Source organism: Vigna unguiculata, chromosome 10 (genome assembly GCF_004118075.2).
Source record: "Vigna unguiculata cultivar IT97K-499-35 chromosome 10, ASM411807v1, whole genome shotgun sequence".
Taxonomy (NCBI): domain Eukaryota; kingdom Viridiplantae; phylum Streptophyta; class Magnoliopsida; order Fabales; family Fabaceae; genus Vigna; species Vigna unguiculata.
In genome coordinates, this window is record NC_040288.1 from 8586344 (window position 1) to 8730522 (window position 144179).

The window sequence follows — 144179 nt, forward strand, 5'->3', positions numbered from 1 at the left end:
ATATAGTTTTGCAATAGTTGAAGATTGATCTTAGATCAATTCTTGGAGCTTTTGGCTTGGTTTGATGCTTGGAGAAAGTGGTTTATGGTAGGCTGGGTTGTGTTACCACTGAGGTTTGATCTTTCTCAAGCTTTGTGTGTGTGCCTGGTGGTTTTCCAAGTCTGCAAGAGGGTTCTTGAGTGCTGGTGTGATTCTTGTGTTATTCAAGAGTCTTTTGTGGTGTTTTTGCATATTTTGAAAGTGTAAGGGTGGATACTTTGTAAATCTTTTGAAATAGTGCAAAGTCAAGCTCATGTTGTCTTGACAAACTGGATGTAGCTCAGGGTTAAGTGAACCAGTATAAAAATCTCGTGGTCTTCTCTCTTCTCTAACCTTTCTCTCTTGCATTTTCATTTTAAAGTTTCAAGAACTTGTGTTTTAATCATCTTTTTCATGTTCTTGCATGTTTTCATGACATCTGCAGTATTGAGCATGTTTGTATAATCATTTAGAACTGGTCTTGATCATTCTTGTGCATTGTTCCTGGTTTAAAACTCGAATATACATTTATGCATTTTTCCTAGTGTTTCAGTCAACTGTTTTCCTGTTTCGATCGATTTATTGTACCAGAACAGAATCTGTTTAATAAAATCAATCTGTTAACTCTATTTTTGATCGACTGAAAGTATATTGTCCAACACATTTTGCATCCTAACTTGGTGATCTAATTGATTCAATTAAAGGTGGTTTTTAGCTTGCAAAGATAGCTTAAATTTTTAACTAGCCAATTCAACTGCCGCCCCGCCTTCTTGGCATTTCAACCATTTCAAAACTAACATGCTTAACTTTCTTTCTTAGCCTTATTTCTTACTTGTTTCAATTCGGCAATCTCTAGTTTTGTCGCATGAATTCTCTCTTTGGGTTTAGCTTTCATTTATTTTAAGCATTTTCTTGCTTTGCTTTCTTTGGCCTCCTTTTGGTTTTGGTGTATATCTTTGGTGTAAACTCTTTTTGGAGGTGAACCAATGCCTTGGTACTTAAGCAATTCAAGAGATTCACCTCTTTTTCTGGAAATGAGCTCAAGAAATTTGTTATCTACTCCCTCTTTGGAATTTCTTTGAAAGGCAAAGTCAAAAACCAAAAAAATAAAGAATCGTAAGCATGTTTAGGAATCCTTGCCAAATAGGTAGTGACTCTAGTGAAGAGGCTAAAAAATGTTTAAAGCAAATGATTTAAAAGCTAAAGTTGCTACAAATTTGGAGGACACAATAAGCCATTCTAAAGGAAAAAGAGAAAACTGAAAAAGGGGCCCAACTTGTTATCATAGAGGAGGAACTTAGGATTTTAAAGCAAAAAGTATGAGAGACTTACAAAGAATAATAGGAGTAGGATCCATTCAAGGAGCTCTAAGACTCTTACATCATCACACACTATCATGAGGATAGTAGGATAATTGACCAATTTTATTAACCTTCTCCTTTACTACTAAGGATAACTAGAAGGGACCATGTCCCAAAAGAAACAAGGGTAGATCTCCCTCACTTCCATAGGAAGGATGATGTAGAAACATACCTAGATTGGAAAATGAAGGTTTCAAAGGTGATAATTGGCATTATCATGTTTTATTTTTTGTTTATTTTTATATTTTATTATTATCCTTTTAGATATTTTAAGGTTTATTTAATAAAATTGGAAAAGATGAGTATTTGATTTATATTATGCAAATTAGGAGAAAATTCCTGAAGATTTGAAGAATATTTCCAAGATTATTAGATAAAGGGAAATCTCTTAAGATTAAATAATATTTTCAAGATTATTATTCAAGTGAAGATCATAGAGATTTAAGAAGATACGAAGATTGTCAACTGAATTGGATAATTCAATTATCAACATAATTAATTATCAATAGAGTTGGTTAGTTCAATTACAAATTTAAGTAAAAATTTCAAGGTTAATCCAGTTATGAAAGTCTTTAAATATAAGATTCCACAAAGTTAAAAGACAACAACCCTTCTGGAAAAGAAATAACCCATTGAGCTCTCTCTAAACACTCAACATAAGTGGAAAAAAACTTAGAATCTTGAGCATACATTTCTAAAATGTGATGAAATCCAAAAGCTTAGGATCCCAATTTTGAAAACAAGGTGTGCCTCCTATATGAATGAAGGGTACTTACTTAAAAAGGGAAAATTTGTATATCCCAAGGTTCACACAGAAAACACACGAAGCGGGACTCATGGGCCATTTTAGGGTAGAAAAAACCTTTAGTTTGCTTAAGGAAAAACAATTCTCTTAGCCACATATGAGGAAGCATGTCCAAAGACATTGCCATAGATGCATCTCATGTCTACAATCTAACTCTAGGACAATGCCTCATGGACTTTACATCCCCTTTCATGTTGCTTCAGCCCCTTGGGAAGATATTAGCATGAGTTTTGTTCTTGGTCTCCTAAAACCCCAAAGGGGTTATGATTTCATATTTATGGTGGTTGATCATTTTAGTAAAATGCCACATTTTATACCCTGCCACAAAGTGGATGATGTAAGACTCGGGAAAAATTAGACTAAAGGGGGACACATGAGAAAAAATTATGGCTTGATTAATATTGTTGATTTATTTAATTTAATTAGGTTTTTAAATTATAAAATAATTATTATTTGAGTTATTTAAGTTATTGTTGTATTTATAATAATTACTTAAGTGATGTAAGTTACTATTTTATTTATTTTAAATTTTAATATTATATGTAATGTTGAGAATATATGTATATAATTAAGTGGTGTGTATTAATATATGGAAAAGTAATTGGCTTCTTTGTTGGAGAGTGAATATGAGCGTGTAGGTACTTGGGTTCAATCCTGGTTGTGTTCATTTAGTGGTTTTAATTATTTTATTATTCAATTATGGCAGATGCACAATATACGTTATAGTTTATTCATGCATATTATATTATGAGAAAGCATACAGTGTGGTGGTAGATTGTACTTGTTTAGTGCTTTGGTGACTGGGTTCGAACCTATTTGGAAAGCAAAATATATTCTCCTATATGATAAACTACTTTTCTTCTTCTCTTTTGCTATGGGACCTACATAAATTTCATTAGTTTTTATGAATCTCTTCTCCAGTTGATAAATCATGATCCATGCAGTAGGTTATTATTTTGTGGTTGCTGCACAAGATTTCATTTTTAATGTTTTTTTTTTTTGTTTTCTTTAGAAACTTGAAAACTAGTTAAGATTTTGGTTTGTTTTTATTTTTAGTTTTTTTTTTTAAATCTTAATTGAAAAGATTTAATTTTAAAATATTAATAGAAAAGATTAGGGATGTTAATTATAGATGAAAAAGATAAGATTTTGAAAAAAAAAAAGAGATAAAACACTTTAGGGTTTCTAAAAGGTGGGAGAGGAGGTGGATGAGAGGAGAAAACGAGAGTTTAACAGTAGAAAGAGAGGAACCGTGGAAGAGACTACGGGAGAAAGGATTGGAGGTTGCTAACAAGGTAGGGGAAGCCAACCTTGCTTTCTTCTATTGTCTTCTTGTTGTTTGCTTGATGAATGAAACTTGAAAAGCATGGATGTCTACTGTAGGGGAAGCTGAGTTTGCTTTCTATGTTGTTTGAAGCGTTTTGAGGCACTATCCATTTTTCTACACTGCACACTTTTCCTAAAATGAAGGTTCCCACTTCATTAACCGTTGGATCGATCTGGATATATAACAGCTTATCCTTAACACATAGTTCTTGACTTTGACCGGTCGGATCTTGAATCGGAGTTCTGTAGTGAGAGCAGTTTTTATCGCAAGGTTCTTGTAGTTTGGTTGTTGACAACATTGACCTTTGTTGCTTGTTTGGTGCATAACTTTCTCTATAGTTAATCAATTAAGTTGGTTTTTGTTGCATTTGATTCTTGATTCAATCATCTTTAATTTCAATATAAATACATAATTTTTGGAGTTTTACACAAGCTGCAGTTTTATTTCTAAAATCCCAAATCATTTGCATAGTGTGTTGTTAAGTTGGATTGGATAAAATTATAAGAATGAGTTATTTCCAAGAGAGAGAGATGTAAGTGAGGATGTTGAGGCATGAAGGTGTGCAAGGTTGTGATTCACGATGGGAGAGTGACGTGAATAAATGAGTTATGTGATTGGTGGTTTTTCTTGGTTGATGGGTTTGTGCTATGGAATTTTATTTACCATGCATGATGTGATGGTGAGTATTTTGTTGGCAATATGAAATTCTTATGTGTTGCATGTTGAGAGTGTTTTGCCTTGCTTGAAAGTTCTTGGTGGAATTTAACGAAGATTTTAGATGAATGTGATCATGGATAATATGTTTGGTTTAGTATGATTCTTTTAGATGCAGTAGGTTAAATCATAAGGAAAATATGTTTGGTTTAGTATGATTGTTTGGATTTGAGGTTTGTGTGTTCAAACCAAGGTTGGATTGTGATCATAAAGTTTCCATGTTAATTGAATGCGACGTTGAGTATTATTGGACATGTTTTATTTACGAATGTCTTTTATGAATATCATTGTTTTTTGTTAGCTTACCCCTATTTGTTTGTTTGTGTGTTTGTTGTATGTGCGATGATCGTATAATGTGTGTGTTATATGGGAGCAGATGATATTGCAGATAATCTTGGCATGAAGTAGATCGACGAGAGGCTGGGGTGAACTCGGGAGATTTTATAATTTATTTAGTTGTTTTAAATCAGATATTAAAATATATGTAATATTATTTTGTCCGCAATTGATATTGGAAGTTTTTGACAAAGTGACGTTTGAAATTATGTAATTTAAATTAAATTAAAAGTTTTTTTTATTAGTATATTTTCAATGATAATCTTTTTTCATCAAATGCATTCGTTTTCTAACTATCCGTGACATCCCAAAATTGGGGTGTTCCAGATGATGCAAGCAACATTGTTAGGCTTTGCCTTAGAGACGTGATGAGACTTTAAGGAAACCCCGCACCATAGTGTCAAATAAAGACTCTAAGTTTCTTAGTCAAATTTGGAAAACTCTTTGGTTAAGACTAGAAACTAAACTTAACTTTTCTACTTCTTGTCACCCACAAACTAATGGGCAAATAGAAGTTGTCAATTGGTCTCTCTCTCCACTATGTTTAGGGAAATCTTGGAAGGTAATCACAAAGCTTGGGATGAGTACCTACCCATATTGAGTTTGCTTACAATAGGGTGGTTCATAGGACTACTAAGATCTCTCCTTTTGAGACTATTTATGGTTTGAATCCTCTTACTTCATCATATTTACCACCACTTCCTACATCTTTTGACTTTGCTAATAAAGAAGAGGCAACTAAATTTAAGTTTATAAAGAAATTTCATGAGTGTTAAAAATCAAATTCAACAACAAACTGAGAGGTACATAAGGTACAATAATAGGGGAGGAGAGAGGTCATCTGTGAGGTAGGAGTTAATGTTACTACCTTTAATGTTACTAACTTTATTCCTTTTGCATGTGGGTCAAACCCTTCTCAAGATGGAAGGGATGATGGCATACCTTTAGCTAAAGGGACAACAATAAGAGAAATGGCCAAAAGGATACAAGAAGGCTAGTCTTTTTCTAAGCTTAGTAGGCCCAAGTTGATGTTCACATGGGCTAAGGAATATTTGAAGACCTAGTCTTAGACTCTTTGTAAATATTAGAATAGGTTTATTTGGGCCTTGTATTTTGGGCCAAGTGGTATTAGGTTATCTTTGGACCTTGTATGTGGGCCTTATTGGGCATTTAGGCCTATTAGTGTAGTTTTTTCCGAAAGGAGATGGGCCTTGTATGGAGACACATGAATTAGGGTTTTTACCCTAGGATGTGTGCTAGCTTTAGGCTAGGGTTTTATTTCTCCACATATGTTCCAAGGTGTGGAAAGTGTGACCTAGCCACATGGTAAGTCACACTAGAAGCATGCCCTCCTTTGGCTCCAAATTTCAAATTCTAGAGTTTGCATTTCCCTCTCTTTTTGGAGACAGCTAGCTCTCTTTTGCTCCTATAGATAGAGGAGCATACCTCTTGTAAATTCATTTATGAATATAGTAGAGAAACTTTGTTGAAATGACTCCAGACCACTCTCCCTTTTGTGAATCCCTTAGGCTAGGGCTCTCCTTTAGGTTTCCTCTAGCCACCCTTTCTTGAGAGTTGACCTAACCCCTCTTGAGAGCACTTTCATACCTCCTTATCACAAAGCCAAACATCCATCATCTCCATTTCTTCATTGCTTCCTCACCTTCCATGCTTTTCTTTAAGCCATGCGCATATGATGCGTGGAAGAGGAGTCATCAACTCACTTCACTTGTAATTATTTTCCATTGTGTCACTTTGAGATATCATAGTTTGTTGTCATTCCATTATATTTGACTCTTCCATTTTCTTTACGCCAATTTGTAAAATTACAGATGATGTCTTAGACTATTCTAGTTAAAGACAATTCATACTTGAAAAAATGTTTGTTCTTCATGACAATGGTAATAAAGATCTTGCTCCTTTGTCTACTAGGAAATTTGTTATTGGTTGTCGATGGATCTTTACATTCAAAGTTAGCTTTAATTGAAATATTGATAGAGTCAAAGTTCATTTAGGTTTCAAAGCTTTAGACTGGACAATGGTAGCACCTTTTCTCCTATCACTCTGATGGCCTTTATTAAATTATTATTTGTCATAGCTTTTCTTCGACATTGGCCTCTTTATTATTTGGATAAAAAAAAGTCTTCCAACCTGGTGATTCCTATAGTAAGTTTATGTGGTATAACCTCCTTATTTTGTTGTTCAAAGGTCTTTCAACTTAGTATGTTGTTTATGCAAATATTTATATGATCTTGAACAGTCTACTAGAACATGGTTTGGTAGATTTAGTAGAGTAGTCCAATAGTTTGTTACGAGTCTAATTAAAGTTGACCATTTTGTGTTTTATTGTTATTTAGTCATTAGGTGTATCTACCAGTAATGTACATTGGTGTGTTCTTACAAGTAGTGATCACCATTACATTTTAAAAATAAAACATCTTTGTCATCATTTTCGAACAGAAAATATTGATAGACTTAAATAATTTTTAGGAATTGAAGTAAACAATCTAACACTGAAACTCTAATATCATAGAAAAATATCACATTGGATATTTTAGAAGAGATTGAACTAGTAAGCCTCGTGACACACGTATGGATCATGATCTTAACTTATAGAGTGTCATTTTTAGATCTTGAAAGGTACAAGAGATTGGTTGGAAAACCGAACTCATCATGATCCCTCTTCTTTAGAAATTAGTTTCTTAATTATACATGTACAAGACATTAGAATGTAACCATTGACATTTTAAAGTACATTAAAGGAATTTTTAGAGGAAAAGTTTTACTATATAAACATAATAATCATATTTCGGTTGTGGGATACTCATGTATATTGGACAGGCTCTTCCACTTTTAAATGTTATATCTTTATTAGTGACAACTTGATTTCCTAAAAAAACAAGAAGCAGAATGTAGACAAGATATATAGTTTAAAAGTTGACAATAAAATTGTGCCTTTTACCATTTGTGACCTTATTTGGCTAAGTAGTTAATGAAAAAATTAATATTCGGAGATAATATACAATTGGCTCTCACTCATAATATGTAAGTTTTTTCTTTATATTTCCTTAAATTCAATATTCCACGAGAGAACCAAATATATAAATTGCCACTTCAATTATAAAAGAAAAAAAAAATCATCTAGAGACTTTATTAGTCAATTCGTTAACTCCAATTATTAGTTGATAGATGTCTTTACCATACCATTGTGGGATTCTAGAATTGATTATATATATAACATGAATATGATTCATAAACATGAACCTTGATTCACTTGTTCCTTTTCTTTCTCCTTCTCATTATAATGGAAGTTAGAGAAAATGTTCTCTATACCTAAAATTTCTTATTTATGCTCATCGAATCTCACATAAATTATGCATAACATATGAAGCATGGGTACATTTTGTGTGGAGGTGTTTGATAGCCACAAACCCCTTAGATTTCAAATTCACAAATTTGGTAAAGTTGAAATATTCTTAAGATTTAGAATCTCACTCTATTTTGTTTTTTATAAACACTTCTACAGAAGAAAAATAAATAAATAAGTTTATCATAAGATAAAATTATTTCATGTATAAACTAATTTGTGGAAAGCTTTAAATCATTTCTCTAAGTTCTTAATTTAGACTTACACAAGTTAATTTTAATTTATAAAAGAGTTGATTTCATCTTTTTCCTAATTACTAATGGAGAAATTTGTCCAAGCAAACCTTTTAATGAGTCCATCTTCAATAGTAAAGAAGCCAAGAAGAAGCCATGCGGAATTGATGAGGCTTCCATGGAGAAGGATGAAGGTGCGGAAGCTAGAAGATGAGAGTAGGAGTGGTGCGACAATAGTGTTTGGAGAAGCTCTCAAGTGAGGTGAGGCCAACAGTCAAGGAAGGAGGCTAGAGGAAACCAACAGCCTAAGTTGATTCACAAATAGAGAGGAGTCTGAGTCATCTCAACAGAGTTTCTCTACTATATTCATGAATGAAAATACAAGGGTCCTAAGCTCTCTATTTATAGTAGAAAAGGAGAGATAAGTGGTCTAGAAAAAATGGAGGGAAAAAGGATCTAGAATGTGGTATTTGGAGCCAAAAAGAAAGCATGAGGCAAATGTGACTTGCCACCTAAGCAAGTCACAAGGAGCATGCATGTAGGCGCATAGAAGAAGCTTGGTGACCAAGCTTTGAGCAAGAAGGATCTAGATCCTCATGAAATATGCTCTCCTTTTTTGTGGTCCAATTTCAAGCCCAACTTGTTGGTATCGCGCAGTAGAATGTTTAATCATTTGGACAAAAACCAAGAGGGGGGTGAATTGGTTTTAAGTAATAAAATTAATACTTTAACATTTTTCCGAAATTTTACCGATTAATTAGATATTAGTTCCTTTATATGCAACAGTAGATTCAATATAGAGATAGAGAAGAAGATTCAACATAAGTATTTATACTGGTTCAAATCAAAAGATCCTACGTCCAGTTGTTAATCTCTTCAAATAAAGAGATTAACTCAATCACTAATAAATATTAGATTTACAATCAGATAGTAAAAGATTAAGGAAAGAAAACACCTCTCTTGAACACATAAGAGATGAACCCCTTTCTCTGAATCACACAGAGAACCTTGACCTCAGCTTTCCTAGCAACAACAACAACACTCAATCTCCTAGAAAACCTCTCAAGAAAGGTTATCACTCTACCCACACTAGGTTTTTCAAAGCTTCTTTTGAGAACACTCGGAGAACTCTCTTTGCAGTTATAGCACTAGCACTCTAGCTTCTCGAAAAGGTGAGTTCGATGTAACCCTAATGTTCCTTAAATAAGGGTTCCAAAAATTAGGTCAAAAATTGAACAGTCGCGCTCAAACTGACAAGGATAATCGATTATCACTATTGATAATCGATTATTCTAGTGCATTTTCTGAAAGCAAAGTTTTGAGCAGATAATCGATTATCAGAGGTGATAATCGATTATTCCAGTGCTTTTCTGAAAAAATTGACTCAGCTCAGGATAATCAATTATCACATTGATTTTTCGAGAAATACCAGATTTTTTATCTTTGCATGTTGATTCTAACTAATCTAAGTACAATTTACAAGACAGTTTTAAACATAAAAACACATGTTCTTCAAATTGACTTCCAAATGGCTTTTAGGCTTCTTTTATCATCATCAAAATCTTGCTTCAGCATTAGACTTGTATTTGCTTTTGCCAACACAACTCTCCTTTGTTCCAATTCACTTCAAGGCCCAAAAACCCTCCAAGGCCCAATACATGGCCCAAACAAAACCCTATTCTACTAAGCCCAAAATACAAGGCCCAAAAAATAAACCTTATTCTAATATTTACAAACAAAAAGTCTTAGGCTAGGTCTTCACATCTTCCTTGGCCAATGTGAAGTTCATCTTGGGCCTTGTTTGTGCATTCGAGGCACATTCCTCTTGTATTCTCCTAGCCATTGTCTTGTTGTAGGCCCCTGAGCTAGAGGCATTTCATGATCCCCTTCCTCTTAAGAAGGATTTGTCCTCAAATCTGAAATTTTTTGCCTCATCATCTGTACCACCTGCAAAAGGTATTAAGTCAACAACATTAAAGGTGGCATGTACATTATATTCCTCAGGTAACTCTAGCCTATATGCATTATCATTGACTCTTTTCAGTTCTTTAAAGGGACCATCACCTCTAGGGCTAAGTTTAGACTTCCTTTTCTTAGGAAATCTATCTTTTCTAAGGTGTAGCCACACCCAATCCTCTTCTTCAAAAATCATTTCCCTCTTTTCCTTATTGTTGTATTTAGCATACCTCTTCGTTTGTTGCTGGAGAGATCTTAGTAGTCCTATGAACTACTCTATTGTAAGCAAACTCAATATGGGGAAGGTATCCATCCCAAGATTTGTGGTTTCCTTTCAAAATTGCCCTTAGCATAGTAGACAAATATCTATTAACAACTTCAGTTTGTCCATTAGTTTGTGGGTGACATGAAGTAGAGAAATTAAGTTTAGTTCCTAGCCTTGACCAAAGAGTTTTCCAAAAATGGCTAAGGAACTTAGTATCTCTATCAAAAACTATGGTGCGGGGTATACCATGAAGCCTGACCACATCTCTAAACAAAAGCCTAGCTATGTTGCTAGCATCATCCACTTTGTGGCAGGGTATAAAATGTGTCATTTTGCTAAAACGGTCTACCACCACAAAAATGGAATCAAAACCTCTTTGTGTTCTTGGGAGTCCTAAGACAAAATCCATACTTATATCTTCCCAAGGGGCTGAAGCAACAGGCAAAGGGGTGTATAATCCATGAGGCATTGTTTTAGACTTAGATTGTAAGCATGAAATACATCTATTACAATGCCTTTGGACATCTTTCCTCATATGGGGCCAAAAGAATTTTTCTTTTAAAAGACCTAGGGTTTTTTCTACCATAAAATGACCCATTAATCCCCCTTCATGTGTTTCTTGAACAAGGATTTTTCTTTGTGAACATTGGGGAATACAAATTTTTCCTTCTTTAAACAAATACCCCTCATTCACATAGAAACCTCCTTGAGGTCTTTCCATACATTTAGCACAAGTAGAGGAAAACTCATAATCTTGATTATACATTTCTGGAATGTGATCAAATCCAAGAATTTGGGCTCCTAATTTTGAAAACAAGGTGTGCCTTCTAGACAAGGCGTCAGCCACCACATTACCTTTGCCCTTCTTGTACTTTATCACATAAGGAAATTGTTCCAAGAATTCCATCCACTTAGCATTTCTTTTATTTAACTTGTGTTGGCCCTTTAAATATTTTAGCAACTCATGGTCACTATGAATGACAAACTCTTTGGACACAAGGTAGTGTTCCCAAGTTTGAAGGGTCCTAAATAAGGCATATAATTCCTTGTCATAGGTGGGATAGTGGAGGGAGGCACCATGAAGTTTTTCACTGAAATAAGCAATTGGGTGCCCTCCTTGCAACAGCACAACACATATTCCTACACCGAATGCATCACACTCTAGCTCAAAGGTTTTTGAAAAGTTTGGTAAAGCTAGAATGGGTGCATTGGTGAGCTTTTCCTTGAGTTACTGAAAATCATACTCTTGTTTTTCACCCCAATTAAAAGACACATCTTTCTTGACAAGTTCATTAAGGGGTGAAGCCAAAGTAGAGAAGTTGGGAACAAACCTCCTATAAAAGCTTGCCAAACCATGAAAACTCCTAATCTCTCCAACATTTTTAGGAGTAGGTCATTCTTGGATGGCCTTTATTTTTGTAGGGTCAACATGGACCCCATTTTTGTTCACTACAAAACCTAAGAAAACAACATTATCTACACAAAAAAGTACGTTTATCTTTATTTGCAAATAAACTATTTACCCTAAGGATGGTAAGGACAAACCTCAGATGGTCTATGTGCTCATGCAAGCTCTTGCTATAGATCAAAATGTCATCAAAGTAGACAACCACAAAGTTTCCTATGCACTCACTAAGAACGTGATTCACTAGCCTCATGAATGTGCTAGGTGCATTAGTAAGCCCAAAGGGCATCACCAACCACTCATATAATCCAAATTTTGTCTTAAAAGTGGTTTTCCACTCATCACCTTCTTTGATTCTTATTTGGTGATAACCACTCTTTAGATCAATTTTAGAAAACATGAGGGACCCATGCAATTCATCAAGCCTAAGAATGGGATGCCTATATTTAATGGTGATGTTATTTATTGCTCTACAATTACAGCACATTCTCCATTTCCCATCCTTTTTAGGTACTAACAAAACGGGCACAGCACAAGGGTTAAGACTCTTTTGAACCCAACCCTTCTCTAACAACTCTTGGACTTGTGACTTTATCTCCTTTGTTTCTTGAGGATTTGTCCTATAGGCTGGTCTATTTGGCAGACTAGCCCCAGGCACAAAAAATCTATTTGATGTTCAATTCCTCTAAAGGGAGGAAGCCCAACAGGCCCTTCCTTAGGGAATATATCCTCAAACTCTTTCAAAAGATTTTCAATTTTAGGAGGTAGATTCTTAAGCTCAAGAGATGTGACAGTACATGTGAGTGTTCCTTTACACAGTAGGAGGCATGAAGGTTGTTCAATATTGAGAACTTGATTTAAAGATTTCATGGTTAAAATGTTCTCATTTTGAATGACCTTGGGAGAAGGAACACCAATCTCTTCCGCCTCAGATTCATCTTTATTTAACTTTTGGACTTTTTGAGGACTTTTTTTTTGTCATCATCTTTCTCTTTTTCTCTTTTGTTCTTCATTTGAAGTTGATCCTCGGCCACTTGTGATGGCAAAAGAGGATGAAGAACAAAGTTTTTAGCCTTGTGAGTAAAGGTAATCTCGTTGGTGAGACCATTGTGCATGGTTTTCTTATCAAATTGTCGAGGTCTCCCCAATAAGATGTGATAGGCTTCCATAGGTACTACATCACATAGCACATTATCTTCATATTTTACTTAGATTCCTAGGTGGCTCTTCCTTTTTCTCTTCTTTCTTAAAATCCTTCTTAACATAAGAGTTAGTTTGAGCTTGATTTCTTTTTGAAAAAGATTTTCTCAAATTTTGTTGTTCTACCTTAATGCATATTTACACTAAATCATTCAAATCTTGGTAAGGTAGAAGGTCAACTTTATCTCTTATATCAAGGTTCTTAAGAATCTAGAAATGGTAATAACTCTTCCTCAATTATCCTCGCCCTTATCATAAGTAACTCTATTTTCTGTGTATATTCTTCTATAAACATATTTTTTTGTTGGAGTCTTTGGAGCTTGTTCATGAGCTCCCTATTGTAGTAGGAGGGGATGTGCCTCCTCCTAAGGGCTGACTTAAGATCATTCCAATATTCAATTGAAGGCCCATTAGTTCTTAGTTCTTGGACTATAGAAGTCCACCAATACATAGCTTACCCTTGAAAACTTAGGGTAGCTAGAGGTATTTTCCTTTCTTCACCAACTTGATGGCAAGCAAAAAGTTACTCAACCTTCATCTCCTAATCCAAATAAGCATCAACATCATCCTTGCCTTTAAAGTGAGGCAAGTCTACTTTAACTTCTTTAGGAGTAGGGTATTTTCTTTGTCTCCTAATGTGGGAAGGTTGTTGATAATATTCTCCTAATCTTAATCCTTCATCTCCCTCATATATTGAAGCTCCACTTCTAGACCCTTTGCTAGAATTACTCATACTTTTTAGCTTTTTTTGGACTTTCTCATCTCTTTTCTTTAAAGCTTTGATTTGTTCCTTCAAGAGAGCAATTTGGCTATCTCTTTCCAATTGATCTTTCACTTTGTAAATTTCCTATTGTTGTCTCCATAGTTCAAGTGAATAGAGTTGTTGAGAAACATGTTTTAAACTATGAATTGAATCCTTATAATCACTTGCACTATGTAGGGAGGGTTGACTATCCATGATTACTAAAGCTAACTAAGAAATTCTAAAGAAGAAGTAAATAGCTAACTTCTTAAATTCTCTTCCAAGAAAGAGAGGTGAATCACTTGAGTTGCTTACATACCAAATCTTTCCTAAGCAAAGGAATTCAAAGAATGTTGCACAAAACTTCTAAAATAGAATTAGACACACATTAACAATTAAGCAACAAAAAACAAAAAATTTGAAATCTAACTATGCGGCCTACTTTGGTGAGGCTTGATGTTGCAAGACACAATCACTGTCTACAAGCATCTTTACTATTTTAAAAGGTTCTAATTAAGAGATGAGAGAACACCTAAGGCTCTCCCAAGACACTTAATTAGTCCATAGAGATACAAGAAAGAAAACTTGAAGAAATACAACTCAAATGAATACAATCACAAATTTGCACAAACTTTAAAAGTCTTCAAGTGTTTCACTCCACTCTTTTCTTTCTTCTTTTGTCTCACTCAAGTGTTTGCTTTGAATTTTCTCCTTTGTGAACTTCACTTGTAGCTTGGAGTTCCACTTTGGTTTCCACCTCTTAGGATGCTACCTTGAGTAATTGGTTACCTCCAAAGAAAACTTCCACCAAACCAAAGAAGCCAATAAGGAAAAATAAGAAAAGCTTAAATGAAAGAAGAGCTAAACTCAAATGGAATATAGCCGAAACATACTCAAGGATTTAACAAAGAAAGACAAACTAGAAATAAGGTAAAGAAACAAGATAAACACTCAAATGAATTACCTAAAGAATGACACTAGAATGGATTAAAAAAAAACCAAAAACAAGCTAGAAATCTGCACAGAATTTGAATTTCCAACCACTGCCAATCCAAAAAAAAAAACGTGAAATTCAGCCTCTACTTCAGCGATTTATCATTTTTTCATTTCTCAACATTTTTCAATGATTTTTTTTTTTCTTTTCTTCGTCTATGTCTTAGCTAAAAGAGGCAAAAATCAGATTTCGATTTGCAATAGCCAATTTTTTGTGATAAATCAAATACAGAAAGTGTGCAGACAGACAGAAACTAGAACAACAGCAAAATGAACAAATAATGCTCTCAAACTAAAGTGATGGTAGTGAATCTAGTGTACTTCTTTTGCCACTTTCTTTTGTTTTTTTTTTTGTTTTGATTCTTTTTGGCACTTGTTTGTATTATTTTTTGTGCTCTTTTTCTTTCTTTTTATGGCTCTATAGCAGCTAGTTTCCACCATAAATCAAAATCACCACCACATATGCTTGATCATTTGCATTTTAATAGACACAAAAAAAAACAAAAGAGAAGGAAACTTAAAGGAATCAAAAGAAGATCATGAAACTCAAGGAAACACAATGAAAATTAACTCTAAAGAACTTGCCAAGAACTAATTAACAAGTATGAACTCAAATGCGAAAATTAAAAGCACACAAAGCACACTAGAAACGAAAATGAAACTTAGGTGATTAAGCAAGCACAAGGAAAATTCCCACTGGACATTAAGATAACAAAGGTTATCAAGATGTGAATATTCATTTCCAAGGCTCCAAAGAAGAAGAGAAGGTGTATTTATGAACCAAAAACAGCAGTAAAAAAACAGTAGTAAACACACAAAATAGAAGGCTAAACAAAGGAATTTAAGACATAATTGAACTACACATTACTCTAGACAAAACATATGGATGAGAAATTAAAAAAAAAAAAAGACTCAAAATAGATGAAATAGAAAATGAACAAGACTCAAACGAAAAATGTAAAAGGCACACAAATTCACCATGGTTGAGCTCTTAGGCACAATGATCGAATGGTTCCAAAGGAACAATGATAAGAACCATATAACCAATGAGGTGAAAAGAAGAAAAACAACAAGACAATCAAAGGAAGTAATGAACAACACGGAAATTGAAAGAAAAACCACAAGGAATATGAACTTATCTCTTGACGCCAAGCTTGATCAACCAAGGCTCTAGATACCACATGATGAGTCCATCTTCAAGAGTAAAGAAGTCAAGAAGAAGCCATGCGGAATTGATGAGGCTTCCATGGAGAAGGATGAAGGTACGGAAGCTAGAAGATGAGAAGAGGAGTGGTGCGGCAATGGTGTTTGGAGAAGCTCTCAAGTGAGGTGAGGCCAACAATCAAAGGAAGGAGGCTAGAGGAAACCAAGAAGGAGAACTCTAGCCTAGTTGATTCACAAAAAGAGAGGAGACTGGAGTCATCTCAACAGAGTTTCTCTACTATATCCATGAATGAAAATACAAGGGTCCTAAGCTCTCTATTTATAGTAGAAAAGGAGAGCTAAATGATCTAGAAAAAATGGAGGGAAAAAAGATCTAGAATGTGGTATTTGGAGCCAAAAAGAGAGCATGAGGCAAGTGTGACTTGTCACCTAAGCAAGTCACAAGGAGCATGCATGTAGGTGCATAGGAGAAGCTTGGTGACCAAGCTTTGAGCAAGAAGGGTCTAGATCCTCTTGAAATGTGCTCTCCTTTTTTGGTGGTCCAATTTCAAGTCCAACTCTCATTTGGTCCAATTCACTTCAAGGCCCAAAAACCCTCCAAGGCCCAATACATGGCCCAAACAAAACTCTATTCTACTAAGCCCAAAATACAAGGCCCAAAAAATAAACCCTATTCTAATATTTACAAATAAAAAGTCTTAGGCTAGGTCTTCACATCTTCCTTAATCCATGTGAAGTTCATCTTAGACCTTGTTTGTGCAATGGAAACCCATTCCTCTTGTATCCTCCTAGTCATTGCTCTTGTTGTAGGCCCATTGGCTAGAGGCATCTCATCACCTTTAGTTAACCTCATGCACCATTTTTGTATTATGATAAATATATATGATAAAATCCCCTACTCTTTCCTCATTTCATTCATGTTTGATTCTTCTTGTGCTAATTTGAAACAGAATGTGTTGTTGTGGAGTTCCCTATCAGACTTAGAAGAATAGCTTATCCATTTTAGAGGGTAATGGGTGACTTCATTCCCACTCATTAGCTTCCTTTCTTCATAGGATAGCTTCTTTCTGCACCTACATAATTTCAACCCGCACTCCCATAAATTTTGTATTTTGGGTGACTTCAAAATGTAAAATACTGTCATTTGTGGGATTTTTCATTTCTTTCTTCTCTTCTAATTTAGATTGATTATGGCTAATATGATGGTTGGAATTATGGTGAGAGGAAAAGGGATTAACCTTTGAAGGTTGTTATGTAATTTAAATAATAAGAATAAGAATAAGAATAATGAGAAACACCTATGTGAACGAAAGAGTGCCATTGAACTGTACCATACTATCCATCCGAAAAATTACAGACAAATTTTGGGCCTCAAAATTGAAAAATAATGGCACCTAAGAAGTGTGAAGATGAAGTATTATTTCATGAATCTGTACCAAAGCTCCGGTCCCCTGCATCTCCAAGGCCAGGAATTATGAACCTAAGCACACAGATAAAATACATTTATTAACAATGTTACAACAATATAAATTTTTCTGGGTAGTCCATAACTTTCTTCCAGCACCGTTATAAAAAAAGTTTCCATTTTGCACTTTTAGATTGTACAACCCAACAAAAGTTATTTTTTAACTTCGAAATAGTGTAATCCAGATGTCAAAAATAACTTTCGGACTAATCTAAAAAACATTTTTTAATTAGAAAAAACACTTCTGAATTGTACAATATAAGTCGTTTTTAACTTTGAATTGTGTAATCCGGAAGCCATTTTTACTTCGGGGTTCCATAATCCAAAGAGGGTAAAATGGGAAGATTATTTATATGGGGTGCAGAAAGAAATTTGTGGAATTGCAGGAAGAAACTGCCATTTTTCTAATCTATGTAAATAAGTCAAATTATTCAAACGAATAATTTAAACATAAATAAATTATAATATTGCGGGAGCACCAACCCTTTTTCATGAACTTCAGGGTCAATTATTCCAGTATAAACATGAAGCCTGCAAAATATCTTAATTAGAAACTATTGCTTGAAAGAAAGAGAATTTTGAAGAAGTGTTTGGATATTTACCCAGGAAACTGCTCACTAAGCTTTTGAAGAGCCGGAGGAGCCGCAACAGCTGATATCTGCAATGTGATAAATCCATTAAAAATTCATAGTATTATTAAAAATAGATTTCCTTATTAAATGTTCTACCACTACAGTTTCTTGGCATCCGAATCAATAAAAGAAATATGTTGGCTTAGAACTAAAATTTTATGGTTATTAAAGGAAATCTAGCAACAGAATATATACAGATTATTATTCATTACCACTTTAACATGCTTGTTGTCAACTCCTCGTTCCTTTAAGAGGTTCAGAGCAGCCACCATAGTAGCACCTGAAATTCATACAAAATAACAGATGAAATAAATAATTGAGGAACAGGTGTCATTTTCTTATATTTGACTGCTCTAAAATTGTGACTCAAGAATCGATTCACTGACATTGCAGGTAAAGTTTGTGATGTGCAGAAGATCAAAAACCAATAAACAAATAAAGAACACTCAACATGGAGATGATGCAAGTCTCTACTTCAGATCACCCTATTCTGAAAGGTGACCAAACTATAAACCCCTTCACTCGGCTTCCATAACCAACCAACACTCTTGGCTTTGAATTCAAGTTTACCTTTATCAACATGCTAGTAAGTTCAACACCCAAACATCTTTAGCCACGAGTAATCCGCAGGATTCCTAGACCACACCTCAATACACTTCTTGAGGTTCAACAAGAAGCATCTAGTGTTAACTGCTTCACCCTAGTAGCATCTTTCCAACTTAGATCGCAACAACATACACCTTGATCTCTCTTAACAAGGTTCTATTCAGCCTTCATACCATTCTTCTCCTTTGGATGCTTGACCTTCTTACTAGACTAGTTCAGCATTAAGACCATCCAATGCTTGAATTTCTTGAAGGCATCTGTCTTGCGCTTCATTATAAAATACCCAAGTCATCCACAAGTAATCATCAATAATACACAGAAAATAGTCACTCTTATATAGGTGACAACAAAAGGGTACAAAGATAATTAGAACTGAAAACAGAAACCGAATTAACTAACGAAACAGAAACAAGATATTCTGTCCAGCTAAACAGTTTTGCACCTCCAAATAGTCTATCATATGTAGAGAGAGTTCAGAGCATCAACTAATAGTTTTCCTAAGTGTTATGGGGAAGACACTCAGGCATTTTTCACTTTTTCAAATAAAGTTGGTATCAAAGCGTATTTGACCCCACTGTCACTTTGATCTCATTTCCTCCTCCACTGGCTGCTGCCAATCATTACCATCACCATTTTTTGGTGACATTTTTCCTTACAAACTTCAGAACTAGTTCACCTTCTGAAGCTAACCCAAAATCCGCCAAATGTTGAAGCCTCCCCACACAGAGCTTCTCTGTTGTCCCTATCAAGTATGTGTAACTCACATCGTTGTCTAGTCATCTGAGTTTCGACATGCAACCACTGTCAGTCTCATCAGCCTTCCATGGACCTATTTCAAGTCTTGCCATGCTCTTTTATCCCTATTTGGGTAGGTAGCACGTCCAAAAGTTGTTACTCTTCTTGAAAACTACTTGTTTCCACAAATGACTTCTGCAAGCCCAATTTTTTCAATTTTTGGTACACCCATCACCACTATAGTGAAACTAAATGGTAAAAGTTAGTTTTCATGGTCTACCTTTGTAGAAAAGTGGTTTCTAGCTCTGAGCCACCATGATTATCTTGAAGTTAAATTTATATCAATTAAGGAACATATCCAGTGGAAGAAACTTGACTTTGAACTGAGTGCAATTTGTGGCATTCAATTGGAACCAAAACTGTTGGAGATTCTCCGCAAAAACTTAAAGACATGTTGCTCATTTTGAGGAAGGCTCAATACTTTTGCTCTTGACATTCAATGAATGTATGATTCTGCTCATAAGTTTTCTTAAAAGGACTAATCATGATATGATATCACAAAGTGCTCAAACCCAGTCAGCTGTTTAAGATCTTAATATATTCCTAGAGGCTAACTGGTTACAAGAAGTGAAGATACTTTTGAATAAGCTAAATTTTCAATAGTAATATGAACTCATGGCAAGGTCGTGGTAATCGAGAAGGATGTGGTGGTAGTGGCCATCATCCTTTCTTTTCTCTCGCATGCAGGATCCCAATTCTCTAACAGTTCTCACCTATTCCACATCAAATCCACCCATGTATGTTGTCCAAGAGTCATGCAATCAAGAAACCCGTCATCTCTCTCCAACATCACCTCTCATTACATTCAACCCAGGACACAAAGGATTGTTTCTTAATCACGTGAAGAGACATGTTATTTATGTTCTTCTCCATAAGTCACCCATACTACACATCCCAATGATGAAAGCTCAGGTTGACCTACAGCTTTTGCCAAGGTATTCAATCTACGAGGAATCATTGACAGAGGTTCTTCTAGATTAACAAAAAAGGTTACAAAAATAATGTTTCATTGTTAGCATGTCAACAAAGTTATGTCTTTTAAAAAGGATATAAATGTATCCCTAATTATTAGGATCATAACTAGAAATATACTAATTGATAAAATGAAAATTAAGAAGATCCCTAAATAGTATCTTTGTTCTCAATTTAAAATACAACCTTGATTCAAACTCTATCATTGAGAAACTATTTTTGGACAAACTTGTGTCAGTCTGTGATTCGATCCCACATGAAGGTTCATAAACAATTCTAACAAGAACCTTGAGAGAACCACCTTCAAACAAATTCATACTATAGAAAGATAAAAATATGCATTGTAGATGGATGACATGCATTAGATAAGAACAAATGCTAAACATGAGACTATGCATACCTGATGCCAGCATAGGATCAACCACAAAAATTTTACATCCATCAGCAAATTTCTCAGGTAACCTGCAAATAAAACCGAGGAAGAATGTGACAAAATGTGCTCCAGCACTTTGTAGAACAATGGGCTGCGAAGAATGTGTCAAAATGTGCTCCAGCACTTTGTAGAACAATGGGCTGCTTTATCTAAGCCATTAGGAGAAAAGAAAAAGAAAATATTGGACTAAAAAGCATATTTTTCTTGCAAATATAAATTTCTTACTTGTTCAAATATATTGCTGGCTGAAGGGTTTCCTTGTTTCTGCTTATTCCTTTACCATAGAAGTATAAAAGTATAATTATTCAATTTAAGGAACAGACAAGAAATGCGCCCTAATTTTAAAAGGTGCATAATACATAATACCAAAATCCATAGCATCTAGACTCTCAAATTACAAAAAGAAAAAAACATTAAAACATTTGCATTTCCCCTTCTTTCCATTAACTACATGTATTATTACCTAGATGATATGTTTTTGTTGCAGGCAAGATTGATGAAGCATGTTCAGCAAGAGCAAGGCCTGCCCTCAAGATTGGAATTACCTGAAAAATTAGTAAATGATTTAGGTAATAGCTTGCAAAAAGACAATGCATAACACCACAAAAAGCCAAAATGACTTGGGCTTGATCAATAATGACCCATGTCAACAAAATGAAAGAAAAGCCAAAAGCATGAGCATGGTTTAGCCAAAGAGATTACACCCCTAAACTGATTCATAATTAAGTACAAGTAAACAAAAGTTCCTGTAATATTTAATCATCAGGCCACAAGAACTCTACAAATATTTAATTCCAGATATGCTACTTACAGCAACAGGCTGCCTTGGGTCAATGAATTCCACGGAGGCTACAGTCACTGGTGATTCAATCTCTCCAGAAACAGTGGGCTAAATATAGAAAGCAAAGCAGAAAAGAGAAAGTGCAAATCCAAGGTCATGAGTCCAACTAAGGGAGGTGAAAAAATTAACACACAGGAATAAGAAATATCATCAAATCAAAATAGGTGAAAAAATTAATAGAGGAACAAGAAAATTACTACAAAGGAATAAGAAATAACATTAAATCGTTCAACTGTCAATAAGTGACAATTTCCAGTTTCAAGCTACAACGGCCAGTTTCAGACTACCAACAAATATCTAGGGTCATGCTTAAGATGTCCAGTCCGGAATTGATAGGGAAACTTATTTATCACACATGAGACCAAACATTGTTATGCATTTAGTGTAGTAAGTCAGCTATGCGTGAACCAAAGAAAGACACATGCAAGCAATTAACAAAAGCTAGTGACCTAGAGAAGCAAAAAACAAGATAAGGATCTCATCTTTTCCCTTTTTACTGTCATGTTTTGGTTGTTTTCTAAGAGCTTCAGGTGTTGCATGTGCCCCACAATGTGGTGATCTTGCCCACAAAAGTATGGGAAATGTGCATGCATATAGGCGCCCCAACACAACTTTGTAACATTGGCCACACCTCTATTGTTGACTTGTGTTCTAGCATCTTGTCCATGTGTGTGGGGAAATTCCACACAAGTGTATATAGCACTGCAATGAACGATGATCAAGGGCATGCGGGAAAAAAGAGGTGTGGATGACACCACAGGAGAGGTACAAATAGCAAACCAGGGCAATTATCAAGTACTAGGTCGCCACAGAAGCATGGATACAGGCATGGGTGTTGGGGACGCTAATGTTGCAGAGTTGTGGATGATGTAAGTCAGTAATCCTCGAAGAGCTGTCTCGCAGTTCAAAACAAAAGGTGGATGCAGATAGCACCGTTGACAGTGTAAATAAAAATTTGAGTTAAAAAAATTATATCACCTTTTCCTTTTCTTTATAGCACAAAATTATTCAGCCTTCTTCATTCTAAATGATGAGGGTCCAATTTGTTTTCACTTATTTAAATTCCTAAATTCTTTATCTGTGGGAAATTTGAATAGTCTAGATGATGACGGTTTCATTTGTTTTCACTTATTAATATACGATCACAACCTTGATTTAATAATGTAAACTCCACCTTTTACAACCCTAGTTTCATAGGTGGACGTGATAATTTTGTTGACAAGCAAAAAGACATGATTTTACAAGTTGACACCCCAAAAGTCCTTCTTGATAAATTCCTAGTTTCAACATGTTTTTACATCCAACAACCAACACTAGTGCGGCCTTAAGACCTGCTTCCAGGCCTAGCTATGAATGGTATAACAGCACATGAATAACATCTATGGTTGGCACACAGCATAAAGTTTGTAAAGTATTCCCTTTAGAATTGACCACAAAAAGATAAAACTATAGCTCCAAATTTGTAACATTTTATGGTTATATAAAAAACAAAGATAGAAACATCAAATCATATAGTAGGAACTATGAAATAGCAACTAACCAACCAATCCCTTGCAGCTTCATACATTAGTAGCCTTCCCAACTCGGCCATCGCATTTCCTACAACATTAGAAACTTGAACTGTTAGTGAATAATTTGATTAACTAATCCAGAATTTTATCAAGTCATCTTAAAGTTTAGTAAAATATTGAGATTAGCAAATAAATAAAACAAGCAGAATGAAGGGAAGTTGGAAAACTTTCTGTGAATTTGGCTTATATTCTGTTTTCATTTTTAGTTTATATGTTCTCTCCAAAATGCCATATTGTTTCATTTAGCTTCTCATTTTCAATAAAGTAAATGATTCAAACAATAGTTTGTTGATTTACCATTTTCTTTGTAAATTTTTGAAACAATGAAGTTAAATAACACTTTGTAATTCATGCCGATAACATACCTATCAATTGAAAATGAAAACATAACACAAACCAAATGTACCCTTTGAAATTGAACATTTCAATGAATGCAAAATTGATGATGCAACTCACTAGTACATCCTACTCAGAACTTGATTTCCTAAGGGAAAAACACCATCCTAGTCTAGTTAAGATGTTCCGGTTCCGGTTCCCCCTCATACTTAATTTCATCATTTTTCTTTCATGCTGATTACCAGTGACAACAGATTGCAGATAAGAATGCCACTGTGAATAATGAAATTTCAAAGCTATCAATCACGCTCGACAATAAGGCATTCAGATAGGATTAGCGGTTGGTGGTTGCAACAATTAACAAGACACACTGATTCATTGTTCGCCCACTTAACAGTAACAATTCATGAAAGCAGTTGCTCCAACTGAATCAACAGTTTGCCAAAACTCACAGTCTTGTCAAATTCCAACAGCACGTTTTTTGTCAAGAAGCTACAATACCATTAAGCATTAAATGGGAAAGTAGCAATTAAGTTAACTAAAGTGATGATCTGATACTGTTCATTCAGCATTATGTCAGATGTAATGAGCAAATACCAGGTTAACATTGAACTCAAAAATTACAGAATATTGCTCAAAAATGGAACTTTGCTACTCACTGAAGATGGGACAAGGGGTTTGCTTATTCCTCATAACTGAAACCCAGTGCTTGATCAACGGATGAGGAGGCACATACACCTTCAGAAATCCAACAAACAGTAATCAATCAAAGAGGCCACCAGAAAGTACCAACACACATCCACACCTTCCATTATATTTCCCTCGGCAACCAAACCAGAGCAAAACCCGTTTAACCCAGAAGCCAAAACCACCAAAGGAATTCAACAACCAATACAAAGATAAATTAACCATTTAAGCAGTGAGAGATAAATGATCATAGAAGAAAAATTGGCTCCTTTTTTCCACTTCTTTCTCATCAACAAAAACACACCAACATTTCATAAACCCAGAAGCCAAAGCCATAAGCGAAGAAAATAGGTTTAATTACTCGGATGATACCCACTTTGGTACATATGTGTCAATCTGGTACCCGCTTTTGAAAAAGTGTTAATTGCATCCTAACTTTTTAAAAGGTGTTTCAATTAGATCCCTTCCAGACGGAGTTGACTAACGTCAGTATGTGGTTTTTTTTTTTATTTTTTTAATTTTTTTTAATTTGTTTTTAGTTTTTTTTAATTTTTTGAAAAAAAATAACACATGTCAGGTTCTTGTGTGTGACACGTGGCATTGTCAGTGCCACATGGCATTGTAATGCCACGTGTCAGTGTCACTATCAGGTGTCATTGTGTTGATTTCGATTTAGTCACTATATATGTCTTTTATCTCAATTTAGTTTTTACTTATGTGTATCTGATTCAATCTTGTCCCAATTTTTTTAATAAGTAAAATATTTTTGTAATCCATTTTTTATAAGATTAAAACTAATTAAGTATAAATATTTTTACACAATTAAGTACTAATATTTATATTGTTTCTCTCAATTTCAGACCAAATTTATTATTTGTATAAATGTTTTACTAATATTTTTTATTAAAAATGATTTTTTAACATATTACTTTATTAATTATTTTTTTATTAATTACTTATGTTTTGTTAATTATTATTTTTTTTTCAAAATAGAATAATATTGTCTCTTACTAATTTTAAACCAAAATTTTTATTTGTCTGAATGTTATACTAATTTGTTTTTATTAAAAATGACTTAATAAAATGACTTTTACCACTGAATTTTAATATAAATATCAAATACTTATTTTTTGTAAAAATTTTATACTTAATTACTTTTAATTTTAGAAAAATAGATTTTAATTATTAAAAAAAATTAGGTCAAGATTGAATCAGATACACATAAATAGGTACTAAATTGAAACCAAAAGATATATACGGAGACTAAATCGAAATCAACACAATGACCTCTAATAGTGACACTGACACGTGGCATTACAATGCCACGTGGTACTAACAATGTCACGTGTCACACACAGGGACTAGGGATGGCAAAAATACCCGTGCCCGCGGATATCCGTGGATAAAATCCGCGATGGATAGTTACTACTCGCGGGTATTTATTACCCGCGGGTAGCGGGTAGCGGGTATTTTAATACCCGTTTATAAACGGGTCGGATACGGGTATCATACTATCCGTACCCGCGGGTACCCGTTACCCGCAAAAAATTAAAATTAAAATTAAATTTATATTTTATTAAGTTAAATTTAATTAAAATTAGAAGTAACAGTATATTTTATTATGTCAAATTTAATTATAATTATAATTATAATTATAATTTAATTTAATTTATATTTTATTTTTATAATCTTATATTAAAAAATTTATAAAATACATATTTTTAAAATATTTGCGGGTATCGGGTATCCACGGATACCCGCGGGTTTTAAAAATATCCGCGGATATTTTTTAAACGGATACCCGGCGGGTAAACGGGCAGGTAACGGGCGGATTTTTTTGTAGCGGGTCGGGTACGGGTATCATACTATCCGTACCCGACCCGACCCGTTGCCATCCCTAACAGGGACCAGACAAATGGCATTTTTATTTTTTTTTCAAAAAATTAAAAAAATTAAAAAAAGTTAAAAAAAATTAAAAAAAAAATCACAAACTGACACGTGATACGTTGACTTCTGAAAGAGACCTAATTGAAACATTTTTTCAAAAATTTGGATATAATTGACACTTTTTTAAAAGCGGATATCAGATTGACACACTTGTACCAAAGTGGGTACCATCCGATTAATTAAACAAAAAAATAACAAACAAATTTTCGTTATATCAACTAGCGAACACGCAGGTGCTCTGTATGTTCGCATTTTTTAATTTTCAAGAAATTTAAGTTAAGATCAATAATAAATATATAATTGATTTTTAAAATAGTTGTTAAATATAAAATTAAAAAAATAAAATATGTATAAAAAAAGTTTTTAAAATAATAGTTTAAGACAAAAGAGATTTTTAGAATAATGATTAAAAGTAAATTATTGTTAAAATAATTAATTTTAAATAATTAAAAATAAAACTAATATTATAAAATGCGTACATAAGTACACAAAAGAGGAAATCATTTTTATATATTGTTATAGATTAACTACTTACCCACCATAGATCAATCTCCAAAGGATTAAAAAAATAACTCTGCCCACCTTCCCTGCATTTTCCTTTGTCGGATACCAAAACCCCATAAGCCAAAACCAAAAAGAAATTAAATAAATCCAACAAAAGCCAGAAGCCAAAACCATAAGAGAAACAATAACAATTCAAAAAAATTTACAACAGATCTTCAACCAGTAAAGCCATCATAGATAAATTTCTAAAGAAAACACATTTTTCTTCAATATAAACCACAACCCCATAAACCCAGAAGCCGAAACCAAAAGAGCTATATAAAAAATGGCCCAAACCCACAGGTAAAACCCAACCAAGAGATAAACCAACGAAACCACCCACCACCCACAAACAACACAAAAAACAAAACTTTTTGCCGTCACTCACTCCATTTCACCTTCCCCGACCCAAAACCATCACATTACACAAAATCACAAAAAAGAGAAGAACACTAACGAGCATTCGGTTCTCGGCAGGGAGCTTCTCCTCCATGGTCATATGAGAGTACACCACACCACACGTGCGCCGCTGAGCACTGGAGCATACGATCTGAGCCGAGACAGAAAGTAGGCAGCAACAACAAGAATAACAAAAGAACGAATAAAAAGGGTGCACATTTTGGAATCAAGAATCGAATCCAACGGGAACAAACATACCCATAAAAAGAATATAATAAAAAAATAACAGCAACAAGAATAATAATTAATGAATTAATTAATTAACAATAAATGTAACGAAATAAAAGGGAAATGAAATATTTAATTTATGATGATTGCCTTTGGGGTAGTGAAGAGAGAGGAGTGAGAAAGAGAAAGAGTGTGACATGTTGAAGAAACTGGTGGCGCATGGGAGGTAAAAGGGAGAGTAAGGTTGAAGATAACGGGGGAAGAAGCCATGAATAGTGTTGTATTGTAATATGTGTTGTGGCCTATGGGGAAGAAGATATGTCAAATTTCTAGAGTAATAATGGTTCGTCCGTAGAAGAAGCCATCAATAATGGGTTCAGGACCGTTACCATAATTGACATGATTGACAATGAAAGGACTACCATATAATTCACTAAAAAGGATTGTCCTTTTTCATTTTTTAAGTTTTTCTTTTTATTTTTAAATGTTGGGACTAAAATATATTAAAGTTTTTAACAGGGATAAATTCTAATTTTGGATTAAATTTTAAGGACTAAAAATATATTTAATTTTTTTTAATTAGTCAGATGGTACCCTATCCATTTTGATTTAGATATATTAGTTTGGTATCCAATTTTAAAAATGTATCAATTGAGTCATAACTTTTGAAAAGATGTCTCAATTAAGTTCTTTTCGGCAAAAAATTAACACCGTTATATTTAAAATGACTTACAAAATTAAGTATTGATATTTATATCAAAATTTAGTGGTAAAAGTCATAAATTAAGTTAACGACTTTAGTAATTTTTGTTTATAAAGAACTTGATTAACACACTTTTTCAAGAATTGGAACTAGAGTGATACATCTTTAAAAGGTGGGTATCAGTGACACATCAAAACAAATTATTATTTTTTTACACAAAATCATGTTAATAGAATCACACTCTAACACCCATACCTTCAACAACTCATACAGAACTACATTGTTAAGTAATACACATAAAAGTCACAGTTAAGATAAAACTTGAAAGAACATGAAATAAATAAAATCAACATCATTATTTTCAACACGTGACTAAATAACTTTCCTCACCTTATTTTAGTATTAATACTCCAAAAACTTTTTAACGTATTCTTATTTATTTCTTCAAACCTACAACCACACAATAATTTCAACACGTGACTAAATAACTTTCCTCACCTTATTTTAGTATTAATACTCCAAAAACTTTTTAACGTATTCTTATTTATTTCTTCAAACCTACAACCACAATCATTCACTCACTCATTATATTTATTTATAAACTTCACTCTCACCTTTAAAACTCTAAATATTTTTCCTACTCCTTATAATAACAAAAAAATATCATATATATTTTTTCATACATTTTTTTATTAGATTTCTCAAATAAAATCTCAAACATTAAAGATAATCTCGTAATATTCTTAGAGATAAAAAAAGAAAAACTACATTAAAGAAAATTATTACATGCTCTATATTATTTTAAAAAATATTTATATAATTATTACGTGTATGTTTGTCTACTTTTTTTTTTCTAATTCCAACAAAAAATTATTAAACTATAAAATATTTTTTATTAAAAATAATTATAAAAATAAATAATTTATATATTTATTATTGTTAAATAATTATTTAAAGAATAAAAATTAAAATATAATTATTTTAATTTAAAATAACAGTTATTTAAATATAAAATTGAAAAAAAAAATGTGTACAAAAAAAACAAATTATCTTTATATCAGGATTAATATATATATATATATATATATATATATATATATATATATATATATATATATATATATATATATTAAAAAATTTTATTTCATTAATCAACCTTTCAAGTTTCATAATTATAAAAAATAAATCATAGAAAACAATAAAAATGATAAAAAAAGTTGAAAGTATTTTTATTATATAATTACTTAAAGTAAGTAATTTATTTTTATGATTATTTTGTATATATTTTATTATAATCTTACTATCATAAAATATAATAATGGAAACATGCCTATGTTTCAACAACACAAGCCACAAAAGGTATTTTTTCAACAAATTTTCTAATTGACAGTATAGTGACATTTTTTATGTCACCATCATTAACTAAAGTTGCACGTTGTGTCAGTTTAGGACTGATATCTTCATAATGAATGTAAATTATGTGTCTAAGTACATTACAAGTGGATGTTAATCATGGTGTTTGATGAAGTTCTTGGCCTAATTCCAAGCATTTGAATTGAAATCTCATGCATAAGTTGTTGCATCTATGTTCTTCATAATTGTTGTGTACTCTATGCTTCCTCAAACTCTCGGTTCATCAAAACCGTTTGGAAATTACTAGTGAGTCAAAGGATGAAAGTAGTGTTGGAGTTGTAGTGTTGCATAAATGCTTGGAAGTTTAACTCGTCAATGTCAAGTGGCTCCCAAGGTTCCATTTTTTCAAGCTTTCTTTGGTTCTTTGGTTCCTACAAACAAAGAAGGTAATCACAATCATTGGACAGTGTAAGACGAAATGAAATTGCATGTTGAATTAAACCTCAGAAGCTTCATATAGGAATTCTACCTTGTGGGATAAGTGTGAAGTGATTAGTTTTGTGAATTAAAGATTCAATTTATATGAATACCAAGAAATAACATTTTTACACAATTTCCCTTACCTTATTGGTCACGTCAAGTTTCCCCCAAAAAGTTGTCTCTTATTACATTGGTTGATACATGTCCACTTCGTCGCCCACCATATACACAACATTGAAGGCCGCTGAATATTTCCTACCATCCTACTTGAGGTTTTTCAATGCTACGAAGAATTTGCACATCCACTAAAACTTCAATGTTGCATTTATCTTCAAGCAGTTTGGGCAAGTGCGATGAACATCCATTGACAATGTAGAAGAATAAGTTAATGTTTTCATTTACTGTGAGGTACACCCACCTTCCACCTATTATCATTAGTAAACATGTATCCTTTCTTTCCATAAATACATGTTAGGGTTCAGGGTTTGCTTTCTTTAATGGACACACTACACATTCGCAGTCTAGAAACAAATTATTGAATTTTTGGGGTTTTAAATATCAAATAGGCCTTTTGAGTAATCACATAGGTCTACCAATGAATTCATTTAGTTCTTCATGTTCTTTTAATATAACATGTTCATAAATGAAAGTGATTTCATCCATATTAAATAACATTAAACTAAAGACTTATTATGCTTTGGTCAGAGGTTTTATTCCATGTGTAAAACATATATCTTAGGTTAGCATTTATTTGTATTATACTTGGCACATGTTGCTGACAGTGGATTCATAAAGTATCATTTCAATTCAAGGACTACAATAATGAAGTTAATGTCACTTAAAATAGTTCATAACTTAAGTTGTAAACTACGTTCATCAACCCAACAAGTGAAAATGTTCCCTAGTCATATTTTCTTAAGGTGGACTTCTTATGTGCAAATCATATAACATGGGTTTGCACTTATTTACATTTGAGTAAACACAAATGTCTATCAGTGAAATGATTTACTTCATCGTGTTTTTTTATTAAACATGTTCTTAAATGAACACACTGCACAATCAAAATCTAGAAATAATTTTTGAAATTTGGGGTTACAAATATCAAATATTAAGGTTGTTCGTCAGAGTTACAAGATTTCAAATCCTCCATATAATACTACATTGATTAAATTGAAAATTTTCCCTTATGATGTTGTACATTTTCATGTAGATAGACAACTTAGAAGAAATCAACGTAATAAGATTGGATGACATTACTTTATTGGATGAAGATGTGGGTCTTGGTACTTGTGATCATGAGGATAGTGTTGGCACAACCAATGTTGGAAAGCAGTGTGGCGAAGTTCCTTGTCCCACTATTGGAATGTACTATGGTAGCGCAACTAAATTTAGGAGTTTTTACAAAAAAAAAAAAACATGTTATGAAATCTAGTTTTGGGGTCATAATATGAACATAAAAGAATATGATGATAATTAGTTGTGTTACTTAAAATTAGTTTGTTCTTGAGAAGGAAAGTATGTTTCATCAATCCCATGGGAAATGAAGACACACCACCTCCCCCCCCCCCCCTTCAAAGAAAGGAATGTCCTGCATCTATCATGGTGACTAAAGGGCAACAAACATGGATGATAACCATTGTAGTACATGAACATAATCATGAAATTAGTCCTACTAAGTCAAGGTTAATTCGGGAAAATAGAAGATTGAATTTGGAAGTGAAAAGAACCTTTCAAATTAATGATGAAACAAATGTACGTTTAAACAATATTTTTAGATCATTAGTATGTGATGGTTAGGGTGTTAACCATGCCTTTTGCACCTTTTGTGGGTGTTAACCATCATGGACAATCAAACGTATTAAGGTGTGAATTGTTGTCTTTAGAAGATACTTAAACATTTGTATGGTTTTTTCTTTCCTAGTTGAGATGCATGGGCAACAAGGCTTTGGAAGGCATTATCACTAACCAATGCAAAGCCATGAAAAATGCAATTGGTATTGTCTTGCCTAACACCCAACATCGGTGGTGCCTTTGGCACATTATGAAAAAAGTATCGTAAAAATTACTTGGGTTTTCGAAATTCAAGGATATTAAGCATGGTTTGAAGCATTTGGTATACGGGTCATCTTCTGCTTTTGACTTTGAGTGCGACTGAGCAGACTTCATAAGCAATTTTTAATTACAAACAATGAATGTCTTTGTACTCTTTAAAGAGTGCCACACATTCATTCATTGCAAGGCAATTCCAGGATGAATACACTCATGCAAAACTTAGTGAAGTCCAACAAGAGTTAAGGAGTAAAATTAATTGCAATATCAAAAGTGTTGTATTTGATGACATTCATTCAAAGTTCATAGTGAAAGAAGAGTTCATGAAGAAAGGGCAAAGACAAACAAAAGTCATGAAGTTAAATATGATCAGTTGACAAAAGACATTGAATGTAGTTGTCATTTATTTAAGTTTAGGGGTATTCTTTGCCGACATTGTTTTGTGGTAATGTCATAGGAGGATATGAAAAGTGTACCACCAAAGTATGCATTGAGGAGGTGAAGCAAACACATGCGAAGGAGGCACACTCATATAAGAGTGTCATACAACACTAAGAATGATGACCTACATGTGGAAAGATATGACTTATTGTGTAATAAATTTTATGACATTGCTAAAGTTGCCCGTCAGTCTGAAAGTGCCACAAAATCTTTGTTTAACCAACTTTAGTCTATGGCTACCAATCATGCTTTACCTTCTTTCAATAGTCAAAGTACGTATTTACACCCACACAACGGTAACTCTTCACCAAGTACTAAAACTTTAATGAACGATAATGTATGTAGCCCAATACACGTGAAAAGAAAAGGCAGACCACGATCATTAAGGCTATATCAATCATTGATAACGATTGTAAAAGGCACAAATCAAGAGCATCTATAAATAAAGCAATAAAGGATCACATTGTAAGTCTTACTACCTTGTTTATATTTTACATACTTCATTCTTGGTTTTAGTATATATGTTTATAACTGAAAATGTGACTCTATATTTTAGTACTACAGAACGTAATGATCTTCTGCCTATTGTAACATATAACACAACCAACATGGTTCACAACTTCAATAAGACAAACAAATGTCTACAACTGAAGATTATTCATGTACATTATACAATTTCAATTATATTCAATATGACTACGTTCAAATGTGTACCATAAAGTTGATAAAGCGATCGTTCTTTGTAGGATGTAATGAGGTTAAGACAACCATTTTTTATAGTCTTTTAAAGAACATGGCATAAGAAAACACATTTTGTGCTTTACGTGATCGTGTTTGTGAATGACATGCTCAATCATGGACACAATGACAATATTCCATTAAATTTCATCACATTGTTGACATGTTTTGGTATTAGGCTTCATGAAAAGGGTCTTGCTCTAAAGTACGAGGCTCTAGTTTCCCGGTAATATCAACTTCATGAAAGGGGTCCTGCTCAAAAGGACAAAGTTGTGGTTGAGCAGTAATGTCAACTTCATGAAAGGTGTTTTACTCATCATGACAGACCTTTGCTTGACCACTAATATCAACTTCATGTAAGTCATTCTGCTCAGAAAAGCAAGGTCGTGGTTGAACACTAATGTCAGCATAACACTAATCAAAGGTGTTATGATTAGAAGGACATGCCTATACTTCAACATTAATCTCATGTTCATCAATGTTGTTCTGTTGAGATGGGCACGATTGTGCTTCACCACTAATGTCAGGTTTATGAAAGACATTTTGTTGAGAAGGACAACATTGTACTTCACCATAGATGTTAACTTCATCAAACAAGTTCTCTTGAAAAAGAAAGACCTTTGCTTCACCACTAATATTAGCTTTATCAATGATTTTCTGCTTAGAAGCACAAGGTTACACAAGGTTGTGCTTCAACAGTACTGTCAAATTATGTACAAATCTTTTCTATTTGTTCTTTAATCTTCCTTAGTACACTACAAGAAAAACCATTATTACCGACGGTCAAAATCCGTCGGTAATGGCCGAAATCCGTCGCTAAATCAACATTACCGACGGATCATCGACGGTCAAAAATTTGTCAGTAAAATGCTTGTCTGTAAAATTTTACCGACGGAAATCATGTTCCGTCGGTAATTACCGACGGAAAAATCCGTCGGTAATTACCGACGAAAAATATCAGTCGGTAATTACCGACCTAAATATCCGTCGGTAATTACCAAAAATTCGTCGGTAAATTAGTTACACTATTCATCTTCTTCCTCCTCCCTCTTTCAATTTTTTTTTCGTTTTTTTTTTGTGGTCGCCGTCAATGTCGCCGCCGTCGTCGCCGTCGCCATCACCGTCGCCACTGGCACCATCGTCGCCGCCACCATCGTTGTCATCTTCTTCCTCTTTCTTCTTCTTCTTCTCCTTCATCTTCTCCTTCTTCCTCTTCTTCTTCTCCTTCTTCCTCTCTTCTTCTTCTTCTTCTCCTTCTTTTCTTCTCCTTCTTCTTTTCTTTCTCCTTCTTTTTCTTCTTCTTCTCCTTCTTCTCTTCTTCTTCTTCTCTTCTTCTTCTTCTCTTCTTCTTCTCCTCGTCTTCTTATAAGGTGAGATTTGGGCGGGAAAATTCCCGTTTCTTTTACCGACGGATAAATCCGTCGGTAAATCAAATTAGGACAAAAAATTTCCCGTTTCTTTTATCGACGGATTTTTCCGTCGGTAAATCCGTCGGTAATTCAAATTTGGGCGGGAAATTTCCCGCTTCTTTTACCGATGAAAAAATCCGTCGGTAAATTTGTCGGTAAAAAAAATTTGAATTATCGACGGATTTTACCGACAGATTTTTCTGTCGGTAAGTGAAATTTTTTTTACCGACAGATTTTTCTGTCGGTAATTAAAATTTGAGAATCCGTCGGTAAAATCCGTCGGTAATTCAAATTTACCGACAGAAGTATATCCGTCGGTAAAATTCCGTCGGTAATTTCAATTTTTTTTGTAGTGGTAGTCTTTCATGAATTTTCGATCTCCGCATTAATTTATTTTCTATTTCATTTTTACCAAGAGGTTTGTCATAATTTCCTTTTGTCGTGCTGTCTTCGTTTATATGGACATCACCACGAAGAATTGGGTTGTTTATTTTGTTGCAGTTAGGCCCTAATCAAAAATAGCCTGCAAATAACAACAAAATGTTAGAACACATGTTTTCCTATAAGATTTTATGAGTGTCAAAAACAGATAACTCGTGTTTGTACTTATTCGTATGTTAGTTAGCTCGTGGTTGTAACATGGATTTATAAACATTTTCCTTCATGTCAATTAAATTGAAGGAGTACAACAATGAAGTTAATTTTACTTTAAAATGTTCATAGCTTTTTGTTTACTGGTTACTGAATAAGCCAACCATTAAAAATGATCCCTACTCATGTATTATTAACATGGACTTGAAATATACCTTAGGTTTGCAATTATTAACTTTTCAATAACCATACAATACTAAAAATGGAGTCATTTAGTTCCTACGTGTGCTTTATTTCAAGAAGTTCATAAATGGTGCAAATTTGATCAATACTACAAAATACTTAACTAAACCAAGGTTACTGTACTTTGGTATCAACTTCTATCAATGTCAAAAACATATGACCTAGGTTAGTACTTGTTTGTATTTTAGTTAAAACACATTTCACAACACATTGCATAAAGCAATATGAAAGCTAATATTACACACTTTATTGCATTCAAAGTACTTCTTAATATTGTCTCCCCTAATTCTCAACATTGGCCACGACAAAAATCTAGGGAAAACTATGTCACCATCAAGGCCTCCTAACGAAAGACGCCTTGCAACCCAAACCTTAAAACATAAAACCAAAATTAATAAACGTCAAAAGTAAAACATGATAAAATAATTTCATATTATGAAAGAACTAGTTACAAAAATGGTATGTTCATTTTGGTTTTCTATAAAAACCTTCTATGACCGATTCAGAGAAGCTACCAAAAGACTGTACAAAACTTGCCCAGCTGTACTGTTCCAGGTTGTCAAGGTTACCTAATAACCTAAAAGACATGTTTGGTACCGTCATAGACGTCCTGGGAAAATATAATACAACAAAACAAAGTAGCAAAACAAATGACAAACACTTTCAACATCGTGGTCTTCAATCTCTACCAATGACCCAGCCTCACCATATACATCACTATCAAAATCAACCTCTTCACCTACTACAGTTAATCCCAAACATATGCTAACATGTAAAACAAATAATTTTACAAATTAATGCCTAATTTTAATGAATTCCCTATCTGGAACCCATCAACAAAGAACTTCACTTATTAGTGGACAATTTATATTCAACTTCTTTTTTAGGTACAAGCACCATATAAAAGGTTTGCCTTCAATCCTAGGACAATGTGTGGGTGCCAATACACCATTTACTTCAATAATGTATTTTGTTTGACATCGATGTTTAATTCTAACCTATAATACCATGTAAACACATAAACACTAATTTAAAAAGCAGTACAATTTATGAGACAAAAAAAAATCATTACTACAACGTTAAAATTGACTGACCTCCTTGTCCATCTTTTGGATTGATTATTTGCGTTTACTGACCCCTTTGTCCACCTTTTCAAGTAATAATTTGCGTTTACATTTACCACCCATTTCAAATGAAAAATAATCAACTGAGTTCTTCACACTTCATGAATGCAGGAAAGACACATTGGAGTAAGAAAATATTTTCTTTATAGTCAATGGCATAATATGATTTCAAAGGCATCCAAAAAAGGGCCAACATGGAAAAAAATAGCCCTATAGTGGCTTACTTAACTTAGTTAACGTAAGAATAAATGTCAGTGGCATCATTTCAGGGGCAACATGAACCAAAAAAATAATAGATTTACTTAACCCTAACCTCTTAAACCAACATTTGAAACAAAAAACCAACTTCGTCTTTGCCTTTTACAAAAAACAAATGACAAAAAACACTCCAAAATAATTCAAATCTGTCATCACGCACCTCTTCGAAGAAGCGACACTATTAAACTTTCTCTAACGAACTAAAGGAATGAAGGACAACCACAACCCTTACGCCACTACAAAGACATCGAAAATTCCGCCTCTAGTTGCCAATGAATAGGGAGGCGCAACCGTCGGAGCTTTCGGCCAATGGGTTCACCCACATGGTTGGAATAGATACAAAGGTTGGTTGTAGAATATGGGTTTGTTGAAGAAGATAGGTTTAGAGAAGAAGAGCGATTGAAGATGATGAAGAGAGGTTGAAGATGATGCTCCCACGCTTTCTTCATCACTTCTTCGAAGACTGAATTAAAAAACTTTTTGCTTTTTGCTTGCCACTAGGGATATCAACGGGGCATGTAGGGTATAAGTAGTAGCTCCCATGTACTCTACCCGCTGGATATTAACAAAAATATTTAGCAAACAAATATTTTAAGCATAAATTCAAATAAAATAAAATACATCACTATCATAAATTTCAAATAAAGTTCAAATAAATTCAAATTCATACAAGTCCAAATAATTATAAAAGTAAATATAAAATTATGTTTAACACAACAAAAATTCTTTAATTAGTGTATGAATCAATAAGTCCACTTTCTCCAATAGATTCTTGAAAAATAAACAAATAAAAAATCACTAACAATTGATATTTTCGTTTATTTTTGATTAAAATACTCCCTTGGTCTATATTTTTGAACAAAAACGTGGACCAATGGAGTATTTTAACCTTTATTTTTTAATGAAATATTAAAGAAATTACTAACTTCATCAATGTCCACATCTTACAATATTGTATAAAGTTTCATGTTGTTCAGTTTCAATCTAGAAGAGCCTGAAAACATAACAATTTCATTAACAATTTCTAACAATTTTAAGACCCGAGAAAAATTAGAATAAAGGGAAACATATAGAAAAATTGATAGCTTGTTTGAGATTGTGAATTTATTTAATTAAGTATTTTATTTAATTTTGATATATGATGAAATAATTAATTGATTGATTTAAGTTAAGTGTTGTTTATTTATTTTTATTATTTAATTAATTATGAAATTTTGGGATAATTATTTAAGTGATTTAAGTTGTGGTTTTATTTATTTATTTATTTATATTATGAGGAAGATATGTGTTTTTAGATTTTTAGTGTGCAAAATAGCATGACTAAACATTTAGCCGAGTGGATAAAGTGAATGGTTGGCATTGGAGAGGGGCAGGTTTGAAACTTGGATGGCCAAAAATGTATTTTATGTACTTGTTATGTTTTTCTTTCTCATTTAAGTTGTGGGGCTTGCTTATTTTCAATTAGTTTTCTCTCTCTTCTTTTATGTTAGGTTCCATAGTTCCTTTTATTTTTCTCTTTTTCGTTACCCACATCCTACAATACCTTTTTCTTTCATAATTTAAAGGTTAGGATTATTGGTTTTTAAGCATATTGCTGCCACATTATAGATAGAAAATAAAAAATGGCCAAATATTATATTTTAAAAATGCATGTATAAAAACTAAAGAAAATTATGTATGTTTTTTTTAAATCTACAAAAACCTAAAACTGTGAACGGTCTAGATGAGGGTTTTAGGAGACATGCTGCAAGGGAGAGAGAAGAGGGTGAGATGAGGAAACCAAGAGGGAGACACGAAGGGTTACGAGTAGGAAACAAAAGTTGGAGGACTACTATACGAGGTAGGGGAAGCTTAACTCTTTCTCTATTCTCTTTTAAACGTTTAATGCTTGAATGTTGTGCTTCATATATCGTATGAGATGCTGGGTTACGTGTTTATGGTTAGATGAGTTACAACTTTTGCGGTTTGGGTTGGAGTACATAAACACATTGTATCATGGCCTATTTAGTGGACTGCACGTTTTTTAGCATTGCATCAGGTTTCATAGATGAGTTACGTTTTCTAGTGTTTTTATCTTTACTTATCTTTTATTACGATAATATGAAAAAGTCAAATTTTCAAATTATCTAATAAAATCTAAGTAAAGAGGGGCAGCTGTCAACACCCAATTTCGTCTGGGTGAATAAATTTATTTTCGAAAAAAATAATAAAAAAAGGGTTTTTTAGTTAATGGAAAAAAAATGTGAAACAAAATTTTTTTCAAAAAGATCTTCAAACATCAACTTCAGAAAAAAAAAGAAAAAAGAGAGAAAAAAAGAAGAGAAAAAAGGGAAAGAGCCCAATTTGTTATTAATTTTCATGAGCCCAATAACTCAAATATTTTCTACTTTTGTTCCTAATAGAGAAATTAATTATATAATAATAATTAGAAGCAATATCTCTTCAAATGGTAAAAATCAATATTATTAATTAGGATTAATTTTGTGCTCTGATTTGTTATTGATGATGATTGATTTTGTGCTCTGATTTGCTGCGATTTGATACTCATAATTTGCTACTATCATGACCAATTCCTTCCTTATATTGTTCGTTACAATTAAGGCTGAGATTGCATTGACATTGCAAGTTCTGAATATAAATACGCACTCTGTCATACGGAAAGGACCCTGAAAAAAAGATTCTCTACACTACTCTAATTCTTTTCCATCACCATTCCCACATACACACCTCCTTTTTTATCTCTCTTAAAAAAACATATTGAAGGAGGTAGAAAAAAAAAACATTCTTTACACTCTCTCTTCCTCTCATTACCACCCACATAGACACCTCTCATCTTTATCTCTATTGAAAAAACAAACACAAATTAGAAAAGGAAGCAAAAACAAAAAAGAAAAGAGAAAAGGTGGAGAGATATTGAAATTTGTTTTAAGGTACGTCACTCTCAATTCTTTCAGCTTTTGATTTAGACTTTTGTTTTTTCTAAAAATATATACAAATGATCCAAAAATAAAATATAACTTTCTTTGTTTACTCTTTTATATCTATTTGGTTGCTCACGTCGCAATGACATCCATAACTACTCTAAAATAACTTTAAAAATATTAAAAATTTATAAATGATTAAAAAATAAAAAATAAAAGATTAGAAAAAAATTTTTATTTGAAGTGTCTATCCGGCCGCTCGGGTCGCATGACACCAATTTAAAAATAATAATAAAATTTAAATAAAAAGATTTTTAAAATTATAAAACAAATTAAATCATTTTCAAATAATTTTCCAAATAGATTTTTCAAAAAGAACTACGTAACCCTGATTCTCCATTCACATGGAGATACGTAGGAGCGAGGATTAATCCTCGTCGGGCCCAAAAAATCAAAAAAATAGTTTTATTTTTTGTACATTCTTTTATGCTAATTTTGGAAAAACATATATATTTTGAAAAACCACAAAATTTTTGCACATTTAATTAAAGGTACCATCTTAGGACGGGCGTTGTGGGGTGCTAATACCTTCCCCACGCGTAACCGACTCCCGGACCCAAATTCTGGTTTTTCGCAGACCTTGCTTTTTTTATGGTTTTCCATAGTTTCCTATAATAACTATGGTGGCGACTCCAAACTCTGTTTTTACAAAATTTTACTTTTTTGGTTCGTCGTCCCGTCGCGATTTCGGTTGCGACACCTATATTTTCTTTCTTTAGTTTCTTTCTTTATTGCTCACATTGCTACCATACTAAATTAATGCACATAAGGGTTATTTTTCTCATTGTAGTTTCCTTTTTTTGTTTAATAATATATTATAGTATATCATTTGAAAGGCATTATGGGAATGGTGGGACCGTAAATGTTAGCTATTGCTATTGGTTCATTTTATGTTAGTTGTATTTAGGTGCAGTTCCACACGTTTCACACTCACCAAGTGTTTTCGAAAATGGGTTCTACGTCTCTGCAACAAAGTGTTGTTACATTTAGTGCATGAATCAGTCATGTCTTTCTTCCTTAGCCTACTATTCCACCATTCCAATGCTTTGTCACTTCGTGGAGAGAAAAACTATCCATACCTAATCTTGTTTTTGTGCATAGGGTGGAACCCAAGGCTCTTAGGTTTCTTTCTTTTCCTGACATTGTTCACTAATCCCGTGTTTGAGCTTATGATAGTTTAGGGGTAGTTTGTCTCCTTTTAATTCACATTGGATCTTCTTCAATCTTTCCTCTAGCTTGGTGTGTTAGCCAAATTTTGGTTGTTGTGCGTTTCCTTTTAATCCAATCATGTGTTAGGTTTCTTTCTTTGTGAGAGAATAGAAGAAAAATCACATAATCACAAGATTCTCGTGGGGCCCAAGGTGAATAATAGTCATACTATATGGTAGCCTAAAACCAATTTCACATTGCTTCAAATGTGAATTTTTAGGATAGCCTTTGTGTTCTCTTTAGGTTGTCTAGGTTATGAATATTTCTCTACCTTTGCATCATATGGTTATAGTTGAAAGGAAAATGTCATTCCATTATTCCCTCTCACATTGTTACGTTTTGGTTGTGGGTGGTGTGTGCATGTATCACGTGGGAATCATAGTAGTATGTGACTGTACTATTAAGGGCTTGTGGTGCATAGAAATATTTTCATTGGTGCATGGTATAATTTTTCAGGTTTGGTATGCCATCTTTTCCATTTAATGTTAACATATATTCCCATTGACGTGAGGTGCATAACATGGGAGTGAGAGAGTCTCCGTGGGACATGGTTCATGTAGTTTAGGTGCAATGCTTTCCTTAGCTTTTAAGGGCAACTTTTAGGTGGTGTAGAGACGTGAAAATGGTGTAGTTTATTTCTCATGGCATTTGGTTTTCTTTATGTATGGTTAAGAGCCTTTCACACGTATTTGTATAGTTTAGGTTAGCTGGTGGTTTTATTGGTTTTTCTTATTCATGTTTAAGGTGAAGTTCACGTAAAAGCATGTTTTCTTTCAATATACAATTGGGTGCAATCTCATTTGGCTTCACTAGTTTTTCATACTTTTCGTTTGGTGCTTTTCATCTGGTTTTACAAATTGTCTTATGTTTTAATGTGTTGCTGGCCTTTGATGGAATGAGTGTGTGTTTTATCTTTACTTTGTGCCTTATATCATGTGATGGTTATCTTATTGAAGGTGAGTTATATAGCCATAATTGCAATGTCAATTCTATGTCTTTTGCTTGGTTACATGTAATATTCCAATTGCATGGTTATAGATTTAAAATGGTGGCTTGGTACTTTAGTTGTTTGTTGCTTCTTTTAGATGTAAAACACTCGATGAGTTCGTTGTTGAATGTATTGTTTGGTAAGTATATGGATTTTTAATGGAACCTTATTTTCCATGCATGATGTGGTGGTGTGTATTTTGTTGGCGATTTGTAATTCTCATGTGTGCCTAACTTCAAATTTGGTGTGTCATTTGTCTTTGCAATCTTATGTTTTGCAAAATTTTTACCTCCAACTTTCTTTTCTTCCAAGAACACTTACATCCACTACATTTAGCTTTGAACTTTAAGATGAAGCAGCCAATTCTTTACCCTTGACTTCAATGGCATAGTCTTTTACCAAATCTTGACAAATAGATTTTACCCTCTCAATTTCATAATGAGATTTTTCTCCATAAATTTGAGGCAAAAAATAATCTAACAAGTCAATTATGTACTAGGGATTAATACAATTCCTACAACCATCACCCTATTGATCATACTTCAATACTTATCAAATTTAGTAATCATGGTTGCAACCATTTCATGAATAATGGAATTAGGAAAGGAAAGCCAACTTAATTTCACATATTTTTGGGAAAACGACATTCACAGTTGGATACAAAGTACTACAAAATAAAAGTGTCATATCATAAAATAATTCCAACCTTTGACAAATCTCATTTTCTGTAAGACCCTCAAAAATTAAATAATTAAATAAATAATTATTTAATAAATGCAGGTAGTGGAAGCCTTTATGAAATTAATTACTAATTAATGTGATGTGGAAAAGTACTAGCTCAAATGGTTGAGAGTACTTGTTCAAGTGAAAGGACTTGTCAAGTCCTATGTATGTAATTGTGTGTTATTTAATCTTATTATTATTTTTATGATATGATTTGGGCGTGTTAATGGAGATAAATTTCTATATTTATAGAAAATATCACAAAATATGAATTGATTGAATGGTTGTGTTTTGAACTTGGTAATTAGGAGGTTGTAGGTTTGAACCTTGGCTTAATTTTAAGCAAAATAACTTCTTTTTTTTGTTTTGCAAAAATTAATCCTTGGCATGAATGTGAAGAGCCTAAAAACCCTAGCCTAATTTGTGAGGCAGGTAGGAGGGCTGGAAAACCATGATTTAATGGTCAATCAATAGCTCTTAAATCCCTTTAAACTAATTTTCGTTTTGCTACCATTAAACCAAATTAAGGCATAATTAAGGACTCCATTAAGGGTGAGAAAGAGTGCTAGTGAGGCTGCCATTGGTGCATAGAGTGAGGAGAGAACTTTCAGAATACTTAAGGGCTGTAGAGAGTGAGAGGGAGTGCTAAAAAGTGGAAGGACGAAGGAAGCTTTGGGATTCAAAGAGATTAGCTAAGTGTTTGCAAGTGGAAGCAAGGAATTCCAGGTTAGGAGAGCTCCTATTATGTGTTTTTAATTCTATTTATCGTACGGATATATATCATGTATCATGCTTGAAGCGTATGACCTTGCCAATCTCGAACTTTTTCGCGTTTCTGGATTTTTCCAGAAACCGCCTGGCGACACATGAACTGCTACCTGGCGACACATGAACTGCTACCAGGCGACACATGTGATTGAGCCAGTTTTCTGGGGTTCCCTATGAACCGCCTGGCGGCTGAAGGCGACTCACCAGGCGACGTATTCGCTGTTGCTAGTTTTCCCTTGTTTGTTTGGTTTATCAGTGCTGTGGTGATGTTTGAATTGGATTTTTATTGTACTTATACGATTGGCATGACAAGACTAATCTATAATTATTTAATTGGTGGAAATTGCATGAACTCTTGATTGAAATTAGTACTAGGGTTCATGTTGGGGTTGGAAATAATTAAGCATGAATTATGTATATGATCAATGCATTGTTTTATGGAATTGATGTTAATATGAATAAAGTATGAGCTCTATCATATGCGTACATGTGAAATTATGTCAGCGTGAAAATAGGTACTATGATTGGAGTGCTTGGGAATCAGAATTGAATCGAAATAAATCTAGGCAGAACCCAATTTGTCAAGCACCGCCTTGCGGCGCCTGGACTGCCGCCAGGCGACACCTCAGTTCTGCTGATCATTTTGATTTTCTGTTGTGATTGCGTGTATTGGGTGTTATGCTGGATAACTTGGTATGTATGATAGGGATTAGTAGGGTAGTGAGGTGAAGGAAACTCAGGCATTGGATATCAAATGATTTATGTATGAGTATGTGATGATTGGGATATATGCTTTAAACTAGATAAAGTTGTATGTTGAACATGATAGGGACTATATTTATTTGGAAGATGTAATGAAGACACCACATGTCGTGATTAAATGTTATGGGTTGGTTAATTGCTAATATGATGAATGTGAAGTAGAATGTACCATTGTTGTTTAAGGGGATGGTATGCTATTAATTGAGAAATATACTAAGTGAAGTGTGTCCAAATGCAAATAAGTTTGATAAATATGCTTGCATGATTGAGATTGGTGTTTTGAGGTGGCTGTAAGACCCGTGGAATTTAATTAATTAAATAATTAATTAATTAATAAATGCGGGTGGGAAAATTATTTATGACATTAAATTATGATTGGTATGATGTGGAAAAGTATTAGCTTAAGTGGTTAAGAGTAATTTAATTGTGTGAAAGGACTCAGGTTCGAGTCCTATGTATGCCAATTTTGTGTTATTATTCGTTATTATTTTAATATATGTTAATCATGCTGTGAAATAATATGATAGTTGGATTATAATTATTAGCATGAAACATGAATTGGTTAAATAGTGGGACATTGATTTGGCAATAACAATGATGATGGGTTCAAACCTTGGAGAACTCAAATTAAAACCTTATTTTTTTGTATTTTTGGCTTTGGTCTGAATAGGAAAGGTTGAAGGAAAACCCTAGTAGTATGGCAGCTGAGGGGTGGCTGGAAAATAGCCATAATGAGTTGGTAAATGGCATTAAACACCATTTAATACCTAATTTTCGTTCTAGGAAATTCACCAATTTTTAGGCACACTTTAAAAGGAAAAAGTGGGTTAATAGAGAAGGTTTTGCAAGCTGGAAAATATACCGAAAAAGAGAGCACGAAAATCTAAGATTTTGTGAGGTTTGAGTGAGACTTTTGGGGCTGAATTGAGAGAAGGCTAAGGAGGCAATTGATGTAGGGAGAAATATTAATCGTCAAAGCTTTAAGCGAAGGAAAACCAAGTTAGAGGAGTTTCTTACGTTAATTTGATGTTTTGGTATGAATTGTATGATCATTATACATAAATTATGAATGGTTGCTAATTGCTTTGTGTTTCTGCTGAAAATTCTGGAAATTTCCCAGAAACCGCCTGGCGGGCTATACATAACCGCCAGGCGGCTCATCCATTTTGCATGTGTTTTCTGTGTTTATGGATGCAGCGCCTGGCGGTGAGGCCCTGTACCGCCAGGCGACTCAAAGCCTGTATCAATTCTGGGTTGTTTCTAGATGAAGGGCATGACGGTATTCGTTAATCCGCCAGGCGACGCGAATCTGTGATTCGATTTCCACTATTCTACACATTCTGGCATGATTCTAATCGGGGAAAAATCACGGGTTAGCTCTTAAAGGATGATTTGACGTAGTGATTCGTTGAAATTAGTGTAATTACTAGAGGAAATTAATGGAACAGTGCAAACGATATGTTAGGGTTAACAAGTTGGGAAAATTGAAAGAGATGGATAATTATTGTGAAATTGAACTGTAATTTAAGCTGAAAATGGTTAGAGTTGATCAATGTACTATTGTTATTAGGATCCTGGTTGAAACAGAGGGGTATTAGACTGCAATATGTGTAAGAAAGAGAAGAGGGCGGGAATAGGGTAGCTGACGCAACAGAACTGGATATGTGTTCCAGAACTGGTGTGCCGCCTGGCGGTTTATAGAGCGCTACCAGGCGATGGCGTGAGATCAGAAACACTCTTGAGATGTTTGGGGATGCTGGGTTTGATTTGAATACTATGGTAAACTTGAAGGAGGACAACATTGAACGAATAGTGAAAATATCCTTTTGGTATTAACTTGGGAGTTGATGAGTAACTTAGAAAGGTCAGAAAATGAGAACAAATATGTGATGGGAAATCTGTGATCCTAATTGGGCTTGGGCTGAAATACTTGACATAGGTTAGTATATGTTTCACGAATTCTAGCTAGCTGAATTGAGGGCTGAATTAGCGAGAGTAGCAACATGCCTATAAGAAACCAATAGCCTATTAGATTACATGGTATGATATAGCAGTGGTATGGTAAGGATCGACCTAATAGGTTACTACCCATGAATGGAGATGTTAGTCATAAGCTGGAAAAAGGTGCAGAAATTATATGTGAGATGAGTATGAAGAGTTTAAGGAAACCAACCGTGTCTATGATGGGGTGGAGAAATCACATGAGGGTGAAATCAGGTAGTATCACACTGAACGATAAAGGAAATCCTATTTTTGTTGAAGTGAGAGTGCATGCCAGTAGATTTCAAAATGGATAAGTGCAGAAAGACCAATACAGCTCGTAATACTGGTATAGCGCCTGGCAGGGATATTGGAACCGCCGGGCGATAGCGAGGGATTAGTGGGGTCTTGGACTTGGTGGCGCCTGGCGGAGGGGAAGGTCCCGCCAGGCGATAGCGGCAGAAACAGTGGCCTCTGAAGCAGAGTTCGCCTGGCAGTGTGGACGGTTCCGCCAGGCGGTTGTTGAAGATTTTGTAATTATTTTTTTTTAGCGCTTGGCACTTGGCGGTATGTGTCCCCCGCCAGGCGATCTGGAAGCGAATAGTGCCTAGCGGTACGTGTCGCCCGCTAGGCGATTTGGTTGTTGTAAGTCCTGGTTATTGGACTTTGTGGGGTGTTCTACAAGGCTTTTGGTGAGGCTTCAAAGGTAAGATTGCTGGATTGAATATGGCGGAGGTGTTTCTTTCTGGCAGATAAGGTGGATCCTCCACTTGCGAAGCCACCAGAGATGGTGTTGATAGTGCCACGTAGGGGAGGATTAGCGGGGGTGATGTCGGTGCGAGCCGGTTGGGGTTCCTAGGTAGCGGGTTGGGCAGGCCGTCTGTCGTGGCAAGAGTCGTGTGGAGGGCGTCTGTGGTCGGATCGAGGGGGGTGACAGGATCGAGAGGGATGATCATCTCTACGGATGAAGCAGCGAAAGTGACCAACATAGATCAGTTCTTCTATTTCATCCTGGAGTGCTTTGCAGTCCTCTGTAGTGTTGCCATGGTTGCGGTGGTAGCGGTAATACTTGGTCATATCAGCATTAGGAGGAGTGGTTGTCTTACGTGGTGGCGGAATGAGGTCAGCTTGTAGGGCCTCATCTAGGAGGCGAGATCGGGCTACAGTAAAGGTGGCATATCTGGTAAAATGGGGTTGGTGTGGCTCGCATGGGCGGGTATCGGGGCGGGGGGCCTGTGGGGTGGGGTTGGCGGAGGTGGCTGCATAGTCATTGCAGAATTTGGTGTGGAGGGTCTGCATTTCTTCCATGCGAACGTAGTCAGCCGCACGCAACTTGAGCTCGTGCATAAAGGCAGGTGGGTGGAGGTAAACATTGTTGGCGAAGGGGCCGGGTTGGAGGGTGAGTACCATACATTGAAGGATCATTTCTTTGTTGAGGTGTGGGGTGCGAAGAGCTACCTTACTAAAACGATCAGTGAACGCTCTAAGTGGTTCGCCTTGTTCTTGTCTAATGCCCAAGAGGGAGATTGTGGTAGTTTGATATGGGCGGCTGCCAGCGAAATGGGTGGAGAACATATGGGAGAGAGCGTCGAAGCTGTCGATGGAGTAAGGTGGAAGGGTTGTGAACCATTCTAGAGCAGGGCCCTTGAGAGTGGTGGGGAAGGCTTTGCAAAAGACTGCGTCCTGGGACGTGTACAGGGCGACATGGGTGATGTAGACTTTGAGGTGTTCGTCAGGGCCGATTTCACCGGTGTAGTGGTCCAGTGTGAAGGGTTCCCACTGGGCAGGAAGAGGGGTGTTGGCGATAAAATCGGTGAAGGGGTGGCGATGTTTGGGCTGGAGGGGTGGGAGCGGATGGGGAGGGATGAGATGTTGGATCAGAGTGGGGAAGGTGGAGGTGAAGTTGTGAGGGGGGATGTGGGTTGCCGGGAGGTATTGTGGGTTGTAAGGTGGAACATATGTAGTGTGTAAGGGATCTGGGTGATGGGGAGGGTAGCAGCATGGGTAGGGGCTGCGGTGTGCCCCGGTTGGGTGGAGGGGAAGTGAGTGGGATGGGTGGAGGGAATGGGTGTTTCTTGGGTGGTGGTTAAGGTGTGAGGGGTGGGGTTGTATTCACTTTCTTCTTCTGTGGGCTGGAAGGTCGGGGACCTTCCAGCCTCAGACGCCTCCTTGGCTTTTCCTTTCAGGGTGGGATCAGCTTCGATCTTTCGCTTGAGGCGAGAGTTCTCTTGTCGGAGCGCCTCCATCTCATCAGCACTGCGTTTCTTCAGATCTGCCAACTCTTATTGCATTTTGGCCTGGCCGTCTAGGATGGCCCTTAGTTCGATTATTGTGCGCTCATTGGATATCAGGGGGCTTTTATTTCGCTTAGTCTTTTGGAACGGTCTGATCTGGTTACTTCTCCAGTTGGTTGATATCGTCTTTGTCTGTGCACTGTCTTAGGTTGGCCGTTTTGTTATGAGTTTAGGCTGGTCTGGTTTAGGTCTATGTCGGCCCGAGGCGTGTACTTGGGTTGTTTCCGACATATACGTGGGGGTTGTTTGTTGTTATTTATATGGTTAAGTTGGCCAAGTACGGTATAGTTATGAATTATTACTCATATGATTGATACTCATTATTTATTACTCTTTATGTAAATATTTTTATTAACTAAGTTGATTTGTTTCCTTTATGGATTACATGTTGTATCTATAAATAGGACTCTTCCTATCCTTCCTATCAATAATAATACACAGATGAGTTGTTCTTTATCCTCTCAGTCTCTATTCTCTATTGTTTCTTCTCTCCTCTATTATCTATTATTCTCTCTATTATTCGTTTTATTTCATAACACGTTATCAGCACGATGCTCCAACCAATTGAGGACTAGTGGAAGTTTTTTCTCTCTAACGATAGTGCTCTGTGTGTCTCAATCCAGACTCTTTCTAATCCTTTCTCAATTTATAATTTTACCTTATATTCTTCCTCTTGTGATAAGAATTGTTCGACTTTATCAATTTTCATCTCCGTCTTTTTATTTTTCTTTTTATTATGACAATGATTCTTATTATTATTTTGATGATGATGATGATTATTATTATTATTATTATTAATATTGTTATTTTATGTGCTGGTTCTAAACACGCGAAACTTTGCAAAATTTGTATTTGTGACCATTGATATTACAAGGAAGAATTTCTTATATTGGATTTTAAATGTTAAAATACATTTAGATGCAATGGATATTGGGATACCATTAAATAAATAAATAAAACATCTAAGCAACTAATTTGCTCATGCGACAAAAATATTGTGAAAAGAGATTTCACAAATATTATGAATTTATTTCTTGCCTATGTATGGCTGGCTGGACAAAATAATAAAGCTTTTGATGAAAAATCACGAGATCCGCCTAATCTGATCCATTCCCATAAATAAATGCAGCAATAAATATTATGAATTTATTCCATGCCTTTGTATGGTTGAACAAAGCAATGAGCTTTTGATAGAAAATCATGAAACCTGTCCAAATTGGTTCTGCTCCATTTTCAGAAGTGAATGCATCAATATTTGATTTATATTTTCATGATCATGATCGTGATATTGATTATGGACATGGTTATAAAGAAGTGGCACAATAATGTGAAAAAGGGATAAGGAAAATATGAAAATATTGACAAAAAGAAGAAAGTATATATTATCATTACGGTAGTAAATGTCATTTGAGTTGTACTTATTGTACACCAAAGCATCTTACAAATAATGAGAAGAACATGGAAACACACTTTGCTTATGAAGATGGTAATTTTGATTATGGCCATATGGATGGTACTCATCTTGATATTATTATTTTCTTTGCTAAAGCAAATAGAAGCATTGATCACTTTATTGATTATGAGAGTGTTAAAAAAAATTCTCATATTGATATTTACGTTTATATGAAAAATGAATGTTTGCACTAGTACCAAAGGATATGTGTCTTATTGATAGTGCAACAACTTATACAATTCTCAAGAGTAGTAAAAGCATGGTAGACTTGTTAGTTCCAAAGACACGTTTGAAGCGTGGTAGGCCTATTGGTTCCAAAGATAAAAACTCTTGAATGAGAAAGGGAACTAAAATGCAAAATGACCTAATCGAAAAGGTTGAAATCCTAAAAGATTCATTTGACATAATTAATGGTTTGGTTCCAGAAGAACCTCAGGTACTTGAAATTGTTGAAAATGATGAGATCTCAATAAATCATGTCATGAATCATATAATATGGAACCAAAATGAAGTTAACATTGACGAAACTTTTACTTATAACATAGTGATGAATGTTATCAATGATAATGAGGATCAATAAGCAATGATCATTGACGATTGTCGGCAAAGAAACGATTGGCAAAAATGAAAAGGGTTAAATATGTTTTTGGTCCCTCAAGTTTCAGTGAAATTTGGAATTAGTCCCTCATCAAAACTTTTGACAAATTTAGTCCTTCATCTTTCAAAATGCATGAATCTAGTCCTTTTAACCAAATTTTGTTAAGTTTATCTGACGTTTCAAGCGCATTTCATGATAGTATTTAAATTATTTACACTGTTTGACACATTTTTGCTTCAATGTTAACTTAAATACTATCATGAAATGTGCTTGAAACGTCAGATAAACTTAATAAAATTTGGTTAAAAGGACTAAATTGACGCATTTTGAAAGATGAATGACTAAATTGGTATAAAGTTTTGATGAGGGACTAATTCCAAAATTCACTGAAATTTAAGGGACCAAAAACATATTTAACCCAAATGAAAATATGCAAAGAAGCATAATTATATTTGCTTACTAAACGAAAGGTTTTTGGACATATAGTTCGCACACCTGAAGTTGTGAAACCCGTTGGCTACATATGGATTTTTGCGCAAAAATCAAATTAAGAATGATGAAATTGTTAGATACAAAGCACAATTGGTTTCTCAAGGTTGTTCACAAAACCTTGTATTGATTTGTGAAAATACATATTCACTAGTATCAGATGCAACAACATTGCAATAATCAATTATCCTAGTTGCACAACAGGGTTTGCATTTACATCTAGTGGATGATGTTACAACCTATTCGTACGGTTCTTTTGAGAATCATATTTATATGAAAATCTCTGAAGGATTTTATTTGCCCAACAAGACAAATTCTAAAGAGGGTTATTCAATAAAATTGAACATGTTTTTTTTATTGATTAAAGCAATCAGGACGTGTATGGCATAACCGTCTTATTGAGTACTTATTGAAAAAAGGATATAGAAATGATCCTATTTGTTCTTGTATTTAAATGAAAAGATCCAAAAATGAATTTGCCATAATTATTGTTTGTGTAGATGACATAAACATCGTTGGAACTCCTAATGAGCTTACAAAGGCAATTGATTACTCAAAGAAATAATTTGAGATGAATGATCTTTGAAGGGCAAAATCTTATTTTAAATTACTCAATTGATTACTCAAAGAAATAATTTGAGATGAATGATATTTGAAGGGCAAAGTCTTATTTGAAATTAGAAATTGAGTATTTAAATAAAGGTGTTTTTATACGTCAAAAGGCTTATATAATTAAGGTGCTTAAAATGCTCTAAATGGACAAGTCATGTCCATTATGCACTCCAATAGTTGTGAGGTCGTTAGATGTTGATAAAGACTCTTCTTAGACCTCAAGAAAATGATGAAGATCTTTTTGGTCCAAAAGCACCATATCTTAGTGTCGTAGAAACACTAATGTATCTCGCTAATTATACTCGATCTAATATTGCATTTGCTGTAAATTTGTTAAGCAAGATATAGTTCTTCAACTACAAGAAGAAAATGGTTTGGAGTAAAACATATATTTCATTGCTTTAAGGGTACAACGAATAGGAGCTTATTCCATCCAAATGATTCAGATTCAGACCAATCGGTTACGAAAAAACACATAATACATTACTTTTTCCTCCATGTTCATAAAAAATGAATATACAAAAAAGGATCATGAGATAAAAAATTAATACTAACTATTAAACTAATATTTAAGTATCAAGTGAGACAAAAAAAAAATTTAAATGGAAGAGAACAAATAAAAATAAAAATAAAAAGTTTATGTCTAACTCTTTTTCTTCATACACAAAAAGAAAATAAGTAAAAGTAAGAGATGAGTATAATTTATGAAAAATAAAATAAAAAAACATCGTAATAAATATTTGTATTCTGTTAATTCTGTTATATTTAATTTTATGTTTTATAATTTATTAACATTAAATATTGTATTTTATAAAAAAAAAAATAACACTTAATTTAATTTTGATCGATTCTCATTATACATTTTATATAATTTAAAAAATTTCAAAAAAATGTAATTTTTTTTAATATATATAGTTATTATTTAAAAAATTTCAAAATATTGGGGTCATGACCCTCTAAACTAGAGATGACAAATAAACCCGTCCCGTGGGTATTGTCTAAACCCGTTCCCGTTTTGACGGGGAATCCCCACATTGACTGGGTATGGGTATGAGTATGGGTATGGGGAATCCCCGATTTTTCAATTGGGTATGAGGATGTACATATCCCCGCCATAATACCGTCCCCACCATATCTCCATCCTCGTTTAAATTATTAAAATATTCACAATTAATTAAGTAACCATATATATATATATATATATATATATATATATATATACTTTCTATTTTTTTATTTCCTTTAATTATTTGGTTTGTTATGAAACTCATTCGCATCTCCAATATTTTTGTTTATCTTATCATAACCTTTATGTAATTATGTTCAAGTGATGTATGTCAATTAAAAAAAATTATTTCTAACATTTGAATATTTATATTATTTTTTAATATTTTTATTTATTTATATATTTTTCTTTCACAGGAGAATGTTTAATACTCTCAATTTAAGTGTTTAATAACATAAACCTTTCATTTACTAGGTAATATAAAAAAAAATTACTTATTATTATTAATATTTGTTTCATTTGAAGAACTTTTTTGTTTCGCTACAACAATTTTGTTATTTCTCAACCATTGAGTATATATATATTGATATTTGAAAAGTTTTCTTAGATCTCTAAGATATTTTTCATCATCATATCCTTAATTATACATTTGTTTTCTTTTGTGCGATTCCTTCCAATAGTCTCCAAATTGTTTATAAGACACACATTTGTTAATTTTTTAATATTTTCTTTTTATTTTCATCATGTAGAATATTATTCCGATATATTTTATCTAATTATTTTTTATTTTCTAACTCATTACAATCATACTTTAATTTTTTTTTTCACTATAATTGTATACATAACTTTTAGTTACTACAATATAAAAATTTAATGTAATTGTCATAAATATTTTTTTATAACCATCCAACATATATTGGAGTTCAAAACAAGATTTTTGTTAAAATTTTATTATTATGTTTATTATTTGTTCTTTGCGTCATTTTGATCAAGTGATGTATTATAACTTTTATTGGTGTATAAATAAGAGATTCATTATAATTTAAGAAATTGAAGTAAACAAACATTTAAAATATATTTTAATTTGAATATTTTTTTTCCTTTTATATATTTTTTTAAAATAATTTTAAATTTTATCAACTAGGTTTCATTTGCAAATTTAATAAATGTTTTGGATCTCATGAAATTTTATTTGATATTCTAATATGTAAACAATTATAATTTATTTCAAAGTATTTGATATCGAAGAAACAATCATTCTCCTAATATTGAATATTTGATAATATTATGTTTCCTTTACCGTAATTTTTTATTATTTTATAAAAATTAATTAAAATTAATATTAAAGTAGTAAGAACACAGGTACGGATATGGGTATGAGATTATAACCGTTATCCGGTGTAGATGAGGATGAGACAAAAGTTTGATACCCGTTGGATTTGGGTACGATGATGGGGATTGAGATGATTTTTTTTTTTTACAAGAATGAATATGGAATAACAAACCCATCCCGCCCCGCCCGGTTGTGATCCCTACTCTAAACCCCTAATGATTCGTCTCTGAATTGAAGGCATTATCCTAGAACTTAAGATCTCTTTTCCGGACTATTTTTGTCTCAACTTTAAACATATTTATTTTAAATATACAATCGCAAATATTCTCCTCCATCACAAAACTCATCATGATTTAATGGTTCTTCATTCAAACTTACTAACTCCTCTATTTCTAGTTTTCTATCTGTGGCTTTTCTTCTTCTTCGTATGGTTCCAATAGAAGATTAATTATATGTTCTCTTAATTCATCATTCATTTGTAATTCATTTTTTTTACTTTACAATATTTTTTTCATATGCTCTAACGCTTTTACATTTATAGTAAACTATTTTTATCTATTGATTTATTATTACAATTATTATTATTATTATTATTATTATTATTATTATTATTATTAGTATTATTTTAGTAGTGATTATTTTATTTAAATTATTATAAGGAAAATCAATATTACTACTTCAAAATTAATTTTAATTAATTTTTATAAAATAATAAAAAGTTACGGTAAAGAAAACATCATATTATTAAATATTCAATATTATGAGGATGCTTCTTTATTCGATATCAAATACTTTTAAATAAATTATTATTGTTTACATTTTATATTAGAATACAAAATAAAATTTCATGAGAACCAAAATATTTATTAAATTTGCAAACATTAATGAAACCTAGTTGATAAAATTTAAAATTATTTTTAAAAAGATATTAAAGGAAAACAAATATTCAATTAAAATATATTTTAAATGTTTGTTTACTTCTTTTTTAAATTCTAATGAATCTCTTTTTTATACACTAATAATGTAACGTCCCATTTTAATAGATAAATCTATTCAAATAAAACATCGTACATATTATAATATCCAACGGCATGAGACTTAAAATATAAGGATTTCGCAGCCATCCAAGTATTCAATGAAGAAAACCATGACACCCCACTGTACCCTTAACCCAAAACAGAAAGATTCAACAAATGACCAAAAGCTTGCTCACAAGCAAGGGATTACAATATAATAATGACTCTTCAACATGGGCTTAATAATATAATAATGACTCTTCGCGGAATTACGTCCTAATCATGAGACACCACCATGAGCTCCCACTAACAGGGGTCATGGAATTACGTCTTGACCATTAGGCACCATCATGAAACCTTCGTGAAATTACGTCCTAACAATGAGACACCACCATGAGCTCCCACCAAAAAATGGTCATGGAATTACGTCCTGACCATGAGGCACCACCACGAAACCTTCGTGGAATTACGTCTTGGCCATGAGGCACCACCATCTCACCAAGAGATTCATGGAATTGCGTCCTGACCATGAGGCACCACCACGAAACCTTCATGGAATTACATCTTGACCATGAGGCATCACCTTGAGATCTCACCAAGAGATTCATGGAATTACGTCCTAACCATGAGGCACCACCACGAAACCTTTGTGGAATTACGTCCTAAACCATACAAAAACCATGCATCATCAACCCAACATAGAATTATCATGCATACCAATCTCATGCCAATATACAACCAACCATCTAATCATGTTTCATATGCATATCATGCCAAGCTCATCAATTCCAGATCCCAATATATCATATAGAACATACAAGGCATCATACTTGAACTGTTTAAAGCAACCAATCATTCAATCATGTGAAACATACACGTATCCATCTAACCGTATGAATCTTGCTCAGGCTAAAGAGCTTTCGCTCAAGCGAGAGGGATCCCTCGCTCAAGCTACCAACTTTCGGCTAGGCGAGACTGCATACAGAGGGCACGTCGAAGTCTCACTCAAGCAAGCCCATCTCGCGCAGGCGAGACTACTCTCGCTCAGACGAGTGGCCTTCGCTTAGGCGAGCCCTCGAACCAGAGAGAAAAGTGGGTTGCAGCTGTTCTCGCTCAAGCGAGAGCTCCTCGCTTAAGCGAGAACTTTTCATTTTGAGCAACCAACAACTCGCCTTGGTGAGATCAGAAGAACCTCCCCTGCTCTCAAGCGTACCAAGCTAGATTCAATCACATTAATAGCACAGGCAAGGTATTTTCATACGACAGACAACATGAATCAAGCATCCATAATATAAAACAGGCCAAGCATGCGAAAATGACTTAAAATAACAGAACTCTAGCTTCCTTTACTTGGAAAATGCTAGCCAAAGACACTGACACTTAAGCCAACGAGCACAACAACTTCATGAGCAGATTCAAGAGCTGGGAACAGTGGCACATATTAAAAACGAAGTTATCAAAGTGCACCTCTGTTGGAATCACGAAACAGAGCTTTAAAAAAAAGAAGGTATGGGTTGAGAAGCAACTTACGTGAAATAAAAAAATGGGGTTCTTCTAGCTCAATGAAGAGTGGAAGCCAAACCCTAGCAGAGCTCACATAGCAGCAAAGGGAAAGGGGATGAGAAACTATTTTTCTGAAAAGTGCAGAATGAAAGGGGTTAGGGCTGGTTTAGGGGTTTTGGGCACCCTATGGGCTAGCCTTAAGGCCAACTGATTAGGGTAGGCCCCTTAAATATAAGGAGTAGAAAAAGTGGGTCTTACAAATAAAAGTTATAATACATCTACTTGAGTAAAATGACGCAAAGAATAAATAATAAACATAATAAAATTGTAACATAAACCATGTATCTTTTGAACTCCAATATATGTTGGATGGTGATAAAAAATATATTCATGACAATTACATTAAATTTTTATATTGTAGTAAATAAAAATTATTTATACAATTATTGTGAAAAATTACAGCATGATTGATAATGAGTTAGAAAATAAAAAAATAATTAGATAAAATATATCGCAATAATATAGTGGAGATGCGAATGAGTTTCATGACAAACCAAATAATTAGAAAAAATAAAAAGTAGAAAGTGTATATATATATATATATATATAGTTACTTAATTAATTATGAATATTTTAATAATTTAAACAGGGACGGGTATTATGGCGGGATATGTACATCCTCATACCTAATTGCAAATGTCGTGGATTTCCCATACCCATACCTAGTCAATGTGGATATTCTCCATCAAAACGAGGACAAATTTATTTGCCATCTCTAGTTTGTATAATTAAGCTCACTATCAATATTTTGTATATCTTTTATGCATATTTCTCGTTTTTCTGTAATTTTATTAAAAGGAGCAGTCGTACTTCTTTATTTTCTATATTTGAAAATTTAATTTCTTCTAGAGGAGGAATTTCACTTACTACTTTGTTGGTGAGGTTTTTCTTGTATTTTCAAGCATTTTTTTATGACATTTAAATGTAACTTATCTAAATATTTTTGTTCAAACCATGTAAAATAACTTAGAGATATAAAAACGGGCCAACCTAACCCGTTTTAGTTTGATACATCATTGACCCGTCAAAAAGGGATCCAGTAGACAAGTTGGCCTGCCACTTGAAAATGAGTTAAAGAATGGAACACGTTTCACACCTGGGTAGACTAGTAGGTTGGCTCGCCATTTTTGAATTTCTTTTTCCTTCATAGAGAATGCTACAAAAACTCAATCAAAGAAGGAGAAAATTAGGGCAAAAAAAATCAAGGGTTGAAACTAAGAAGAAAAACATAAAACTAGTAAGGTCTTACCTGGGCTCAAAAACAAAAAACATATTAACCAAATAAAAGTCTCAATCATGATTCATCAAGTCACTACACAATTAAAGGGGGAAGAATCGAAACAAAATGAGAGAGGAAAGGCGCACCTGCAGTCATTAGGTTTCATGCTTATGTGGACTTCTCGTCGCACCCATAGTTGTCGGAGAAGAATGGCAGGCTAGGCAGGTCAGGCCATGTCAGGATGCCGAGTTCAAAAATCTAACTCGGCTTATTTGATTGTAGTCGGACTGACCCGTCAAGTCTATCCCATTTTGCCACCCCAAGAAAATAAGGAATCTTGTCATGAATTAATTATAAGAAATTATAATATTCCTCTCAATAATTATAGAGTTCTTGTTGAGAGAAAGTGTTGAAAAACCATTTACTAATAGAAATTGAAGAAATAACGATGTATTAGGTTGGTTGTCAAAGAAGGCATATGCAATAAAGAACATCGTGACAGATTTATTATTATTGAAAACAATATTATATCGTTTGTTATGTTTCACCGACGTAATATCTAGTGTTGGGATAGTGTGATCTTGTCTAATTCCTTTAAGAAATTATCACCTACATAGAATATAATTAGTGATCAATTTAGACACCAATTTTTTTAGTAATCATTCAAAAACCAATTATAATCTTTTATTTATAATAGAGACTATTTTAAATACAATAGTTTTAAGTTTATAAATTGATATATAAATTAGTCGCTATAGTGACTCATTATTTTTTATCTCTTTACTTACTATTTAACGATTTTAGTGTTGTTAAGGTCTTTCAAAATCTGTCTTTCATTTTTACATCTAAAATGATACTATACTTAGTATCATGAAAACTTTTTAAGGTTATGGAATAATTTGGATAATTTTTTAAATGTATTGGTCTTTTATTTATATATATAATGAGCTTTGGATTCAAAAGTTATTTTTAACCAATTTTGAGATAATACTAAATAACTTTTAACAACGATGTTGTGTCACCACAATTTTTATTAGTGTGTTTGTGGTAATGAAATTGATCAACATCCATATAACTGTGTAGTTTTCAATGCAGTGTTGAACATGGTAAGAGGAAAGAAAAAGATGAGGGTGAAAATGACACCAATAGCAATTGTGACAATCACTAAATAATAATACAGATATGATTAAATTTATAATATTAAGGTTAAATTACCTTTTTGGTTCCCCTATTTGTCATGAAATTTTATTTTGGTCCTCACGTTTTTCGTTGTCTCAATTTGGTTCTCATTTTCTTAAAAATGACTCAATTTGGTTCTCACCGTTAACTTTGACCAAACAGTGTTAAAGTCAATGCCACGTGTCAATTTCTGGTTTTTTTGAATTTTTATTTTTTGAATTTTTTGAATTTTTTTTATTTTTGACACGTGTCATTTCACCGTTGGCCACGTGTCAAAGTGATTCAATTTGGTCCCTATATTTGTTTTTAGTTTCAATTTAGTCCCAATTTTTGTAAAAATGAAGCAATATTGTCCCTCCTTAGATTGAGACTCAATTTAATCTTTGTATACAACTTATGATGATATTCTTAATAAAATTGAAATTTTTATTAAATATTTATAGAAATATTTTTAAATAAATATTTTTTAGTTTTATTATTAAATGAAGTTAAACCCCAAACTTAATTTCAAAAATTAACAATTTTGTCATCATATATAAAGGCATCAAATGTATCATATTATACAAACTTGGTAAAGATTAAAAATCAAATAACTTGTCACACATAAATTTAGGAACTAAATTTCAAGTTCAAAACAAAATCAAAGTCTAATGTTTTGTGTAGAATTTAAAGTTAATTTAAAATATTTATAGAAATATTTAATAAAAACGTTAATTTTAGTAAGAATATCACCATAAAATTTATAAAAAAGTAAATTTAGTGTCAATTTGAGGAAGGACAATATTGCTTCATTTTTACAAAAATTTGGACTAAATTGAAACTAAAAACAAATATAGGGACCAAATTGAGTCACTTTGACACGTGGCACAACTGTGAAGTGACACGTGTCAAAAAGAAAAAAAATTCAAAAAAAAATTCAAAATTATTCAAAAAAACCAGAAATTGACATGTGGCATTGACTTTAACACCGTCTGGTCAAAGTTAACGGTAATGACCAAATTGAGTCATTTTTAAGAAAATGAGGACCAAATTGAGATAACGAAAAACGTGAGGACCAAAATAAAATTTCATGACAATTAAAGGGACCAAAAGGGTAATTTAACCTAATATTAAATACTTTTATATATATATATATATATATATATATATATATATATATATAATGTAAATTATAATAGAACCAAATTTTATGAAAAATAATTATTTTTGTAAGGCCAACTTTATTTCTGCCCTAATGTTTAAGGGGCTGCCCAAATGAGTTGGACCTAAGACTGGCCCATAGAGTGTCCAAAACCCCTAGAGCAGCCTAACTCACTCATTCATCTGTTTTTTTTTTAAAGAACCAGCTTCTTTCTCACTCTTTTCTCTCCACGGAGCTTTGCTAGGGTTTTGAACCCCCCTTTTGTCTTCAAGCAAGCTCAAGCTTTTTCTGCTCTAGGTAAGTTATTCCAACCCATACTCTTTATTTTTCCAGTTAAGTTTCGTGGTTCCAACTAGAGCTAACCGTAGAGCTCTGTCATTGTTTCACTGTCCTTGATTCCAACTCACTAAATTGCCCTAGGAACGGGGTGCTTCTCTGTTCGTACTCAAAAACCCCCCTCAATAGCTTTTCCAGGTAAGGGAAGCTAGGATTTCACGTCTTTTTATCCTGTAGGCTCATTTTTAGTTCTGTTTTGTGTTTTTGATGTTTGTGTGGCGCTTATGATGGTATGATAATGTATTGGGTGCTGTTTGAATGAGTTTTTGGTTGTTGTACGCATGAACATTGGAGGAAATATGATAATATCTCCCAAGTGAGTGGAGCTCACCTAAGCGAGAGTATCAGAAAACCCTCCCAGGTGTTGCGCGAGCTGTCGCTCAAGCGACGAGCTCTAGTCTTAAGCGAGAAGCCATATCGCTCAGGCTAGGAGGTCTCGCCTAAGCAAGAGGATGTGATGGCACCATTGTTTCTCTTTTCGAGCTCTCACCTAGGTGAAGGGAGCTCGCCTGAGCGAGGAAACCTCTCGCTTGAGCGAGGCCTTTCAGCCTGAGCGAGAGTTGGGCGAGATAGTGTTTGGGTTTTGTTTCCTTCTTTGTCTTTGGATGTTTGTCACATGTTTAATTGAATTACTATATTAAAGCATGAATTAGGTGAATATGTATGAGTGGAATGGTTGATGGATTATAATTGAAAAGTTTGGCATGATTTTAGCATGTGACATGTATGGGATGGTTGGTTACAAAAGTGACATGGAATTGGTATGAGCAATAATGTTATATTGATTGATGGAACATGATGTTGGTGTGGTCAGGACGTAATTCCACGTTGGTTGCATGGTGGTGCCTCATTGGTCAGGACGTAATTCCATGACCCTTGTTAGTGGGAGTTTCATGGTGGTGCCTCATTATATAATTTAGTAAGGATTCAAGGTAAGGATTGCATTTTGACACTTTAAAGAGTCAGTTAGTCTCACATAGAGCGTACTGACTCAAGTGGTGAGAGTAGCAAGAGGCCTGGAACACTTTAAGACTAACCTTGTGAGTGGTGGGTTGAGACATTTGATAATTAGCTCGGTAGAGCAGTAAAGGCCACCACAGGTGCAAGCATCCGGTGAATCCGACTAATTATATGTATCCTAATAAGTCGTGTCTTGAGTCTTACTGTATTGGTTGCGAGTCATCACATGATTGGTTGATGTATGTACCCTAGACTATGAAAATGTATGCAATTGTATGATAAAATCATTTTCTACTCTAGCTTACCCTTTCTGCTTGTTGTATGTTCTGTATGTGTGGTTTTCTCTTTTTGCGATGATCATCAATTTATTGATGTAAAAAGATACGAGAACTCCTCGTGGTCAACAGGATAATAGAGATTCTGCTGCATAACCTTGTTAGAATTGATGCAGCAATATTTCACAACCAAGAGGGGGGGTGAATTGGTATTAATAACTTTTACCCAGTTTTAGCACTTTGAAATTATCAAAAAAAACTTTGCTTTTGAATCAATTAAAATGGTATAGTTTGATGCTTAATGTATGGACCATTTATACTATGACAAAATATAGATAGAAAGAGAAATCACACAGAAATTTTATACTGGTTCGATTCTTACGAATCTACATCCAGTTCATCTAGCAAACCACAGCTAGATATATTCACTATATCATAAGAATTTCAAGATTTACAAATACAATTGATAAATCTAAATTCTAAGATAAAGGAACACAAATGCAAGGCATCCACACACTTGCACAACACCACAACAGCAAGGCAAACACGCACTTGCAGAGGGCAGAAAAAAACCAGAAACAAATTGTTTCGAAACTGTATCAAAACACAAGCAAAGCAAAGACTACAAATTGGATTGAATACACCTTTTCAAGATTGATATCTCTTCATCTTGCCAAGTCAACAATGAATGTGTTTTGATAGAAATCTTCAAAAGGACCTTCCAAGATTTGCTCCAAGAAACTGTTTCGCACTTCTCTTTACTTCTTCTGATTTCCCAGTACTCACCCAGAAAATTGCAGAAACTGTTTTTATATCACAGATGCAAACAGCCACAAACCTAGTCGACTACATTAGTTGGCTAGTCGATTATCGGGGCAACAGAATAACAGATTCAGGATTTTACACACATAGTCGACTACATTAGTTGGCTAGTCGACTATCGAGGCAACAGATTAACAGATTCAGGATTTTATACACATGTCATGTTAACCATTGTCATGCTATGTCATGTTAACCATTGTCATGCTATTATGGACATCATCAAAAACATTTCAAATACATTTAATCAACAACAATCTCCCCCTTTTTTGATGATGGACAAACTTGCATAGAACAACAAACCTTCTCCCCCTTTGGACATGATCAAAAACAGGGATAAAAAAAATGTAGAAAATAGCCAATCTCAATGAAGTATATAGCTAAAAGCATTCAAAACCATGGGCTACCTTTGCTCCCCCTACCTTGAAACTACCTATATGATGAATAGGCCAATGAAATCATAGAGTGTCATAACTATGGAATGCATGTCATTATATAATATGGTATCAAAGTAAAATGTAGCAGAAGCAGATAAGAGAAATTGGAATATCAAAGTACAAGCAACATTCTCAAATCAAGTACCAAGAAAAGAGCAACATGGACTGAATGGCAAACCAAATACAACAAATTTTATCATATTAGCTAAAAGTACAATCAATCACAAAAGAACAATCTTGATCCCAAAATCTAGGTGCATGGTTACTCCCCCTAGGAACAAACACCCAACACCTATAGGTACTTTCTTATAATAGATTTTCAAAGATTAAAATGTAAAAAGTAGTTGGTGAGAGATGCATTATCAAAGCATCATGTAATCAATTTTGCAGAAGATTAATTGATATGGATCTTGGCATAAACGAATATCACAGAGAAAAAAATATAAGCACAACAATGTAGAGAAAACAACCTTGTAATTGATTATCCAGTTGATTATTTTATGCAGAAAAATATGAAAAATGCACATTTTACTTCAAACAAGTTATGTTTAATATGACAAAGTAATGGTTCTTCCTTTTTAGTGAACAAGCATGCAATAAATTCAAAAGATAAGTTGTTAAAAGCACAATGAATGATACTAAGCAACTTATGTTCACCATATGTCTTTAGCAACTATTTAACAAAGTGGTGTGAAACTTCCCCTTTTTGGCATTAGCAAAATAAGGGTATGAAAGAAGGAATATTCAGTACCAATTTCACAAATGTGGATCAGACAAAGAAGTGGAAAAAAACATATAATGGAGAAGCAAAAGATGTGCCTTATATCAGCTATCAAATTAGATTGGGCATTGTACATATTAAAACCAGATTAAGCTAAAGATGAAAGCAAAAGAAGAAGGATAGCAAGATTACAACCCATTAATCGAACATTTCAGCTTATGGAGATGCTTCCTCATCTTCAGCAATGGCAGCGGAAAATTTCTCTTCTTCTTCCTCAGAAGCATATGAAGGATGCGGGAAGAACGAATAACAACAACACAATTCAAGGGTTTTAAAGAGATTATGAATTTTGAAAACAATTAGAGAATGAAGATTTAGGGTTCTGAACAGATTTGGGGGTTTGGAGGTTTTATATTGGAAAGAAGTTTAAAGGAGAAGAAAATTTCACCAAACCATTTTTGTGCCAGACGTAGTTAACTAGGTTACAAATGTAGTCGACTTGCTTCAAAATATAACACAGGGAATATGAAAAATGCATGACTAGTTAACTAGCAAGTTGACTATTTTATGCAGAAGGATAAAACCTGATGCAGAAATTTTAAAGTCTGATGCAGTATGAAACAATAGTTAACTACGAAGTTGACTACGTAATGCAAAAACAGAAATTTGGTGCAGTGATGACAATTCTGGTGCAGTATTTGGATGATAGTTGATTTGTAAGTCGACTATTTTAATGCAGAATGGTAAAATCTGATGCAGATTTTTATGCTGTAAATGCGAAATCAAGTATGCCTAATTCATTAAAATGTTGAAGAATAGCAACATAGATGTAACAACACAATTTGTATTTGTAGAAACACTTTTGGTAGTAAAAGATTAATTTTTGTCCTAAGAAACATCATCAAAAAGTGTTAAAAGTTGTTTTACTCGTATCATTATTAAGCAGGGAATGATTCAAACTTATTTTTGCTTATGCAGCCCCAAAAATAGTACCAAATTGATCATTAGGCTTTTCATAACCCCTGCAAAAACAAGTAAAATACATCTAGGTACCCACTTTGAAGTTGGGTCCTTTCATGTTAGACAAAACATTTGAATTCTTGGCTATCCATTTATATTTACCTTCAGGAACACCATGCTTTTTAAAGTAACATTTATTCGATGTATGACCAGATTTGCAACAGTAAAAGCATACAATAGAAGATGGTTTACTCATGTTAATGAATTTCCTTGATTCTAGTTGACTACCTAGTTGATTTTTGTGTTCTGCATATCCTATGCCTTCTCTATTCAGTACACTTCTTTGGGAACCTAGCATAGCATCTAGATAATTTCTTCCTAGAGTGAATCTAGTTAATGTACTCATTAGATATTTGATTCTCTCTAATTGTTTGGAACAATTTTCACAATTAAGCACACTCTTTTTGCAATCACCACTTTTATGTTTTTCAATATTTTCAAGCTCAGTTTTCAATTCTTCATTTTCTGTTTCAAGCTGTTTTAATCTATTTTCAAGCCACCTATTTTCACCTTTATGTCTGTTATTAGAGTATTGCAACTTTCTAGCCTCTTCATGCAACTCATTATATACATCAAGTAGTTGATAGAACCTAGTTTCATAACTTTCATCAATAGATTCAAGATCAAGATCACTTACACTGCTGTCAGAGGATTTTGTATCAGCCATCAAACATAGATTTGTTTCTTCTTCATTGCTTTCACTTGAATCACTAGAGGTGCTGGAGTCATTATCCTCCCAAGCAATATAAGCTTTCTTCACTCTCTTGGACTTGCTTGTGGCCTCACTTTTTTCCTCCAATTTCTTTTTGATCTTGAGAATTGGACACTCAGGTTTGATATGACCAGATTTACCACACTTATAACATGTTGGAACGCTGGAAGATGACTCTTGCTTCTTGGAAGAGAATCTTCTATTTCCTGCAGCAGATTTTCCATTTGATTTATTTTTGTACTTTAAAACCTTTGAAAAACGTTTTACCATCAGATTTAGTGCCTCAGAATCAGAAGCTTCATCCTCTTGTTCTGCAGCAGTTTCTTTATCCTTGGTTTTGCTTCTTCCGTCAGTTTTTGCAGCAGCTTTTAATGCAATGCTTTGCCTTTTCTCTCCTTCCTCTTCCTCTTTTAAACGTCCAAGTTCCAATTCATGCTCTCTTAATTTTCCAAAGAGAGTTGCCATACTCATTTTGGTGAGATCTCTTGATTTAGAGATTGCAGTAACCTTAGGCTGCCATGCTTTATTCAGACTTTTCAGTATTTTGATATTCAATTCTTCCTTTTCAAAGACCTTTCCCAATGCTATGAGATGATTCACAATATGAGTGAACCTTTTTTGCACATCATAGATCGTTTCCTCAGCCTTCATCCTAAACATTTCATATTCTTGAACTAATGTGTTCTTTCTAGCTCTCTTGACTTCATCCGTGCCTTCATGAGTTACCTCTAACACCTCCCACATTTCTTTTGCGGATTGACAAATTGATATCCTGTAGAATTCATCCAATGTTAGTGCAGATGAGATTATATTCTTGGCTCTCACATCATAATGAGCACGTTTATTTTCATCAAGAGTCCAAGATAGAAAATCTTTAGGTATAGCTTTTCCTTCCTTAATTTTTGTAGGTATAAATGGACCATTAACAATAGCATCCCACACACCTTTATCAACTGATTCTAAAAAGATTTTCATTCTGATTTTCCAGAAAGGATAGTTATCTCCAGAAAATAAGGGTGGTCTGTTTATTGAAGCCCCTTCAGAAAAAGTCTGTGAAATATTGGCCATCTGTCAGGATCTAGTCGACTATGTATTTGACTAACCAGCTCTGGTGCCACTTGTTAGAATTGATGCAGCAATATTTCACAACCAAGAGGGGGGGTGAATTGGTATTAACAACTTTTACCCGGTTTTAGCACTTTGAAATTGTCAAAAAAAACTTTGCTTTTGAATCAATTAAAATGGTATAGTTTGATGCTTAATGTATGGACCATTTATACTATGACAAAATATAGATAGAAAGAGAAATCACACAGAAATTTTATACTGGTTCGATTCTTACGAATCTACATCCAGTTCATCTAGCAAACCACAGCTAGATATATTCACTATATCATAAGAATTTCAAGATTTACAAATACAATTGATAAATCTAAATTCTAAGATAAAGGAACACAAATGCAAAGCATCCACACACTTGCACAACACCACAACAGCAAGGCAAACACGCACTTGCAGAGGGCAGAAAAAACCAGAAACAAATTGTTTCAAAACTGTATCAAAACACAAGCAAAGCAAAGACTACAAATTGGATTGAATACACCTTTTCAAGATTGAGATCTCTTCATCTTGCCAAGTCAACAATGAATGTGTTTTGATAGAAATCTTCAAAAGGACCTTCCAAGATTTGCTCCAAGAAACTATTTCGCACTTCTCTTTACTTCTTCTGATTTCCCAGTACTCACCCAGAAAATTGCAGAAACTGTTTTTATATCACAGATGCAAACAGCCACGAACCTAGTCGACTACATTAGTTGGCTAGTCGATTATCGGGGCAACAGAATAACAGATTCAGGATTTTACACACATAGTCGACTACATTAGTTGGCTAGTCGACTATCGAGGCAACAGATTAACAGATTCAGGATTTTATACACATGTCATGTTAACCATTGTCATGCTATGTCATGTTAACCATTGTCATGCTATTATGGACATCATCAAAAACATTTCAAATACATTTAATCAACAACAAGCCTATCTGGGCCGGATCCCGCTCATTCGAGTTCCCTTTTAGGGTCGTGGGCCCATGTATTGCTTGCCTTTGAGCTTTTATTTTGAATATAGTAGATCTCTTCCGCTATTTTGTTATTGACATCATGGTGTGCCTTAGTTTCCTTTAAATATTTTTGGATAATTGTATGGAGTGACAATAATACTCTGAAACTTTGCTCCTTATATTATATTGTGTGATGTTTCATTTAATTAAGTTTATTTATTAAATGAGATGTTACAATTTTAAACGTTATTTTAGATTATGCTAAATTTATATGATTATATAATGATATTTATTAGTTACAAATATTTTTTTTAAATATTAAAATTCAAGTTAAGACTAAAACTATTGTAATTAATAAACTAAAATGGATAAAATATTTTTTTTTAAATATTTTAAAACGCTCTCATGAAAAACGCTATTAAAATTTATTCTGGTTAATAAACGACAAAAGTTCAACATAAAAATGGATAGCTATGAAAGGCACAAGTATCATCAACATCAAAATTGCAGGGACCCCTGCAGGTATTACTTATAATTGTCACACCGTATTTTTTTAATTAAATATGTACATATTATATAGTATATTTTATATAATAATAAGATTAATAAAAATTAGCAATGCAATATGAAAGAGAATGAAAATTTAACTAATGCATTTAGAAAAATAATTTAATAGTCCTTATACATTTCTTTTAAGTTTTAATTTTTCGTTACTATAATGAGTTCCTAGTATGTTAACTTCCCGGATAAGAATATTTAAGCTACTTTGTTATGGTTTACATCACGTTCATTTTCCTTTTAGGATATCAATTAAAAAATGTTTAAATATATAAAGTTTTGATTAATTTTTATTTCTAAATTTCTTTAAAAAAATAAATAGATGTAATTTTTCTGATCTAATTAAATTAAATTTTTTTAATGTGTTAATTAATATATTTAAAGATGTTGTTTATTCAATTAATATGTTTCAACTCAAATATCAACTTAAAATATTATTTAATAAGTTTACAAAAATTATTGTAAATGGTATTAATTCGAGGCGAATGTGGCATATGGTTGAATTGCATGGATGACATGAGTGAGATAGTGAGCATGGCATAGAGTGAGGAGGAGATGATGACAACCATAGGAATATCTAAAATTTTATGATTTTGCATGCCAAAATATATTTATCTACATTTTTCATTATTGTGGAAGTAACAATTTCTCACTCCTCCAACCATTAATGGTGTTGGAGCTGCCAATTATTTGAGAAATGAACACCACAACCTCAAAAATGGTATTTTGGTACTTCATTTTATTACTATTCTTAAAAGACCTAAGAGGGTATCTCTTCCTACGTTCTTTTAGTGTATTGCCGACATATCTTGTGTTTGCTGAGTAATGGGGCCCTTGCTTTCACTTTATCTTTATTGGGTGGTCTTTCTGAAAAAAAAAATAATAATTTAGTTTTTATATTTAAATTTTTTTTATTTTATTTTGATTTCTTATATTCATTTATTTTTTATTTAATTTAATTTTTGTTAATTTAATATTAACACAATTTAGAAAGTCACAACCAATATTTCGAATAAAGTTATTAATTTGATTTCTATGTTTTTAATTAACTTTTATGTTTAATTATATTTAATTATATTTTGAATCCTTAGTAAATTTGAAAATTTTAAATTCAATTCACTCATGGTCTATTCACTCCTTAAGACTGTATAACTTTTCAATTGAGTCTATAAAGTTAGATGTTAACATTATAATGTGACTAAGGATGTCAAAAATATCTGTACCCGTGGATATTCGTAGATAAAACCCGCAATGGGTAGGAAATGGGTATTAAAAATGGATACCCGCTATCCGCGGGTATGAGTATTTTTGATACCCGCATGTTAACGGGACGGGTACGGGTATCATAGTATCCGTACCCGTGAATACCCGTACCCGCTAAACTTTCTATATATATATATATATATATATATATATATATATATATATATATATATATATATATATATATATATATATTAGTAAAACGCATTTTGGCCTAATTTTTACTTAGGAATCAATCGGAGAAAGTGGATTTGTTGATCAAAGCACTAATTAAAGAATTTTAATTGTGTTGAATGTCATTTTATATTTATTTTTATGATTATTTGAACTTATATGGACTTGAGTTTGTTTGAACTTTATTTAAAATTTATGAAAGTGATGTATTTTATTTTATTTTATTTGAATTTATGATTAAATACTTATTTCTTAAATAATTTTGTAAATATCCGCGGGTACCCGTGGATACCCGTGGATATGAAAAAAATAGATGGGTACCCGCATAACGGATACTCGACGGATATAGGTATGGGTACGGGGCGAATATTTATCCAGTGGGTAGGGTACGGGGGAACTACTACCCGTACCCTACCTGCCCCGTTGACATCCCTAAATGTGACAGTTATCTTGCATTGTTACTCTCTATAAATGTCGTCACATAATATTTGATTACAAGAGAAATATTTTGTTACGAGAGAAGATGGTGATCATATCTTTCTTAAATATTATCTGTATTTAAGGAAAATTATTTTTAAATTAATTAAAATTATTAATATAAAATTAAAAATTAAAAAATATAAAATTACAAAAATATAAAATACGTAACTATAAAATTAAAAAAATATAAAATTAAAAATTAAAAAAATATAAAAATATATAATTTCATAATTATGAAATTATAAAATGTACAAATATAAAATTATATAATTATATAATTATAAAACTAGTTACATAATTATAAAATTATGAATTGTGAAATTATGAAAATACAAATTATGAAATTATGAATTATGAATTATCAAATAATCAAATTGTAAATTTGTTAGTTTTAAATTTTTGTTATTTTTAATTTTATATTTCAAAATGTTATAAATTTTAAAATAATAAAATGATAAAATGACATGTGGTGATAATTGAGCAAAGTGACATGACAAAATAATAATCACAGGATTTGTTCCTGCAGAGAACAAACATAAAGTCAGACACAAGAGTCACCTTACCATGTAGTCCGCTATCTCCTCAGTTGGCCTCTTCCCAGTTGGTACATGTCGGCTTGAACCCAGGAGGGGTTACCTGCAGAAGAATCTCCGAAGCTCAAGTGAGTCAAAGCTCTCAAGAAGTCAAATCAGCAATTAATGAATGCGTACCTTTAAATGATGGGGTCCACGTATATTTATAGAGCATTAATGACGTTTGACCATTTTCTGGGCTGGGCCTTGACTTGGGCTCCAGCTTGGGCCCCAGCTTGGGCCATGAGTGGGCCTGGTCCTAACACAGGTCTCAGAAGCGTATTGGGGTATTGATGTTGGCTAACTTTCTAGATAAGTGGTCGGCCGCGGCCGACCACTTGTCTAGATGACTTGTGTTGGTGGTGTCCGGGTACTAGGTGGTACGTGGTTTTGGCATGTGTACTACGTGGTTTTGGCATGTGTACTATTTACTTGATTGAGTTTGGTTAGGTACAGTACACCAGTCCCCCAGCCTTGTCCGATATGGGTTGTCGGTCAAGGATGACATGTGCAGGTAAACTAGCAAAACCGGCTAGGTGTGATACACCAGTCCCCCAGCCTTTAAGTGTGGTGAACAGTGTTAAGGCTTGGAAGTGTCAGAAGGTAGGTGAAAGGGCGTCAGGTGGTCACATCGTTTTGCTTTTGGCGCCGCCGTTTTTTGTGTCATATATTTCACAATGATGGTGTCGCTTGGCCTGGGTGTGTATTTTGGCGGGAAGAGCTTGAGTCGTTTGGGATCGTGGAGTATAAATATGAGTTTTAATGCAGCTGATGGTTTACTTGGTTCATTTGCGAGTTTTGAAAACAGAGATCTTGTGCGCATTCTTTTGTCCGACTAGTTCCCAATTTCCGCCGACATCTTTCCGTAAAAAATCAAACAGGTATGTCTAGTAGCGATAGTTCATCGTTATCTACATCTAGTAGTAGTCAAAGTACAGAGTCAGATAGGAGTAGAGGTGATCGGTCCCGTGGAGAGGGTGAGAATGCTGGACTTGGCACAAGCGGGGTGCCAATGGAGGTAGTGAGGGAGATCCGAGAAGATCCCCCTGAAGAACTGGAAGAAAGCAACTGGCCGGCTAGGGGGGGTTATGCATGGGTGGCCTCTGATGTTCGTGAGCAGTCATCTCTGTTCAGGTGGTCTCGTCTGCTGAATTCGTGGTTGAATTGTACGCCCGTTATCTCTAAAGGGGTTAGTGGAGATATCGTCTCACTAGAAAGAGTAAGCGCCGTAGATCGGGTATGCCACGGGCAAGAAGGGGCTGCCGAGAAGTTCTTCTTCATGTACATGTGCCACTTTTCTCAACTTCACATACGGCTACCACTAGATGACTTTACTATGGGTGTGCTGCGGGCTCTGAACGTGGCGCCTACTCAGTTGCACCCTAACAGTTGGGCGTACTTACAGGCTTTTCGCATTTTATGCAAGTCGCTGTACTTAGAGCCTTCCCCATACGCGTTCCTATACTTTTATGATACCAGACCCCGGAGGCCGACTACATGGCTATCATTGATCAGCCGTCCGAGTATTAGCAGATTGGACGCCTTCTCCCAATCTTTCAAGCATTTTAAGGATGGATACTTCAAGGTTGTGGTGAAGGAGGAAGGCGAGAAGTATTTTTTAAATGCGGATGGGAGTACGAAATTCCCTTTTAGTTGGACTAATAGCCCTTCGCGGTACAAGGATATGGGGATGGAGGAGTTGTCGTCGGGAGACAGGGAGGTGGTCGGAATGTTATTAAGATTTGTGGATAAGTTGCCCACTAAGGGCTTAGTTAGAGTTTATAATTCGGTGCATCCGATTATAGATATTGAAGGTATCTGTTTGTTACTTAATCTGTGTTATTGAAGCTAAGTTGTTTTGATTCGAAATGTGATATGTTATTGCAGGGCATATGGCACAATCCGGGAAGAAGAACTTGGCACTCTTCCAAGCGCTGAGGAAGGAAATGGCCGCCAAGGCCAAAGAGGCTGGGAAGACTGATGTTCCTAACTTGCAGGAGTCTGTTGTAGAAGTACACGTGCATGGCGGCACGAAGAGGAGGGCTGAGCTCCCGGCTCGACCCGGGAAGGGGAAGGATGTTAAGAGAGCAAGGGCAGTTATTCTTGGGTCAGGTGATGGAGCGGGGTCGGCCAGCGGCGAGAAGGCGCCGGAGGCTGGGCTGATCGAGTTACCAGAGATATGCATTAGGAAGGATATTTCTATCAATCTGCCGGACACTGTTGTAAACTCTATTGACAATATGGAGGTTGATCATATTGTGAGAACCATGGTGGAGTTTGGGAGTAAGGCGTTAGTGTTGAGTAGACGTGTTGGGTCCTTGTACAGAAGGGAAGTGAAGGAGGCGGGGGGGCTGCAGGATAAAGTGGACAAGTTGGCGGAGGAGAAGGCGGCGTTGGAGAAGGAGAAGGAGGGGTGGGAGGCGGAGAGAAAAAGGTTGGCGTCGTGGAAGGTTCGGTGTCTAGACTCCGAAGAGAAATTGAATAAGCGGATCGGGGAGCTGGAGGAGGATTATGAAGATTTAAAGGATAAGTATGATGGTGCTGTGGGTGAGTTGGATGACCTAAAGAACAGTGTTATCCAGGAGCATATAAACGGCTTTGAGAAGGGGTTGCGGCAGGCGGCCTTCTTCTACAAGGATGTGGATGCGCTAGATTCACGGTTTGATGTAGACAAGGATGTGGTTGGTGGGAAGCTGGTGGGTGATGATGAAGAAGTTGAGGGGGGGGTTAGGAGTGAGGCGCTCGAGGTGGAGAAGGAAGCGGATGTGACCGTGGAGGGCGATGGCACCCAAAAAGTTTAGGATGTAGTGTTCGTATGATTTTATTTGTCAATGAATCCTAAGTTTGTAATAACTCGTACAATACTTTGATTTGTTCTTAATATGATGCATCTTGTGGATATGTATATGTTTTGTGATTGTTGATGATAGCATGTGATAGGAATATGAGATATGCCGTGTTGTATATGTGGTTATCTGGAGTAGTGTTGTTAGCGTTTGCTATTTAAAAACAAGTAAAGGGTGTTCGACCCAGGCCGCTTACTTGTGGTAAGGGTGGGGAAGTTAAACGAATCAAAAACAAGTAAAGGGTGTTCGACCCAGGCCGCTTACTTGTGGTAAGGGTGGGGAACTTAAACGAATCAAAAACAAGTAAAGGGTGTTCGACCCAGGCCGCTTACTTGTGGTAAGGGTGGGGAACTTAAACGAATCAAAAACAAGTAAAGGGTGTTCGACCCAGGCCGCTTACTTGTGGTAAGGGTGGGGAACTTAAACGAATCAAAAACAAGTAAAGGGTGTTCGACCCAGGCCGCTTACTTGTGGTAAGGGTGGGGAACTTAAACAAATCAAAAACAAGTAAAGGGTGTTCGACCCAGGCCGCTTACTTGTGGTAAGGGTGGGGAACTTAAACGAATCAAAAACAAGTAAAGGGTGTTCGACCCAGGCCGCTTACTTGTGGTAAGGGTGGGGAACTTAAACGAATCAAAAACAAGTAAAGTAGTGTAGAGTCGTAAAGTAGGGAACCACTCATTTTATTTATGCAAATGGGGGTGCCTCGTTAAAACCTCCTTGGCCAAAACCCTCCTTAGGGAAAAAAGACCAAGTGAGGAAAAAGAGTACACCCGTGGTTACAAGCATGAGTTTGCTTATGATACATGTTCAACTGAAATAAAACTTGAGGTGGGAGACATTCCATGTGTTGGGGATTTCTTCCCCAGATAGTTGCTCGAGTCGATAAGCCCCACCACCTGTGTCTTCTCGTATGCGGTACGGGCCGTCCCAATTGGCGGAGAACTTGCCATCCTTCTTTCTAGCACTGCTGGCCATTCTCCATACTAAGTCTCCTATGACAAATGAACGCGGTTGCAGGTTTGCGTTATATTTCCTGGCAGCTCGTTGTTTGGCGGCGAGGTTGCGTATTTGAGCTTTTTCTCTGAGTTCGGGGAGGAGGTCGAGGTGCAAAGCCATGTTTTGCTGGTTGCTAGCTGGGTCGTATAGTTCTCGGCGCAGGGATGGTTCGCCAATTTCTACCGGTATCATGGCATCTGCGCCGTAGACTAGGCTGAAGGGGGATTCGTTGGTTGACGATTGCGGGGTGCATCTATAGGCCCAAAGTACTTCAATTAACTCTTCCGGCCACCGGCCCTTTGCGGTATCCAATCTTTTACGTAGTTCGACGAGGATGACCTTGTTTGCCGCCTCTGCCTGCCCATTAGTTTGCGGGTGTTCTACTGAACTGGTGATATGTTTGATGCCCAAGCCGGTATAGAATTTTGCTAGCTCTTTGTCAATGAATTGTCGGCCGTTATCTGTTATGATGGTATGTGGTATACCATATCTGCATATGATGTCCTTCCACACAAACTGCTGGACTTGCTGGGCTGTGATAGTGGTTAATGGTTTGGCTTCAATCCACTTGGTGAAGTAGTCGACGGCTACGATTAGGAACTTAACCTGTCCTTTGCCAGGCGTGAATGGGCCTAGGATGTCCATTCCCCACTTAGCGAAAGGCCAGGGAGATAATATGTGATGTAGTTGTTCTTGCTTTTGGTGTATAAGGTTGCCATGCTTCTGGCATTGCTTGCACTTTTTGACGTAATCTTGGCAGTCCGCTTCTATAGTGGGCCAGAAGTATCCGGCTCTGAGGACCCTCGTGGTCATGGTGCGGGCACCTGAATGATACCCGCAGATTCCTTCGTGTAGTTCTTTGATGATGTAGTGGGCTTGTTCTGGCATGACACATTTGAGCAAGGGCTGGCCGTATCCGCGTTTGTAGAGATCGTCGCCTATCATAGTATACCTGGCGGCTTTGGCCATCCAGGACTTGTCTGCGTCGGGCGGGGGGTTGCCAGTTTTGAGGTATTGAATGTAGGGGGTGGTCCAGTTTGGGTTTTGGGTAGGGATGATATTGTCAGATGGGGTATGGGTTAACGTTTGGCAAGTGTGTGTGACAGAGGGTGTGGATAGTGTTTGTTGCAGCAAGGATCGGTTGCGGTTTTTGAGCTTGGTGCTTGCTAGTTTGGAAAGGATATCGGCTCTAATGTTATCGGTTCTGGGTATGTGTTCTATGCGGACTGAGTCGAAGGCGGATTGGATGATTGCGCGGACCAAATGGTAGTATTGTTGGAGGATGGGGTCTTTAATCTGGAATTCGTCGTTCAAATGACCTACTGTAAGTTTGGAGTCGGTCTTACATATCAACTGCTTGACGCCTACTTCGCGGGCTAGGGAGAGACCAGCCAGTATAGCTTCGTACTCGGCTTGATTATTCGACGTTTTGAAAGCGAAGTGAAGGGATTTCTCGATGAGGATATCGTTGGGGCCTTCTAGTACGATGCCAGCACCTGCGCCCCTTGGATTCGAGGAACCATCTACATGAAGCGTCCACTGGTCCTCGATGGGTGTCTGTTGTAGGTCGTTGACGAAGTCCAAAAGACATTGGGCTTTGATGGGGCCGTGTGGTTCATAACGGATGTTGAATTCGGAAAGCTCCACGGCCCATGACGACATGCGCCCGGCCAAGTCCGGCTTTTGCAATATTTTCTGAATTGGGTAATCGGTCTTGACGGTTATGGTGTGGTTTTGGAAATATGGACGCAGGCGGCGTGCGGCGTGAACCAGGGATAGGGCTAGTTTTTCTACCATTTGGTATCTGGTTTCAGGGTCTTGGAGCGTTCTGCTTACAAAGTAAACAGGGTGCTGGGTGCCTTCTGCTTCTTGGACGAGGGCAGCACTGACGGTGTGATCGGTGGCCGTGATGTATACTAGCAGGGGTTGGCTAGTGTCAGGTTTGCGAAGGATGGGGGGTGAGGTTAGGGATGCTTTGAGCTTAAGGAAAATTTGTTCACAATCTTCTGTCCACGTGAACCGGGCGGATTTCTTTAGGAGCTGGATGATGGGCTGAGTTTGCTCTGCTAGTTTAGGTAGGAAGCGGGATATAGCTGTGAGGCGGCCGATTAGTCGTTGCACTTCTTTGATGGTGGTAGGGCTGCGCATCTCGATGATGGCCTTGCACTTTTCGGGGTTAACCTCTATGCCGCGTTGAGTTAACATGAAACCGAGGAATTTACCCCGGTCCACCCCGAATACGCATTTCTCAGGGTTTAGGCGGAGGTTGTAACGGCGTAATGCGGAGAAAACCGCCTCCAGGTCTATGGCGTGTTGATGATGGCTTGGGGATTTGACAACCATGTCATCGACGTAGACCTCGACACAGTGTCCTGTGAGGTGGCTGAAGACTTTGTCCATTAGACGCTGGTAGGTTGCCCCAGCGTTCTTGAGGCCAAAGGGCATGACTCTATAGAAGTAATTGGCGTCGTCTGTGATGAAGGCGGTCTTGTGCATATCTGCTGTGGCCATGGGTATCTGGTTGTAACCTGAGTATGCGTCCAGAAAGCTAAGTACTTTGTTTCCTGCTGCGCCGTCTACAAGGCGGTCGATGTTGGGTAGGGGGTAGGCGTCGCGAGGGCATGCCTTGTTTAGATCTGTGTAGTCCACGCACATTCGCCATTTACCGTTGGCCTTCTTCACCAAGACAACATTAGAGAGCCAGGTGGTGTAGTGCGCTTCTTCTATGAATCCTGCGCTCAGCAACTTCTCAGCTTCTGTCTTGGCTGCTTGCCTGCGTTCTTCACCAAGCTTGCGTTTTTTCTGAGATACATAGCGGGCTTCTTTATATACCGAGAGCTTGTGGGAGGCGACACTAGGGTCTACCCCTGGGAGGTCGGCGGCTGACCAAGCGAAGAGATCCGCGTTGTTTATAAGGATGGGTGTAATTGGGGCACGCTCATCAAGGCTTAAACCAGTGCCCAATTTGATGGAATGGCCGTTTGGGAGTTCTAGGGGGGTTGTGTCCTCGACTGGTTCGAGGCGGGCATCTCGGCCTATTCTGGGATCAAGGTCTTCGCCGGATAAGGCTATGCGTGAGTTAGATGGGCGTTCGATGTGGTTTGTCTGTTGGATTGGGAGCTGGGGTCTTAAGCTTGCCATATAGCACTCGCGTGCCAAACGTTGGTCGCAGTGGATGGTTAGGATATCACCGGATGGTGCTGGGAACTTCATGGCTAAATGCGGGGTGGAGACGACTGCTCCGAGGGTGTTGAGGGAAGGACGACCCAAGAGTATATTATAAGATGTGGGTGCGTCAACTATCAGGAAGCGGATTGGGATTGTTTTGGTTTGGGTTCCCTCCCGAAAGACGGTATGGAGGTCTATGTAGCCACGGGTTGAGACTTGTTCACCGGAAAAACCGTATATGGGTTCGTCGTATGGGATCATAGCGGTGTCTGGGAGTTGTAATTTTTGGTAAGTGGCCCAGTAGAGGATGTCGACTGAGCTGCCTTGGTCTACCAGTACTTTTTTAACGGCGTAGTTCTCGATTTCGACTGTAATGACCATGGGGTCGTCTTGTTGGTGGTCGAGGCCGTGAAAGTCGTCGTCGGTGAACACGATAGGGGGCATACGTCGTCTGTGATGGGATTGGGTGATGTGGTTGATGGATTGTATGTGGCGAAGGTGTCTCTTTCTGGCTGATGAGGTGGAGCCTCCGCTTGCGAAGCCACCAGAGATGGTGTTAATAGTACCTCGCAAGGGGGGGTCGGCATGGGTGATGTTGGTGTGGGCTGGTTGTGAGTGTTGGTCATTGGGTTGAGTGGTTTGGTCATTGTGGTTGGTGGTGTTTGGTTGTCGTCTGTGGTCGTGGCGTGGGGGGTGGTGGGTTCGGGAGGAGGTGTGGTCATCTCTGCGGATGAAGCGACGAAAGTGGCCGGCGCGTACTAGTTCTTCAATCTTATCCTGTAGCGCTCTGCACTCTTCTGTAGTATGACCATGATTGCGGTGGTATCGACAATATTTGGTCATATCAGCGTTAGGAGGGGTAGTTGTTTTGCGTGGTGGGGGGAGGAGATCAGCCTGGAGGGCTTCATCAAGTATGCGGGAGCGGGCTACTGTTAGTGGGGCGTACCTGGTGAAACGTGGTTGGCGGGGTTCACGTGGACGGGTATCGGGGCGCGGGTGAGGCCGCGGGGTGGGATTGGGTGCGGAGTTGGGATTGGGTGCGGGGTTGGGATTGGTTTGGGAGGTGTTGGAGGCATAGTCGTTGCAGAATTGGGTGTGAAGAGTTTGCATCTCTTCCATGCGCACATAGTCGGCGGCACGCAGCTTGAGTTCGTGCATGGAGGTGGGCGGGTGGAGGTAGACGTTGTTAGCGAAAGGTCCGGGTTGCAGGGTGAGGGTCATGCATTGGAGTATCATCTCCTGGTTAAGGTGTGGTGTGCGGAGGGCTGCTTTGCTGAAGCGGTCGATGAATGTTCTGAGTGGTTCGTTGGGCTCTTGTCTGACGCCCAGTAGGGACATGGTGGTAGTTTGGTGAGGCCGGCTGCCGGCGAAATGTGTGGAGAACATGTGGGAAAGGGTGTCGAAATTATCAATGGAGTAGGGTGGAAGGGTGGTGAACCACTCTAAGGCTGGGCCTTTGAGTGTTGTGGGAAAAGCTTTGCAGAAGACTGCGTCCTGGGACGTGTATAGGGCGACGTGTGTGATGTAAACTTTGAGGTGTTCATCGGGGTCAGTTTCGCCAGTGTAGCGATCAAGGTTGAATGGTTCCCACTGGGTTGGGAGAGGGGTGTTGGAGATGAAGTCTGTGAACGGGTGGCGGCGTCTGGGCTGGTGTGGATGGGGAAGGTGGGGTGGTGGGTGGTTGATCATGGTAGGGAAGGTGGAGGTCACGTTATGAGGAGGGATGTGGGTTGCTGGAAGATATGGGGGGTTGTAGGGTGGGACGTATGTGGTGTGGAGGGTAGTGGGTAGGTTATGAGGAATGTGGGTTGTTGAGGGGGCTGTAAGCCCTGGGTGACTGGGTGGGAGGTGTTGAGGGTGTGTGGTCGTGAGAGGGGTTTGTTGGGTGGAGGTGAAGGTGTGGGGGGTGGGGTTGTATTCACTCTCTTCTTCTGTAGGTTGAAAAGCCGGGGACTTCACGGCTTCAGATGTTTCTTTGGCTTTTCCCTTGAGATCTGCATCTGCCTCAATTTTCCTCCTGAGGCGAGAGTTTTCTTGTTTGAGCGCTTCCATCTCTTCAGCGTTGCGCTTCTTCAGGTCTGCGATTTCCTGTTGCATCTTCATCTGACCGTCTAGGATGGCGGCCAAGTCAGGGGTGACGCCAGAGGGTCCAGAGGGACCAGCGTCTACTTGCTTGCTAACTCCAGCCTTGCTACGGGTAGAAACCATCTTCAGAGAAAAGCGGGTACAAAGGGTGTTCGTCTCGTGCCCCACGGTGGGCGCCAATTGTTCCTGCAGAGAACAAACATAAAGTCAGACACAAGAGTCACCTTACCATGTAGTCCGCTATCTCCTCAGTTGGCCTCTTCCCAGTTGGTACATGTCGGCTTGAACCCAGGAGGGGTTACCTGCAGAAGAATCTCCGAAGCTCAAGTGAGTCAAAGCTCTCAAGAAGTCAAATCAGCAATTAATGAATGCGTACCTTTAAATGATGGGGTCCACGTATATTTATAGAGCATTAATGACGTTTGACCATTTTCTGGGCTGGGCCTTGACTTGGGCTCCAGCTTGGGCCCCAGCTTGGGCCATGAGTGGGCCTGGTCCTAACACAGGTCTCAGAAGCGTATTGGGGTATTGATGTTGGCTAACTTTCTAGATAAGTGGTCGGCCGCGGCCGACCACTTGTCTAGATGACTTGTGTTGGTGGTGTCCGGGTACTAGGTGGTACGTGGTTTTGGCATGTGTACTACGTGGTTTTGGCATGTGTACTATTTACTTGATTGAGTTTGGTTAGGTACAGTACACCAGTCCCCCAGCCTTGTCCGATATGGGTTGTCGGTCAAGGATGACATGTGCAGGTAAACTAGCAAAACCGGCTAGGTGTGATACAGGATTGAATTAAAAAAAAATATTTATTGAATACTCAATAGACCACGAAAATTTATTAGAGACTCAATTAAGAGTTCCAAATTTATCAGAGACTTAAAACATACTTAAGCTTAAGTTTTATATTCGACCTTAAAGTTAGTTAGATATTTATAAGTAATTAATGTTATAAAATGAGATGTTACACATGTTAAATGTCAATTTATAAAGTTAGGTTAGGAGTGTAATTTTATTTTTTTATAGTTAGGTTAATGTGTAATCTTATTTTACTTCTTAATTTTTATAGTTATTATTTTAAGTTACTAAGATATTTTTTATTCTTGATTGAATACATCTCAACCTAAATAGTACATTGTCCTCCAAAGTTCAAGGGTACTCAAAGAAAATGTTCAAAGTATAATTTTTCTTAGTCAAAAGTGATTGTAAGTTAAATAACGATGTGAGTTGTTTAGTCATAAATGATTGTGTTCCAAATAATAATTTGGATTGTTTAGCCATCTTTTATCTCATATGTCCTATCTAGCCTCACATCTTACATCTAATCTTCATATTACACGTTGTTAAGGTATTCATGATACATACCTCTATGTAAGGGGCCAACAGAAGGAGCAATGACCAAGAGGATACAAGAAGACAAAGTTTCCTCTAAGCTTAGTAGGCCCAAGTTGATGTTCAGACAAGCTAAGGAGGATATGAAAACCTAATTTAGGTCTCTTTTTTATAAATATTAGAACAGGTTTATTTTAGGTCTTGTATTTGCGACCAAGTAGGGTTTTTGGGCCTAGTAGTGTAGTTTTAGGCTTAGAGGAGACGCATGGATTAGGAGTTTACCCTAGTGTCGCAACTGAGATCGCGGCGGGACGGCAAAAATTTGGATTCAGGAGTCGGTTACGTGTGGGGAAGGTATTAGCACCCCACAACGCCCGTCTTAAGAAGGTTCCCTCTTTAATTAAGTGTGAAAAGTAGAATTTTGATGTTTAGAATATTTATTATTCCCAAAAAAATTAAACAAAATAAAAACACATACAAAAATAATAAAAATTAAAACAAAATTTTTATTTTTTTATTTTTTTTGGCTCGACGAGGATTGTACCTCGCTCCTACGTATTTCCATTTGGAAAATTAGGGATAACGTAGTTCTTTGTACAAATATTTGTTGTTTGATATTATTATTTTATTTTTTTAATTTTCTAGATTTTTATGTGTATGTATATTTTATTAATATCAAGAGAACCCGAGATTCTACATGATAAAAGATTTAGTTACCAAGCAAATATGAGATTTGACATGATATTAAAAATAATTTTATAATTTTATATTTTTATTGTTATTAATTTCCTTTTAAGAACAAAAAAGCCTACGAAGAAGTGTTTTGATTACCAAGCAAGTCCGAGACTTGACATGGTATGCAATACTTATATCAAAGAAATAATATAATTTTTTTATTATTTTTTTGTTTAGAGAGAATTAAAGCCTACGAAAGAAACATTTTTATTTATCAAGATAAAAATAAAGGAAAAGAGAAAGGTTGAGCACATCAACGACAAACCCAAAATCATTTAACATGAGAACCCGAACACATTTAATCATACAACAATTCAAACAATCATATATTTGATGTTATAAGAGAATCATGAAAAGCATTAAGAGCAAAGAAAATTTACCTATTAAGATGACCCACTTTTGTGTGTGTGCTCTATGATATAGGAGAGGGGTTTTTCGATTTTTTTTCTCTGTGTCTTGCATTGAAGAAATTTTGTGCTTATATAGGCCCCTTGGGGTACCACTAAGATCCTAGACTTTAATTATTATAAAATATATTGGGAAGGAATTAGTCTTGATGTAACATATTATAGCCATTAAATCGTTGCGTAATATCCATGGTATTGATTATAATTATTAACGAAATATTGTCTGTAATTACTAGAATCATATTCTCTGTCACATAAAGATCGTGATCAAATCATAACATTATTCATATAATTGATTCTAATTATTACCAGAAATATTTTCTTCTAAATATTAAAATCGTACCCTTCTCTAAAAGTATTATATCGAAAATATTTTCTTTTAATTAAAATAATACATTCCCAGTCTGACAACGCAAAGAGACACATAAGTGTAAATGCAAGATATTTATTCAAATTATCATAAAAAATATTGCTCCTAATATTATACGCTTCTCCAAAAACAGAAATTATGAAACGTCCTTTTCTGACATGTCATGCGAAGAGTGTAAATAGCAAACAATGGGGGTAAAAATATGTAAAACATTTGGGGTCATGAAAAGAGTGTGATAATTAACAATAAATTAGATTCTCCTTCTCTTGTTTTTTTTTTCTTTTTTCCCACGGTAGAATTAAAATTTAAAAACCTACCATCAATCAAAACATATTTTTTATTTTATTTATTTATTTATTATTATTATTATATTATATATTATTATTATTATTTTTTTTAACCAAACAAATGCATTTACCCGGACGAAATTGGGTGTTGACAGCTGCCCCTCTTTACTTAGATTTGACTAGATAATATGAAACTGAAATTTTCATATTATCATAGTAAAAGATAAGTAAAGATAAAAACACTAATTTCGTCCATTTCCTCGCAGAGGGCCAATATAACCAAAGGAAAACCTAGGCTCGACCATTGCCTCGCAGAGGGCCGAGATACCAAAAGAAAACCTGGGCTCGACCATTGCCTCGCAGAGGGCCGAGATACCACAAGAAAACCTGGGCTCGACCATTGCCTCGCAGAGGGCCGATATATCAAAAGAAAACCTAGGCTCGACCATTGCCTCGCAGAGGGCCGAGATACCAAAAGAAAACTTGGGCTCGACCATTGCCTCGTAGAGGGTCGAGATAGCAAAAGAAAACTTGGGCTCGACCATTGCCTCGCAAAGGGCCGAGATACCAAAAGAAAACCTGGGTTCGACCATTGCCTCGCAGAGGGCCGATATATCAAAAGAAAATCTAGGCTTGACCATTGCCTCGCAAAGGGCCAATATACCAAAAGAAAACCTGAGCTCGACCATTGCCTCGCAGAGGGCCGATATACCAAAAGAAAACCTTGGCTCGACCATTGCCTCGCAGAGGGTCGATATACAAAAGAAAACCTTGGCTCGACCATTGCCTCGCAGAGGGTCGATATACCTAAAGAAACCTGAACTCGAACATTGCCTCGCAGAGGGCCGATATTGAAATGAAAGTTTGTAACCATTTTGTGAAGAGGGTTCTAATATAGAATTTACATGTGAAAGTAAAATTGAATTTTGTGAATGCATGAATGAAAGAGACTTATATTTGTTCTTGACAAGTCATGTGATAAGTGTATACTTGAATCTTTAGATGGACAAATGATATGAAATCGAAAAAGTTGCCCTAGGTTATATACATGAAGCAAAATAGATGACTTAGATGAATTGGTTTGGGAACCTTGTTTAACGTAAAAAAATGTATAAAAAACGACAATGTGTGAAAACTTTGACTAGCATAGAAACAATGTGTAGAAACATTAGCAAGGTGTGGAAACCTTGAGTGACTTAGAAACAAGGTGTAGAAACCTTGACGTAGCTACAAGGTGTGGGAACCTTGGCAAGGTGTGGAAACCTTGTCTCACATAGAAACAAGGTGTGGGAACCTTGACAAGGTGTGGAAACCTTGACTGACATAGAAACAAGGTGTGGGAACCTTGGCAAAGTGTGGGAACCTTGGCTCACATGGAAACAAGGTGTGGGAACCTTGGCAATGTATGAAAACCTTGACTCATGTAGAAACAAAGTGTGAGAACTTTGGCAAGGTGTGGAAACCTTGACTCATATAGAAACAAGGTGTAGAAACCTTGACAAGGTGTGGGAACCTTGACTCACATAGAAACAAGGTGTAGAAACCTTGGCAAGGTGTGGAAACCTTGACTCACATAGAAACAAGGTGTGGAAACCTTGACTCACATAGAAACAAGGTGTGGAAACCTTGGCAAAGTGTGGAAACCTTGACTCACATGGAAACAAGGTGTGGGAACCTTGACTCACATAGAAACAAGGTGTAGGAACCTTGGCAAGGTGTGGAAACCTTGACTCACATGTAAACAAGGTGTGGGAACCTTGGCAAGGTGTGGAAACCTTGACTCACACAAGAGAACCATGATGATTAACATTAGGTATATTACTTTTTTTTTTTGAAAAAAGAAAGATTTGACAACCACTCATATGAATGAAGACGATTTTGATTCATAAAAGACAAATGATACTCTTTGAAATATTCAAAATGCATGACACAAGACAATGATGACAAATGTTATGATATTTCTAATATGGATTTTTTTTTGTGATATGTTGAGGCATGTTTATGATTCGTGCTCAAAGTAATGTTGTGGTCGGGGTGTAGGAACCCTCATATGCATGAAAGCATGAATGCATGATGCATGTTTTTTTTCCTTCATTTTCCTTTTCTCTCTCTCTCTCTTTCTCTTTTTTTGGACAAAGTCAAATTGTTTTCTTTGAAATCATCATATCCATGTGTTTTAAATTTCTTCTTTTCTTTTTCCAAAAACAGAGATCCCACAAGTTCTAAAGTTTAATGTTCATAATAATGCTTAAATGCTTGACCATTTTCCTTTGTAACACTAGTGCACACGTGCTTGATTACTCAGGTTGGTGAAAAGTATCAAGGATAGATTTGGAAGATTTTAGAGGACGAACAACCATGCAAGTATGTTGTTTCTCACAAACTCTCCTCTCTAGAGGTAAGATTTATGAATGTTAGAGTGAGACACTTGTGAGACACTCAACGTTGTCCCAGTTTGGTATATGGGGATATGAATCTATGAAAATTAAGGACGAGGAATTCATTTGAAGAAAAGAAAAAAAATTGCCCCAGTGTTGGTCTAAGGAGGAGTATTTGAGCGAAGTATGACTTTTGTCCAGAAGATGTAATGAATATGGAGAGGATTGCCCCAGTGATTTGTTTTTCTTTTGCTTGCTTTTGGTTGGTTAAAAATGGTGCTCCCCTTCACTCAAGGTATTGTTTTCTTCATTTTTTTTCATTTTTCCCTTCAACTTTCCTTTTTATCTTTTTTCTACTGTATCGTTAGTCACGTTATCTCATCACTAGATTAACCTTTATGAAAACCAAAACAATCATTTTTCAATCAGAGTGGACTTTATTAGGCTTGTAATGTGGTCAGGGGTTAAAAGGGTTTAGAAAGAAAGGGTACCAAGGCCCAAATAAAATATTTGTTGGATTTCATTTTTTACACAAGGATTATCAGCATGATATTATCTTTGATCATTTTTCTCATTTTTCAACTTTTTTTTTGTATATTTTCCTTCATATTGCCACCGCTTTATAACTCTTTTTTCATATTTCATTTTTTTATATTTATTCAATTTTGACACTCTTTCACCTTTTGATTGATCTTTTTGTGCATTTTGATCATTGTATCTTTGGGTGATCTCATCATGCTCTTAACCCTTGTAAAAGGATAATTTGAAAGAAAGTATTGCTTTTGGCCCAAAGAAGGTACAATGGATATCTTATTTTGTTGGAGAAGAAATATGGCCACTCATCATTTTGAATCTTGACTGCTTTATTTTTACAAAGTTTAATCTTACAATGAAATCAATGACATCAAAACCACACTTCATCCATTTTTGCCTAAACCACCCTTTTGGGTTTTTAGTTTAGCGAACCTCTCATTTCTTCTTTTATTATTATTTTTTATTTACCTTGATGGATTCGGGGATAACCATCCAGCATAAGCGAGAAAAACTGAACAAATCTACCCCAATGTAAAACTCATGTTTATGCTAAGACAATGTCATTAAGACATATCCCTTTTATTTTAGGAATGACGGAAGGCAAGGTTATCAAGCAATGCATGCACAATTTGTTTCAAAAGAAAATATCCACCAATTATATAAATAAATATATATATATATATATATATATATATATATATATATATATGTATATATATATATATTTAAAAACATTATAGCGTGACATCTTTTACTATTCCAATCTTTTCTATTCATTTACTATTATTATTTTCTTTTTGAAAAAAAAAACATGAATTTGATGATTTGCAATAAAACAAATGACTCAAAATTTAGCGTTTTGTCTTCATTTATTTTTCTCTCTGTTTTTTTTCACGACACCCTTTCAAGACTTGCTTCATGTAAAAGATCAGAGACCTTGAGTGCTTGAAATTCATAAATGAAAACCTAATACAATTGAGCAAAATCACCATATTGGTAACATGAAAATATTTCGTCATTCAAAATACAATATCATCAATCTTCAAGTATTTTCTTTGATGCTGGATGATTCTTCTGCAAAGGTCAACTGTCCCGAGTCAATTAAAAATTGCACCTTATGTTTAAGACCTAGACATCTCTTAGTGGAATGTCCGATAGCCCCTCCATGGTAACCAAATTTTGCATTTGGATCATAACTCTTTGGATATGGGGGTCGTACCAGTTTCATGGGACAAATAGCCACTAATTTTTTCTCGAGCAGCCAGGGTAACAACTTAGTATAGGATACATGAATAGGAGTAAAAGGCTTTTGATTATTGGCCTGATTAGGGTTTTGACTCGGATTATGAGTAACATTAAGGCTGCATGGGGATTGTGTAACAAAGTAAGCTTTTCTTTCCTTCTTTTCCCCAAATTGAGACCCAAATTCATTAATATTGGCTATCATAGATGAGCATATTCTCCCACTCCTTATCCCAGCCTCAACTCTTTCTCCGATTATGACAATATCAGCAAATTTATATGAAACAATTCCTACCATATGTTCATAGAATGGATGTTGTAAGGTGCTTAAACACATGGTTACCATTTCCTTATCACTAAGAGGAGGCTCCACTTGCGCTGCAACTTCTCTCCATTGTTGAGCATACTCTTTGAAACTTTCAACCTATTTCTTTTCCATGCCTTATAATTGCAATCTGTCAGGAGCCATATCAAGATTATATTGATATTGCTTTATGAACGCATCTGCCATATTCTTCCAAGAGCGAATACGAGAAGGCTCAAGGTGCATGTACCAATTACAAGCCATTTCATCCAAACTATCCTGAAAGAAGTGGATTAACATTTTATCATCATGAGCATGAGCCGCCATCTTCCTACAATACATGGTTAAATGACTTTTGGGGCAGGTAGCCCCTCTATACTTCTCAAATTCTGGCACTTGGAATTTTGCTGGTATTACAACATCTGGTACTAGGCATAATCCTGCAGCATCGCCTAAGCCATAATTCCCCACTCCTTCAATAACCCTTAGTCTTTCTTCTATGATATCTAGCTTATCCATTGCTTTAACATCTTCCACTATTGCTTCTGAGTCCACGATATGAGTTCCATCTCCAGGTTTTACTCGATTTACCTTTGATGGAATAGTTCCCCAGGACCCCACCACCTTTCCATAATCTTCTTTAATAAATGTGCGTGGCGCAACATTGTTCATGTGCCCAATACTAGGCATTACTTGAACTCCCTCTGAATATTCTGTCGTTGGGGGAACATAGCCTGTGGGAAGGCCATATTGTGGAAAGACTTGAGCCCCCGTGTTTTCCTGTGTATTGACATTTTGGGCTTGCCCTTCATCTTGGTGAGGAACCTGTAGATAGGAAGAAACCCCTTCTTCAGTGAAGGCATTTGAACTTTCCAATTTTCTTTTTATTAGGTTGAGAGCTTCCATCATTTCAGCCATTTTCTCTTTCATAGAATACACACCAGTCTTTAAAGTCTCATGAGATTGTTCTAGATTCTCCATTTCCTTTACTGTTGCGTAAGTTCTATAAGGGTGTCGTGAAATAAGTGTGTTTTTTTTTATCAAGACATTATTTTTTTAACCACCAACTGTCAAATGCAAATAATATGAGCTTGCAAATGATGACAACACATCCGTAAAGTTATATGCTAGCAAGATGATATGTGAATGCAAAGTAGGATTCCTTTGAAAACTAATTAAGTATATGCAAATATGGACAAAATGTGAATGCATCCTATGCATTTGACTTATGAACATGGTTCCACCAATGAAGACATAACATGAATGTAATGCAAATTTGTGCCCCAAAGGGCACTTATTCACCTGACATGTTGATTAAAATGTGATGTATTTATGCAGAATATGCAACTAACTTATACCATGAGATGTGTGTTTACGCTTTAAGAGGCCTTTATTTATACGTTGATGCAAATATGACACAGTTAAAAAATTAACTACTTAATTTTATTAAAAAAAATGAGAATATTAAAAAAAAGAAATAATGCACGCTCCCTTTGTGTTTAGAAGGTGTATAAAAAATCTATTTTCTGGTCTATAGGCTTTTACATGATTCTTCTAAGAATAGCTCTAAATTATATCACAGGTCTGTAGAGCTGAAGTCAACCTCAAGACATAATCCACAACGATAGGCGACCTAACAGATGTGGCATCTCAAGAGGAAGCAAACTCTAGATAAAGTCTTCCCAATAGTCAAGTAGATTCGAGATCTAGCATAACAATCGTTGGACCTCCACTCCTTATGGATAACTCAGGTCCGGGTATAGGACCCCAATATTAAAATGAATGCACTAGCCTACCATGTGTAGTGTGTGAAGGGAGCAACCTAAGACTACCTAAACCCATACATGCAAAATAACCAGAAAATTCCCAGAGAGATATAACAATTGTCTTCTACCCTAGGGTTCAATAATTTTAACAATATAATCATATGAGGACATTAAAGAGTAAACATGGCATCAAGACAAATAAAGATAGATAAATATACATGAAATAAAACAAAAGACAAGGGGAAAACAAATATATAAAAACAACATATATTTTGCACACTCAACTAATAGGATCGACTCTAAAAAATGTCCCTAGTGGAGTCGCCATCTGTTGCAATCGAGATCGCGGCGGGACGGAAAAAATAATTTAAAAAAGTACAGAAGAGTCGCCACCATAGTTTATTATGGAAAACTATAGAAAAACCTTAAAAGAATGGTCTTCGAAAGAAAATTTGGATTCGGGAGTAGGTTACGTGTGGGGAAGGTATTAGCACCCCACAACGACCGTCTTAAGACGGTTCCCACTTTAATTAAGTGTGAAAAGTATAATTTTGATGTTTAGAATATTTGTTATTACCAAAAAAATTAAACAAAATAAAAACATATACAAAATATTAAAAATTAAAACAAAATTATTTTTTTTATTTTTTTTGGCCCGACGAGGATTGTACCTCTCACTCCTACGTATTTCCATTTGGAAAATCAGGGATAACGTAGTTCTTTGTACAAATATTTGTTTGATATTATTATTTTGTTTTTTTAATTTTCTAGATTTTTATGTGTATGTATATTTTATTAATATCAAGAGAACCCGGGATTCCACATGATAAAAGATTTAGTTACCAAGCAAATCCGAGATTTGACATGATATTAAAAATAATTTTACAATTTTATTTTTTTATTTTTTATTGTTATTAATTTCCTTTTAAGAACAAAAAAGCCTACGAAGAAGTGTTTTGATTACCAAGCAAGTCCGAGACTTGACATGGTATGCAATACTTATATCAAAGAAATAATATAATTTTTTTATTATTTTTTTGTTTAGAGAGAATTAAAGCCTACGAAAGAAACCTTTTTATTTATCAAGATAAAAATAAAGGAAAAGAGAAAGGTTGAGCACATCTACGACAAACCCAAAATCATTTAACATGAGAACCCCGAACACATTTAACCATACAACAATTCAAACAATAATATATATTTGTTGTTATAAGAGAATCATGAAAAGCATTAAGAGCAAAGAAAATTTACCTCTTAAGATGACCCCCTTTTGTGTGTGTGCTCTGTGATATAGGAGAGGGGTTTTTCGATTTTTTTTCTCTGTGTCTTGCATTGAAGAAATTTTGTGCTTATATAGGCCCCTTGGGGTACCACTGAGATCCTAGACTTTAATTATTATAAAATATATGGGGAAGGAATTAGTCTTGATGAAACATGTACCACACCTAGCCGGTCCCACTAGCATATCAACACATACACCCTAAACCGACACCTATGTCGGTCAAGGCTGGGAGACTGGTGTACCACACCAAGCCAACTTAACACAATAATAATAAAACGATCACCATACCTATACACCAAAACATTCAAGTAACCGGCCTAGGCTGGGCTAACCTAAGCCTAGTCGGCCTGAACCGGTAACATAAACATCTAGAGAAATAACCTGCCTAAGATAGCATGTGGGCAACACAAACCGCCAAAGGAAGTAGTCGGTTTAGGCCGACAACCTTAATACACTTAGCAAAATCAAAGCCCCCTGATATTCAACGAGTCCACAATGATCGACCTAAGGGCCTGGGTTAGGGCCCAGGCCCACTTACAGCCCAAACTAGGGCCCAAGTTAGGGCCCGGCCCATGGCATGACTAGACATAATTAATGCTTTATAAATACACGTGGACCCCAGTAATTAAAGGTACGCATTCATTACTCCATTAATCACCTGATTTGACTTTTTGAGAGCTTTGGCTAACTTGAGCTTCAGAGTCCCTTCTACAGGTAACCCCTCCCGGGTCCAAGCAGACATGTACCAACCGGGAAGAGGCCAACTGAGGAGATAGCGGACTGCATAGATAAGGTGACACTTGTGCCTAACTTATATTGTTTGTTCTTTGCAGGAACAATTGGCACCCATCGTGGGGCAAGACACAACACCTTAGTACCCGTTTTTCTCTGAAGATGGTTTCAACCCGTAGTAGAGCTGGAGGTAACAAGCAGGCAGATGATGGTCCCTCAGGACCTGCTAACATCACCCCTGACCTGGCCGCCATCCTAGACGGCCAGGTCAAAATGCAACAGGAGTTGGCAGATATGAAGAAACGCAGCACTGATGAGATGGAGGCGCTACGACAAGAAAATTCTCGCCTCAGGCGAAAGATCGAAGCCGATCCCACCCAGAAAGGAAAAGCCAAGGAGGCGTCTGAGGCTGCAAGGTCCCCAGCCTTCCAGCCCATAGAGGAAGAAGGCGAATACAACCCCACCCCTCACACCTTCACCACCACCCAGCAAACACCCATTCCCTCCACCCATCCCACTCATTTCCCTTCCACCCAACCGGGCACACCGCAACCCCTACCCTTGCTGCTACCCTCACCACCATCCTACACACTACCCATGTCCCACCTTACAACCCACACTACCTTCTGGCAACCCACATCCCTCCTCACAACTTCACCTCCACCTTTCCCACTCTTGTCCACCATCTCATTCCCCCCATCCGCTACCACCCCACCAACCCAGACGCCGCCACCCCTTCACCGAATTCATCACTAACACCCCCCTTCCCGCCCAGTGGGAACCCTTCACACTGGACCGCTACACCGGTGAAATCGACCCTGACGAACATCTTAAAGTCTACATCACCCATGTCGTCCTGTACACGTCCCAAGACGCAGTCTTTTGCAAAGCCTTCCCCACCACCCTCAAAGGCCCTGCTCTAGAATGGTTCACAACCCTTCCACCTTACTCCATCGACAATTTCAACGCTCTCTCCCATATGTTCTCAACCCATTTTGCTGGCAGCCGACCACATCAAACCACTACAATCTCCCTCCTGGGCATCAGGCAAGAACAAGGTGAACCACTCAGAGCATTCATCGATCATTTCAGCAAGGCAGCCCTTCGTACCCCACACCTCAACCAGGAAATGATCCTCCAATGTATGGCACTCACCCTACAACCCGGCCCCTTCGCCAACAATGTCTACCTCCATCCACCTGCCTCTATGCACGAGCTCAAGTTGCGTGCGGCCGACTATGTTCGCATGGAGGAAATGCAGACCCTCCACACCAAATTTTGCAATGACTATGCAGCCACCACCGCCAACCCCCCCACTCTGATACCTGCCCACACGAGCCCCGCCAACCCCGCTTTACCAGATATGCCCCCCTTACTGTAGCCCGATCCCGCCTTCTCGATGAGGCCTTGCAAGCTTACCTCATTCCACCACCACGCAAGACAACCACTCCCCCTAATGCTGATATGACCAAATATTGCCACTACAACCGCTACTATGGCCACACTACAAAAGACTACAAAGCACTCCAGGATAAAATAGAAGAACTGGTTCGTGCTGGTCACTTTCGCCGCTTCATCCGTAGAGATGATCCTCCTTCTCGAGCCCGTCACCCCCTCGATCTGACCACAGGCGCCCTCCACATGACTCTCGCCACGACAGACGCCCTGCCCAACACGCTAACCAGGATCCCCAACCGGCTCGCATCGACATCACCCCCGCCGATCCTCCCCTACGTGGCACTATCAACACCATCTCTGGTGGCTTCGCTAGTGGAGGATCTACTTCTTCTGCCAGAAAGAAACACCTCCGCCATATCCAATCCATCAACCATATTACCCATTCCCATCACAGACGCCGCATGCCTCCCATCATCTTCACAGACGACGACTTCCACGGCCTCGACCACCAACAAGACGACCCCATGGTCATCACGGTTGAAATCGAAAACTACGCCGTTAAGAAAGTCCTTGTTGACCAGGGCAGCTCTGTCGACATCCTCTACTGGGCCACATATCAAAAACTCCAGCTCCCAGACACTGCCATGGTTCCATATGACGAACCAATCTATGGCTTCTCTAGCGAACAAGTTTCCACTCACGGCTACATTGACCTTCACACCGTGTTTCGCGATGGAACCCAAACTAAAACCATTCCCATCCGCTTCCTTATCGTTGACGCGTCCACATCCTACAATGTCCTCCTTGGTCGTCCTTCACTCAACACCCTTGGCGCTGTCGTTTCCACTCCTCATCTGACCATGAAGTTCCCTTCCCCTTCTGGCGACATCCTCACCGTCCATTGCGACCAACGCTTGGCACGCGAATGCTACATGGCTAGCCTACGCCCACAACTCCCAATCCAGCAAACTAACCACATTGAGCGACCACCTGGCTCCGGCATCGCTCTATCGGGCGAGGATCTAGACCTCAGAGTGGGTCGGGATGTTCATCTCGAACCTGTCGAAGAAACATCCCCTCTAGAACTTCCGACTGACCACTCCATCAACTTAGGCACCGGGTTAAACTTTGACGAGCGTGCCATCATCACACCTATCCTGGTCAGCAACACGGACCTTTTCGCTTGGTCAGCCGCTGACTTACCTGGGGTAGACCCTCTAGTAGCATCCCACAAGCTATCCATCTATAAAGAAGCCCGCTACATCTTCTAGAAAAAATGCAAACTCGGCGAAGAACGACGCCTAGCAGCTAAGGCCGAGGCCGATAAGTTACTGAGCGCAGGATTCATCGAAGAAGCTCAATACACCACTTGGCTTTCTAATGTAGTCTTGGTGAAGAAAGCCAACGGCAAATGGCGGATGTGTGTAGACTACACGGACCTAAACAAGGCCTATCCCCGAGATGCCTACCCCTTACCCAATATCGACTGACTTATTGATGGCGCGGTAGGGAATAAAGTACTTAGTTTCTTGGATGCATATTTCGGATACAACCAAATCCCTATGGCCACATCTGACATGAACAAGACCACCTTCATCACGGATGACGCCAACTACTTTTACAGAGTTATGCCCTTTGGTCTTAAAAACGCTAGAGCAACCTACCAATGGTTGATGGACAAAGTTTTCAGCCATCTGATGGGATAATGTGTCGAAGTATACGTTAACGACATGGTTGTCAAGTCTCCAAGCCACCACTAATACGCCCAGGACCTTTCAGCGGTCTTCTCCGCGTTACGCCAATACAACCTTCACCTCAACCCCGATAAGTGCGTATTTGGCGTCGACCGCGGTAAATTTCTTGGATTCATGTTAACCTAGCGCGGCATAGAGGCCAATCCTGAAAAGTGCAAGGCGATCATCGAAATGCGTAGTCCCACCATCATCAAAGAGGTCCAACGCCTCATAGGCCGCCTTACAGCCATTTCCCGCTTCCTGCCCAAACTGGCTGAACAAACCCAACCCATAGTCCAACTCCTCAAAAAATTTGCCCGGTTCACGTGGACAGAAGACTGTGAACAAAATTTTCAGAAACTAAAAACCACCCTCACCTCACCACCTATCCTCCACAAGTCGGACACTCGTCAACCCCTGCTAGTTTACATCACAGCCACCGACCACACTGTCAGTGTCGCGCTTGTCCAAGATATAGAGGGCACGCAACATCCTGTCTACTTCTTCAGCAGAACGCTACATGAGCCTGAAACCAGATACCAAATGGTGGAAAAGTTGGCCCTGTCCTTGGTCCACGTAGCTCGCCGCCTGTGCCCATACTTCCAAAACCACAACATCACCGTCAAAACTGACTACCCAATCCAGAAGATATTGCAAAAGCCAGACCTGGCAGGACGGATGTCATCCTTGGCCGTCGAGCTATCAGAATTCAACATTCGTTATGAACCCCATGGCCCCATTAAAGCCCAGTGCCTCCTGGATTTTGTTAATGACCTCCAACAAACACCCACAGAGGACTAGTGGACGCTTCATGTAGATGGTTCCTCAAATCCGAAAGGTGTCGGTATTGGTATCATGTTAGAAGGACCCAACGATATCCTCATTGAGAAATCCCTCCACTTCGCCTTCAAAACATCCAACAATCAAGCCGAGTACGAAGCCATCCTCGCCGGCCTTTCCCTTGCCCGCAAGGTTGGTGTCAAAACTCTAACGTGCAAAACCGACTCCAAGCTTACTGTGGGTCACCTAAATGACAAATTCCAGATTAAAGACCCCATCCTTCTACAATATTACCATCTGGTCCGCACGGTCATCCAATCGGCTTTTGGACAAGTCCGCATCGAACACATTCCCAGGATCGACAACATCAGAGCCGACATCCTATCCAAATTAGCCAACACCAAATTAAAAGGTCGCCACCGATCCATGTTGCAACAAACTCTATCCACCCCTTCAATCACAAATACTTGCCACAACCTAACCCAAACTCTTATATTCAATATCTCCAAACTGGCAAATCCCCATAAAACGCAGACAAAACTTGGCTGGCTAAAGCCGCCAGATATACTATGATAGGCGATGACCTCTACAAACGCGGATATGGCCAACCGCTTCTCAAATGTATCACTGCGGAACAAGCCCAGTATATAATCAAGGAGCTGCATTAAGGCATTTGCGGCTACCATTTTGGCGCACGTACTATGGCCACCAGAGTTCTTCGAGTCGGTTACTTCTGGCCAACTATAGAAGCGGATTGCCAAGAATGCGTTAAAAAATGCAAACCATGTCAAAAACACGGCAACCTCATCCACCAGAAACAAGAGCAACTCCATTCCATACTATCCCCATGGCCTTCGCTAAATGGGGAATGGATATCCTCGGCCCCTTCTCCCCCGGCAAGGGCCAGGTGAAATTCCTAATAGTAGCCGTTGATTATTTCACTAAGTGGATAGAAGCCAAACCCCTGACCACTATCACAGCCCAACAGGTCCAGCAATTTGTCTAAAAAGATATCATATGTCGATATGGCGTTTCGCATACTATCATCACTGATAATGGCTGACAATTCATAGATAAGGAACTAGCCAAGTTCTACACTGGTCTGGGCATCAAACACATAACTAGTTATGTAGAACACCCACAACCAATGGACAGGCAGAGGCGGCCAACAAAGTTATTCTAATGGAACTGCGCAAACGGTTAGACAGCGCCAAAGGCCGATGGCCCGAAGAATTGATAGAAGTGCTATGGGCCTACAAATGCACCCCCTAGTCAGCAACAAACGAGTCCCTATTCAGCCTAGTTTACGGAGCAGACGCCATGATACCTGTTGAAATTGGCAAACCATCCCTGCGCCGAGAACTATACGACCCAACCCACAATCATCAAAACATGGCCACCCACCTCGACCTCCTACCCGAACTCAGAAAAAAAGCACAGATACGCAACTTAGCCGCCAAACAAAGAGCTGCCAGAAAGTATAACGCAAACCTATGCCCAAGATCATTCATAAAAGGAGACTTAGTATGGAGAATGGCCAGCAGTGCAAGGAAGAAGGATGGCAAGTTCTCCGCCAATTGGGACGGCCCATACCGCATACGCGAAGCTAGGGCCCGACCAATGGCATGACCAGACATAATTAATGCTTTATAAATACACGTGGACCCTTGTAATTAAAGGTACGCATTCATTACTCCATTAATCACCTAATTTGACTTTTTGAGAGCTTTGGCTGACTTGAGCTTCGGAGTCCCTTCTGCAGGTAACCCCTCCCGGGTCCAAGCAAACATGTACCAACCGGGAAGAGGCTAACTGAGGAGATAGCGGACTGCATAGGTAAGGTGACACTTGTGCCTAACTTATCTTGTTTGTTCCCTACAGGAACAAAACATATTATAGCCATTAAATCGTTGCGTAATATCCACGGTATTGATTATAATTATTAACGAAATATTGTCTGTAATTACTAGAATCATATTATGTGTCACATAAAGATCGTGATCAAATCATAACATATTATTCATATAATTGATTCTAATTATTACCAGAAATATTTTCTTCTAAATATTAAAATCGTACCCTTCTCTAAAAGTATTATATCAGGAATATTTTCTTTTAATTAAAATAATACCTTCCCAGTCTGACAACGCAAAGAGACACATAAGTGTAAATGCAAGATATTTATTCAAATTATTATAAAAAATATTGCTCCTAATATTATACGCTTCTCTAAAAACAGAAATTATGAAACGTCCTTTTCTGACATGTCATGCGAAGAGTGTAAATAGCAAACAGTGGGGGTAAAAATATGTAAAACATTTGGGCTCATGAAAAGAGTGTGATAATTAACAATAAATTAGATTCTTCTTCTCTTGTTTTTTTTTTCTTTTTTTTTCTTTCTTCCCACGGTAGAATTAAAATTTAAAAGCCTACCATCAATCAAAACATATTTTTTTATTTTATTTTTTATTTATTATTATTATTATTATATATTATTTTTATTATTATTATTATTATTTTTAACCAAACAAATGCATTTACCCGAACGAAATTGGGTGTTGACACCTAGGATGTGCGTTAGCTTAGAGAGCAAGCTAGGATTTTGGCTCTCCATATGTCCCAAGGTGTGAAAGTGTGACCTTGCCACATGACAAGTCACACTAGAAGCATGCTCTCCTTTGGCTCCAAATTTCAAATTCCAGAGTTTGAATTTCCCTCTCATTTTGGATTGTGACCTAAATAGGGGTCTGTAAATTATCTAGCAAGTGCACTAGGTTAGTTATATCACAACAAGGTCGTATCTACAGGGATTTTGTATGATAAAATATTAATCTATAATCTACTTCAAGTTGTGCAATGGAATAGTAACAAGGATTGATTTTTGTAGTTTTGAAAACACGTTTAAATTAAAGATAGATAAATGATGTTGATTAGGTGTTAGGATTGAACTTGGCTTCTTCCACTCAATTCTTCATTATCAATAGATTATGTTCTTTATCTTAGTGTTCTTGGAAATACACTTAATTGTAATTTTAACCTCATGTTTGTAGTATTAGAACCTAAAGGTGTGAGACGCAGGATGTCCCCATCTAGGTGGAGGAACCCTTGCATTCAGAACAAGACTCTTCAAATCAACTAAAGTCGCAATTCTTGTATGGTATATGCCAAGCACTAAGAGATTTGATTGGATCTAAACACTAGACCAGTTGTCATTGTTATCTAATGCTGCTAAAGTATGATGAGTGATCAAGTTACCACATCAATAAAAGCAAATCAAATAACCAACATGTAAAACAATAACATAATATATATCAAACCAAGTGCAGTACAAAGAGTTTATAAGTTACATCCAATCCCAACAGAGGAAGAAGTTGGTTGCTCATTATGATGTATACAACGAGAACATGGAGTAACTTTTCTCCTTCCACAACTTACGAAAGATATACAATATAAACCTAAGTTGGAGTTTCTCTCTCTAGATTGATTTACAAAATCATCATGAAAATAACAAAGACATGCTCTATATTTACAGAATTCTGAGTGTTGTTCTAGCTCTAATCCAAGTAGGTAAGCCATGAAGGTTTCTTTAATGGGTGGGTTTTCTTCGTAGGTCATCTTGGTGATCATCCATGGAACTTTCCCTCTGTGGGGGTTTTCTTTTGACGCTCAGCTGGTATTCTAGAGCTCAAGGTTTCCTTGTAGTGAAGGTTTCCTAAAATGTGGCTCAACGTTAATATCGTTGCTCAGCCGTAGACTCATATTCTGGATTTTCTCATTTCATCTCTTCTATTTGAGCTACAACTTGGGGCTTAGCACCAACTTCTTAATTTCCAAAAATAGCATAATTATGTCAAGTTTCACTTTTCATAACTTATTCCCTCTTCATTCTATATTTTAATGCAAAAGGGGTTGTTTTAACAATTTTTACATTAAATTTATGCAAGAAAAGTGTCTAAATGATATGCAATTTTACTAATACTAGACACTTATTAGACACCTAGCTCTCCTTTGCTCCTATAAATAGAGGATCATACATCTTGTAAATTCATTCATGAATATATTAGAAAAAATATGTTGAGATCACTCCAGACTACTTTCCCTTTTGTGAATCCCTTATGTTAGAGCTCTGCTTTAGGTTTTCTTTAGTCACCCTTCCTTGAGAGTTGGCCTAACCTTTCTTGAGAGCACTTTTACACCTCTATATCACCAAAGCCGAACATTCATCATCTCCATTTATTCATTACTTTCACACCTTCCATGCTTCTTTGCAAGCCATGTGCATAGGATGTTTGGAAGAGGATTATCATGTGGTATCTAAAGTTAGGCTTATCGTCTTCAAAAGCTAAGTATCTTGTCTTCTTATCATTTCTTTGTTGTTATATGATTGTTACCTTTATTGTCTTGAGTTTCTACCCTTTATTTTTGTTTGAATTTATGGTTCTACTTCTTGTTCATCTTTAAACCATTCGTTTATTATGTTTAGGGTTCTATATTTGATTATTGTGTGTGCTTTTGTGTTTAATTGAGTCTTCTTTCATTTTTGTTCGGTTTAATCATTTTATTCTTTAGTAATTTTCATTTTGAGATCCATACATGTTGTTTAGAGTTATGTTTAGTCCTTCTCATGTCATTATCTTTAGTAGTTCTTTAGCAAGTTCTTCACTTATGTTTTTTTGAGTTTCATATTCTCTATTTTGATTTCATTAGGTTTCTTTCATGTTTAGTAACTTCTTGTTTTCCTGTTCTTGTTTCATATTCTCTATTTCAATTTTGCTACTATACAAAAAAATTTCAACATAACAAAAGAAAAGTAGAAAAGAGTTTATCAAAAAAGCAAAAGATAGAATGAATATATATATATATATATATATATATATATATATATATATATGTGTGTGTGTGTGTGTGTGTGTGTGTATGTGTATGCACTGATCACCACTACTACTTGATTTGGTGTTGTTTCACTTGCTTTAGGTTTTGGGGCATTAATTCTAGCAAATTTAACACATGGTTATCACGACTTTAAGTTATTTGAGTGACCTTGTTCACCATTAGCATTCGACCTTTGAAGAAAAGAAGCAAACATACAATTCTAGTTTGGTTTTTGGTTTTTGAAATCTAATTTAGTGTCATTCCTTATGTAACATCCTGTCCGGATATTACGGATTTTAAATAATAAAATAAAACAAAATAATAAAACTTTATTTAATATAATTTCATTTCCCAAAAATGCGGGAAATTTAAAACTTTATTTCATCATAAAGTAACTCAAATCCATACTTATAAAATTCAAATACAATAACCAAGCCTAGAACATAAAAATTTTATCAAATTATAAAAAAACCATGAAACATAAAAACTCTTATAAATATTTTCTCCTAGTTTATCTCTGATCCGGCTCTATGCCTCATTAGATCCACCTGTAACATCATCTTCTCCCGTATACCGCGTACACGATCATCGCCAAACACAAGAAGATAGGGTGAGCTAACAGTTAAACAAACATGTATACGAAACACACACACACACACACACACACATATATATATATATATATATACACACAAACACACCAAAGGAATTCCATCCTTTGATTTCATACCACATGGCTACCACCATGTTACCCATGATCTACGCCTTCTGATGAGTACCTCAAAATGTTTTGTTGCCACACCTACCAGCCACAACTGGTAGAGCACGTGCGGGAAACCATGCTACGGACCATACTTCGTAACGCCAAGTGGAGTTCCCAATATGAATAACTTTCGTAACGTCACAAGACTACCAAACTCATTGGTCTCAGACCAAGGAGGACAATCTATCTGGACCTGCCATACGCGCCACAACACACACACTCACACCGGTAACACTCGCCAACCCGAGCCACAACTCAAGAGTTCCTTGTGTTCATCCGCCATCCCGAGCCACAACTCAAGAGATGTCATTCCGAGCCACAACTCAAGGAATGCCACGTGCTTAACCCCTATCCCGAGTCACAACTCAAGGGATACGTTCCGAGCCACAACTCAAAGAACCCAAGCCGACCTTCGTGGTATCACCAAAGCTTTGTAGATCACGCACATCCAAAGCAAACAAAGCTTATGCCTTTGCATCATCACTTAGTGCTACTCCGGAGTCGCCATGTGAAACTCGCTTCTAAACCGCCTGGCGGGGGATACGTGCCACCAAGCACCAAGCGCCTCTGATGCTACTATTTCTACAAGTATCGCCTAGCGAGACAACCCTTACCGCCAAGCGCCACACACTTCAATACTCTACTGGTTTTGTAGCTATCGCCTAGCGATCAAACACCACCGTTAGGCGCTACACCAGTACTTGCGCAGTACTGGTTTTTAAGCACCTAAAACAAAGTAAAATCAATCCTACTCTTATAATTATGCATATCCACAATCAAGAATATAGGCTTCCAGAAATCAACATGACTCTCATGCACAGTCTCAATTTAGATGGCTTCATCATACGCGTACACAAGTATCACCATATATCATATGCATCAATCCTCACATATTTATATATATATATATATATATATATATATATATATATATATATATATATTTCACCCTTTAAATTCATACTAGCATTTAGTTCCAACTTATGAATAACGTATGCTCAAACAAATATAAAGCAGCAGCACTCTAACAACTTAAGCACATGATCTTATGCACCAATGCAAATTAATATAGCACTATCGCCTCTCCTATACAACAAGTTAATTTATATTGACACACATGCATTCACCAATAAACCAATTCTCAACATGTGACTAACCCAAAGGAACATTCAAATTCATAGAGACTTACAACATAACTCAATCATGCTTCATTAGAAGTTACTTGAAATTGTCAAGAGCTTATTCATGCATTTTAAGGACTTCAAAACCAACAATAATGAGTAACATATATCTCTACCTACTGACCTCCAAATACAATCTCCACCGTTGAAAGTGAAGAACTACATGTTATGGACCCCTTGTCAAACTTTCACCTCAATCGAACGATTAACGAATCAAGAAATGCAGTTTTACGAAAATTGCGCAAACCAGAAAATTGGTGGCGCATAGCGCCCATAAATCAAGAACCTGGCGCCCGCCCATAAATCAAGAACCTAGCGCCCAACGGTTTCTGTTGCGTGAAAAGTACGAAAAACAATGCTTTTCATGAAAAGAACACCAGCATGCATCGTCTGGCGACAGCTCTTCACCGCCAGGCGGTTCTTAATAGCAACCCAAAAATTGGGTTGTATTAACATAAGTCGCCTGGCGGCAGATCATGCGCCACTAGGCGGTGCATACAATTATGGAACAATCTCAAATTATTTTGCACCTGTGTAAACCTTAAAATCACAAATCAACACTTCCAACATTTGTCTTGACATAATTATGTGATACATACATCATATTTATTCAAATCGGAATTACTTTCATGCATCATATCATAAATCATACACATAAGTTATGTTGGTTCATTCCTCCGTAGCCCCACATGAACCCGAGCACCCAATTATCTCCATAATCATAATTATCCTTAGTCATACAATTACAGACACGTAATTACATAAACAAGTACGCAATTTCATATATAATAACTAATTTAAGCATCATCCATATCACAGAAAATCATGAAACCACGAGAAATTGGCCAAACCAGTTCGCGTTGCTTGGCAGAACACATGCAGTCGCCAAGCGGTTCATAGAGGAAACCCAGAAACTGGGTTCTGCAGCATGCGTCGCCTAGCGAGTCTTCAACGCCGCCAGGCGATTTCTAGAAAATTCTAGAAACACGAACAATTTACCATATTTTTGACAGAACTCAAGGTTCACATGCATTCCATTCAGTCCAGAAACAATACAATTAAAATAAAAACGTAGTACAACTCCCCTAACCTACATTCCTTGCTCCAAAAGTAGAATGCTCTTAATTCACTTGATTAAGCACCATTAATTCCAAAACGAAAATGACATTAAACTTGGAGTTTAATTGCCATTAAAGGTTCATTAGTGGCTGTTTTTCCAGCCCCTCTTGGTTGCTAGGGTTTCCTTGCCTTTTCACATTCACACCAAAAGAAATTTTGGCAAAAAGAAAATTTAATTTGGATCTACCAAGGTTCGAACCCATGACCATGTCATTGTCAAATCAATGCACAACCATTCAACCAATTCATGTTTCGTGATAATTCTTATAATTCTAAGATTATATTATTACTTAACACGGTCAAGCATTTTATTTAAATAATAATCAATTAACACATAAATTACTTAACACGTTCAAGCATTTTATTTAAATAATAATCAATTAACACATAAATGGCATACATAGGACTTGAACCCAAGTCCTCTCACATAACTAAATACTCTTAATCATTTGAGTTAGTACTTTTCCACATCATACATGTTAGTATTAAATGCCATAAAGGCTCTCACTACCCACATTTATTAAATAATTATTTACTTAATTATTTAAATTTCTCGGATCTTACACCTTTGGTGTTTCTTATTTGTGTGCTTAACTTTGTTTTTTAGCCTTATTTCTTACTTGTTTCAATTCAACAATCTCTAGTTTTGTCACATGACTTCTCTCTTTGGGTTTAACTTTCATTCATTTTAAGCATTTTCTTGCTTTGCTTTCTTTGGCCTCCTTTTGGTTTTGGTGTATATCTTTGGTGTAAACTCTTTTTGGAAGTGAACCAATCTCTTGAGGTAACATCTTAGGGGTGGAAACCAAAGTGGAACTCAAAGCTTGAAGGGGATTTCACAAAAAGGAGCAACCAAACACTTGAGAGAAGAAAAGGAGAAGAGCGAAACACTTTGGAGAGAGAGGTCTTTTGTTTTTGTGTAATTTTTTGTTGTTTAACTGCTTATTGTATTTGGCCTAATTAGGTGTCTTGTGGAAGCCTTTGGTGTTCTCTCATCTCCTAATTAGAACATTTTTTCAAATTAATAAAAACGCTTTAGACAATGAGTGTGTTTTGTGCCAACAAGTCTCACAATTAAGGTCACTTAGTCTAGGTGCTTTACTTTTCTTGCATTGCTTGTTTGTTTTTTCTTTATAGCTTTGTGTGTGTAAACTTCATCTTTCACTTAATTCCACTTAAGAAGTTTTGTTCAAAGAATTTTTGGGGTAAGCTTTGGCTAGGAAAGCCTTAGTACTTAAGCAATTCAAGAGATTCACCTCTTTTTCTGGAAATGAACTCAAGAAATTTGTTATCTACTCCCTCTTTGGAATTTCTTTGAAAGACAAAGTCAAAAACCAAAAAAATAAATAATCGTAAGCATGTTTAGGAATCCTTGCCAAATAGGTAGTGACTCTAGTGAAAAGGCTCCAAAATGTTTTAACCAAATCACTTAAGAGCTAAAGTTGCTACAAATTTGGAGGACACAATAAGCCATTCTAAAGGAAAAAGAGAAAATTGAAAAAGAGGTCCAACTTGTTATCATAGAGTAGTAACTTAGGATTTTAAAGCAAGAAGGATGAGAGACTTACAAAGAATAGTAGGAGTAGGATCCATTCAAGGAGCTCTAAAACTCTTACACTCATCACACACTATAATGAGGATAGTAGGATAGTTGACCAATTTTATTAACCTCCTCCTCTACTATTAAGGATAACTAGAAGAGACCATGTCCTAAAAGAAACAAGGGTAGATCTCCCTCACTTCCATAGGAAGGATGATGTAGAAACATACCTAGATTGGAAAATGAAGGTTTCAAAGGTGATAATTGGCATTATCATGTTTTATTTTTTGTTTATTTTTATATTTTATTGTTATTTTATTATTATCCTTTTAGATATTTTAGGGTTTATTTAATAAAATTGGAAAAGATAAGTATTTGATTTATATTTTGCAGATTAGGAGAAAATTCATGAAGATTTGAAGAATATTTCCAACATTATTAGATAAAAGAAAATCTCTTAAGATTAAATAATATTTTCAAGATTATTATTCAAGTGAAAATCTTAGATATTTAAAAAGATAACAAGATTATCAACTGAATTGGATAATTACATTATCAACATAATTAATTATCAATAGAGTTGGTTAGTTCAATTACAAATTGAGTTTTCTTACAATAGGGTGGTTCATAGGACTACTAAGATCTCTCCTTTTGAGACTATTTATGATTTTAATCCTCTTACTCCATCAGATTTACTACCACTTCCTACATCTTTTGACTTTGTTCATAAAGAAGAGACAGCTAAATTTAAGTTTATAAAGAAATTTCATGAGTGTTAAAAATCAAATTCAACAACAAACTAAGAGGTACATAAGGTACAACAATAGGGGAGGAGAGAGGTCATCTTTGAAGTAGGAGATTGTGTTTGGCTTCACTTGAGTAAAGATAGATTTTCTAAGCAAAGAAAGTCCAAACTTTGTCTCCGAGGAGATGGTTCTTTTAGAGTCCTTAAAAAGTGAATAATAATGCTTATGGGCTAGAGCTGCCTGAGGAGTATGAAGTTAATGTCACCTTTAATGTTACTAACTTTATTCCTTTTGCACGTGGAACTGATGATGAGGCAGACCCTTCAGATTTGAGGTCAAATCCTTCTCAAGATGGAGGAGATGATGACATACCTTTAGCCAAAGGGCCAACAACAAGAGAAATGGCCAAGAGGATACATGAAGGCTAGTCTTTTTCTAAGCTTAGTAGGCCCAAGTTGATGTTCACATGGGCTAAGGAATATTTGAAGACCTAGTCTTAAACTCTTTGTTTGTAAATATTAGAATCGGTTTATTTGGGTCTTGTATTTTGGGCCAAGTAGTATAAGGTTATCTTTGGACCATGTATGTGGGCCTTATTGGGCATTTAGGCCTATTAATGTAGTTTTTGACCTAAAGGAGTTGGGCCTTGTATAGAGACACATGAATTAGGGTTTTTACCCTAGGATGTGTGCTAGCTTGGAGAACAAGCTAGGGTTTTAGCTCTCCACATATGTCCCAAGGTGTGGAAAGTGTGACCTAGCCACATGGCAAGTCACACTAGAAGCATGCCCTCCTTTGGCTCCAAATTTCAAATTCTAAAGTTTGCATTCCTTTTCTTTTCGGAGACAGTTAGCTCTCTTTTGCTCCTATAGATAGAGGAGCATACCTCTTGTAAATTCATTCATGTATATAGTAGAGAAACTTTGTTGAAATGACTCCAGACTACTCTCCCTTTTGTGAATCCCTTAGGCTAGGGCTCTTCTTTAGGTTTCCTCTAGCCACCCTTCCTTGAGAGTTGACCTAACCTCTCTTGAGAGCACTTTTATACCTCTATATCACAAAGCCAAACATCTATCATCTCCATTTCTTCATTGCTTACGCACCTTCCATGCTTATCTTTAAGCCATGCACATATGATGCGTGGAAGAGGAGTCATCAACTCACTTCACTTATAATTATTTTCCTTTGTGTCACTTTGAGATATCATAGTTTGTGGTCTTTCCATTATATTTGACTCTTCCATTTTCTTTATGCCAATTTGTAAAATTACAGATGATGTCTTAGACTATTCTAGTTAAAGACAAATCATACTTGAAAAAATGTTTGTTCTTCATGACAATGGTAATAAAGATCTTGTTCCTTTGTCTACTAGGAAATTTATTATTGGTTGTCGATGGATCTTTACATTCAAAGTTAGCTTTAATTGAAATATTGATAGAGTCAAAGTTCATTTAGGTTTCAAAGATTTAGACTGGACAATGGTAGCACCTTTTCTCTTATCACTCTGATGGCCTTTATTAAATTATTATTTGTCATAGCTTTTCTCGACACTGGCTTCTTTATTATTTGGATAAAAAAAAGTCTTCCTACATAGTGATTCCTATAGTAAGTTTATGTGGTATAACCTCCTTATTTTGTTGTTCAAAGGTCTTTCAACTTGGTATGTTGTTTATGCAAATCTTTATATGATCTTGAACAGACTACTATAACATGGTTTGGTAGATTTAGTAGAGTAGTCCAATAATTTGTTACGAGTCTAATTAAAGTTGACCATTTTGTGTTTTATTTAGTCATTAGGTGTATCTACCAGTAATGTACATTGGTGTGTTCTTACAAGTAGTGATCACCATTACATTTTACAAATAAAACATCTTTGTCATCATTTTCAAACAAAAAATATTGATAGACTTAAATACTTTTTAGGAGTTGAAGTAAACAATCTAACACTAAAACTCTAATATCATAGAAAAATATCACATTGGATATTTTAGAAGAGATTGAACTAGTGAGCCTCGTGACACACGTATGGATCATGATCTTAACTTATAGAGTATCATTTTTAGACCTTGAAAGGTACAAGAGATTGGTTGGAAAACCGAAGTCATCATGGTCCCTCTTCTTTATAAATTAGTTTCTTAATTATACATGTACAAGACATTAGAATGTAACCATTGACATTTTAAAGTACATTAAAGGAATTTTTAGAAGAAAAGTTTTATTATATAAACATAATAATCATACTTAGGTTGTGGGATACTAATGTATATTGGACAGGCTCTCCCACTTTTAAATGTTATATATTTATTAGTGACAACTTGATTTCCTAAAGAAACAAGAAGCAGAATATAGACAAGATATCTAGTTTAAAAGTTGACAATAGAATTGTGCCTTTTACCATTTGTGATCTTATTTGGCTAAGTAGTTAATGAAAAAACTAATATTCGAAGATAATATACAATTGGCTCTTACTCATAATATGTAAGCTTTTTCTTCATATCGCCTCAAATTTAATATTTCACGAGAAAACCAAATATATAAATTGTCACTTCAATTATAAAAGAAAAAAAAATCATCTAGAGACTTTATTAGTCAATTCGTTAACTCCAATTATTAGTTGATAGATGTCTTTACCATACCATTGTGGGATTCTAGAATTAATTATATATATAACATGAATACGATTCATATACATCAACCTTGATTCACTTCTTCCTTTTCTTTCTCCTTCTCACTAACATGCAAGTTAGAGAAAATGTTCTCTATACCTAAAATTTGTTATTTATGGTAATCGAATCTGACATAAATTATGCATTCAACACATGAAGCATGGGTACATTTTGTGTGGAGGTGTTTGATAGCCACAAACCCCTTAGATTTCAAATTCACAAATTTGGTGAAGTTGAAATTTTCTGAAGATTTAGAATCTCACTCTATTTAGTTTCAAGAACCCGAAACCTGTCTTAAAAAATACTCATCCAAACCACCTTTTTTTCTTACATCTATATCTATTTGGATAATTTTTGTTTTTTTATAAACACTTCTACAAATGAGTTTGTCATAAGATAAAGTTATTTCATGTATAAACTAATTTGTGGAAAACTTTAAATCATTTCTCTAAGTTCTTAATTTAGGCTTACACAAGTTAATTTTAGTTTATAAAAGAATTGATTTCATCTTTTTCCTAAATTACTAATGGAGAAATTTGTCCAAGCAAACCTTTAGTTAACCTCATGCACAATATTTGTATTATGATAAATATGTATGATAAAATCTCCCACTCTTTCCTCATTTCATTCATGTTTGATTCTTCTTGTGCTAATTTGAAACAGAATGTGTTGTTGTGGAGTTCCCTATCAGACTTAGAAGAATAGCTTATCCATTTTAGAGGGTAATGGGTGACTTCATTCCCACTCATTAGCTTCATTTCTTCATAGGAAAGTTTCTTTCTGCACCTCCATAATTTCAACCCGCACTCCCATTAATTTTGTATTTTGGGTGACTTCAAAATGTAAAATACTGTCATTTGTGGGATTTTTCATTTCTTTCTTCTCTTCTAATTTAGATTGATTATGGCTAATATGATGGTTGGAATTATGGTGAGAGGAAAAAGGATTAACCTTTGAAGGTTGTTATGTAATTTAAATAATAAGAATAAGAATAAGAATAATGAGAAACACCTATGTGAACGAAAGAGTGCCATTGAACTGTACCATACTATCCATCCGAAAAATTAGTGACAAATTTTGGGCCTCAAAATTGAAAAATAATGGCACCTAAGAAGTGTGAAGATGAAGTATTATTTCATGGATCTGTACCATAGCTCCGGTCCCCTGCATCTCCAAGGCCAGGAATTATGAACCTAAGCACACAGATAAAATACATTTATTAACAATGTTACAACAATATAAATTTTTCTGGGTAGTCCGTAACTTTCTTCCAGCACCCTTATAAAAAAAGTTTCCATTTTGCACTTTTAGATTGTACAACCCCACAAAAGTTATTTTTTAACTTCGAAATAGTGTAATCCAGATGTCAAAAATAACTTTCGGACTAATCTAAAAAACATTTTTTCCTTAGGAAAAACACTTCTGAATTGTACAATCTAAGTCGTTTTTAACTTTCGAATTGTGTAATCCGGAAGCCATTTTCACTTCGGATTACATAATCAAAAGAGGATAAAATGGGAAGATTATTTATATGGGGTGCAGAAAGAAATTTATGGAATTGCAGGAAGAAACTGCCTTTTTTCTAATCCTAGGTAAATAAATGTCAAATTATTCAAACAAATAATTTAAACATAAATAAATTATAATATTGCGGGAGCACCAACCCTTTTTCATTAACTTCAGGATCAATTATTCCAGTATAAACATGAAGCCTGCAAAATATCATAATTAGAAACTATTGCTTGAAAGAAAGAATTTTGAAGAAGTGTTTGGATATTTACCCAGGAAACTGCTCACTAAGCTTTTGAAGAGCCGGAGGAGCCGCAACAGCTGATATCTGCAATGTGATAAATCCATTAAAAATTCATAGTATTATTAAAAATAGATTTCCTTATTAAATGTTCTACCACTACAGTTTCTTGGCATCCGAATCAATAAAAGAAATGTTGGCTTAGAACTAAAATTTTATGGTTATTAAAGGAAATCTAGCATCAGAATATATACAGATTATTATTCATTACCACTTTAACATGCTTGTTGTCAACTCCTCGTTCCTTTAAGAGGTTCAGAGCAGCCACCATAGTACCACCTGGAATTCATACAAAATAACAGATGAAATACATAATTGAGGAACAGGTGTCATTTTCTTATATTTGACTGCTCTAAAATTGTGACTTAAGAATTCGATTCACTAACATTGCAGGTAAAGTTTGTAATGTTCAAATTTGCAACATAATCAAAATTAAAAAAACCAACAAAAGTACATTCTTAAAGATGAGGCCAATGTCCTTCATTCCCTTAAGTATCTGAAGACTAATTTAATGGCCTACTAGTGTTCCTTCCCATGATTGCACAATCACCTTCTGGATGGTTTGCCTTCATAATCTCTTCCTCCAATTGGTCATGGAGGAAGGTTGTCTTCACATCAAGTTATCAAGTATGTGTAACTCATATCATTGTCTACTCATCTAAGCTTCGGCATGCAACCACTGTCAGTCTCATCAGCCTTCCATGGACCTATTTCAAGTCTTGCCATGCTCTTTTATCCTTATTTGGGTAGGTAGCACGTCCAAAAGTTGTTACTCTTCTTGAAAACTACTTGTTTCCACAAATGACTTTTGCAAGCCCAATTTTTTCAATTTCTGGTACACCCACTACAGTGAAACTAAATGGTAAAAGTTAGTTTTTCATGGTCTACCTATGTAGAACAGTGGTTTCTAGCTCTGAGCCACCATGATATCTTGAGGTTAAATTTATATCAATTAAGGAACATACCCAGTGGAAGAAACTTGACTTTGAACTGAGTGCAATTTGTGGCATTCAATGGAACCAAAAATATTGGAGATTCTCAAAACCTTAAAGACATGTTGCTCATTTTGAGGAAGGCTCAAAACTTTTGCTCTTGACATTCAAATGAATGTATGATTCTGCTCATAAGTTTTCTTGAAGGGACTAATCATGATATGATATCACAAAGTGCTCAAACCCAATCAGCTGTTTAAGATCTTAATATATTCCTAGAGGATAATTAGTTAAAAGACATGAAGATACCTTTGAATACGCTAAATTTCAATAATAATATGAACTCATGGCAAGGTTGTGGTAATAGAGAAGGATGTGGTGGTAGTGGCTGTCATCCTTTCTTTTCTCTCGCATGCAGGATCCCAATTCTCAAACAGTTCTTACCTATTCCACCTCTAATCCACCCATGTATGATGCCCAAGAGTCATGCAATCAAGAAATTCATCATCTCTCTCCAACATCACCTCTCATTACATTCAACCCAGGACACAAAGGATTCTTTCTTAATCACGTGAAGAGCCATGTTATTCATGTTCTTCTCCTTAAGTCACCTATACTACAGGTCCCAATGATGAAAGCTCAGGTTGACCCTACAGCTTTTGACAAGGTATTCAATCTCCGGGGAATCATTGACAGAGGTTCTACTAGATTAACATAAAAGGTTACAAAAATAATGTCACATTGCTAGCATGTCAACAAAGTTCTGCGTTTTAAAAAGGATATAAACTATCCCTAACTACTACGATCATCATAACTAGAAATATACTAATTGATAAAATGAAAAATAAGAAGATCCCTAAATAGTATCTTTGTAGTCTTTTTAAAATACAACCTTGATTCAAACTCTATCATTGAGAAACTACTTTTGGACAAACTTGTGTCAATCTGTGATTTGACCCCACATGAAGGTTCATACACAATTCTAACAAGAACCTTGAGAGAACCACCTTCAAAAAAATTCATACTATACAAAGATAAAAAGCCGCATTGTAGATGGATGACGTGCATGAGATAAGAACAAATGCTAAACATGAGACTATGCATACCTGTTGCCAGCATAGGATCAACCACAAAAATTTTACATCCATTAGCAAATTTCTCAGGTAACCTACAAATAAAACATAGGAAGAATGTGTCAAAATGTGCTCCAGCACTTTGTAGAACAATGGGCTGCTTTATCTAAGCCATTAGCCATGCTAAAATTAGGAGAAAAGAAAAAGAAAATATTGGACTAAAAGCTAATTTTTCTTGCAAATATAAATTTCTTACTTGTTCAAATATATTGCTGGCTGAAGGGTTTCCTCGTTTCTGCTTATTCCTTTACCATAGAAGTATAAAAGTATAGTTATTCAATTTATGGAACAGACAAGAAATGTGCCCTAATTTTAAAAGGTGCATAATACATCATACCAAAACCTCTAGCAACTATACTCTCAAATTACAAAAAAAAAAAACATATTAAAGCATCTGCAATTCCCCTACTTTCCATTAACTACGTGTATTACCTAGATGATATGTTTTTGTTGCAGGCAAGATTGATGAAGCATGTTCAGCAAGAGCAAGGCCTGCCCTCAAGATTGGAATTACCTGAAAAATTAGTAAATGATTTAGGTAATAGCTTGCAGAAAGATGCACAACCATGGCAATAACACCACAAAAAGCCAAAATGACGTGGGTTTGATCAATAATGACCCATGTCAACAAAATGAAAGAAAAGCCAAAAGCATGAGCATGGTTTAGCCAAAGACATTACACCCCTAAACTGCTTCATAATTAAGTATAAGTAAACAAAAATTCCTGTAATATTTAACCATCAAGCCACAAGAACTCTGCAAATATTTAATTCCAGTTTAAGATAATGAAAGTAATATTAATATGCTACTTACAGCCACAGGCTCCCTCGGGTCAATGAATTCCACGGAGGCTACAGCCATTGGTGATTGAATCTCTCCAGAAACAGTGGGCTAAATATAGAAAGCAAAGCAGAAAAGAGAGAAAAAGCAAATCCAAGGTCATGAGTCCGACAAAGGGAGGTGAAAAAATTAACAGACAGGAATAAGAACTATCATAAAATCGAAATAGGTGAAAAAATTAATAGAGGAACAAGAAAATTATTACAAAGGAATAAGAAATAACATCAAATCGTTCAACTGTCCATAAGTGACAATTTCCAGTTTCAAGCTACAAGGGCCATGTGTTTGGTAAGTAATTGTTACTAACTAAATGCAATTGAAATAAGATGCTGCAATACAGTGATGAGTAAGAAATACCAGTTTAGAATTTAAATTGGAAGAAATACCTTACTAAAATGACTGAAAATTTAATTAATGAAAACATCTCAGATTGGGAACATCACACAATGGGATCCATTTTGCTTAATTAACTAATCAATTGTTCTTGTTGGATCAAGCACATACCACTACACCAAAAGGTATAACTCATAGTCAAGGTATAACTTTTTTACTTAAGAGCATAGCAGCCTAAGTGCCACAATTCAATTGTGACTTGGCCTATTTAGCCTTTGCTGTGGGACAATTGTTGCAACTTTCAACAAATTTCTCCTAAGCAGTTACTTTTAGTTTATATTTATAAGAGTTTTGATTTTTACAAATAGAGATGATGAGAATATAACTGATGTGATGTGATTCTTATCCATAAAATAATTCTTTATTTTTTTACATAATTCAAGTTGGTATCAAAACCTATCCTAGTCAAGTTTGTTGACCTATCGTATGAGAAACTACCCACAAATATCTAGGGTCATGCTTAACATGTCCAGTCCTCAGGGAATTGATAGGCAAACTTATTTATCACACATGAGACCAAACATTGTTATGCATTTAGTGTAGTAAGTCAGTCTATGCATGAATTAAAGAAAGACAAATGCAAGCAGTTAACAAAAGCTAGTGACCTAGAGAAGCAAAAAACAAGATAAGGATCTTATTTTTTTCCCTTTACTGTCATGTTTTGGTTGTTTTCAAAGAGTTTCCGGTGTTACATGTGCCCCCACAGTGTGGTGATCTTGCCCGCAAAAGTATGGGAAATGTGCATGCATTTAGGCGCCCCAACACAGCTTTGTTACATAGGCCACACCTCTATGTTGACTTGTGTTCTAGTATCTTGTCCATGGGTGTGGGCAAATTCCACACAAGTGTATATAGCACAGCAATGAACAATGATCAAGGGCGTGCGGGAAAAAAGAGGTGTGGATGACACCACAGAAGAGGTACAAATAGCAAACCAGCGCAATTATCAAGTACTAGGTCGCTACAGAAGCATGGATACAGGCATGGGTGTTGGGGACATGAATGTTGCTGAGAGTTGTGGATGATGTAAGTGCAGTAATTCTGGGGGAGCTTTGGATGAGATTTCTCAGTTCAAAACAAAAGGTGGGTGCAGATAGCACCATTGACAGTGTAGATAAAAATTTGAGTTAAAAAAAATTATATCACCTTTTCCTTTTCTCTAGAGCACAAAATTATTCAGCCTTCTTCGTTCTAAATCCTATTTCTTCTTCCTATTTTCCCATACCCATTCCAAAAGCCACCCACCCACCTCCATTATCATCACCTATCTTTATAAATCCTCCAATTCTCATTTCCACCAAACCTCCATTAAAGCACTATTCATCATCTTCGCCTACACTTCATCTCACATCCCATTATGTCTTCCAAATGACCTCAGAAAGAGAATGGAAATCCATCAAAGGAAGCACCCAAAATGCAAAGGATCAGGATCTAAACATTTCATCTTCCTTGGATTGGATAGCCTTTGGATTTGAAAGCCTAGGGGAAATGTATAATTCTCTCAATATTATACAACTCTTCCCTATGTTTATTGGGATGAGAAGAACTGTGGAAACTCTTGGCTCTGAAGCTGATGTTGATTAGATGTTTACCAATATTGGTTAGAAAGATTTTGTTCAAATGATGTCCTATCAATGAGGTTGATGATGACCATGGAATTCCTAAATCCTTAATTTGTGGGAAATTTGAATAGTCTAGATGATGAGGGTTTCATTTGTTTTCACTTATTAATTTAAATTCCTAAATTCTTTATTTGTGGGAAATTTGAATAGTCTAGATGATGAGGGTTTCATTTGTTTACAGTTATTAATATACGATCACAACCTTGATTTAATAATTGTCAACTCCACCTTTTACAACCCTAGTTTCATAGGTGGACGTGATAATTTTGTTGACAAGCAAAGAGACATGGACTTAATAGACATGATTTTACAAGTTGACACACCCCAAAAACCCTCCTTGATACATTACTAGTTTCAACAGTGTTTTTACATCCAACAACCAACACTAGTGCGGCCTTAAGACCTGCTTTCAGGCCTAGCTATGAATGGTATAACAGCACATGAATAACATCTATGGTTGGCACACAGCATAAAGTTTGTAAAGTATTCCCTTTAGAATTGACCACAAAAAGATAAAACTATAGCTCCAAATTTGTAACATTTTATGGTTATATAAAAAACAAAGATAGAAACATCAAATCATATAGTAGGAACTATGAAATAGCAACTAACCAACCAATCCCTTGCAGCTTCATACATTAGTAGCCTTCCCAACTCGGCCAACGCATTTCCTACAACATTAGAAACTTGAAGTGTTAGTGAATCATTTGATTAACTAATCCAGAAATTTTAACCAAGTCATCTTAAAGTTTAGTAAAATAGTGAGATTAGTAAATAAATAAAACAAGCAGAATGAAGGCAAGTTGGAAAACTTTCTATGAATTTGGCTTATCTTCTGTTTTCATTTTTAGTTTATATGTTTTCTCCAAAATGCCATATTGTTTCATTTAGCTTCTCATTTTCAATAAAGTAAATGATTAAAACAACAGTTTGTTGATTTACCATTTTCTTTGTAAATTTTTGAAACAATAAAGTTAAATAACATTTTGTAATTCATGCTGATAACATACCTATCAATTGAAAATGAAAACATAACACAAACCAAATGTACCCTTTGAAATTGAACATTTCAGTGAATGCAAAATTGATGATGCAACTCACTAGTCCATCCTACTCAGAACATGATTTCCTAAGGGAAAAACGCCATCATAGTCTAGTTAAGATGTTCCAGTTCCAGGTTCCCCATCATACTTAATTTCATCAGTTTTCTTTCGTGCTGATTAACAGTGACAACAGATTGCAGATAAGAATGCCACTGTGAATAATAAAATTTCAAAGCTATCAATCACACTCGACAATAAGGCATTCAGATAAGACTAGCGGTTGGTGGTTGCAACAATTAACAAGACACACTGATTCATTGTTCGCCCACTTAACAGTAACAATTCATGAAAGCAGTTGCTCCAACTGAATCAACAGTTTGCCAAAACTCGCAATCTTGTCAAATTCCAACAGCACGTTTTTGTCAAGAAGCTACAATACCATAAAGCATTAAATGGGAAAGTAGCAATTAAGTTAACTAAAGTGATGATCTGATACTGTTCATTCAGCATTATGTCAGATGTAATGAGCAAATACCAGGTTAACATTGAACTCAAAAATTACAGAATATTGCTCAAAAATGGAACTTTGCTACTCACTGAAGATGGGACAAGGGGTTTGCTCATTCCTCAAAACTGAAACCCAGTGCTTGATCAATGGATGAGGAGGAACATACACCTTCAGAAATCCAACAAACAGTAATCAATCAAAGAGACCACCAGAAAGTACCAACACACATCAACACCTTCCATTATATTTCCCTCGGCAACCAAACCAGCGCAAAACCCGTTTAACCCAGAAGCCAAAACCACCAAAGGAATTCAACAATCCAATACAAACATAAATTAACCATTTAAGCAGTGAGTGATAAATGATCATAGAAGAAAAATTGGCTCCTTTTTTCCACTTCTTTCTCATCAACAAAAACACACCATCAGTTCATAAACCCAGAAGCCAAAGCCATAAGCGAAAAAAATAACAAACAAATTTTCATTATATCAATTAACTAATTAACCCACCATAGATCAATCTCCAAAGGATTAAAAAAATAACTCTGCCCACCTTCCCTGCATTTTCCTTTGTCGGATACCAAAACCCCATAAGGCAAAACCAAAAAGAAATTAAATAAATCCAACAAAAGCCAGAACCCAAAGCCAGAAGAGAAACAATAACAATTCAAAAAAATTTACAACAGATCTTCAACCAGTAAAGCCATCATGGATAAATTTCTAAAGAAAACACATTTTTCTTCAATATAAACCACAACCCCATAAACCCAGAAGCCAAAACCAAAAGAGCAATATAAAAAATGGCCCAAACCCACAGGTAAAACCCAACCAAGAGATAAACCAACGAAACCACCCACCACCCACAAACAACAAAAAAACAAAACTTTTTGCCGTCACTCACTCCATTTCACCTTCCCCGACCCAAAACCATCACATTACACAAAATCACAAAAAAGAGAAGAACACTAACGAGCATTCGGTTCTCGGCAGGGAGCTTCTCCTCCATGGTCATATGAGAGTACACCACACCACACGTGCGCCGCTGAGCACTGGAGCATACGATCTGAGCCGAGACAGAAAGTAGGCAGCAACAACAAGAATAACAAAAGAACGAATAAAAAGGGTGCACATTTTGGAATCAAGAATCGAATCCAACGGGAACAAACATACCCATAAAAAGAATATAATAAAAAAATAACAGCAACAAGAATAATAATTAATGAATTAATTAATTAACAATAAATGTAACGAAATAAAAGGGAAATGAAATATTTAATTTATGATAATTGCCTTTGGGGTAGTGAAGAGAGAGGAGTGAGAGAGAGAAAGAGTGTGACATGTTGAAGAAACTGGTGGCGCATCGGAGGGAAAAGGGAGAGTGAGGTTGAAGATAACGCGGGAAGCAGCCATGAATAGTGTTGTAATCTGGGTTGTGGCCTATGGGGAAGAAGATATGTGCAATTTCTAGAGTAATGGTTGGTCGCGTAGATACATCTTCATGGATATGGATGCAAGAAAACCACTTCGTATTTCTTTTTCATCGTCGAACTACTCATTCATTAGTACATAGAGAGAATAGTTACATTATATTATTATATTATTGAGATGTGTAAATGAATAGTATATTTTCATCATTTATTTTACTTTTAACTTTAGATATAATTAAAAATAAGATATAAATATAAGGAAATCATTTTTTATCTTCTTGGTGTTTAGTACTAACTAGAAACACATGTGTTTTAGTGTTTTTATATATGTATTTTTTAATTTAAATAATACAACTCTAAGAGAATTATTTGAAAATTTAAAAACATGTATGTTTTATGTTATGTTAAGTGGGGAAATTAAATAATTATATTTTGGTGGATAGACACCTATATTTGAATATTATAGAGGAAATTAAGAAAATATTTTAAAATAAAAATATATGAAAGTTGTAAAAGTAGTGTTAAAAATTATGTGACTGTTATTTTAAACAAAATGAGTTATTTAATTATTTTAAAACATAAAAAATTAATTAATTTTTTTATCAAATGGTGCATTCCCTTATGTGTGTAGCATAAAAAGGTACCACGATGAATTAAAAAATACACAAAAGAGGTATAACCTCAATAAAAACATGATATTTCTCAAATTTTTAAGTAATGCATGTTGAAGTTTCCCAAATTAATCACAAAAACATCAAAAACTCGATAATTCACATAAACTCTTTGAAAGATTGTGGAACAAATAAAATCAACATCATTAAATTATAAATCAAAACTAATTATCCCTTTTTTCACAAATTATTGAATTTTTGGGGTTTTAAATATTGAATAGGCCTTTTGAGTAATCACAAAGGTCTGCCAATGAATTCATTTAGTTCTTCATGTTCTTTTAATATAACATGTTCATAAATGAAAGTAATCCCATCCATACAAAATATCATTAAACTAAAGACTTATTATGCTTTGGTAAGAGGTTTTATTCCATGTGTAAAACATATATCTTAGGTTAGCATTTATTTGTATTATACTTGGCACATGTTGTTGACAGTGGATTCATAAAGTATCATTTCAATTCAAGGACTACAAGAATGAAGTTAATGTCACTTAAAATAGTTCATAACTTAAGTTGTAAACTACAGTCAGCAACCCAACATGTGAAAATGCTCCCTGGTCATCTTTTCTTAAGGTGGACTTCTTATGTGCAAATCATATAACATGGGTTTGCACTTATTTACATTTGAGTAAAACAAACGTCTATCAGTGGAATGATTTACTTCTTTGTGTTCTTTTTATTAAACATGTTCTTAAATGAACACATTGCACAGTCACAATTCAAAAACAATTCTTGAAATTTGGGGTTACAAATATCAAATATTAAGGTTGTTCATCAAAGTTACAAGATTTCAAATCCTCAATATAATACTGCATTGATTAAATTGAAAATTTTCCCTTATGATGTTCATTTTCATGTAGATGGACAACTTAGAAGAAATCAACATAATAAGATTGGATGACATTACCTTATTGGATGAACATGTGGGTCTTGGTACTTGTGATCATGAGGATAGTGTTGGCACAATCAATGTTGGTAAGCAGTGTGGCGAACTTCCTTGTCCCAATAACAATTGATATTGTCGTTTATTTTTTAATGAAATGTTAAAGAAATTACTAACTCCATCAACGTCTACATCTTGCAACATTGTATAAAGTTTCATATTGTTCAATTTTAATCTAGAAGAGCCTGAAAACATAACAATTTCATTAAAAATTTCTAACAATCACTTAATTAAAATATCTAACTAAAAGTGTTAAATTCATTTCCTTCCATGTCAGTCCATAACTAAGCTTGGAGACACATCAATGCCTCCACAATATTTGGGAGCAATCTATTACGATGTGGAGTAAGAATCTGACTACCAGTATTGAACGAAGACTCAAAAGCAATAGTTGATATGGGAATTGCTAGATAGTCTCTCGCCAGCATTTGCAAGGTTGGGTATTTTAACCCATTAGTTTTCCACCACACTAAGATATCAAATTGTGCATTTGAATCAAGAAGTATTGCCTCTTCTAAATAACGATCTAATTCTGACTTCAAATTTGGTGTGTCACTTGTCTTTGCAATCTTATGTTTTGCAAAATGTGACCCCCAACTTTCTTTTCTTCCAAGAACACTTACATCCACTACATTTAGCTTTGAACTTTGAGATGAAGCAGTCAATTCTTTACCCTTGACTTTTATGGCATACTCTTTTACCAAATCTTGACAAATAGATTTTACCCTCTCAATTTCATAATGAGAATTTTCTCCATAAATTTGAGGCAAAAAATAATCTAACAAGTTAATTTTGTACTTGGGATCTAATACAATTCCTACAACCATCACCCCGTTGATTACACTCTAATACTTATCAAATTTAGTAATCATGGTTGCAGCCATTTCATGAATAATGGAATTAGGACAAGAAAGTCAACTTAATTTCACATATTTTTGGGGCATTCACAGTTGGATACAAAGTACTAGAAAATAAAAGTGTCATATCATATAAAATAATTCCAACCTTTGACAAACCTCATTTTCCATCATCCAATCACATTCACTAGGTGAAGCTTTGTATTGATTATCTCGTTGTGACAATCTATTAAACACATCTTTGTATTGTGTAACAACTTGAAGCATAAAAAATGTAGAATTCCACCTAGTCTTACAATCAAGAACTATTTTTTTCTTAATTGGAATGTTCACTTAACCACATGTCTCTATAAATTTCTCCTCTCTTTTAGGTATTGTTGTCCAAAAATGAATACTTTCTCTAATCTTTTCAATGGTGTTAGAGATTATATATAAATAATCTTTAATAATTAGATTTAAAATATGAGCACAACAACGCATGTGAAATAATTGTCCACCAAAAAAAAAATAGTTCTAGGTAAAATATTCTCTAAAACTCACTCAATCATAGCCTCATTTGTAATGCAATTATCAACGGTCAAAGTGGACAAGTTTCGATCTAAATTTCAATCCATTAAACATTTAACTAAGACATCAGTAAGAACTCTACTTGTATGAGGAGTAGGTACATAAATGAACATAACATGAAGATAAATATTTTACTAATATATTCATAAACAAGTAAAGAAAATAATACAAATTGTAGTTATATAATTTAGAAACATTACCTCACAAGTCGACTTTGTAGGTTCCATGAAATAGTTATAAAGTGAGGAGTGACCATCATGTAACCTCTGTTTTGGCTACTATAAGTCCACATATCAGTAGTAATTGCAACTCGACTCTGATTCTTTGATAAAAATTTATTATATTCTCTTTTCCTTCATTATAAGTCTTCATAATGTCACTCTTTATAGTGTTTCGAGAAATCCCCTTGAATAAAGGTTGCAAAGCAAGATAAAATTCCTTAAAGCCCATGTGATCAACCATTGACATTGGATACTCGTGTCAAACTATCATCTTAACAAGTGCACACTTTGCTGCTTCTTACTTAAATACATAGTTGTCAACAACTATTATTTCACTCCCTATTTTTTTTTTCCTTTAGAAATGCTTGCTTGATATCTCGAGTTGTTCGAAGTTTGCAAGACCTAAAGTGGGCCATCAAGTGTGATGTCCCTTGCTTTGCCTCCCCCAAAAGGTTTTGAGCCACAATAATTGCAAATGAATTTCCACTTTCCATCTATTTTTTGTTCCTTAAAGTGATTTCATACAACTGAAGTGCGTCTTTTGCCAAGAATGTTATCCTTAGTTTGAAATGAACTTCTAGTTTCTACTTGGGTTGAGTCATCGCCTTTATTCACAAAAACATCATTTGATTCCCCTACCTTTGGTTCACCAACATTAGAGGATTTTTTCACTAGTTCTTCACCTTCCTTGGGAGTAGAATTTTTTTCCGTAAACATACTAAACAACAAACCAATACATATTTAGATATATGATATAAATTTGTTGACATCATTAATTTATAATATTACAAATGCACAAAACCAGGTGACTTTTTAATGTTTCTTCTATAGAAAATTTTGTTAAAAAGGTTTTAAAAATAATTTATAAAGTGAGTATCTTGACATAAGTTATACCTATAATTAATCTTGACAAACCAAAATTGTGCCCCCTACTATTAAAATAACAAAACTCATACGTTAGTGGCTTTCGATTCATACGAACCCCATGAAATAATAAAATAATAGACCAAAATGTTATTAAAATAATAAAACTCATACTATAGTAGTTTTTAATTCATATGAAACTCATGAAAATTTAAAATAATAAACTAGACATTCTGTTAAATAAGAAAACTCATACGAAACCATATTTTTCCAATTCTAAGAAGTTAATAAAATTTAATTCTTAGAATTTAATAAACCCCAACTGCCACGTGCCAAGTATTATTTTGTTGACTCCATTATTTGGCAACAAGCACACCATAACATCACTGTCTATATAAGGTTTGATGTATATGCCCAATTTCAAAAAAAAAGGGAGAGAATGGTGTCAAGGCTTGTAACTGGAAGAAGATAGTGTACCAATACTTAAAGCTCAAAGAATGAAGACAATATCTGCAAGTTAGAAAAAATTAGGTCAAAATCTTCTTTACTGATATAAATATATATGACGGTATTTTGGTAAATAAAAGTTTAGCGGGTACGGATATCCTTGGGTACAGATACTATGATACCCAAACCTGCACCGTTAACATGTGGGTATAAGTACAGATACAGATACTATCCTACCTATTGCGGGTTTTATCCGTGACTACACGTAGGTACGGGTTTTTTTGACATCCCTACTTGCCACTATGGATATTGGTAAACTTTAAAATTAATTACTCACTCAACAACCCTAAACCCTAAACCCTAAACCCTAAACTTTAAATTAATTACTCACTCAGCAACCACGTCAGGTTGTAACCTAGGTTGTCAAAAAATATTATTACAATATCATTTCCAATTCTTTATATTCTTCTTGTAGATTTTAAGGAACAAGGCAATTTCTAACAAAAGAATATGCAAATCTTATAAAAGAAAAAATATTACTAACAATGTTAACTAGTGCATTTTATTATCTTAATGAAATTTAATTTAAATTGATTTAGAAATAACAATCTAAGAGATAACTTTTTATGATTCTAGTCACTACATTGATAACTCAGTTTGAAAATATGAAACAAAACAAATTTGACTTAATCATACTAAAACAAATATGAAAGATTACTAAAAATATGCAACATCCAAAGGCATATTATCAACACTCATCCTTTCTCAACATTCCTCCATAACTTGGTGGTTGCAAACTCATTGCTTCTTCATTAGAAATTCAAAGCTTTTGATTGGAAAATATTTGGTGAACATGTCAATAGCTTGGTTTTATGTATAATAGTAAACCATATTTGCATAGCCATTTTCTTTAACTTTTCTTAAACTAAACAAATCTAGATTAAAAGGCTTTGTATAACCACCGATTAACATTCTAACCAATATAATCTAGAAAAATTCATTTGAGCCAATTTAGTGCCACACCAATAAGAATTATAGGTCTTACTTCACATTCCTTGATTACCACATATGGTTTACCACACCAATAATAAATGTTATATGTTTCTTTCATCGATTACCATACAATTTTGTGTAAAGATCCCGCTAGTTCCACCATTAGAGACTCCAATATGGTTGTCACTCGTTCTTCAAAATCCTTTCTCAGTGGTGTTGTCGGAATGGAGTCCGACATGGAATTCTGCTTTCTACCAAGTTGTCCTAGTTGATACCAATTGATGCAAAGAATTATTTCTAGGAATATTCAATGAACCAAACAAAATCAAAGAACTTATATATTGAAAGTTCTTAAAATTTGTATTGAAAATGAATATAGAGTTACATGGAATTTTTTATTGTTACAAAAGTTGTCTTAAAATGATAATCACATTCCATTTATTTAACTTTTATAATTGAAATAAAGTTATTCAATAAGTAAATGTAACTATATTTCTTACATGAAAATTTTAAAAAACTACTCAATAACTAATTCCAAATTTTCTTGCTTACATGACAAATTATTTCATATCTGTCAATCCCTGTTTCATCAATTTCTTATAAATTTTTGATGAAGATATTAAAATACTCTGTTAGGATAACTCCAATTTTTTTATGGTTTATGTCATCTTAGGTAACCTAAGAACTTTGGGTAATTGTATAAACTTTTGGTTGATGGGGATGTATGATTATATGTTAAAGGGTTAATTATGTTTTTAGTCCCTCACTATTATCATTTTTTGGAAATGGTCCCTCCCGCAAACGTTAAACCATTTTGGTCCTCATGAATTTGAAACTACTGATTTTAGTCCCTAATTTGTGAACGACGTTAAGTCTGTGAGTGCGTGGCAAACGGCGTTCCAGGTAGACTCCTCATAAGGCGACACATGGTTATTAAGATTGAGACACGTGTTGACACGTGTTAAATGGAAATTTTTTTCTTTCTTAAATTAATTTAATTAATATTATATAATATATTAAATGTAAAATTTTAACATGTGCGTTTCATTTTAGAGGGTGCAGACGGAAGGTTTGTCCAAGCATCGAAGAGAAAGATTGTGGAAGAGAGATCCCGAGGTTCTAATGTAAAGGAACATAATTGAAATCAACTTAAGGTAGGTTGATTTGAGTATTTGGGATTTTTGTGTGTACCACGCCATATTTGGGAATTTTTTGTGTTTTAGGGTTTATCAATGAAGAGGAGTACTGGGTCGAAGGGTGTTCCGTCGTCATCTTCTGCTTCTGCGCATGTGGGATCTTCTCAATTTGGAAGAAAAGTTTGTGGTTGTGGCGACTAATTACTGCTTCTTAAAGCAACTACTGCAAAGAATAATGGTAGATTTTTCTTCCGGTGTCGAAATTGGGCAGTACGTCTTTTTTTTGGTTTTTAGATTCGTTAATTTTTTTTGTGGGGATGTGGCAATTTTGTTAAATTTGTTACTTTGTATTGTAGAGTGAATCACATTGTAACTACTTTCGATGGGCTGATGCGGTGGAAACTGAATTGGAAGGGAAGCCTGAGATTGAAGAAGGAGAGAATGAAAATTTAAGTGGCAGTGAGACTATGATACTTCAGTTGGTGCAAAAGAATGAGAAACTAAAGAAGAAGTTATTGGCATAGAGAAAATTAGGAGGAATAAAGCTGTTTTTTTTTATTTTGTCTTGGGGTTTTATCGTCATACTTTGTGTTTTATTTATGTTAAAGTCAAATTGTATGGATTAAGTTTGTAAGCAATTGGTGATTTGTTAAGTGTTATGAACTGCAGAATGTTGAATTTAAGTTTGTGTTATGAACTGCAGAATCTTGAATTTTGAATTTAAGTTTGTTAATCAAATGTAAGTTTATTCCCTACTCCTACCAGTAAATAGTTAATGGCATTGTGAATTGGCAGTAATGAATTTCGTTCATTTGGCTGAATTGGTGAATTGGCAGTAATGTAAGTTTATATATGCACTATGAAAATTAGTGAATTGGCAGTAAATGAATAGTTTTATTATATGCAGTATTAAAAGTTGTACTTTTTCTGTCATTGTTCAAAGTTGTTTTAACGTATATTGGTTTAATAGTAGAAAACACTGGAATGTCAATTAGAGTGGCCAATAGTTAGATATGATAGAAGCCCAGGCCATGAAAATGAATATCCTGGCCATGAAAATTTATAACCTGGCATTAACAGCATCACCCTTTGCCTCTTCTTCAGCTTCCATACCTCCATTAACAACAACATTTGCCTCTTCATCATTTACCCCACCAACACTGGCAGCAACATTTGCCTCTTCATCATTTACCCCACCACCATTAACAACAACAGTTCCTTCTTCTTCATTTACCCCAACACCATTAACAGCAGCATTTGCATGTTCTTCATTTACCCCATCACCATTCACTCCTTCAACAAGTTCAATAACTTGAGTAGAACTTACCAAATGATCAACATAGATCTCAACCTCCTCGTTTCTGTTCTCTGCGTATTCGGCCAACTCCAAAGCATGCCTATCTTCACATAATGGCCTTAGATATCTATCCATTATTCCTTTCTTAAGCTTCCACCACATATAAAGTTCTCCATCATACTTAAAATCCTTCTTCAGAATACCTAATGCTTCGAAGTAGGACCACATGTCTGGATCCAATCCACGCACTACATGTTCCTCTCCACCTTCATAACGCAACATCCTTCCCCATGTGATAGAAGATGACTGAAAAACCCATCTCTCCAACAACCAAATACAGAACCCTAAACCCATCAGAATCAAAACCAACAACTAAAGTAACACACCCGCTGGAAATTGGAAACACCCAATAATTTTTTCCCCCAAATCAAAACCAGCAAAACCCTAAATCAAGAATAATAAACGAAAGCAAAAACACTTACCTCTATTTCCAGCTGATGTTGGTCGAACAACGTCGCCGACAAACTCAATCACGCACCACGCGGACACCCTCCACCATTACTCGCACACCTTTCGTATTCCACTTTCACCACGCAAATGAACAGTTTCGAGGACCAAATGTTTCTCCGACAAAACTATCACTAAATTCACTTAACACTTATGAACTATGAACAAACATTTTACTACTGATGGAAGATATAATGCACATGTTAAAATTTTACATTTAATATATTATATAATATTAATTAAATTAATTTAATAAAGAAAAAAATTTCCATTTAACACGTGTCAACACGTGTCTCAATCTTAATAACCACGTGTCGCCAGATGAGGAGTCTACCTGGAATGCCGTTTGCCACGCACTCACAGACTTAACGCCATTCACAAATTAGGGACTAAAATCAGTAGTTTCAAATTCATGAGGACCAAAATGGTTTAGTGTTTGCAAGAGGGACCATTTCCAAAAAAAATGATAATAGTAGAGGGACTAAAAACATAATCAACCCTATGTTAAATTTAGTTATGTGTTAAATTTAGTTTTTGTACGTTTTCATTTTAAAATGTTTTGCAAATGTTATATTGGTATCATAACACTAGTTTTCAAGTATTGATATCATAACGCTACTTTTCAAGTATTCTTAATCATAATGTAATCTTGAATCTTGTTTTTCAATTTTGTATCAGACATGTGTGTAAGGCAAGTTGGATTAAAAAAACTACTAAGAAAATGACAACCAAACATAAAAGGTGCACTACAAAAATAACTTTTCATTTGTGTTTGAACATATGAATTATGTACAACATAAGATGAAAAGAGAGAGGAGGTTTAGGATTAGAAATAAAACAATAAAGTTTACTTTGTTAGACATATGTTTGGCTTTAGGACTACCAGTAGTAGGTGAATGTGTGATTGTTTATTAGAGGAAAGGAATTTATCATAACTACACTTTGTATGATGTGTATTTATATTACAAGTATGTCATTCATGATGACTTGTTTCAATTATTTGATTTCTTAATTTGAATATTATTCGTTTTGTGAATGAATTTATATTGTATTGAAATTATAAGTGTGAGCTTTGAAGCAAGTACTCATATCCTGCATAATGTAATGAACTAAACAATATGTTCCCTTGGTCGTTAAAGTTGATTAATTCAAGGATATCAAAGAAAACTATCTCAAGTGCTTTTAAGCATAATGTGGTAAGTATTCTTTCTAATTAATGAAATATATTCACATGTAATTGTACCAAAGGAATGTATGGTTAGGTGAAGTGCAAGTTGTTAAAGATTTGACTATTACAAGTGTAGAGGCTGCATATGATGTTGTATGGGAAGCAAATGAAAGTGAAACTAAGAGAGTTTGATATTTGACTCATTGTTGCTATGATATTAACAATATCATTACTAAACATAAAGAACTGGTGGAGAAAAATGACGTTTTGGAGGCAGTAAGGTTAAAACTTTAGCACAAAGTTATCCAATTGAAGGATTTATTGATGGATTGAGAAGGTATTAAAGTAAGAGAACATGAAAGCATGAGGAGGGTAAATTCCAATCAATAGAGAGAATTATTGAAATGGACAATATAGTAGTTGATGAACGTGGTATTGTAGATGAAGTAGGTAAAAATATGAAAGTGGATAATGTAGTACTTTATGAAAGTGGTGTTCCAAATGAAGTTCAATGATAATGTCCAATTATTGAGCCTTCAAACACAATTACAATAAGAACAACCCGAATTAAACAATTAAAAAAAAGAAATTATGGAAAAAAAGTGATAACGTGACATATTTATAATTATAGTTAGTTATCCTAAAGATATAAATTTTTTATGTAATTTTATCCAACTATGCTAAATATTATGGAGTTAACTTTTCTAGATTTTACTTTTTAGAGAAAAAAAATCCAATTGAATTACTTTTGAAGTTGAAGCTTGAAGCTTGAAGGTGACAATTGTGATGGAAGCAATTTAGTTTTCAAGAAATCATTGAAGGAAGCTTTACAATCTATTGAACTTTGCATGAAACCTGCTAGTGCCAATTAAAAAAAAAAAAAAGAACCATATAAAGCTTTGATAAAGTTACTTGTGGTAACCTGTTGGAAGGAGTTGAAGCCTTGAAGAAGAGAAAGTCATTTGACCTAGAAACATGTAATTTGAGTAGTTGATATATGTAGTTAGGTCTTAGTTAATGATGTACAATTGTAAGGACTACATAGTTTAGTATGTCTCAGTTTTAGTTCTCTAATGTCACAATGGTTCTTAATTGTTGTTCTGCACTTGAATTTGATTTCATTTTCTTAGTTCAAATATCAATTTGAACTGGTTAGTACTATTCTAAATTTTATTATGTTCATTTTACTTTCAATGAATTGCAATTTCATGATGTTCATTTATAATGGTTTGTTATTTGATTTTAGACGTCTTTACATTGTTTTTACCGTTGCATTTTCTTTAATTCACTACTTAACTAAACAATTTTACTTGTAGTTGTTGTTTTACTTAAATTTCAATTTTGTCAAACACTTTCCTCTATGTTATACTTTTCAATTTTGTTTTCATTCAAATGGCATTTAGTTTCAATGTTATCACATTTTTTATTAATTCTGTATACTTTCTTTCATTACTTTCATTTATTGAATTTTTGTCTACTATTACATTTTACTTTTCATTTTCATTTTGCCATTTATTTTCGATTGTTATAATGCATTTACTTTTCTAATTACTACTTTTTTTTTCGTTAATTTTACTTTACTTTCATTTTTTTTACCTATGTTTCATGCCATTGATTAGCATTTTTAGTTTTACATTGTTCATTTACATTTCATTGGTATCAAATCCCCGAAACCTTCATTTTACTATTAGCATTTTAAACAAAATATCACATTGGTCTATTTTATTTCTTGAATCCTTAGTTTGACACCTAGGTTGACATTATTATACAGTTTATCAATTCAATATGAATAAAGTTTGGTTAACGCAATAATGTCAGGTAGTATGATATATTAAAAGAATATATGTCAATGTGTAGGCATGGCTAGTGACCCATAATTGTCATATTACATTGGTTGAAATACTCTTTGTCATATCTCATGAAAGAAGGTTATGGACACAGGGGACTATGAAGTGTTTCGAATGCAGAGGAGACCATTTTCGACGAAATTGTCCGAAACTTTTGGGAGCAATGCTGGATGAGAGGAAGTGTTACATTTGTTGTAAGTCGGGTCATTACGTGAACTCTTGTCCCGAGAAGGGGAAGTTCGAAGTGCCACAACAACAACAAAAGACTCCAAGAGAGAAGCCGCAGGCAGTAGGAAAGGTGTTTGCTATGTTGGGAGCAGAAATGGGTAAATTGGGTAACTTAATTCAAGACACTTGTTTTTCTGTTTAGCGATAATTGTTTGGTTAGGGGGGATGGTTGAATCTGGGAAGTTGGTAGTTGGGGATAACAAAGCTGGTCTTTTGTTGTTTTCTTTGGTTTGGCTTGTTTTATTTGGTTGGTGATATTTACATGGTATGTAAGGTATGATTTGTGATGATGCATGCTGGTGGTGAAATGTTATGTTTGGTGAATGTTATGGTGATGAAGCATGTTATGCTTAATTGTGTGTGTGATGTGTAGTATGAATTCTCTAATATCTGTAAAACCAGGTTGCACTTTTACCCATAGGACTTTGGTGAGTCGGGTAAAAGGGGGGTTTTGTTCTACCGTAAGACTTTGGTCTAAGCTTAGTAACAATGCTCTTACCAGGTTTTGGTGAGCAGGTAAGGGTTGTGCTCTTGTTGGGTTTTGGTGAGCAGGCAATGGTAGTTGCTCCTAAGTTCTAAGGAAAGTAGTGCTCTTACCGGGTTTTGGTGAGAAGGTAAGGGTTGTTGCTTTTTCTCTCCACGAGGCGTTGGTGTTGGTCGCGCAGCAAAATGTTTGGTGTTTGGACAAAACCAAGAGGGAGGGTGAATTGGTTTTAGGTAATAAAATTAATACTTAAAATTTTTTCGAAATCTTACCGATTAAATTAAAAATCAATTCCTTTAAAAGAAATAGTAGATAACATAAAGAGATAGAGAAGAAGATTGAACACAAGTATTTATACTAGTTCAAATCAAAAGATCCTACGTCAAGTTGTTAATCTCTTCAAATAAAGAGATTAACTCAATCACTAACAAATATCAGATTACAATCAGATAACAAATAAATAAGGAAAGAAAACACCTCTCTTGAAGCCACAAGAGATGAACACCTTTCTCTAAATCACACAAAGAACTTTGACCTTAGCTTTCCTAGCAATAACAGCAACACTCAATTTCCTAGAAACCCTCTCAGGAAAAGTTATCGCTCTATCCACACTAAATTTATCAAAGCTCTTTTGAGAACACTTAGAGAACACTCTTTGCAGTCATAACACTTAGCACTCTAGCTTCTCAAAAGGGTATTTTCGAAGTTGAACTGCAGTTCCTTAAATAGGGTTTTCAAAAATTAGGTTAAAAACTAAAACGTCATGTTCCAACTGCTAAGGATAATCGATTATCACTAAGGATAATTGATTATTCATGTAGGTTTTCTGAAAAACAAATTTTGAACAAGATAATCGATTATTTCAGGAGATAATCAATTATTCCAGTAGGATTTCGAAAAATAAAAGTTTTGCACATATAATCAATTATCACTAAATCGATTATCATTAGTGATAATCGATTATCACTGTAGTTTTTCTAAAAATGATAAACATTAGAGAGACGAATGTTATGCTGCTGATTCTAAGTTTAACTAAACTATTCTACAACACACTTATTTTATTTTACAAGATAACATTTACACATTTAAACATTTTGTCTTCATTCTTGCTTGATCATCATTCCTTTCTTGATCATCATTCAATATCACCATGTTTCCTTCTTGTTGCCAACAATCTCTCCCTTTTTTATAATGATCAAAATATGTTTAAAGTATCTATTGCTACCTGCAATTTAGAGACTTACAAAGAGAATGGTTAAGATAAAATAATGTGTTCTTTTAAACTTATTCTCCCTCTTTTTGATCATTTGAGAAAAGGCTAAAGCTCCCCCTAAATGGGATAACCTTTTTACTACACAAGAGTTAGAAAGAAGAAATAATTCTTCTAGCCTTTTGTTCATGTTTGCTATGTTGTCTTCTATGGAGAAGGATGATCCAACACCACTGGAAGATCCAACACCACTGGAAGATCCAACATTTTGTGCAGCAAGGGGTATAGGATGAGTAGGAGGAAGTTCTTCATCTTCAGCTTCATAATTGGGCATGTCATCTCTATGGACATAGGTATCACCAAGAGGAACAAACTTTAGTTGTTTGAGAGAATTTTCAACAATCTCATTTGCACCTACGGTACTTTGACAAAGCTCTTCGGTGGTGTCAACTCCCTTGTATTCGTAAATCCTAGAAATGAAGAGAGAATATGGGAGAGGATATTGCGAGTACCTCTTGGCTTTGAGCATAATGTTAAGGATTAAGCTAGACCATTTTATGGGAACCCGATTTAGAATCCCATACATTTTGAGAAGGTCAGCCTCTAAGCATTGAGCATGATTGGTTCCTCTAGGACACAAAATCCAAACAATTAAATAATGGATGAGTCTTTCATCCATTTTGAGTCTTCCAGCCAATAATTGTTTGCCAACATCCTGTGTTGGGTTGCGTAAGAAGGATTGATAGGCTAAGATTCGATTGAAGCCAATAATCCCATTGAGAATGAATTCAGCAACATCATTGATGGGAAATTTTGCCACATTTTCCCAAATATCATTATCAATGATAATGTCCACTCCTTTTACCCTTGAATAAGAAACTTCATCTTTGATTCTAAGATTGTAGTAGAAAACTCGAACAAGATCGGGATAGTATTTTCCTTGCATTTCCACAAACTGTTTGATGCCTTGGAAGTTAAAGAGAGCGAGAAATTCAAAACTTGTAACTGTGAATTTTCGTGAATTGATGTAATTAGGAGAGATGATTGCCTTGTTTTTCCAAATTTGAATGAACTCATCTCTTCGTTCTTCATCAGAGATCCAGCCTTCAATTGATGCAGATCGGTAGAAGGTTGAGTTGGATGTGGAGCAGTTCGTCTACGGCTAGGAATCTTTCTATGAGATGATTCTGCCATGGTACTGATTTTTAAGAGTGAGAGATTCACTTAGTGGGTCTTTTAGGGTTTCAAAAGAGGGCAAATAAGGAGAAACTTACTTTTCTGCGTGAATAGTTAAAATTGGGGACCATAATTTATAGAGAGAAGACAGCCAATGGTTATAATGAGAGAATCAAAGCAAATATGGCCGTTATAATGGCTAGTTTTTGAAAAAATTTCACCCAACGTCGCACAATAATCGATTATCCTGAGTGATAATCAATTATTGTTTCATGATATGAATTCCAGAAATGATTTGTATGAGTAGATAATTGATTATTGCAAGTAATAATCGATTATTCCATAATGACTTTTAGTAATTTGGACAGGGTCATTATAATCGATTATCCTACTTGATAATCGATTATTCCAGGAGTTTGGAACTTATTTAGGGAGAAGATAATCGATTATTGAGCGCTGATTTACGAAAATTTGGAAAATTGAAGTTTGTTGCTCTTTCAAGAGACTTCTAGTATTCCTAAATCTCTCCTAAGCTCATAAAACATGTCTTTGGCTAAAGGTTTTGTAAAAATGTTTGTCTATTGATGTTTGGTGTCTACATATTCTATCACACAATTTTCTTTATTGATGTGATCCTTTAAAAAGTGGTGTCTAATTTCTATGTGTTTTGTCCTAGAATGCATTGTGGGATTCTTGGTTAAGTTTATGGCACTCGTATTGTCACACTTTAGAGGTATATGATTTAGATAGATACTGTAATCCTCTAATTGTTGTCATCCATAGGATTTGAGCACAACAATTGCCAGCAGTTATTTTGGGGATTGTTGTAAAATTTGGTTATTGCAAAATATGCAGTTGTATTTTGGCCATTATAGCTAGAGCAGTTTCGATTTGGTCATTATAACAAATATGATTGTTGTTGAGTTGTTATAGGATATTCATCATGAGCCATAGGATTTTAACCCATCATCATCCCTCATTCACACCTATAAATAGGTGGTCTTGTGCTCTCCTAAAACACACATTCTCAATTCTCTTGATTCTCTTCTCTCTCCTTTATTTTCTTTTGTTGTCCTGGTTTACTTCCTCTATAAAGAGGAGTATTTTCTTGCTAGTTCTGAGATCCTCGGAACAATCCGGGAAGTTCCTATTGTATCCTGTAGGACTTGCACAACACACTGCAAATAAGTCCTTAAGGACAGTGAATCTACACGTCTCTGGAAGTGCTATTTTGTTTTTGGTTCATCAGTTTTCTAATAGAAAACACATAACATGCCAGAAAATTTAAGGAGGTCAATACCCCAGACATAACTTCTTTCTCATCATAAGCACTAGGAAGAAAAAGAAAACACAAAAAAAGGAAATGATATTTTGACACCATCCATCGTGGCACTTTTTTCAATTGAAAATGTAATAAAAAAATGATCATTGTCTGGTGCACGTGTGGGGAAAAACATTGAAAGAGGGAAAAGTGTTATGCTTTTGCAAAGGCTCGGGAACTTCACCGCGAAACAACTTTTTTGTTTGGGAGAGAAAATGTTGCTTTTTGCAGAGGCTGGAGCGAAAATTATTTGTTGGTATCGCGCAACGAAATGTTTAGCGATTGGACAAAAACCAAGAGGGGGGTGAATTGGTTTTTAATATTAAAAGTTTTTCTAAAAATTTACCGATTAATTTAAATATTAATTCTTTTAAAGGCAATAGTAGATAAAATAAAGAGATAGAGAAGAAGCTTGAACACAAGTATTTATACTGGTTCAGATCAAAAGATCTTACGTCTAGTTGTTAATTTCTTCATATAAAGAAATTAACTTCAATCACTACCAAATATCATATTACAATCAAATAAAAAGAATAGGGAAAGAAAACACCTCTCCTGAAAACACAAGAGATGAACACCTTTCTCTGAATCCCACAGAGAATCTTGACCTTAGCTTTCCTAGCAATAACAAAAGCACTCAACTTCCTAGAAACCCTCTTAGGAAAAGTTATCACTCTACCCACACTAGGTTTTTCAAAGCTCTTTTGAGAACACTCAGAGAACTCTCTTTGCAGTTACAACACTAGCACTCTAGCTTCACAAAAAGGTTAGTTCAAAGTAACTCTAATGTTCCTTAAATAGGAGTTTCAAAAATTAGGTCAAAAACTGAACAGTCACATTCAAACTGACATGGATAATCGATTATTAGTGATAATCAATTATCTCAGTGTATTTTTTGAAAACAAAACTTTGAGCAAATAATCGATTATCTTGGACTGATAATCGATTATTCTAGTGCTTTTTCGAAGAATTGAACTCAACTCAGGATAATCGATTATCCTAAGTGATAATCGATTATCACATTGATTTTTACAAAAACTGCAAGAGTTATGATCTGGATGTTGATTCTAAGCTATTTTAAGCACTTTAAACATTTTACAAGATAGCTTTAAACATAAAACATTTGTCTTCATGTTGTCTTCCAGATGGCTTTTAGGTTTCTTTTATCATCATCAAAATCTTGCTTCAGCATTTTAACTTATCTTTTGCTTTTGCCAACAATCTCCCCCTTTTTGATGATGATCAAAACAATATGTTTAAAGTATCTGCAATCAAAAATCTTACAAGTAGATTTGTTAGTAGCATTGTTTATTTAAACTTTTTCTCCCCCTGTTTTCATCATTAGAAAAAAGTTTAAGAGAAAAGCTCCCCCTCAATTTGACATGGGTAGATAAATAAAATGCAATTTTATTTAAGATCAAACAATTTACAATTGCAAGAAAAACAATAGCAAAGATACAAACACCTAAAATTCTGGACTCATGTCATCTTCTTCATCATATTTATCAAACCCATTTTCTCGATAAGAAATCCTAGAATCAAGTCCTCTAATTAAGCTAGTGACCTCTTCATGTCGGGTAGTGGAGATAAGAAAGAATTCTTGAAGTCTCTAGTTTAAGTTTAAAATGTGATCCTATAGAGAAGAGGATGAGCCACCAATCCCACTAGATGAACCAATATTGGTCTCAAAATGATTGATAGGATCATTGGGAGGGTTTTCTTCTTCTTCATTTTCAGAGGGTGGCATGTCATCTTTGTGAATGTAAGTGTTCCCAAAAGGAATAAACTTCATTTGTTTCAAAGAGTTTTCTGCAATTTTGTTGGCATCAGTGGTTTGATGAGATTGTTCATCAGATACGTTGATGCCTTTGTACTCATAAATGCAAGAGATAAGCAGAGAATAAGGGAGTGGATATTAAGGGAGCCGCTTTGCTTTGAGCATTGTGTCAAGTATGATGCTTGGCCAGTGGATAGGAATATGATTGAGCATAGCATAGATAATCATGAGATCAACTTCACTGCACTGTGCATGATTTGTACCACGGGGACATAAAATCCAGACAATGAGATAATGAAGAAGACACTCATCAACTTTGAGAGGGCCTGCTAGCAATTGTCTGCCTATTTCTTGATCAGGTTTTCTAAAAAATTATCTATAGGCAAAGATTCTGTTAAATCCTTCAATACCTATAGTTAGGATAGGAGAGGAGCAATCTTGAATGGTAAATTGAACAACATTTTCCCAAATATCATCATCTAGAATGATATCCACTCCTTTCACCTTGGAAAACCCCACTCCATCTTTGAATTTGAAATTGTAGTAGAAGGCTCGTACGAAGCAGGACAGTAGGTACCCTACATTTCTGTGAAGAATTTTACCCCTTGTTCAACAAGTAATACAGGGATTGTAAAATGACAGTTGATAAACCATTGGGACTTGATAAATTTGGGAGTGATGAGGGGCTTGTCTTTCCATAGGGTGATAAATTCGAATCTTCTCTCTTCATCTGAAATTCATCCTTCAATGGAGGCAGTACGAGATGCAGTTGGAGGTTGAGTGGCACGAGATGCAGTTCTTCTGCTGGTAGGAATATTCATGCGAGATGCTTCAGCCATTGTTCAAGTGGAGGAGAAAGGAAGCTTAAAGTTCTTTTGAGAAAATGAAGGGTTCTTAAGTTTTTGAGGTGTGAAAAGAGTGTAACAACGACCAAAATAGCTTGCATTTACAGGGAAGGATCTCCAACAGTCAATTACATGCATTTTAATGCAATTCTATCTGTTACAATGACTAGTTTTTGAATTATCCTAGTCTAACGACCCGTGATAATCGATTATCTGAAGGTGATAATCAATTATTGTTTCAAAAGCCGAGTAAAACATGATTTCTGAGGAACCGATAATTGGTTATCTTAAGTGATAATCTATTATTCCAGAATGTTTTGAAATTTTGGTTCAGAAGTTGTGATAATCGATTATTGTGTGCAATAATTGATTATTCAATAAAGTTTTGGGATTCTTAAGGGAGGCTGATAATCAATTATTGTACATGATAATCGATTATCGTCGCGCTGTTTTTCAAATTTTGAAGGAATTTGAGTTTTAGCACTTTTAAAAGATCTCTAATATGCCCAAGTCTCTCCTTAGTTCATAAAATCTATCTTTAGCTACGGGTTTGGTAAAGATATCAGCTAATTGATGCTTTGTATCTACATATTCTATCTCACAGTTGCCCTTGCTTATGTGATCCCTCAAAAAGTGATGCCTAATTTCTATGTGCTTTGTTCTAGAATGCATTATGGGATTTTTAGTTAAGTTTATGGCACTCGTATTATCACACTTTAGAAGTATATGATCTAAATAGATATTGTAATCCTCTAATTATTGTTTCATCCATAAGATCTGGGCACAACAATTGCCAACAACAATGTATTCAGCCTCAATGGTTGATAAAGCTACACAAGCTTGTTTCTTGGAATGCCAAAAGACTAAGGAACATCCTAAAAGATGACAAGTACCACTGGTACTCTTTCTGTTAACTTTACAGCCACATTAATCAGTATCAGAATAACCTATTAAACTAGGGGATGCTCCTGAAGGATACCAAAGTCCAAAACAAGTAATTCCTTTTTAAGTATTTTAAAATTCTTTTTACAGTAGTAAGATGTGATTCTTTTGGATTGGCTTGAAAACGAGCACACACATACAAATTGCATAATATCAGGCCTACTTGTAGTAAGATATAGCAAAGAATCTATTATGCCTCTATACATAGTCTGATTTACCTCTATACCAGATTCATATTTGTCTAAATAACAAGAGGTTCCCATAGAAGTACTTGCTTCCTTAGCAGTATCCATTCCAAATTTCTTAAGTACTTCTTTACAGTACTTAGACTGAGAAATGAAGGTTCCATTTTCCATTTGCTTAATTTGCAGACCCTAAAAGAATGACAATTCACCCATCATTGACATTTCAAACTCTCCCTACATTATGCTTGCAAAGTCCTTACATAGAGAATTATCAATAGATCCAAATATTAGATCATATACATAAATTTGAACTAGCAAAATATGTTCACCTACTCTTTTAATAAACAGAGTTAAATCAATTTTTCCTCTTTCAAAATCATTTTCTAACAAAAATGTGCTTAATCGCTCATACCAAGATCTAGGTGCTTGTTTTAATCCATACAATGCTTTCTTCAATTTATAAATGTGATTTGGAAATTTATAATCTTCAAAACCAGGGGGTTGTTCAACATACACATCTTCTTTAATAAATCCATTTAGAAAGGCACTTTTAACATCCATCTGATACAATTTAAATTTCATTAAAGACGCATAAGCAAGGAGTAAACGTATAGCTTCTAACCTTGCATCTGGAGCATATGTCTCATCATAGTCTATACCTTCTTCTTGTCTGTATCCCTTTGCTACAAGTCTGGCTTTATTTTTAGTGATGTTTCCATCTTCATCCAGCTTGTTTATGAACACCCGTTTTGTTCTTATGACTAGATGAGAATCATCCCTAGGAATGAGTTCCCAAACTTCATTCCTTTCAAATTGATTCAGCTCTTCTTACATTGCAATGCACAATTGATCATCTTGAAGAGCTTCTTTTACATTTTTGGGTTCTATCTGTGAAACAAAAGCAACAATCATACAGAAATTTGACATATTTCTAGTAACTACTCCCTTTGATATATCTCCAATTATATTGTCCAGAGACAATCCCCTAGGTGATTTTCAGCTTTTCGCAAGATCTTCAGGTTTAACTAGTGGATTCTCATTTAGGTACATCTCATCAAGAGCTTCTTTAAGATATTATTCATCACCTGCATTTGTTTTATTTAACTCAAGAGGATTGTCCTAAAGGTCCACAATTTCATCAAAAACAACATGCATGAATTCTTCTACATTTAATGTTCTTCTATTAAAAACTCTATAGGCTTTATTGGTTAATGAATATCCTAAGAATATAGCTTCATCTACTTTAGAATCAAATTTACCCAAATTTTCTTTTCTATTGTTTTGGACAAAACATTTGCATCAAAATATTTTTAAATGTGCTACATTAGGCTTTCTTCCTTTAAACAATTCATAGGGGGTAATTTTCAAAATTGGTCTAATAAACATTCTATTTAGTACATAACAAGCTGTGCTCACAGCATCGGTCCAAAAATATTTACGCACATCATATTCGTTCAACATTGTGCGAGCTAGTTTCTCTAAGGATCTATTTTTCCTTTCTACAACTCCATTTTGTTGAAGAGTTCTAGGTGCAGAAAAATTATGCATAATCCTGTTTTCTTCACAAAATTTTTCAAACAATTCATTTGGAAATTCCCCACCATGATCACTTCTCAAAACTTTAATTTTTAAATCCTTTTCATTTTGAATCACTTTTGCAAATTTCTTAAAAGCTTCAAAGGCTTCACTTTTTAGTGTGAGAAAGAAAGTCCAAGTATATCTTGAGTAATCATCAACAATAACAAGAGCATAGTAATTTCCCCCAAAGCTTTTTGTCCTTGAAGGGCCAAACAAATCCATATGCAAAAGTTCTAAAGGCTTTGATGTAGAATTCACATTTTTTGAATGAAATGATGATTTTACTTGTTTTCCCTTTTGACATGGAGCACATAGTTTATCTTTTTCAAACTTTATTTTAGGCAATCCAATAACTAATTCTTTAGAAATTAATTTGTTTAACTGTTGCATATGAATATGAGCAGCTCGTTTATGCCACAACCATGTATTTTCTTCTTTAACAACCAAACAAGTTATATCACTAGATGATGCATTATTAAGATCAATCAAGTAGATGTTATTGTGTCTCATACCTTTCAAGGTGGCTTCCTTAGAGTCCTTTTGATAAATAGTGTAGTAATGACTCTAAAATATGACTTTAAGTCCTTTATCACATAATTGGATTATGCTGAGAAGATTATGCTTTAGTCCTTCCATAAATAGTACATCCTTGATCTCCAATGTATTTCCTCCACCAACATCACCCGTTCCAAGTATTTTTCCCTTGTTGTTATCCCCATATGTAACAAATCCTTATTCCTTTCTTTTAAAGTTCTTATACTTCCTTTTGTCTCCAGTCATGTGCCTTGAACAACCACTGTCAAGATACCACATTGATTTCCCGGATTTAGAAGTCATCTGCAAAATAAGGAAACAATTCATTTAGGTCCCCAACAACTTGTTTGGGTCCTTGGGGTTAGAAGAAAAATATCTACCTATGAACAGGCACCCAATGATACTTACCATTTGGAACACCAAGATGTTTAATATTGCATTTATTTTAAGTATGACCCTTTTTCATGCAATAAAAACAAGTAGCAGTACATGCATATTCATTCATAGTATAAGAAGTTCCTTTTTCTACCCAAACCCCGCGAGTTCTTTTAGTTTTATTTTTCTTATTATGATTATGAGCATGCTTGGTCTTATTTGGATTTTTCTTAAGATCAAATTTTTCACAGTTTTTATTTTCCAAAGTATTTTCAAGATGTTTCTCCAAAATACATATATCAAACATGTAACTTTTACAGGAAGCACATTCAACAGTTTCTTTTTCTTTGTTTCTAATATTGAAATTTTATTTTTTAAAATTTCTTCTTCTTTAAGAGATTTTTCAAATTTACTTTGCAAATCTTTAAAATCATATTTTAATTTTCTATGAGCAGTATCCAATTTACTAGATTTAACAAGTAATTGTTGAAATGCATCGTAAAGATCATCATAGTCATTTCCATTGCAAGTAGAACTTACCTCATTGTCAGAATCATCATGATTAGCCATCAAAAAGAGATTTGCTTCTTCATTATCAGAATCACTAGAATTTGATGTGCTTGAGGCATTATCTTCCCATGCTATGAATGTTTTCTTCTTAAAGAATTTTCTGCCTTTCTTTTCTTCACTTTTCTTTGAGTTTGGGCAATCAGCCTTGACATGTCTAGACTTTCCATATCCGTAGCACTTGAAATTTGAGGATGATCCTTGATTTTCCTTCTTGTTGTTCTTGAATTGATTTTTACCTTTGGCCTTCATGAATTTTGTAAACTTCTTGATCATTAGACTCAGATTCTCATCATCATCAGAGTCTTCTTCCTCTTTCTGCTTTTTGCCTTTTACCACTTTAGTTTTAAATGCAATGTTCTTATTTCTTCCAATATCTTCTTCTTCATTTAATCTACCCAGTTCAAGCTCATGCTCCCTTAGCTTTCCAAATAGGGCTGCCATCGTCATCGTTGCAAGATTTTGTGACTCCGTGATGGACGTCACCTTTGGCTGCCAAGTCTTGTTCGAGGATTTAAGAATTTTTATATTTAATTCATCAGTGTCAAAAGTTTTACCTAGACCTGTGAGATGATTGACGATGTGTGTGAATCGTTTCTGCACATCGTAGATAGTTTCTCCCTGTTGCATCCGAAACATTTTGTATTCTTGTATTAAGGAGTTCTTGCGTGCCCTTTTAACGTCATCTATCCTTCATGAGTCACACGCAAAATTTCCCACATATCTCGTGCACTAGTGCAGACAGAGATCCTGTAAAACTCATCCAGGGTTAAAGCAGATGAAATAATATTTATTGCCTTTACATCGTACTGAGCTTGTCTATTTTCATTTGCAGTCCATTACGAGAATGACTTTGATTCCTGCACATCATTTACAACATTAAAAGGTACAAATGGACCATTTAACACTGCATCCCAAATACCTATATCAACAAATTCCAGAAAAATTTTCATCATAACTTTCCAGAAAGGATAATTTTCACCAGTAAAAAGAGGAGGTATGCTGATAGACGCACCCTCAACAAAAGTTTGATTTTGTCTAACCATTTTCGAAAAAAAAATTGAATAACTATCAAAGCAAGCTCTGATACCAATTGTTGGTATCACGCAACGGAATGTTTGGCGTTTGGACAAAAACCAAGAGGGGGTGAATTGGTTTTAGGTAATAAAATTAATACTTTAAAATTTTTCCAAAATTTTACCAATTCAACTAAAAATCAATTCCTTTAAAAGAAATAGTAGATAAAATAAAGAGATAGAGAATAAGATTGAACACAAGTATTTATACTAGTTCAAATCAAAAGATCCTACGTCCAGTTGTTAATCTCTTCAAATAAAGATATTAACCCAATCACTAACAAATATCAGATTACAATCAAATAACAAATGAATAAGGAAAGAAAACACCTCTCTTGAAGCCACAAGAGATGAACACCTTTCTCTGAATCACACAAAGAACATTGACCTTTGCTTTCCTAGCAACAGCAGCAGCACTCAATCTCTTATAAACCCTCTTAGGAAAAGTTATCGCTCTACCCATACTAGGTTTTTCAAAGCTCTTTTGAGAACACTTAACACTTAGCACTCTAGCTTCTCAAAAAGGTATATTCGAAGTTGAACTGCAGTTCCTTAAATAGGGTTTTCAAAAATTAGGTTAAAAACTGAAACGTCATGTTCCAACTGCCAAGGATAATCGATTATCACTAAGGATAATCGATTATTCCAGTAGGTTTTCTGGAAAACAAATTTTGAACAGGATAATCGATTATTTCAAGAGATAATCGATTATTCCAGTAGGATTTCAAAAAATAAAAGTTTTGCACAGATAATCGATTATCATTAATGATAATCGATTATCACTGTAGTTTTTCTAAAAATGAGAAACCTTTGAGAGACGAATGTTATGCTGCTGATTCTAAGTTTAACTAAACTATTCTACAACACACTTATTTTATTTTACAAGATAACATTTACACATTTAAACATTTTGTCTTCATTTTTGCTTGATCATCATTCATTTCTTTATCATCATTCAAAATTACTAGGCTTCCTTCTTTTTGCCAACAGTTGATGCGCTAGAAAGGTAGAGTGGTTGGTTATGAGAGAATGACATATCGTTAAATATTACTTGAATTAGTTTGCAATTGCTTTGTATTTTGTTGTTATATGTTCAAACCTTGATAGGCACTATATAGGTATGCATGATGTTTTATTTTATTTTATTTTATGTTATGTTATTTTTTTGAATAGACAATTTTCAAGGACAAAAATTTTTTAAGTTGGGGAGAATGTAAGACCCGAAAAAATTTAGAATAAATAGAAATCAATGGTCGAAATTAATTAAGAATAGTAATTTATTTAATTTACTGGATTATGAAATATAGAATAATTATTTAAGTGATTGTTTTATTTATTTTAATGATTTTATTTAACTATGAAATATGAAATAGAGTTGCTTATAAACGTGTTGTGCGCTTTAAAATCTGATTAAGTAGCTAGTTCAATGGTTAATGTTGCGGTTGGAGTTGGCACAGGGAGCGAACTCCACTTTTTGGTGGGGCCCATGTAAAATCTTTTAATTTTCTCTCTCCCGTTTAGTGCACCTGCAGTATCAAGTTTACGTTTTTATTCTCCCTAACTTCTTTTAGTTGTTTTCTTTCTTTCTCTCTCTCTCTCTCTCTCTCTTTTTGTTTCTTCACTATAACACACAATGATATATTATTCACGTGATTTTTGTAACTTCCCAATTAAATAGATAAATCTAATTAAATAAAATGTCGCATACATAAAATATTTAGAGAGTACGGAGTTTGGGGTATGAAAGTTTATAGTTATCCAATCATACCCACACTGAAATAGAGGCACCACACTGCCTAGAACAAAATAGTAAAGTTCCATAGTAGTTCAAAGACTTGCCCAAGACAGAGGATTTACAAAACTAAATAAACCTTCTTTAAATGTGGGCTCAATAGTGATTCCAGTACCCATCCATGATCATCAAGCTGTAGCATCCCCATTGTCACTGCGATTGCCAGGGGTTCCTGATGAGTGCGTATTTTTGTCCTTATTCAGTGTTTAATTTTGGGTATTTAATTGAATTTATGTGCTTAAAGAGTGATTTAATTGATAATTCTGATAATTAGGTTGTTTGAGCTTGTGTGATAAAAATGTCTTAAAAAGTGATTTTTAGTTGCATAAATTATTTTTGGATATTTTAACATTTGTCGATGCAGCTGAAGTTAAGATTAAGCTCATTCAAGGTGGGAAAATAAATTGATTAAAGTTACAAACCACCTTTAAATAAGGCTGAAATTAACAAGTTCTGGAAAAATCACTTTTGCACCCCATACAATACTTCTACACCCCTACCTTTGTCTATTTTCACCACCCTTTCCACTCCTATTTTCACCCACTTATTAAACTAACCAATCAAAGAATGACATGTGTCATGATCCAGCAACTCAAAATTCAGCCAATGAAATAATGCCACGTCATCATCATCTTCTTCCCTCAAACCCTAGGCACCTTCATCCAACAACAGCCTTGCACCTTGCAGTTGCCACCATCATCTTTCGTGCCTACAACTTGCCAGAGAAGGCAAACAAGCGCTGCCCAGTCGGAGTCAACCATGTTAACCATCACCACCGCGAGCACCTACAACGCATAGCAGCAGCAGCGACGAGCAACACCATCACAACAACACCTGCAACAGCCTTCACGTTCACAGATCTGCATATGCGAGCCAGAACAGAAACGCGCACCATCACCACAGCGAGTTCCTGTTCCACAATAGCAGCCTGCACCATTTCTGCATCTTCACCATACTCAAGCCAGCTTCCATCGTGAATCCTTCACACTGTTGCCACCATGAACCTACAACTCACCAGTTGCACCACTCCCTCACGAGCAACATCACAACGGCACTACAGTTCAGAGCAACGCCGTTTCCATTACGGCAGCCGCCACTAGAGCAGCCACCGTTCGTCGTCAGCCGTGCAGCCAAAGGAGTCCATGAAACCCTAATGCAACAAACCCTAAT

General features: G+C 35.3%; 1 protein-coding gene across 4 annotated transcripts; it reads right to left on the minus strand.

Annotated features, from left to right (window-relative positions):
• Window positions 1–17141: 17141 nt before the first annotated feature.
• LOC114167135 (uracil phosphoribosyltransferase) lies at window positions 17142–117539 on the minus strand. 4 transcript variants are annotated; one of them, XM_028052105.1, is made up of 15 exons: window positions 117263–117539; window positions 116943–117035; window positions 116063–116141; window positions 115035–115093; window positions 27172–27264; window positions 24197–24275; window positions 23171–23229; window positions 21601–21678; window positions 21253–21334; window positions 21015–21063; window positions 20757–20818; window positions 18196–18263; window positions 17954–18009; window positions 17835–17882; window positions 17142–17366 (listed from the first exon to the last, which is right to left on the minus strand). In XM_028052105.1, exons 1-15 carry the CDS (start codon window positions 117380–117382, stop codon window positions 17309–17311), a joined length of 1083 nt encoding a protein of 360 aa, XP_027907906.1. In that variant the 5' UTR covers window positions 117383–117539; the 3' UTR covers window positions 17142–17308. The 4 variants fall into 4 exon arrangements, with proteins under 4 accessions (XP_027907906.1, XP_027907908.1, XP_027907909.1 ...); XM_028052107.1 differs by lacking the exons at window positions 115035–115093; window positions 116063–116141; window positions 116943–117035; window positions 117263–117539 and adding an exon at window positions 27492–27714; XM_028052106.1 differs by lacking the exons at window positions 17142–17366; window positions 17835–17882; window positions 17954–18009; ... (6 more) ...; window positions 24197–24275; window positions 27172–27264 and adding exons at window positions 108661–108885; window positions 109357–109404; window positions 109474–109529; ... (3 more) ...; window positions 112000–112081; window positions 112381–112458.
• Window positions 117540–144179: the final 26640 nt, after the last annotated feature.

Coding starts and splice junctions, on each gene's coding strand:
- LOC114167135 (XM_028052105.1), bottom strand. CDS start 117,382: ATGGCTGCTTCCCGCGTTATCTTCAACCTCACTCTCCCTTTTCCCTCC. Junction 21,064..21,252: donor AACAAAAACATATCATCTAG/GTAATAATACAT, acceptor TCTATGGTAAAG/GAATAAGCAGAAACAAGGAA. Junction 17,367..17,834: donor CCTGAAGTTCATGAAAAAGG/GTTGGTGCTCCC, acceptor CTGTGTGCTTAG/GTTCATAATTCCTGGCCTTG.